The sequence below is a fragment of the Coregonus lavaretus genome (assembly GCF_964263955.1).
Source record: "Coregonus lavaretus genome assembly, chromosome: 36".
Lineage (NCBI taxonomy): Eukaryota > Metazoa > Chordata > Actinopteri > Salmoniformes > Salmonidae > Coregonus > Coregonus lavaretus.
In genome coordinates this window covers 14120388-14264566 of record NC_140023.1, presented here as the reverse complement: position 1 = coordinate 14264566, position 144179 = coordinate 14120388, and the positions used below count along the sequence as shown (strand labels likewise).

The window sequence follows — 144179 nt, the reverse complement described above, 5'->3', positions numbered from 1 at the left end:
TCAGTTGATGGAGCATGGCTCTTACAACGCCAGGATAGTGGGTTCGATTACCGGGACCACCCAGACGTAAAAAATTTATACACGCGACTGTAAGTCGCTTTGGATAGAACCGTCTGCTAAATGGCATATATATTTAAAGCTGGGGTGGCCAACCCCCCTCCTGGGGAGCTACTGGGGTTGCAGGCTTTCGTTGTGTGTGTGCTTCCTAAACAACAGGTGTAGACTAACAGTGATATGCTTACTTATGGGCCCTTCCCAACAATGCAGAGAGAAGTGGAAAAAGAATATACTGAACAAAAATATAAACGCAACATGTGAAGTGTTGGTCCCATGTTTCATGAGCTGAAATAAAATATCCCAGAAATGTTTCATACCACAAAAAGCTTATTTCTCTCCAATTTTGTGCACAAATTTGTTTACGTCCCTGTTAGTGAGCATTTCTCCTTTGCCAAGGTAATCCATCCACCTGACAGGTGTGGCATATCAAGAAGCTGATTAAACAGCATGATCATTACGCAGGTGAACCTAGTGCTGGGGACAATAAAAGGCCACTCTAAAATGTGCAGTTTTGTCACACAACACAATGCCACAGATGTCTCAAGTTGAGGGAGTGTGCAATTGGCATGCTGACTACAGGAAAGTCCACCACAGCTGTTGCCAGAGAATGTCATGTTCATTTCTCTAACATAAGTCGGCTCCAACGTCGTTTTAGAAAATGTTGCAGTACGTCCAACCGGCCTCACAACCGCAGACCACGTGTAACCACGCCAGCCCAGGACCTCCATATCCGGCTTCTTCACCTGCAGGATCGTCTGAGACCAGCCACCTGGACAGCTGATGAAACAGGAGTATTTCTGTCTGTAATAAGCCCTTTTGTGGAGAAAAACTCATTCTGATTGGCTGGGCCTGGCTACCCAGTGGCTGGGCCTGGCTACCCAGTGGCTGGGCCTGGCTCCACAGTGGGTGGGCCTATGCCCTCCCAGGCCCACCCATGGCTGCGCCCTTGCCCAGTCATGTGAAATCCATAGATTAGGGCCTAATGAATTTATTTCAATTGACTGATTTCCTTATATGAACTGTAACTCAGTAAAATCAATGAAATTGTTGCATGTTGCGTTTTATATTTTTGTTCAGTATAGAAAGATTATAACACAAGGAATAAATAGACAATGAGTACATGGCTTACCAGTACCATGTCGATGTGCAGGGGTACATGCGGCCAATGTCTATATGGAGATTGCATGGCTGTGTGCTCGATTTTATACACCTGTCAGCAACCGGTGTGACTGAAATAGCCGAATCCACTAATTTGAAGGGGTGTCCACATACTTTTGGCCATGTACTGAATGTAGGTGTGTGTTGCCACAGGTGTTGTCCGTATCCTAGTGGCCACTGACCTGGCCTCCCGAGGGCTGGACGTCACAGACATTACACACGTATTCAACTTTGACTTCCCAATGAACATTGAAGAGTATGTGCATCGCGTGGGCCGCACGGGCCGAGCAGGGTGAGTGTGTGTCCTTTCTCTAACTGAGCTGTTTCAAGAGATATCATCATGTTTCAGCAATATTTTTTCTGATGTGTTATTGTTGACAGTTTTAACGTTTTTTTCCTCTCCTCTTTATAATTGCTAGACGCTCTGGGGCCTCTATCACCTTGGTAACGAGAGGAGACTGGAGGAAGGCTGCTGACCTGATCCACATCCTGGAGAGGGCTGGACAGGTACTCGTCTCGCTCTCTCACACACACATACACAGACAGTCATTCACATTGTCTAACAAATGAGACATATTTGGATTGAGCCTGAACCCCTGTGTAGGAGGTACCTGATGAGCTGGTGCTCATGGCAGAGCGATACGAGAAGCACAAGCGAGAGAAGGAGATGTGCGGCCCTGGAGGAGGAGGAGGGGGAAGAGGGGGAGGAGGCGGTGGGGGAAGAGGAATAAGAGACAGAGGAGAGTCTAACTGGAGGTTCTAACCCATTACAGTTACACAGATTAAGCGTTTAAACATTTATGTGTGAAGAGAAGTGCTGTGGTGTCAACAATATCACATTTTATTGGTCACATACACATGTTTAGCAGTCCTTTGGGTTCACAGATGAGGCATCTTTGCTATTATGTATTCCCTTCTATTGAAAAGTAGGATATTTGGCACATACACAATGCAATTTATTGATATTCAGCTGAAAACGCCACTGCCCTCAGGCCTTAAATTCCAATGCATGGCTATTAACAAAGAAACCACTTTTTGTGCTAAAAGCTGAACAGAAATACAAATATTGTGTAAAACAGAGAACACTCAGTGTGTTCACATCACACACACATTTTCTCTGTTAGACAGTTGGAGTCCGAGAATATGAACGTGTGGTCACACCAATTATAGCTGGGGGTTCCTAGCATGCACCTGGACCAACTGTCAGTCATTTTCTATTTCTTTGGTTTGGCCAAGATGCTCACAAAGGTTGGTAAATACTCTGCAAGGAATAGATGGTGTTGACATACTTAGTAGGAAGATTTCTTGAATGTTATTATTTTTAAAGGGTTAAAAATCTTCACTGACAGCTCATGTTTGCCCCAAAAGTCTAATCTCCCTTTGCCAATTGTCGAATCTGTATTTCTTCATTTTTCAGAAGAGGAAGAAGCAACTTCAGTTCTGGAACCTCCAGCGTTGAGCCTTTTTTGTGTGTTACACATTTTTGTTTTTGTATTGAATAATTCATAGTGTTGTACAGACTTTGTTTAAATTACCTTTTATAATTTGTTGGAGAAGAGCAGTTGGCGCTCACTCAATGTATCATCTCTGAGAAGACTCAAAACTGTTCAAGTAAGATCTGAATTAAATCTCAACTTCTGACCCCTATCTCCTCTGCTCTTCAATTCCTCCTGCCTATGCCATTGCTTTTAGAATAGACAACATTATGGGATCACAGCTGTACTCCACTTATGTCTATTGGGGCTCTGGATGAGTCACTAAGGGGGCCGTGATTGAGGTAGTCCCGACTCACTAGTGGAAGATGGGGAAACCATTGTTGCGCTCCTCCTCAATGTGCCGGGCCAGGAGCTGACAGCTCTTGCGGTTGTGGCCGGAGCCCAGCAGGTTGTGTGTGGGGATGAAGAAGTTGGGGAGCATGCCTTCTTTCAGGTGGCCCTCAAAGTCCTCCAGCAGCTGCTGGAAGCAGGGTCCCAGCCGGGTCGCCTCCCAGTAACTGTCCTTGGTCCTGGAGCAGCAGGCGTGCAGCAGGGTGGTCTTTGCGTGGTAGGAACAGAACTTGGACAGACTAGGAATCTTTGCCTTCAGCAGGCCCAATAGGTGCTTCAGAAGCTTTAGACAGTCCTTCCTGAAGGAAGAAAATGGGCAAGCCTCAGGCGCACATGATCATACACAATTTATCAATGTAAATGGGTTTGGTTAATAATGATTCAAGAAATGTACAATTTAAAGGTCTACTTCATGGAAAGTACACTTTTCTCGTTAATTATTCCCTGTACTGTAGCTGACAATATTTGTCAAGGTTTTGGCAGGGCATTATGACTACAGTATACATTCTACAGTAGGCTTACCTGCAGCAGCGAGTCCCACTGGTCTCGCAGCAGGTCTTCAGGGAGCCATGATTAGTTAGGATATTCTTCTCCACATGCGAGAATGAGATGCGCCATGAGTCTGTGCATAACAGGACAATAAAAAACAGTTAGGATACTTGGCAAAAGGCCATACATGCATCTTCCCCTTTCTACCGAACTCTCGTTCATGAACAAATCACAAATGAAAGTGATAGCATGTTTCTTAACAAATGAAAGTGAGGGCATGTTTTACGCGCAATGTGTAAATCTTGTTGACCTAATGGTTACCTCTAGCGCAGACCCCATCCCGTTCCAACGTGCCCTTTCCCTCATACTTCGGAACGAGGTAGTATTGCTTAAACTTTTGTTCTTTCTTCACTTTGGTCCCAAGCCAGTTGTCTATTTTGAAGCCTTCCTGTGTGAAAGTGGGCCATCTCGACCTGACTTCTAGCCCCAGAACAATGTCCAGTGAGATAGGGACAGCTCCCTCCCGGTTTATCTGGAAGGTCACTGCCGGGCAACCCTTCTGCTTCTTGTCCAACAACACGTCTTGACAGAAGTTGTCTATTGAAAGATGTGAAATGCAATTAAGAAATGTTTTACCATACATACACAATTTCTCTACTTATACAACCTACAAAGCAATCAGTCGTTTATGCATTTGGGAAGCGCGCGCTGCAGTCGTACCCACCTTTGTGTTCCTTCAAACACTTTATAACCTCGTTTCTGAAGTCTTTAAGCATTCCACTCGCAGATAGCGTGTTGTCCTCATGTAGAAAGCGATCCAGCGAGTGTTTTCCCCGTTTAAATCCCACGCTATAAAAAGCGCCATCATCCCCAAATGGTCGAATATTCACCCGCCGGACCGGCAAAGTCAACATCACATCAAATTCGTTGGGATTAGAAATCTATATTGATCAAAACATAAGAAGAAATCCATAAGGCATGAAAGCGTATTGGGTCACATTGGTGGTGCACGATTGAATTTATTACCCACCTTTAGATTCTCGTAGTAACTTCCAGTGCGCATAGCATTTACATCTTTGAAGCATTCCGTACACTTTTTCATGTGGTCCATTATACACTTGACCAAGTCATTAACAATTTTTGCTGATTCCGATTTCTCTGTCATCTTAATCTTTAATTGATCAAGGGTTGTAAACAGGATCTTATCCGGATTTGAGTCAACATAACCGTTTCTGACCATCCTTGAACTGGTCTTTCCTTTTAAGCACTTGTCCAGTGGGACAGTTGGCTTTCCCTCAGTGGTGCACTTAGGCTGCTTATGCTCCTTGGTTATCTTGTGTTTCTTTTCCTCAGGGATCTGTTGCGTTTCCTTAGTGTCCATCACTGGTTCCTTTGGAGGTTCTGGACTCTTTGCGCGGGCCCCTTTTGGACTCTTTGCGCGGGCCCCTTTTGGACTCTTTGCGCGGGCCCCTTTTGGACTCTTTGCGCGGGCCCCTTTTGGACTCTTTGCGCGGGCCCCTTCTGGACTCTTTGCGCGGGCCCCTTCTGGACTCTTTGCGCGGGCCCCTTCTGGACTCTTTGCGCGGGCCCCTTCTGAACTCTTTGCGCGGGCCCCTTCTGAACTCTTTGCGCGGGCCCCTTTTGGACTCTTTGCGCGGGCCCCTTCTGGACTCTTTGCGCGGGCCCCTTTTGGACTCTTTGCGCGGGCCGCTTTTGGTCTTCTTGGCTTCCCTCTCCCGCTCATTGTAGTATGTATGATCGTGATGCGACACCCACAAGTGTCTTCTATGCCAGATAAATGGTTGTATTCACTTTCAGTTTGTTGAAATGTGATTGAACACTCCCCTTTCTATATACAGTATCAGCTCATCGCCCTCTTGTGTCGCAAGCTAGTGAGCCAGAGTAAAGAAAAGCACATTTACTCCCACCCCACGCTTGTCACATAATGACAGATTCTACCTACCGCCAGGAATGGGCACAAATTACAAAATACCATCAAAGATCAATGTATCAAAATAAACTACAAAATATTAGTATTTTGAAATGTATTTAATTAAAATGCATATTTGTATTTGAAAATACATTTGCAAGTAGCTGAACCAAACAGCAACAAAATTCTCAATTGTTACAGAAACTATTTACTTGCTATGACTGTGATATGTTGTTTATCTACCTTAGTTGAATGCACTGACTAGAAGTCACTCTGGATAAGAGGGTGTGCTAAATGACAAATGTACAGTGGGGGAAAAAAGTATTTAGTCAGCCACCAATTGTGCAAGTTCTCCCACTTAAAGATGAGAGAGGCCTGTAATTTTCATCATAGGTACACGTCAACTCTGACAGACAAAATGAGGAAAGAAAATCCAGAAAATCACATTGTAGGATTTTTAATGAATTTATTTGCAAATTATGGTGGAAAATAAGTATTTGGTCAATAACAAAAGTTTCTCAATACTTTGTTATATACCCTTTGTTGGCAATGACACAGGTCAAACGTTTTCTGTAAGTCTTCACAAGGTTTTCACACACTGTTGCTGGTATTTTGGCCCATTCCTCCATGCAGATCTCCTCTAGAGCAGTGATGTTTTGGGGCTGTCGCTGGGCAACACAGACTTTCAACTCCCTCCAAAGATTTTCTATGGGGTTGAGATCTGGAGACTGGCTAGGCCACTCCAGGACCTTGAAATGCTTCTTACGAAGCCACTCCTTCATTGCCCGGGCGGTGTGTTTGGGATCATTGTCATGCTGAAAGACTCAGCCACGTTTCATCTTGCCCTTGCTGATGGACGGAGGTTTTCACTCAAAATCTCACGATACATGGCCCCATTCATTCTTTCCTTTACACGGATCAGTCGTCCTGGTCCCTTTGCAGAAAAACAGCCCCAAAGCATGATGTTTCCACCCCCATGCTTCACAGTAGGTATGGTGCTCTTTGGATGCAACTCAGCATTATTTGTCCTCCAATCACGACGAGTTGAGTTTTTACCAAAAAGTTCTATTTTGGTTTCATCTGACCATATGACATTCTCCCAATCCTCTTCTGGATCATCCAAATGCACTCTAGCACACTTCAGACGGGCCTGGACATGTACTGGCTTAAGCAGGGGGACACGTCTGGCACTGCAGGATTTGAGTCCCTGGCGGCGTAGTGTGTTACTGATGGTAGGCTTTGTTACTTTGGTCCCAGCTCTCTGCAGGTCATTCACTAGGTCCTCCCGTGTGGTTCTGGGATTTTTGCTCACCGTTCTTGTGATCATTTTGACCCCACGGGGTGAGATCTTGCATGGAGCCCCAGATCGAGGGAGATTATCAGTGGTCTTGTATGTCTTCCATTTCCTAATAATTGCTCCCACAGTTGATTTCTTCAAACCAAGCTGCTTACCTATTGCAGATTCAGTCTTCCCAGCCTGGTGCAGGTCTACAATTTTGTTTCTGGTGTCCTTTGACAGCTCTTTGGTCTTGGCCATAGTGGAGTTTGGAGTGTGACTGTTTGAGGTTGTGGACAGGTGTCTTTTATACTGATAACAAGTTCAAACAGGTGCCATTAATACAGGTAACGAGTGGAGGACAGAGGAGCCTCTTAAATAAGAAGTTACAGGTCTGTGAGAGCCAGAAATCTTGCTTGTTTGTAGGTGACCAAATACTTATTTTCCACCATAATTTGCAAATAAATTCATAAAAAATCCTACAACTTGATTTTCTGGATTTTTTTTCTCAATTTGTCTGTCATAGTTGACGTGTACCTATGATGAAAATTACAGGCCTCTCTCATCTTTTTAAGTGGGAGAACTTGCACAATTGGTGGCTGACTAAATACTTTTTTCCCCCACTGTATATGTGAAAATGAACATACCAAAATTAACTGCAAAGCACACTGGGTATTATTGTTGGCCTTGTTTTGGGGTGGAGCTCATTAGAATAATACTCAGCATGCTTTGCAATTGTTCATTTTTACATATACATTTAGTTCATATACTTGAAAGGGAGCCACAATGGTGAAGCGCTATAAAAAAATTGAATAGAAAATAAAAACTACACCTCTCGAAAGTATCTTGTTAGAAAATACATTGGTGTAGTTCAGCCCAGTGTAATATAAAATACATATTTCAAATACATGTAACAGAAATACTGCCCATCTGCCTATTGTCAGGTAAATCACGTGATAAATGTACGACACTAAATCCCCATCTTCCATCAAGGACTTGCATTTCAATATGATGGATACAACGATAGATACTGTATGTAACTTGTACTTTTCTTGACCCTCATGAATTAACTAGTTTACTACACCATGGCAAAAGACATAAGTATAAGATGTCTCCTCAGATATCCATGAACCCCGGAGGGGATTCATGAGACAGGACGCACAGCTTAGAGCATTTTAATGATTCACTTCAATCATACTCATCATTCAATCGAAAAAGGGTAGAGACATTCTGGTTGGTTAAATTATCTTTAATGTCATGACAAGGCTTGTGCCATTTTGGACAGCGTAAGGTGCAACAGCTTCTGCCAATTTAAACGTTTTCCAGTGCAAAGATAGCAAAACGCCAATTAAAAGTGCTGGGAGAGTCAACAATTGGTCTACTCAGTGTGCCTAGAGTGAGACATTTAAAACGTGTATATGTTTTTTCCTTTAAAGCTATAACACAACATACACTTTAGAGAAATTTGTTTCTACTTGTAAGAGTTTTAAGTTATTACCGAAGGCTGCTATAAAGCACCAGGTAGTTTACAAACGAACACTAAAAGCAAGACAACAGACCACGTGAAGAGTGACTTCTAACTGCAGTCCAGAGAGGAAGGGGGTGGCAGTTACCACGGCCCTCTATGGTTACAATATCTCACACATGGGGAACATGGTCATTCACATATTTAACAGTACACGTTTAAAACTAGCAATGTGCTATTACAACGTAAATAAATACATATGAATCTAACCACTTTGAAATGAGAGAAAGAACAAACGCTGTCTTAAGGACTAGGCTTAATATTTGTTTCTTTCCTTCTGATACTTTTGCGATGCATTGTGATTATTAACCAGTGTTTGACTATGGAGTTGAAGCAGCCAATAAGGGGGTGGGGTTGGGTGACTACTGTCCTGCCATGGGTGACTCTGGAGTCGGCAGCGCAGCACAACATTCATTTGGTCTTCTGCGCCTTCTGGGCAGACTTGGTGACCTTGCCAGTGGAGGGGGCTTTCTTCTCAACGCCCTTGATCACCCCGACTGCCACAGTCTGGCGCATGTCACGCACTGCAAAACGACCTGCAGAGAGAGGATGTCAGATCAATCCTAACTTCAAGGGAGAGTGGAATCATTTTCAAAGAATTCCAACCAGGCCCAAGAGTTATACTACCCAACAGTACTCACCCAGTGGAGGGTACTCTGAGAAGCTCTCCACACACATGGGTTTCCCCGGAACCATGTCCACGATGGCGGCGTCCCCAGACTTCAGAGCCTTGGGGTTGTCCTCTAGCTTCTTGCCTGAGCGACGGTCAATCTTCTCCTTGAGCTCAGCAAACTTGCAGGCGATGTGGGCAGTGTGGCAGTCCAGCACTGGGGCATAGCCAGCACTGATCTGACCTGGGTGGTTCAGGATGATCACCTAGAGGAGGAGGAGATATCAGACAGTCAACATAGTTGTTCTGTCAGCACCTGTATCAGCAATGATATTAGATGTTGGCCTCTTTGCTGCCAAAAATAGCTCCCCACAGCTCACCACACTGTGCCACAAATTGATATTTGTGAGAGAAAAGCAGTATGAAAGAGGAAAGGAATAGATGGGATATTAATAGTAACCGCCAATCTATATCATCACCACCAATACTTGTATCCATGTGATCACTACCGTGTATCATAGTTAAACAATTTTTAGTTGTATGACTTTTGGTTCTATGGTCTCTACACCTCTACAGTAGCTGTGAGTGTGTGTCTGGCCCTGCCCACCTGAGCAGTGAAGACTGCTGCCTCCATTGGGGGGTCGTTCTTGCTGTCTCCGGCCACGTTGCCACGGCGAATGTCCTTGACGGACACATTCTTGACGTTGAAGCCCACATTGTCTCCGGGCATTGCTTCGGTCAGGGCCTCGTGGTGCATCTCCACAGACTTCACCTCAGTGGTCACGTTAACAGGTGCAAAGGTCACCACCATGCCTGGCTTGATCATGCCCGTCTCCACACGCCCCACGGGCACTGTGCCAATACCTGAGGGAGAGTAGATAAGAAAGTGAAGGTGGAGGGAGTATGAGGAAGGGATGTATTAGGGATGTGCATCTTTCCCTTTCAAGACGATTCGATACGTATCTAGATACATGGGCTCCGATACGATACAGGAACGATTCATTTTAGTTTGAAATGATTCGGTTTGATTAGAGAACGAATCGATTCGGTTCGATGCTCGAACATTTGTTGCATAAACACTTGATTTTCCATTCTAAATTAAAATCTGCTGCTGATGGAGCTCATGAGCTGAGCCTCTCTGAGCTGGTCTGTCTGAGCTGACGTGTGTAAATGATGTATGTCTATGGTGTATGTACTATGTAGGCACCTGAGCTGAGCCATAAGGGAGACTAAGCATCTACCACCCCACTGGGGGCAGCAGCAATGTAGCCTGTTTTTTGTCCCCCCACTTTGATTCTGAAATCACCATCACCCACTAATTAACTTGTCATTTTTGCAGATTAAGTGTTTGAGCTAGTAATGTATCAACATTAATCGTTTACAAATTGGCTATGACAAAACCAATGACTCTCTCTCTCTCTCTCTCTCTATATATATATATATATATATATACACATACACATACACATACACATACACATACACATACATACACACACACACACACACACACACACACACACACACACACAGACCCAGTTGAAGTCGGAAGTTTACATACAGTGGGGAGAACAAGTATTTGATACACTGCCGATTTTGCAGGTTTTCCTACTTACAAAGCATGTAGAGGTCTGTCATTTTTATCATAGGTACACTTCAACTGTGAGAGACGGAATCTAAAACAAAAATCCAGAAAATCACATTATGATTTTTAAATAATTAATTTGCATTTTATTGCATGACATAAGTATTTGATACATTAGAAAAGCAGAACTTAATATTTGGTACAGAAACCTTTGTTTGCAATTACAGAGATCATACGTTTCCTGTAGGTCTTGACCAGGTTTGCACACACTGCAGCAGGGATTTTGGCCCACTCCTCCATACAGACCTTCTCCAGATCCTTCAGGTTTCGGGGCTGTCGCTGGGCAATACGGACTTTCAGCTCCCTCCAAAGATTTCTATTGGGTTCAGGTCTGGAGACTGGCTAGGCCACTCCAGGACCTTGAGATGCTTCTTATGGAGCCACTCCTTAGTTGCCCTGGCTGTGTGTTTCGGGTCGTTGTCATGCTGGAAGACCCAGCCATGACCCATCTTCAATGCTCTTACTGAGGGAAGGAGGTTGTTGGACAAGATCTCGCGATACATGGCCCCATCCATCCTCCCCTCAATACGGTGCAGTCGTCCTGTCCCCTTTGCAGAAAAGCATCCCCAAAGAATGATGTTTCTACCTCCAATGCTTCACAGTTTGGATGTTGTTCTTGGGGTTGTACTCATCCTTCTTCTTCCTCCAAACACGGCGAGTGGAGTTTAGACCAAAAAGCTCAATTTTTGTTTCATCAGACCACATGACCTTCTCCCATTCCTCCTCTGGATCATCCAGATGGTCGTTGGCAAACTTCAGAAGGGCCTGGACATGCGCTGGCTTGAGCAGGGGGACCTTGCTTGCGCTGCAGGATTTTAATCCATGACGGCGTAGTGTTACACTAATGGTTGTCTTTGAGACTGTGGTCCCAGCTCTCTTCAGGTCATTGACCAGGTCCTGCCGTGTAGTTCTGGGCTGATCCCTCACCTTCCTCATGATCATTGATGCCCCACGAGGTGAGATCTTGCATGGAGCCCCAGACCGAGGGTGATTGACCATCATCTTGAACTTCTTCCATTTTCTAATAATTGCGCCAACAGTTGTTGCCTTCTCACCAAGCTGCTTGCCTATTGTCCTGTAGCCCATCCCAGCCTTGTGCAGGTCTACAATTTTATCCCTGATGTCCTTACACAGCTCTCTGGTCTTGGCCATTGTGGAGAGGTTGGAGTCTGTTTGAGTGTGTGGACAGGTGTCTTTTATACAGGTAACGAGTTCAAACAGTTGCAGTTAATACAGGTAATGAGTGGAGAACAGAAGGGCATCTTAAAGAAAAACTAACAGGTCTGTGAGAGCCGGAATTCTTACTGGTTGGTAGGTGATCAAATACTTATGTCATGCAATAAAATGCAAATTAATTACTTAAAAATCATACAATGTGATTTTTTTGGATTTTTGTTTTAGATTCCGTCTCTCACAGTTGAAGTGTACCTATGATAAAAATTACAGACCTCTACATGCTTTGTAAGTAGGAAAACCTGCAAAATCGGCAGTGTATCAAATACTTGTTTTCCCCAATGTACATACACCTTAGCCAAACACAATTAAACTCAGTTTTTCACAATTCCTGACATTTAATCCAAGTAAAAATTCCCTGTTTTATGTCAGTTATGATCACCACTTTATTTTAAGAATGTGACATGTCAAAATAATAGTAGAGATTTATTTCAGCTTTTATTTCTTTCATCACATTCCCAGTGGGTCAGAAGTTTACATACACTCAATTAGTATTTGGTAGCATTGCCTTTAAATTGTTTAACTTGGGTCAAACATTTCGGGTAGCCTTCCACAAGCTTCCCACAATAAGTTGGGTGAATTTTGGACAATTCCTCCTGACAGAGCTGTTGTAACGGAGTCAGGTTTGTAGGCCTCCTTGCTCGCACACGCTTTTTCAGTTCTGCCCACACATTTTCTATAGGATTGAGGTCAGGGCTTTGTAATGGCCACTCCAATACCTTGACTTTGTTGTCCTTAAGCCATTTTGCCACAACTTTGGAAGTATGCTTGGGGTCATTATCCATTTGGAAGACCCATTTGCGACCAAGCTTTAACTTCCTGACTGTCTTGATGTTGCTTCAATATATTCACATAATTTTCCTTCCTCATGATGCCATCTTTTTTGTAAAGTGCACCAGTCCCTCCTGTAGCAAAGCACCCCCACAGCATGATGCTGCCACCCCCGTGCTTCACAGTTGGGATGGTGTTATTCGGCTTGCAAGCCTTCCCCTTTATCCTCCAAACATAACAATGGTCATTATGGCCAAACAGTTCTATTTTTGTTTCATCAGACCAGAGGACATTTCCAAAAAGTAAGATCTTAGTCCCCATGTGCAGTTGCAAACCGTAGTCTGGCTTTTTTTATGGCGGTTTTGGAGCAGTGGCTTCTTCCTTGCTGAGCGGCCTTTCAGGTTATGTCGATATAGGACTCGTTTTACTCTGGATATAGATACTTTTGTACCTGTTTCCTCCAGCATCTTCATAAGGTCCTTTGCTGCTGTTCTGGGATTGATTTCCACTTTTCGCACCAAAGTATGTTTATCTCTAGGAGACAGAATGAGTCTCCTTCCTGAGCGGTATGACGGCTGCGTGGTCCCATGGTGTTAATACTTGCGTACTATTGTTTGTACAGTCATGGTCAAAGGTTTTGAGTGACACAAATACTCATTTTCACAAAGTCTGCTGCCTCAGTTTTGATGATGGCAATTTGCATATACTCAAGAATGTCATGAGTGATCAGATGAATTGCAATTAATTGCAAAGTCCCTCTTTGCCATGAAAATGAACTTAATCCCAAAAAAACATTTCCACTGCATTTCAGCCCTGCCACAAAATGACCAGCTGCCATCATGTCAGTGATTCTCTCATTAACACAGGTGAGAGTGTTGAGGAGGACAAGGCTGGAGATCACTCTGTCATGCTGATTGAGTTAGAATAACAGACTGGAAGCTTTAAAAGGAGGGTGGTGCTTGAAATCATTGTTCTTCCTCTGTTAACCATGGTTACCTGCAAGGAAACACGTGCCGTCATCATTGCTTTGCACAAAAAAGGCTTCACAGACAAAGATATTGCTGCTAGTAAGATTGCACCTAAATCAACCATTTATCAGATCATCAAGAACTTCAAGGAGAGAGATTCAATTGTTGTGAAGAAGGCGTCAGGGCGCCCAAGAATGTCCAGCAAGCGCCAGGACCGTCTCCTAAAGTTGATTCAGCTGCGGGATCGGGGCACCACCAGTGCAGAGCTTGCTCAGGAATGGCAGCAGGCAGGTGTGAGTGCATCTGCACGCACAGTGAGGCGAAGACTTTTGGAAGATGGCCTGGTGACAAATGGTTGATCAAGGAGGGCAGCAAAGAAGCCACTTCTCTACAGGAAAAACATCAGGGACAGACTGATATTCTGCAAAAGGTACAGGGATTGGACTGCTGAGGACTGGGGTAAAGTCATTTTCTCTGAATCCCCTTTCCGATTGTTTGGGGCGTCCGGAAAACACCTTGTCTGGAGAAGACAAGGTGAGCGCTACCATCAGTCCTGTGTCATGCCAACAGGCCGAGGGAGATTGACAGTTATTTTGTGTTTTCTTCTATTTGCGAATAATCGCACCAACTGTTGTCAACTTCTCACTAAGCTGCTTGGCGATGGTCTTGTAGCCCATTCCAGCCTTGTGTAGGACTACAATCTTGTCCCTGACATCCTTGGAGAGCTCTTTGGTCTTGGCCATGGTGGAGAGTTTGGAATCTGATTGATTGATTGCTTCTGTGGACAGGTGTCTTTTATACAGGTAACAAACTGAGATTAGGAGCACTCCCTTTAAGAGTGTGCTCCTAATCTCAGCTCGTTACCTGTATAAAAGACACCTGGGAGCCAGAAATCTTTCTGATTGAGAGGGGGTCAAATACTTATTTCCCTTATTAAAATGCAAATCAATTTATAACATTTTTGACATGCGTTTTTCTGGATTTTTTTGTTGTTATTCTGTCTCTCACTGTTCAAATAAACCTACCATTAAAATTATAGACTGATCATTTCTTTGTCAGTGGGCAAACGTACAAAATCAGCAGGGGATCAAATACTTTTTTCCCTCACTGTACCATAGTAACATCTGACAAAAATATCTCATAACACTGAAGCAGCGAACTTTGTGAAGACCAATACTTGTGTCATTCTCAAAACTTTTGACCACGACTGTACAGATGAACGTGGTACCTTCAGGCATTTGGAAATTGCTCCCAAGGATGAACCAGACTTGTGGAGGTCTACAATTTTATTTCTGAGGTCTTGGCTGATTTCTTTTGATTTTCCCATGATGTCAAGCAAAGAGGCAATGAGTTTGAAGGTAGGCCTTGAAATACATCCACAGGTACACCTCCAATTGACTCAAATGATGTCAATTAGCCTATCAGAAGCTTCTAAAGCCATGACATCATTTTCTGGAATTTTCCAAGCTGTTTAAAGGCACAGTCAACTTAGTGTATGTAAACTTCTGACCCACTGGAATGGTGATACAGAGAATTATAAGTGAAATAATCTGTCTGTAAATAATTGTTGGAAAAATTACTTGTCATGCACAAAGTAGATGTCCTAACCGACTTGCCAAAACTATAGTTTGTAAACAAGAAATTTGTGGAGTGGTTGAAAAATGAGTTTTAATGACTCCAACCAAAGTGAATGTAAACTTCCGACTTCAACTGTGTGTGTATATATGTTAATTATACACACACACAACCGTTCAAAAGTTTGGGGTCACTTAGAAATGTCCTTGTTTTCCATGAAAACATGCATGAAATGAGTTTGAATAGGAAATATAGCAGAATGTATAGGAAATGTAGTCATTGACAAGGTTAGAAATAATGATTCTTAATAGAAATAATAATTGTGTCCTTCAAACTTTGCTTTTGACAAAGAATCCTCCATTTGCAGCAATTACAGCCTTGCAGACCTTTGGCATTCTAGTTGTCAATTTGTTGAGGTAATCTGAAGAGATTTCACCCCATGCTTCCTGAAGCACCTCCCATAAATTGGATTGGCTTGATGGGCACTTCTTACGTACCATACAGTCAAGCTGCTCCCACAACAGCTCAATAGGGTTGAGATCCGGTGACTGTGCTAGCCACTCCATTATAGACAGAATACCTGCTGACTGCTTCTTCCCTAAATAGTTCTTGCAGAGTTTGGAGCTGTGCTTTGGGTCGTCGTCCTGTTGTAGGAGGAAATTGGCTCCAATCAAGCGCCGTCCACAGGGTATGGCATGGCGTTGCAAAATGGCGTGATAGCCTTCCTTCTTCAAGATCCCTTTTACCCTGTACAAATCTCCCACTTTACCACCAATAAAGCACCCCCAGACGATCACATTGCCTCCACCATGCTTGACAGATGGCATCAAGCACTCCTCCAGCATCTTTTTATTTGGTCTGCACGATATATTGTTTCAGCATCGACATTGCGATGTATGCGTCCGCAATAGTCACATTGCAGAACGTGCGATTTAGTAAGGTAAACATATATCAGTCTACAATATATATTTTTTAAATGTTAAACTAGCATTATATCTGTCTGATATAATGTAATTTACTCCGATTTATGGGTTATTGGATACACAGTTTATTATTATTATTTTAAACACTGAGTTCGTTGCTGCACTAGGTTGCCATGCAGGCTCTGCTTGCGCGTGATGAAATGATGAGCGAGGAACAGGCAAAAAAGACCGAAATTGAGAATTTGGTTGCAAAAAGAAATGTGTAGTATCTGAGGAATTATGACTTTGCTAAGGTTTTCAAATGGAACCTGAGAGGAGGTTTATTCAGCTTAGAGGGAGCATCTGGGGAGCAGTTTTAGAGGGGCACCCTAAAGCAGAGGAAGTCTGTTAGGTGTCCTCCTGGGATTGGTCTGTAGGGGAACACCCATATCAGATTACATAGAATATATACCACAGTTGGGACAAAGGACGACAGAATAATCAGATTAGAGATGGGCCGATTATTCTCCGGGTATCTGCAGGTATCTGTAAATCGACGCTGTAACCCTTTGTTATGAATAAACCTTTATGATGAAAATACAGCGTCAGCGGTTCTCCTTGGTCACACAGCATAATTAGCAACGTTTACTCGACACAACAAATGCATTGTCAATTATATGGAAATATTTCAGCTACAGACAGGATGATGTTGACCAAAAACAGGTACTTTGTCGAGAGTGCCTTGCAATTGTTGCCACAACACGAGGCAACACGACCAATTTGTTCGATCATTTAAGGCGGCACCACACATTTTCGTATGACGAGTGCAAAGCATCTCAATGCCCTCCAAAGCAAAAATCTATTTCAGATGCCTTTGCCAGTATTACACCATACGAGAAAGGTTCCAAACGGCAGAGAGAAATCACAGATTCAATAACATTTCACGTCGCTAAAGACATGGTACCAATTAACACGGTTACCAAAGAGGGTTTTAAAAACATGATCCGGTCGCTTGACAAGCGGTATGTAATGCCATCACGCAACTATTTTTCTCAAGTTGCCATCCCAGAGTTGCACGAGAAATGCAAGGCACAAGTTGAAACAGAGCTGTAACAAGTGGAATATTATACAGCAACAACGGACTTGTGGTCCAGCCGGACAACGGAGCCCTACATAAGTCTGACCGTACACTTTATTAATGAGGACTTCCACCTGAAAAGTCGCTGTTTGCAAACTGCATTTTCCCCAGAGGATCATGCATACATCCTGTATTTTTTCATATCGCAATATATAATCGCAGAAAAACAAAATATCGCAATGTCAGCTATTTCCAATATCGTGCAACCCTAGTCTGCGTCTCACAGATGTTCTTTGTGATCCGAACACCTCAATCTTCGATTCGTCTGTCCATAACACTTTTTTCCAATATTCGTCTTTTGTTTTAATTGGCCAGTCTGAGATATGGCTTTTTCTTTGCAACTCTGCCTAGAAGGTCAGCATCCCGGAGTCGCCTCTTCACTGTTGACGTTGAGACTGGTGTTTTGCGGGTACTATTTAACGAAGCTGCCATTTGAGGACCTGTGAAGCGTCTGCTTCTCAAAGTAGACACTAATGTATTTGTCCTCTTTCTCAGTTGTGCACCGGGGCCTCCCACTCCTCTTTCTATTCTGATTATTGTGTGTGTGTGTGTATGTATGTATGTATGTATGTATGTATGTATGTGTGTGTATATATTGCAGGTTTTCCTACTTACAAAGCATGTAGAGGTCTGTCATTTTTATCATAGGTACAGTTCAACGGTGAGAGACGGAATCTAAAACAAAAATCCAGAAAATCACATTGTATGATTTTTAAGTAATTAATTTGCATTTTATTGCATGTCATAGGTATTTGATACATCAGAAAAGCAGAACTTAATATTTGGTACAGAAACCTTTGTTTGCAATTACAGAGATCATACGTTTCCTGTAGGTCTTGACCAGGTTTGCACACACTGCAGCAGGGATTTTGGCCCACTCCTCCATACAGACCTTCTCCAGATCCTTCAGGTTTCGGGGCTGTCGCTGGACAATACGGACTTTCAGCTCCCTCCAAAGATGTTCTATTGGGTTCAGGTCTGGAGACTGGCTAGGCCACTCCAGGACCTTGAGATGCTTCTTACTCCTTAGTTGCCCTGGCTGTGTGTTTCGGGTCGTTGTCATGCTGGAAGACCCAGCCATGACCCATCTTCAATGCTCTTACTGAGGGAAGGAGGTTGTTGGCCAAGATCTCGCGATACATGGCTCCATCCATCCTCCCCTCAATACGGTGCAGTCGTCCTGTCCCCTTTTACAGAAAAGCATCCCCAAATAATGATGTTTCCACCTCCATGCTTCACGGTTGGAATGTTGTTCTTGGGGTTGTACTCATCCTTCTTCTTCCTCCAAACACGGCGAGTGGAGTTTAGACCAAAAAGCTATATTTTTGTCTCATCAGACCACATGACCTTCTCCCATTCCTCCTCTGGATCATCCAGATGGTCATTGGCAAACTTCAGACGGACCTGGACATGCGCTGGCTTGAGCAGGGAGACCTTGCGTGCGCTGCAGGATTTTAATCCATGACGGCGTAGTGTGTTACTAATGGTTTTCTTTGAGACTGTGGTCCCAGCTCTCTTCAGGTCATTGACCAGGTCCTGCCGTGTAGTTCTGGGCTGATCCCTCACCTTCTTCATGATCATTGATGCCCCACGAGGTGAGATCTTGCATGGAGCCCCAGACCGAGGGTGATTGACCGTCATCTTGAACTTCTTCCATTTTCTAATAATTGCGCCAACAGTTGTTGCCTTCTCACCAAGCTGCTTGGAGGTCTACAATTTTATCCCTGATGTCCATACACAGCTCTCTGGTCTTGGCCATTGTGGAGAGGTTGGAGTCTGTTTGATTGAGTGTGTTGACAGGTGTCTTTTATACAGGTAACGAGTTCAAACAGGTGCAGTTAATACAGGTAATGAGTGGAGAACAGGAGGGCTTCTTAAAGAAAAACTAACAGGTCTGTGAGAGCCGGAATTCTTACTGGTTGGTAGGTGATCAAATACTTATGTCATGCAATAAAATGCAAATTAATTACTTAAAAATCATACAATGTGATTTTCTGGATTTTTGTTTTAGATTCCGTCTCTCACAGTTGAAGTGTACCTATGATAAAAATTACAGACCTCTACATGCTTTGTAAGTAGCAAAACCTGCAAAATCGGCAGTGTATCAAATACTTGTTCTCCCCACTGTATATATATATGCACAGTTTATATTTTTGTTCTGAGTGTGTATATACACGCGCACACACAGTGCATTCGGAAAGTATTCAGACCCCTTTACTTTTTCCACAATTTGTTACGTTACTGCCTTATTCTAAAATTGATTAAATACAAAATGTTTCTCATCAATCTAGACACAATACCCCATAATGACAAAGCGAAAACAGTTTTTTTTTTTTTTGAAATGATTGCAAAGTTATGTAAATAAGTTATGTTTTTTATTTTTAAGTATTCAGACCCTTTGCAATGAGACTCAAAATTGAGCTCCGTTGCATCCTGTTGCCATTGATGTTTCTACAACTTAATTGGAGTCCACCTGTGGTAAATTCAATTGAATGGACATGATTTGGAAGGGCACACACCTGTCTATATAAGGTCCCACAGTTGACAGTGCATGTCAGAGCAAAAACCAAGCCATGAGGTCAAAGGAATTGTCCGTTGACCTCCGAGACAGGATTGTGTCGAGGCACAGATCTGGGGAAGGGTACCAAAACATTTCTGCAGCATTGAAGGTCCCTAAGAACACAGTGGCTTCCATCATTCTTAAATGGAAGAAGTTTGGAACCAATACTCTTCCTAGAGCTGGCCGCCTGGCCAAACTGAGCAATTGAGGGAGAAGGGCCTTGGTCAGGGAGGTGACCAAGAACCCAATGGTCACTCTGACAGAGCTCCAGAGTTCCTCTGTGGAGATGGGAGAACCTTCCAGAAGGATAACCATCTCTGCAGCACTCCACCAATCAGGCCTTTATGGTAGAGTGGCCAGACAGAAGCCCCTCTTCAGTAAAAGGCACATGACAGCCCGCTTGGAGTTTGCCAAAAGGCACCTAAAGACACTCGGACCATGAGAAACAAGATTCTCTGGTCATGAAACCAAGATTGCACTCTTTGTTCTGAATGTCAACCGTCACGTCTGGAGGAAACCTGGCACCGTCCCTACAGTGAAGCATGGTGGTGGCAGCATCATGCTGTGGGGATGTTTTTCAGCGGCAGGGACTGGGAGATGAAAGATGAATGGAGCACAGAGAGATCTTTGATGAAAACCTGCTCCAGAGCGCTCAGGACTTCAGACTGGGGCGAAGGTTCACCTTCCAACAGGACAATGACCTTAAGCACACAGCAAAGACAACACAGGAGTGGCTTCGGGACAAGTCTCACTGTCCTTGAGTGGCCCAGCCATAGCCCGGACTTGAACCCGGTCAAACATCTCTTGAGAGACCTGAAAATAGCTGTGCAGCGATGCTCCCCATCCAACCTGACAGAGCTTGAGAGGATCTGCAGAGAAGAATGGGAGAAACTCCCCAAATACAGGTGTGCCAAGCACAAGGTATGGAGTAAAGGGTCTGAATACTTATGTAAATGTGATATTTCAGTTGTATTTTTAATACATTTGCAAAAAATTCTAAAAACCTGTTTTTGCTTTGTCATTACTCATCAAACGATGTTGAAAGGGGGCTTATGGTAGAGAAATGAACATTAAATTCTCTGGCAACAGCTGTGGTGGACATTCCTGCAGTCAGCATGCCAATTGCACACTCCCTCAACTTGAGACATCTGTAGCATTGTTGTGTGACACAACTGCAACATCTTTTTGTGGCCTTTTTGTGTACCCAGCACAAGGTGCAGCTATGTGGTGATCATGTTTAATCAGCTTCTTGATATACAAAACCTGTCCGGTGGACGGATTATCTTGGCAAAGGAGAAATGCTCACTAACAGGGATGTAAACAAATTTGTGGACAATAAGCTTTTTGTGCGTTTGGAAAATGTCTGCGATCTTTTATTTCAACTGATGAAACATGGGACCAACACTTTACATGTTGCGTTTATATTTTTGTTCAGAATTTATCACAACTATGGATTTCATCCCCATGCCAAAATCGAATGGTTTTGACCGTTTGGAAGCTTTTACTTATTGAGCTTCTCTTACATTTACATTTGTCATTTATCCAGAGCGACTTACAGGAGCAATTAGGGTTAAGTGCCTTGCTCAAGGGCACATCAACAGATTTTTCACCTAGTCAACTCAGGGATTCAAACCAGTGACCTTTCGATTACTGGCCAACACTTTGGCCATGCAGTGCACCTCACAAAAGTGATTGCTGTTATGAAATTATCAACTTTACCCTGTATATCTAAAAAGGACCATATACACTGATTGTTTAAAGCAAAACTACCAAACCTATTGCTGATGGTGAACCTTGACAATGAAAATAAAATATATTGTAAGCCCCATTCAGCAGGTATAGCCAGATGAAAGTTGTCTCCGGTAGCTTAAAAACAATTTTCAACAGTGCATAGATAACAATAACCTAGCAAATTACATAGGTTGTCACTCAATGAATAAAGCCTAACATCACGCAAGCCATTTTAGCATTTGAATGCTTAAAAACCTCTACAGGATCGGCGTCCCTGCCGGGACGGTTGCTGCTCAATATGCGATATGTGACTAGAATGGCGTTGTGAACAACAGCCAACTTTCCAGGACATAGACATGTCTTATATGGGCAGAAAGCTTAAATTCTTGTTAATCTAACTGCAGTGCCCAATTTACAGTAGCTATTACAGCTAAAAAGATACCATGCTATTGTTTGAGGATCGTGCATAACAACAAAACACTTTTGTCACGGCAACTGGTTTGATACAGTGGGGAAAAAAAGTATTTAGTCAGCCACCAATTGTGCAAGTTCTCCCACTTAAAAAGATGAGAGAGGCCTGTAATTTTCATCATAGGTACACGTCAACTATGACAGACAAATTGAGGAAAAAAAATCCAGAAAATCACATTGTAGGATTTTTAATGAATTTATTTGCAAATTATGGTGGAAAATAAGTATTTGGTCACCTACAAACAAGCAAGATTTCTGGCTCTCACAGACCTGTAACTTCTTCTTTAAGAGGCTCCTCTGTCCTCCACTCGTTACCTGTATTAATAGCACCTGTTTGAACTTGTTATCAGTATAAAAGACACCTGTCCACAACCTCAAACAGTCACACTACAAACTCCACTATGGCCAAGACCAAAGAGCTGTCAAAGGACACCAGAAACAAAATTGTAGACCTGCACCAGGCTGGGAAGACTGAATCTGCAATAGGTAAGCAGCTTGGTTTGAAGAAATCAACTGTGGGAGCAATTATTAGGAAATGGAAGACATACAGTTGGTGTTCAGACCTTGCCTTTGCAGGTGTGGTTCCCTTGCGCGCGCTGAATAAATGTAATTCAATAGGGTTTTCAGTACATTTATCTAAAGCATCACCATTTAAATTAGGTGTACCTTTTTAATTTGAATTTTCAAAAGTTGAGAAAAAAAGAGCAGAAGTAAAATAAAGTGACAGTAGGGAGGCTATATATACAGGGGGGTACCGGTGCAGAGTCAATGTGCGGGGGCACCGGCTAGTTGAGGTAATATGTACATGTGGGTAGAGTTAAAGTGACTATGCATAAATAATTAACAGAGTAGCAGCAGCGTAAAAAGATGGGGTGGGGGTGCAAATAGCAGTACATACAAATGTTTGTGTGAGAGCTGTCTTGTAGCATGTGGAGGGGCGTGGCCACCAAGCGCACAGGTCACCATTGTCTGCTCATTAAGGGACACTCCATGACTAATTGGGGGGAAAGAGTTTATGCTCTAGTCCAGCTCTTTAAAAGTATTCTAGATCATTCTGTATCGTACAGGTTATAGTATCTAAACTGTTATTGTAGTCGTTTACTTTGCTAAGTGTTTCTTGGCTTAGTTTGACAAAGTGCTTTCAATTACAAGTGTTTCCTGTCACCTGGTCTCTGCCAGGTTATAAATGCTCAGGTGTAGAGCTTTATGGAGAGGAAGATGGCCGCCTGTCTCTGCAGGGGTTAGTTAGGGTTGTTCTGAGCCCTAGGGGCCAGTCAGGCTGATCTTCAGTCTTTTTATATTCATTTGACTAGTTTACTAGTTCATCCGTTTATTATTTTATTTGAGCCTGGTCCACCACCTTGTTGGATAATTTTGTGTATTTATAACTGCACCTACTCCAAGAGCCTTAAAATATAAACCATGCACTGGATCTTCTGCTTCCTGCCTCTCCTTGCTCACCAACACCAGCCAGACAGCTTGAACCAACCAGGGCAAAATTAATAATAAAAAAAAAAACAGGTTTGGAGAGACTTTACATACTAAATATATTGGTGAACAGAAAATGGTGGTTTGATTCATCATGAAAGTTGCCATATTCAATTGTTCAATCCATTAAATATTGAAGGTGAGAAAAGTGTACAATAGGGGTTGAACAGTAGTCCTATAAATCTACCCTAATAATCCTCACTAATCATGGAACTGTGATGACAACGGTCCAGTCGTTGTGAACCGTGCTCCAGGTTTAAACTGCTACAAATGGTCTGCGTCCCGTAATGATTCAAATAGGCTACATGTCCCAAATTATTCCACGACTTGTAATATGTTAGCCTAATATGATCCACTATTGCTAGCGATCCTCAGGAACAACCACACGAACCTAGGTAAACTAACGATGTAATGGAATGATGCAAAATGAAAGGAAACTAACACTAAAGTCAGTGACAGTTATAAATGTATGCGGGTATAACTGACGGTGGCAACCGATAGTGGCTAATATTTAACACTATATAAATTGTTACAAAAATTATAAAATTAAACATTCTAGAAATCATAATTCAACTCTAGGTTTGGCGCTCTGCTGTCATTTGCACATGGTTACAGAAGCCTATAGCTTGGGTCTGCAAATTTCATCCCATGTTAAGGCCAGCTTTTCATAAACTGTGGAAAAGGTGATATGCTGGTTTCACATTTGTCTCCAGCGATCATGAGGTAAAATAGGTCTAAAACTATTTATATTTACAATCCTCTAATCCAAATGGCTTACTCATTTACCTAGCTCTTATCAACAGCTTTTATCCATTTGTAAATTACAGTGCATGAAGAATGGTGTTATTTTGGTGGCGGCGGGGGGAATATGTTGTTCCATTTGAAACCGACAGGTTGCGTGACCTTATTCATCGTTTCATCGTGCATAAAGGTGCATGAATTATGTCAAGGTCAGAATACGGTGTATCTGACATCTCGGCCAGCAAACTTTTTTTAAAATCTGCACCCCAAACGAATAGTGGGTTAATAGCATGCTATTCTAATGCTTAAGTTCAAGGTCAGAATACACGTAGAGAGAAGTGCATATAAAGGGAATTACGTTCCATTTACTCGCGCTTCACTCGGGTTGGAATTCCCCCCATAATGATTCATTAGTATTTTGCAGTGTCAGCAAAGTTGCATGCAGTTTGACACTGAAGGAGTGGACTCATCAGTTGTCTCAAAATATGAGGTATTTTCGGATGGAAAAAAAACACACAAAAAGGTGAACCAGCGTTATGTTTTAATCAATTTTCGGACCGATGCGTTCTACATTTGAATCAGTTCGGTGTACGCAGACCGATGCACTAATATCTTAAACATTTGAATCGGGGACCGATGCATATCGGTGAATCGTTACATCCCTAGGATGTATCATTATGGATGGACAGCCTCTAAGGTGGGTGCGATGCTCACCTCCAATCTTGTAGACATCCTGCAGGGGTAGGCGGAGGGGCTTGTCGGTGGGGCGGGATGGGGGCTGGATGGCATCCAGAGCTTCCAGCAGGGTGGTACCGGACGAACTGCCATCCTTCCTGGTGATCTTCCATCCCTTAAACCAGGTCATCTGAGCACGCAGGAGACCGGAGTGAGCAGTAGGTCCAAAGCACAGTTATAAAGTGCGCCGTGCTCCACATTTTTCATTGACTTACTTTCTTCAAATTAAAGTGGAGAGCAGATTATAATAGGGGTGTGCCGAATACTCGGATAAAACAAGTATAACGAATATGGAGAATATTCAGAATATGATTGACACAAGTGATCAGATTTATTACATTTTTTCAGCTGTCAGCACGCATCTCTATTTCACTCAGTGTGAAGCCCTGTGTGCTCCAAACAACTATTGACTAGTTCTGTCTGTAAAGAAACTGGCAGACTATTTGTTGAGCCTGCTGCAATGATTGGATTAGAACAAGCCGCTCTATCTGCTCTACTTTCCCCAGACACGCACGGCTGTTTTCACTCAGTCACTCTTCTCGGGGCACAAGTCTCCCCTTCTCCAAACATCATATATGAATCAGAATCCGTAGCTAGTCATTGTTGTTCAATCTAGTTATTTTCTGTAGACTTTGCTGAGGCCATATGGTTGTTTTTGTCTGTCTACTTGGCGTTGTTTAGTAGGCCTACTTTGTCCGTATAATTATTCCATTGCTGACGATGTCTGTTATGTCGTGATCCAAGCCCATGCTTCTTGCTATTATTATTTATTCTGGCCCAGACATGTTTACCAAGCGACATATCATTAGAAAATAAAATTACAATAATAGTTATTTTAATTGTACAAATGTTGTGGCATAAGTGTCAGGAGATAAGTTTTGCTCCTCTCGAAAGTGAAACAATATATGGGGCAAGCGAATTAGCCTACCTTTCTCTAAATCTGTGTCTGGAATAAATGCATGCAGTAGTAGCCAGCCATGCATTAGGGTATTTATTAGCTTATTTCGTTGATAATTGAATAGGGCTAAGTAAGTAAATGGCCCTAATGTGCATTTCCATCTGTCTGGGTCATTTACCTTTGAACAACGTGTGTGTGAAGGAACATAACAATGCGCAGTAATGTGCACTTGCGGTATAGGCTTTACCAGCATTTAAAGTGCACTTCTGGGTTTTTCTGATTACGAGTATCAAGTGTGATAAAACGGATACGATTACGAGTATCAAGTGTGATAAAACGGATACGATTACGAGTATCAAGTGTGATAAAACGGATACGATTACGAGTATCAAGTGTGATAAAACGGATACGATTACGCGTATGACGTAATCGGCACACCCCTACATTATATTACATATACTCATAGACCGCTCACTGTGGCTGCAATGCTATCCTAGTATAACGATAATAAATAATAAATGCACTTTAGCTTCTTGCTTACGTACATTAGGACTGGCCTCCAGCATGTTGTCTCCGTTCCAGCCAGAGATGGGAACAAAGGCTACCGTATCTGGGTTGTAGCCAATCTTCTTGATGTAGGTGCTGACTTCCTTCACAATCTCCTCATAACGCTTCTGGCTGTAGTTGGGCTCAGTGGAGTCCATCTTGTTGATGCCCACGATCAGCTGCTTGACCCCCAGGGTGTAGGCCAGGAGGGCGTGCTCGCGGGTCTGCCCATTCTTTGAGATGCCAGCCTCGAATTCACCCACGCCGGCTGCCACAATCAGCACGGCACAGTCTGCCTGTAAACACCAGAACACGTGAATAATAAATACAATTGGTTTTCAAAACCCATATGCAACTAAGATGGCACTTTATGAGTCCGCAAATTGCCTGTGGTTATAGTACAGCTATAACCTAGCCTTGAGAACCAAAGTTGCAAGTTTAATAATAGACTTCCAGGAACTTGAGTGGAGACCTGGTAGGTGTCTGTGTGTAAGGAAGGACTGTGTCATTGTGGTTCAGACCTGAGAGGTTCCAGTGATCATGTTCTTGATGAAGTCCCTGTGTCCGGGGGCATCGATAATGGTGACGTAGTACTTGCTGGTCTCAAACTTCCACAGTGAGATGTCGATGGTGATGCCACGCTCCCTCTCTGCCTTCAACTTGTCCAGCACCCAGGCATACTTAAAGGAGCCCTTCCCCATCTGAGAAAACCACACATCACTCGTTATATAACGTTACTGAGGAGAAGTCAATGGTAGTGAAATCTATTGCCAAGATGAAGGATTGTCAAATTTGACACTTATATTGTCATATCTTGTCTATCTTTAAGTAGCCTATACAGATTATTGGTTAATACAATATAACAGCAGTGTAGAGACCCTTTTTATAACACGTCGGCCAACAGAACAGACTATCAATAGATGTTTGCAAACTACAGTACCAACTCTTACTCACCTCAGCAGCCTCCTTCTCAAACTTTTCGATGGTCCTCTTGTCAATGCCACCGCACTTGTAGATCAGGTGGCCAGTGGTGGTGGACTTGCCAGAGTCCACGTGGCCGATCACCACAATGTTGATGTGAAGCTTCTCCTTGCCCATGGCTGACTTGTTAAAGTGACAGTGAGAGTCTGCAGGTGGAAAAGTGCAGCATGGTCTATGGATATGAAAGGATTTCCTGGGCAAAGACTCCGCAAGGGAATACAGTGAATTACAGCACCATGGACAAGGACACTAAAGCTGACTTCCCATTGCGTAACAGCCCCAGCAGCTACTGCCTCAGCATAACTTCTAAGGACAAACACAGTTTACACACAAAAACAATGTCACCACGAGACCAATCAGCAATCATTTAATGTCAGCAAATTGTCAGTGGGCACAGAACTGCGTCAAGCTCAAGACACACTGTTAGTTTCTTTTTCTCCTCACATCCGTCCACACACCTCTCCTCTTCCACTTAGCCAGCCAGCTAGTTATCCCTATTTTCCTCGGTCACCCAAAAATTTTTTTATTGTCAAACACCAGATGGGTTCAGTGAAATGTTGTTTAACAAGGTCAGCCATAGTAGTACCGTGACCCTGGAGCAAATTAGGGTTAAGTGCCTTGCTCAAGGGCACATCAACAGATTTTTCACCTCGGCTCAGGTGTACTCGCCCAACACTATAAGTGCTAGGCTACCTGCCACTGCTCAGCTCAGCAGTGAGACAATGAGACAATCAGCTCTTATGTCACTGAATATCCTCCCTATTCCGTATCAACTTGCTAACGCCTCAGACAGTCCTCCATTTTGTCATGATCCTTGCCATTGAAAGTGCAGCTGCCATTGAAAGTGCAGCAGCCATTTCTGAAGCCAGACTACTGCAGTGGAATGCACAGGTTAAATGCTGGGGAATAACACCATAACACACATGATATTATTTAAATAAATGCCAGCTTTACTAGGGCAGTAGTGTTGAATCCTTTTCATTGACTTACATGACAATGACAGATAAATACAACACAAATTCACTATTTTTCCAATTGCCAAATTGATCAACACCCTAGGTTGTTGATGTTTATGACAGACCAGTTCATTAGGTGAGCAATGTATGGAAATGGTTACAGTAGCCTAGTTCTGCATGCTTATCTAGGTGCACTGGGAGCTGATACCAGATATAACCAGAAATCTATTTCTAATAGAACATTCTGGTAGCTTTGAAATAGTTTATTTTTCTTTGCAATAGTTTTGTTTTTCCAATGTTAATTTGACTTTGCTGTCCATGTAGCCTATTTTAAAAACAGGTCACTGGAAAACGGGGGGTGGGTGCTACAATTAGCAGCGCAACCGGATAATTCTGATCAAGTCAAAGGGGATTTAGCAGGATTTCCAAACCGCCCTCCTGCCTCTGCCGCCATGTTCTCTCATCCCCTCCGTTTACTGGAATGGCCTATCTATGCGCATTAGCGGCCGACCGTCGTCTTCCAAAAACAATGCAATATTCACACTCACACAACCGTTACGCACAACAATATATGGGCGAATTGAAAATATAAACATTCTGTCATTCGCCATTTACAGCATTGGATTTGAAACAATGTATCACATGCGTAGTTAACGGAAACTGTTGCCTACCTGCGCAAACGAGTGAGTCAAGTTCGGTGCTGAATGAGACTGTGACGAGATGCTGATCCGTTTATCGCAGACAGGAGGGGGTTACGCAATTGCGCTCAATGCTCATACCCCTTCGTTCGTAGTATATACCAGTGTCCTAGACGTAGAGCCAGTAGCGGTGCGTGGGTAAAATCACTGGGGAAGCCAAGCCATATTCACAACCTGTGTTGAAATAATTGCGTTGTTTGCTCTATAAATCCTGTTAATTCATATGCCTTGAGACCATGATACAGTATAGGCCTAAAGGCCGAGACAATAAGAAGACAGTGGCAGAATAAATTCCCACCTTTTGTTTTATCACAAAACCGGATATCAACCTCTGTCCATTTAAGTCCACAAAGCATATTGCATGTACAGTTACATGACCTACAGCATGGTCAAGCAAGTTAATGTTTCCGACATTTTCGGACCGCTAAACAACTATTGATTTAGAACCACAGAGTTACCGCAAGTCTAAAAGAAAACAGGAGCTGCCTCCACTATGCCAGCACCATTTCAACTTCAACATTTCAACATCATCAATATGATGTGGCTGGCCATGGTTCTGATTTCTGTGTGTGTGTGCATGCGTGTTCGTGCAAGTAGAAAAACATGTTGACACCCTACTTGTAGGGAAACGCCAATGCCATCCTCCTCTCATGTTGACGAAACGGTCTATCACTCTGTCATACACTACACCTTTTATTTTTTGTTGTCCTAGGCTACCTGACTAAAATGCTTGCTCGCTAGCCTAACTTCCATTCATGGGCAACGTTAGCTAGTTAACATTAGCCTTCATCTAGCTACATATTGAACTTCCATCCTCTCAGGCCAGGGGCACAACAATGTATGAATTAATGGTTGGATCAGAATCGGCATTATAATCATTGGCCAGTAGGGAGAATTAAATAAAACCACAAGTCCAAATCCTTATCTCCATCCATGGCTATTTTAGGAAAGGGCACATTTTAGCTAGCTGCCTAGCTAGCCACTGGAGGACAACAACACATGTTGATGTTTTTAAAATACTTTTTTTGTCAAGGGAGGCCAGATGCTCGCTGGCTTCCCTTGCCTTCAATGCTACGGGCGACAACAATGTCATACTTGTTTGGACCAAACAGAATCAGATAGATGGCCTACATGTAGAGAGACAGAGAGGCACTGTTTCGCTCGCTCGGTTACTTTCTCCTGTGAGATGCATTCAGCCTCTTGTGAATTGAAGGCCAATTATGAAACACACAGACGAAAGATAAATTAATGTATTTATTAAAAAATATATATTGGTCAATTTCTTTGGGAAGCCTGGCTTTCTTTGGCACCCATGAATACACGCCACTGCATAGATCAGGGATGGGCAACTTGCGGCACGCCTGCGCCCCTCTTTTGAAGGCCCTCTGATCAATTTCCCAAAACCACAGAAAAAGTCTGGGTCTCAACTTACTGTTCAGAGAGAGAATAGTAGAATACACAAGGAGCAATTTTGAAATTTGTTTGTGAGTCAACAGTTTTTCTCGTCATTCACTGATAGTCCCTCAATTAGCCCATGTCAGCTAACATTTTTTAGATTGGGAAGTGAGTCTAGTGTCCAGCTATCTAAACTTGTAGTAATCAAGGTTAATCAGTTTCACTCAGATATCATATTAAAAACTGAACATTTCTCTCCACCCTACGGCAAAATGTGTAGAATTGCACGAAATTCATACCCCTGGACTTATTCCACGTTTTGTTGTTATAGCCTGAATTCAAAATGGATTAAACAATTTATTATTCTCACCCCATAATGACAGTGAAAACATGTTTTTAGAAAATTTAGCAAATTTATTGAAAATGAAATACAGATCTCATTTACATAAGTTTTCACACCCCTGAGTCAATACTTTGTAGAAGCACCTTGGGCAACGATCTTTCTGGTTGTCTCTAAAACCATGGTCACATTGGCAGTTTTTCTTTTTTGCATATCCAATTAGAATCTGTTCTTTTTCCTGTAGTCTGAACAGCCAAAAAGCACATAGAATTGGATATTTCAAGCCACATTTCAAACCACCTTCGTAGGTGGTTTGAAGTCCGTTACAAATCTGTTTCCTGGCCAGGTGACTTGTGTCCAAATGGTCAAATCTGATTGATTTGCCCTCAAGTGGTTTTTAGACTGTTATTTGGCATTCTTGTTGCTTGCTAGCTGCTCTGTTGACAGTTTGACAAGAACATGTGGTAGCTAGTTAGCTTGTTAATTGTTTACAAACAAATTAGTGAATGTGCTAGAAAGCTAAACAGCTATCTAGCTAGCTAGTTGACTGCCTTGGCTAGCCAAAAATAAATAGTTTTGAAAGTGGGATCATATTATCCTTTGAGGCTTTAAAAAAGTGTTCTTACACTATGATTTTGAACATTCAAAGCAACTAGGAAACGTCCGTGGCAGACATTGTCACCTTAGCTTGCTATATAACTTCTGAGTGATGGGAAGCACGAGCACCACCACCAATCAGTTTACACCACTGCTCACACACCCGTCGTTACTATGACATAGCCATGTCAGCAAATGCTTGCTTTCTGAACACACACACAACTGATTTGGTCACTTGCAACTTGCTGTCTGGACAGTCAGTATTCCAAAATGGATTTGAAAAACAAAACTGATTTGAGCATTAAGGCCTGCAGTGTGAACAAGGCTTAAGCGCTTTCCACACCTGGATTGTGCAACATTTGCCCATTATTCTTTATAAAATTCTTCAAGCTCTGTCAAATTGGTTGTTGATCATTGCTAGACAACAGACGTAGATTTATCTTGGCCACTCCGGTGTAGATTTGGCCTTGTGTTTTAGGTTATTGTCCTGCTGAAAGGTGAATTAATCTCCCAGTGTCTGGTGGAAAGCAGACTGAACCACGTTTTCTTCTAGGATTTTGCCTGTGCTTAGCTCCATTCTGTTTCTTTTTTTTTTATCCTGAAAAACTCCCTAGTCCTTAACGATTACAAGCACCACTATGCTTGAAAATATGGAGCGTGGTACTCAGTAATGTGTTATATTGGATTTGCCCCAAACATAACACTCTGTATTCAGGACAAAAAGTTAGTTGTGTTGCCACATTTTGATAGTATTACTTTAGTGTCTTGTTGAAAACAGGATGCATGTTTTGGAATATTACAGGCTTCCTCATTTTCACTGTGATTTAGGTTAGTATTGTGGAGTAACTACAATGTTGTTGATCTATCCTCAGTTTTCTCCTATCACAGCCATTAAACTCTAACTGTTTTAAAGTAAACATTGGCCTCATGGTGAAAATCCCTGAGCGGTTTCCTTCCTCTCCGGAAACTGAGTTAGGAAGGACGCCTGTATCTTTGTAGTGACTGGGTGTATTGACACACCATCCAAAGTGTCATTAATAACTTCACCAATGCTCAAAGGGATACTCAATGTCTGCTTAATTTTCTATTGCCCATCTACAAATAGGTGCCCTTTGCGAGGCATTTCGAAAACTCTCTGGTCTTTTTGGTTGAATATAAAGTACCAGTCATTCAATTTTTTTTTTTTTTTTTTTTTACTATTTTCTACATTGTAGAATAATAGTGAAGACATCAAAACTATGAAACAACACATATGGTATCATATAGTAGCCAGAAAAGTGTTAAACAAGTCAAAATATATTGTAGATTCTTCTAAGTAGCCCCCATTTGCCTTGATGATAGCTTTGCACACTCTTGGCATTCTCTCAACCAGCTTCATGAGGAATCTTCCCAACAGTCTTGAAGGAGTTCCCACATATTCTGAGCACTTGTTGGCTGCTTTTCCTTCACTCTGCGGTCCAACTCATCCCAAACCATCTCAATTGGATTGAGGTCGGGTGATTGTGGAGGCCAGGTCATCTGATGCAGCACTCCATCACTCTCCTTGGTCAAATAGCCCTTACACAGCCTGGAGGTGTGTTTTGGGTCATTGTCCTGTTGAAAATCAAATGATAGTCCCACTAAGCGCAAATCAGATGGGATGATGTATTGCTGTGGTATCCATGCTGGTTAAGTGTGCCTTGAATTCAAAATAAATCACTGAGTGTCACCAGCAAAGCACCATCACACCACCTCCATGCTTCACGGTGGGAACCACACATGCGGAGATCATCCGTTCACCTACTCTGCGTCTCACAAAGACACGGCGGTTGGAACCAGAGATCTCAAATTTGGACTCATCAGACCAAAGGACTGATTTCCACTGGTCTAATGTCTATTGCTTGTGTTTCTTGGCCCAAGCAAGTCTCTTCTTCTTATTGGTGTCCTTTAGTAGTGGTTTCTTTGCAGCAATCCGACCATGAAGGCCTGATTCACGCAGTCTCCTCTGAACAGTTGATGTTGAGATGTGTCTGTTACTTAAACTCTGTGAAGCATTTATTTGGGCTGCAATCTGAGGTGCAGTTAACTCTAATTAACTTATCCTCTGCAGCAGAGGTAACTCTGGGTCTTCCTTTCCTGTGGCGGTCCTCATGAGAGCCAGTTTCATCATAGCGCTTGATGGTTTTTGCGACTACACTTAAACTTTTAAAGATGCCAAGAGTGAGCAAAGCTGTCATCAAGGCAAAGGGTGGCTACTTTGAAGAATCTAAAATATGTTTTTTGGTTACTACATGATTCCATGTGTTATTTCATAGTTTTGATGTCTTCACTATTATTCTACAATGTAGAAAATAGTACAAATAAAGAAAAACCTTGGAATGAGGTGTGTCCAAACTTTTGACTGGTACTGTATGTTTGAAATTCACTGCTCGACCTGACAGCTAATTGTATATGTGGGGTACAGAAATTAGGTAGTCATTAAAAAATCATGTTAAACACTAATTGCACACACTGACTGCATGCAAGTTATTATGTGACTTGTTAAGCACATTCTTACTCCTGAACTTATTTAGGCTTGCCATAAAAGGGGTTGAATACTTTTTGACCCAAGACATTTTCAGCATTTATTTTTATAACATTTAAATAAAAAATCCACTTTACATTATGGGGTATTGTGGGTAGGCCAGTGACAAATCTTAATTTAATCAATTTTAAATTCAGGTTGTAACACACTGTGGAGAAAGTCAAGGGGTGTGAAAACTTTCTGAAGGCACTGTATAGGACTATTCTCCATGTTTTGCACAGCAGGCGCATTACATTTACATTTTAGTCATTTAGCAGACGCTCTTATCCAGAGCGACTTACAGTTAGTGAGTACATACATCATTTTTTTTTATACTGGCCCCCCATGGGAATCAAACCCACAACCCTGGCATTGCAAACGCCATGCTCTACCAATTGAGCTACATCCCTGCCGGTCATTCCCTCCCCTACCCTGGACGACGCTGAGCCAATTGTGCGCCGCCCATGAGTCTCCCGGTCGCAGCCAGCTACGACAGAGCCTGGATGATCAAACTTTACAGCCATATCCTGGTTGGCTTTAGAATTACCCCAAATGAAGCTGTTGTCGGTGTAATTACAGCCTAAATTAAGAGCCAAGACACCATGCATATTCAATACGATTTCCTTTAAATGTTTTATTAGATTTTTACATTGGTCATTTACTGAAATATATGCTGTACCTCATTTTACCTTCTCTTAACGATCACGCATCAAATATGCCAATATCAACATTTAAATTAATGTGATTACTTTGGCTGCGTTTAGACAGGCAGAACAATTTATTACCACGGTTTTAGTTTTTGTTGAGAGGGGTTTATAAAACATTTACCCATAGGCTGACTTTTTCTTCAATATTCTGTTCCAGTTAAAGGTTTCTTCAGATTCAATTAGATATGTGGATCATACTTTAAATGGCTAGCTCAGAATGAGCTTTCCAAAAGTTGTTTATATATTATAGAGATCAGTCTTTCAGGAGCCCAGAATGTATAAATCACTGGATGGTTTGGTAGTTGGCTTTCCCAAGGGATGCCATTGGCCAGCATAGCTGACCTAAATATTGGAGTATGGGCATGCCATTTTGATTTCCAGTTACATTGTTAAAATGTTGTGCCAAATAGAAAGTGTGAGCAATAACAGGCAGCCCAATTCTCATCTTTTTCACAGATCAGATGGGAAAAGATCTGATGTGACTGGTCAAAAGACCAATTAGTGGAAAATAGATCAGAACGTCTAAACGCTGCCTTTGAGGTGTACAAAGCTTATACAGATACAGTATGTAGCTAACATAATGAAATGGCAATTTGAGAAACTGACCATTTGAGTTCTCTTAAACATAAGTAGTACAGTTCCTTTAGGTGGGGGAAACAAAGCCTGTGCTATAAATATCGCCCTCACATAAAGCAACCAAACTGGCCATAATGGTAGTATACCACAATTAACATAGTAAGTAGTGTGTAAACCAGCTCTCCATTATTCTCTGGAATGTTGGCGTGCAGAATTTCTGATAAACATTGTCGTTAAAAATAAATCAAGTAGACAAGTCCCTTAAACTCCTTCATTGTAGTTGGACCAGCAAGTAAACAAAAAACACAATTCATCAGTAAAAGAAAGATTTGGACGGTAGACAAATTGACACAGGGAATACTGCTGTTTATCAGTTCGGTCACATGTATTGATTAGATGAAATATACTGGGTTGATGATCATAGTCCTATACTTTAGTCATCACTATAAGGCACAAGCGGAAGGCCAAAAAACTAGTTTCTCACAAGTAGAGAAACCCACATGGATTCTATCCTGGACGACTGCTCTTTCAGTTGGCAATAACTGTGCTACATACAATATCCTTAATTTATATGGCTTTGTTTTTTCTCCTGAGCATCTAACAGAGGAGCAACAAATGACAAAGTGGAAATGCTACTTGTCTGATGCCAGTCAATGTAAGACTTCATCAAATGTAAAGGTTTTTAAAAACAAGCACAAACCCCTACCTGTAAACATAGTAAAACACTAAAAGGGGTTCTATCACAAGGGCCTACACACAGAGTAATATATTAATTGATTTAAAAAATGCACTTATCATACCCATTACCCAAAAATTACAAACAAAATCTTTGAGGTTACTTTAGAAGGCTGTTTTCCCATTAGGGTTGTGTGTAGAGCAGCCTGGTTGAAACTGTCCCATGGCTGTGAGTCCATTTCAGTTGCCATTGGGATTGTGGATGGCCCAGGGTTGCACCACGCCTTGACCAAACACTGTATAGAAAGCTGCTCCAAACAGGTTGATCCCAGCAGAGATGTAGAACACTGTCTGCCACTCTTCTATAGTGTTCTACAATAGGAAGCAGAGGCATCTGTGAGACCAATAAAGTAGGTTGAAATTGCCCCGATCTACACACTGGTTTAAGGTCAGTGGTGTCTTGTTTCTCCCAAATACTAGTTAAGGTTAGGATTTGCTAAGGCTAAGCTGATCCTAGATACAGTGCATTCGGAAAAGTATTCAGACCCCTTGACTTTTTCCACATTTTGTTACGTTACAGCCTTATTCTAAAATGGATTACATTTGGGGGTTTTCCTCATCAATCTACACATAATACTGAATAATGAAAAACAGGTTTAGAAATTTTAGGAAAAAAACCAGAAATATCACATTTACATAAGTATTCAGACCCTTTACTTTAGTACTTTGTTGAAGCACCTTTGGCAGCAATTACAGCCTTCGGTATGACGCTAAAAGCTTGGCACACCTGTATTTGCGGAGTTTCTCCCATTCTTCTCTGCAGATCCTCTCAAGCGCTGTCAGGTTGGATGGGGAGCGTTGCTGTTCGATCAGGTTCAAGTCGGGGCTCTGGCCACTCCACAATAAAGGCCTGATTGGTGGAGTGCTGCAGAGATGGTTGTCTTTCTGGAAGAATCTCCCATCTTCACAGAGGAACTCTGGAGCTCTGTCAGAGTTACCATCGAGTTCTTGGTCACACTCCTGACCAAGGCCCTTCTCCGCTGATTGCTCAGTTTGGCCGGGCGGCCAGCTCTAGGAAGAGTCTTGGTGGTTCCAAACTTCTTCCATTTAAGAATGATGGAGGCCAGTTGGGGACCTTCAATGCTGCAGAAATGTTTTGGTACCCTTCCCCAGATCTGTGCCTCGACACAATCCTGTCACGGAGCTCTACGGACAATTCCTTCGACCTCATGGCTTGGTTTTTGCTCTGACATGCACTGTCAACTGTGGGACCTTATATAGACAAGTGTGTGCCTTTCCAAATCATGTCCAATCAATTTAATTTACCACAGGTGGACTCCAAGTTGTAGAAACATCAAGGATGATCAATGGAAACAGGATGCACCTGAGCTCAATTTCGAGTCTCATAATAAAGGGTCTGAATACTTACGTAAATAAGGTTCTGTTTTTTATTTGTAATACATTTGCACAAATTTCTAAACCTGTTTTTTCGCTTTGTCATTATGGGGTATTGTATGTAGATCAGGATTTTCATTTATTTAATCAATTTTACAATAAGGCTGTAACGTAACAAAATGTGGGAAAAGTCAAGGGGTGTGAATACTTTCCGAATGCACCGTATGTGATACTTGCCAACTTTTACCTGCATCCTAAGCCCAACACACACCTTAGACTTTACTTTGCTACACTTCCGACAATCATGAGTTTTGTGACACTGTACTTTCATTATCTGAAAGATATGTGATGAAACCACATGTGATTCTTACATTTTTGGTCAAGGCTCTTGCTATGACTGGTCCCACCATACCAGGTATCGTGGCAAAGGAGTTGGTGATTCCCAACAAAATCCCAGCATAACTAAAAGGGAAAAGAAGATTTTAGGCAATTATACATCTCACAACAAGACAATGCAATGGTTATTACTGTGCTATTACCATTTTACTATGCCATTTTCAAGTAAATTCCTGGTCATTTCTATCGCTTAAAATTAAGCACTACCATAGTAACAGTATCAATAGTGATGAACAGTCTTACGATGGGGCGATGTCGAGGTGGTTGATGTTAAAGCCGGAGGCAACGATTCCTCCCAGAGAGGAAGAGATAGAGAGGAAGGCTACTGCCAGGATGTAGTTACAGCCTGTATACCCAGCAGCCACGATGAACACTGCCGGCCCAATCATACCTACACACACACCGAATATGGTAAACATGGATAGAAGACATTGACAACAAAAACTAGATTTATCCAAATGTAGAGGTAAAGTGAGATACAGCTAAAAGAGACCATGTGGGTGAATTTGCAGACTGTGAGCAGAGATGTGTCTTGTGTAAGCATGACTGCATGTGAGTGTTACGATGCTGCTCCTCACCTATGAGACTGAAGGCCTTCCTGACGACCACAGTGCGGTAGAAGCAGTTCTCCCTCAGGTAGTCAGCCAGCTGGCCTCCCAGCACGGCCAGCAGCCCACAGCCGATGTAGGGCAGAGCCGACAGGGCACCGTTCTAACAGGGGAAAACACTGGGTTAATAACAGACTGTGGGTGTGTGTGTGAGCAGAACAAGTGTAGAAACTCACCTCTTTGATGCTGAAGCCCAATACATCACTCATGTATGTGGGCAGCAAAGTGAGTAGTGTGTAGAATGTCCAGTTGTAGGAGAAGTGAGCCACTACTATGGCCCACAGTGGCATGGACGTCAAGATGGACCCCCAGGGGATGTGGTCACCCGACAAAGTGAGCTGAACAAGAGAAGGCTATCTTAAAATACCACTTGACTTGCACATGAAATATCATATGTTTTTAGCTAATGTCTGCCAAGTGTTGTATAACTAATTACGTAAAATATAAAAGTTATGTGACTGCAGTAAAAGGGTTGCATATAAAGGTGTTCCTCCTGTTGAGAATGTTGTTGCACCAAATAGTTTGACATTTTACACTGTTACTGTAACAAATTTTTTTTTTTTGGGGGGGGGGCAGATAACTTCACTGCGTATATGACACTGTATTCTACATGTATGAACTAAATGCTCATGAGCCTGACACAACCTGTCTGCCATTTGACCAAGAGATTGGGCCTTAAAGTTCAGACACTACAATTCCCAGCTGCCCTTGCAACGTACCTCCTTATTCAGGGAGGAAGTGATGTATAGTCTCTCCTGTTCTGAGATCCGCGGGTGTGTGTTGGGAGTGTTACTGACAAGGAGCGCCCACAGGATGAACCACACAATTCCCACAATACCTAAACACACACACGGTCAAATAATGCACCAATTAAGTCGCTCTGGATAAGAGCGTCTGCTAAATGACTCAAATGTAAATAAAAACACACAGACATGCGCACAAGCATTGCTTGTCAAAAATAAAAGCAAATGTATTGGTCACATGCAGATGTTATTGCGAGTGCAGCAAAATGCTTGTGCTTCTAGTTCCGACAGTGCAGCAATATCTAGCAAGTAATATCTAACAGTTCCACAACAAAAATCTAATACACACAAATCTAAGTAAACGAATGGAATAAGAATACATAAATATATGGATGAGCAATGTCATTATCAGAGTGGCATAGGCTTAGATGTAATAGATAGTATAGAATACATTATATACATATGAGATGGGTAATGCAAGATACGTAAACATAATTAAAGTGGCATTATTAAAGTTACTAGTGTTCCATTTATTAAAGTGGCCAGTGATTTTCAAGTCTGTATGTAGGCAGCAGCCTCTATGTGCTAGTGATGGCTGTTTAACAGTCTGATGGCCTTGAGATAGAAGCTGTTTTTCAGTCTCTCGGTCCCAGCTTGATGCACCTGTACTGACCTAGCCTTCTGGATGATTGTGGGGTGAACAGGCAGTGGTAGTTGTCCTTGATTATCTTTTTGGCCTTCCTGTGACATCGGGTGCTGTAGGTGTCCTGGAGGGCAGGTAGTTTGCCCCCGGTGATGCGTTGTGCAGACTGCACCACCCTCTGGAGAGCCCTACGGTTGTGGGTGGTGCAGTTTCCGTCCCAGGCGGTGATACAGCCCGACAGGATGCTCTCAATTGTGCATGTGTAAAAGTTTGAGGGTTTTAGGTGACAGGCCAAGATTCTTCAGCCTCCTGAGTTTGAAGAGACGCTGTTGCGCCTTCTTCACCACACTGTCTGTGTGGGTGGACCATTTCAGTTTGTCAGTGATATGTACGCCGAGGAACTTAAAACTTTCCACCTTCTCCACTGCTGTCCCATCGATGTGGAAATGGGGGTATTCCCTCTGCTGTTTCCTGAGGTCCACGATCATCTCCTTGTTTTGTTTTACGTTGAGTGAGAGGTTATTTTCCTGACACCACACTCCGAGAGCCCTCACCTCCTTCCTGTAGGCTGTCTCATCGTTGTTGGTAATCAAGCCTACTACTGTTGTGTCGTCTGCAAACTTGATGATTGAGTTGGAGGCGTGCATGGCTACGCAGTCATGAGTGAATAGGGAGTACAGGAGGGGGCTGAGAACTCCCTTGTGGGGCCCCAGTGTTGAGGATCAGCGAAGTGGAGATGTTGTTTCCTACCTTCACCACCTGGAAGTCCAGGACCCAATTGCACAAGGCGGGGTTGAGACCCAGGGCCTCAAGCTTGATGATGAGCTTGGAGGGTACTATGGTGTTGAATGCTGAGCTATAGTCAATGAACAGCATTCTTACATAGGTATTCCTCTTGTCCAGATGGGATAGGGCAGTGTGATGGCGATTGCATCGTCTGTGGACCTATTGGGGCGGTATGCAAATTGAAGTGGGTCTAGGGTGACAGGTAAGGTAGAGGTGATATGATCCTTGACTAGTCTCTCAAAGCACTTCATGATGACAGAGGTGAGTGCTACGGGCGATAGTCATTTAGTTCAGTTACCTTTGCATTCTTGGGTACAGGAACAATGGTGGCCATCTTGAAGCATGTGGGGACAGCAGACTGGGATAGGGAGAGATTGAATATGTCCGTAAACAAACCAGCCAGCTGGTCTGCGCATGCTCTGAGGACGCGGCTAGGAATGCCGTCTGGGCCGGCAGCCTTGCAAGGGTTAACACGTTTAAATGTCTTACGTTGGCCACGGAGAAGGAGAGCCCACGGTCCTTGGTAGCTGGCCGAGTTGGTGGTACTGTGTTATCCTCAAAGCGGGCAAAGAACTTGTTTAGCTTGTCTGGCAGCAAGATGTCGGTATTCGCAACGTGGCTGGTTTTCCAATTGTAGTCCGTGATTGTCTGTAAACCCTGCCACATACGTCTCGTGTCTGAGCCGCTGAATTGCGACTCCACTTTGTCTCGATATTGACGTTTTGCCTGTTTGATTGACTTGCGGAGGGAACAACCACTCTGTTTGTATTCTGCCATATTCCCCGTCACCTTGCCATGGTTAAATGCGGTGGTTCGTGCTTTCAGTTTTTCGCGAATGCTGCCATCTATCCACGTTTTCTGGTTAGGGTAGGTTTTAATAGTCACAGTGGGTATGACATCTCGTATACACTTCCTTATAAAACCTCTCACCGAATCAGCGTATATGTCTATATTATTCTCAGAGGCTACTCGGAACATATCCCAGTCCACGTGATCAACACAATCTTGAAGCGTGGATTCCGATTGGTCAGACCAGCGTTTAATAGTCCTAAGCACGGGTGCTTCCTGTTTGAGTTTCTGCCTATAGGAAGGGAGGAGCAAAATGGAGTCGTGGTCAGATTTGCCAAAAGGAGGGCGGAGGAGGGCCTTGTATGTATAGTAGAAATGAGTGTAACAATGGTCCAGCATTTTACCAGCGCGAGTGCTACAGTCAATATGCTGATAGAATTTAGGTAGCATTTTCTCAAATTTGCTTTGTTAAAATCCCCAGCTACAATAAATGCAGCCTCAGGATATATGGTTTCCAGTTTGCATAAAGTCCAGTGAAGTTCCTTGAGGGCCGCCGTGGTATCGGCTTGAGGGGGAATATACACAGCTGTAACAATAACCGAAGATAATTATCTTGGGAGATAATACGGTCGGCATTTGATTGTGAGGAATTCTAGGTCAGGTGAACAAAATGACTTGAGTTCCTGTATGTTGTTACAATTACACCATGAGTCGTTAGTCATGAAACATACCCCCCCATCTTTCTTCTTCCCAGAGAGATGTTTATTCCTGTCGGCGCAATGTACTGAGAACCCAGATGGCTGTATGGACGAGGACAGTATATCCCGAGAGAGATATGTTTCCGTGAAACAGAGTATGTTACAATCCCTGATGTCTCTCTGGAAAGCAACCCTTGCCCTGATCTTGTCCACTTTGTTGTCTAGGGACTGGACATAAGCGAGTAATATACTCGGAAGCGATGGGTGGTGTGCGCGCCTCCTAAGTCTGACTAGGAGACCGCTCCGGCTCCCTCTTCTCCGGCGGCGTTGTTTTGGGTCGGCCTCTGGAATCAGTTCAAATGCCCTGGGTGGTGCGAACAAAGGATCCGCTTCGGGAAAGTTGTATTCCTGGTCGTAGTGCTGGTAAGTTGACGCTGCTCTGATATCCAATAGTTCCTCCTGGCTGTATGTAATAACACTTAAGATTTTCTGGGCTAACAATGTAAGAAATAATACATAAAAAAAAAAAACACTGCAAAGTTTCCTAAGGACTAGAAGCCAGGCAGCCCTCTGTCGGCACCATTTTTTTGTGTGACATGCACTTAAATTTACCCCAATCATATTTTCCAATAACTGTTTTTCCCTTCATGTTCCGTAAAAAAGGAATGTATAAACAAGGAAACAGTGTCTGTATTCATTGCATGTGTAAGCATGAAAAAGGACAAAACTGTCTCTCTGGACCAAACTGCACAAAGCTAACACTACGGAAAATCCTCTGCTGGCCTTACCAAAGATATAGAAGACCCAGGTCCAGTCGAGGTAGAAGCAGATCTGAGCAGACAGGGGAAGGGCGACCACTGTACCCAGCTGAGCACCTGGAGAGAGGAGTATTTTATTAAACTGCCTTGTGAAAAAAAATCACCTACATTTAGGAAAAGTATAAGCTACACATGCAAACATGAGTGAGTTCCCAGAGTAAGAAATGGTGTGTGTGTGCAGGGTGGGATAGGAGTGAGCATTACCAGTGTAAGCGATGGTGAGCAATCGGCTCCTCTCCATTGGTGGGGCCCAAAATGCCCACATGGCGTGCATGGCTGGAAACGTCACTCCCTTTTGACAAACACAAAAATATCCCTGGGTTAAGACTGCGCACAGACTCGGTACACACTGAGAAGTAATCAGATTAACATTGTGAGCAAAGGAAACCACATTTTTTAAAATGTGTGATTAGAGGTCATACAGATGCTATAGAGTGAGTTATCATGAGTACTTGACAAAGCTTATAGCGATCTTGCATGTACACACACACTACCTCTCCGATACCCTCCAGCACTCTGACAGCGATAAGGTAGCCTGCGCCCAGGTCGGCAGCCACGGGGGTGAGGAGGGTGAAGACTACAGTTCCCAGGATTCCTAGGCCCAGTAGCCATTTGGCCCCATACTTGCGTGCCAGGTAGCCCCCTGGGATCTGAGTCAGGATGTAGCCGTAGAAGAAGGAGCCCAGGATCCAGCCTTGGGTCTCAGAGTCCCAGTCATACACACTGGCCTGCCAGACACACACAAACACACAGCTAATGCTTACTGTCTGTCTGGCCAGAGCAAACAGGACAGTCAACACAGTTGTGGTTGCTAATCATGTGGTGCCGTGATTAAGTGTTACAGTCAGTCATAGTGTGGTTGTGTAATGTGTGCAGTCATAGTGGTCGTGGTTTTACATTGTTACTGTTAGGTTCTGACAAATACATGGTAAAAATGCACGGACTACTACAGAAAGCTCAAACCAAGTTTATTCGCCCAATGGTTCAGACAGCTGCACAGACAAAAAAACATGTTCCAACCAACACACACATACATATACACTACCGTTCAAACGTTTGGGGTCACTTAGAAATGTCCTTGTTTTCGAAAGAAAAGCAAAAATAAATTCCATTAAAATAACATCAAATTGATCAGAAATACAGTGTAGACATTGTTAATGTTGTAAATGTCTATTGTAGCTGGAAACGGCTGATTTTTTATGGAATATCTACATAGGCGTACAGATGCCCATTATCAGCAACCATCGGTCCTGTGTTCCAATGGCACGTTGTGTTTGCTAATCCAAGTTTATCATTTTAAAAGGCTAATTGATTATTAGAAAACACTTTTGCAATTATGTTAGCACAGCTGAAAACTGTTGTGCTGATTAAAGAAGCAATAAAACTGGCCTTCTTGAGACTAGTTGAGTATCTGGAGCATCAGCAATTGTGGGTTCGATTACAGGACCTTCTAGGCAGAGTTGCAAAGAAAAAGCCATATCTCAGACTGGCCAATTAAAAGAAAAGATTAAGATGGACAGTCTGAGATATGGCCATTTTGAGCCTGTAATCGAACCCACAATTGCTGATGCTCCAGATATTCAACTAGTTTCAAGAAGGCCAGTTTTATTGCTTCTTTAAAATCAGCACAACAGTTTTCAGCTGTGCTAACATAATTGCAAAAGTGTTTTCTAATAATCAATTAGCCTTTTAAAATGATCAACTTGGATTAGCAAACACAACGTGCCATTGGAACACAGGACTGATGATTGCTGATAATGGGCCTCTGTACGCCTATGTAGATATTCCATTAAAAATCAGCCGTTTACAGCTACAATCGCCATTTACAACATTAACAATGTCTACACTGTATTTCTGATGAATTTTTAAATGGACAAAAAAATTGCTTTTCTTTCGAAAAGAAGGAAATGTCTAAGTGACCCCAAACTTTTGAACGGTAGTAATATATATATATATATATATATATATATATATATATATATATATATATATATATATTACTACCGTTCAAAAGTTTGGGGTCACTTAGACATTTCCTTCTTTTGAACGGTAGTAATATATATATATATATATATATATATATATATATATATATATATATATATATATATATTACTACCGTTCAAAAGTTTGGGGTCACTTAGACATTTCCTTCTTTTCGAAAGAAAAGCAATTTTTTTGTCCATTTAAAAATTCATCAGAAATACAGTGTAGACATTGTTAATGTTGTAAATGGCGATTGTAGCTGTAAACGGCTGATAACCGACTTGCCAAAACTATAGTTTGTTAACAAGACATTTGTGGAGTGGTTGAAAAACAAGTTTTAATGACTCCAACCTAAGTGTATGTAAACTTCCGACTTCAACTGTGTGTATATATATATATATATATATATATATATATATATATATATATATATATATATATATATATATATATATATATATATATATATATATATATATATATATATATATATATATATATACACACACACAGTTGAAGTCGGAAGTTTACATACACTTAGGTTGGAGTCATTAAAACTTGTTTTTCAACCACTCCACAAATGTCTTGTTAACAAACTATAGTTTTGGCAAGTCGGTTAGGACATCTTCTTTGTTCATGACACAAGTCATTTTTCCAACAATTGTTTACAGACAGACTATTTCACTGTATCACAATTCCAGTGGGTCAGAAGTTTACATACACTAAGTTGACTGTGCCTTTAAACAGCTTGGAAAATTCCAGAAAATGATGTCATGGCTTTAGAAGCTTCTGATAGGCTAATTGACATCATTTGAGTCAATTGAAGGTGTACCTGTGGATGTATTTCAAGGCCTACCTTCAAACTCAGTGCCTCTTTACTTGACATCATGGGAAAATAAAAATAAAATCAGCCAAGACCTCAGAAAAAACAATTGTAGACCTCCACAAGTCTGGTTCATCCTTGGGAGCAATTTCCAAACGCCTGAAGATACCACGTTCATCTGTACAAACAATATATAAACACCATGGGACCATGCAGCCGCCATACCGCTCAGGAAGGAGACGCGTTCTGTCTCCTAGAGATTAACGTACTTTGGTGCGAAAAGTGAAAATCAATCCCAGAACAACAGCAAAGGACCTTGTGAAGATGCTGGAGGAAACAGGTACAAAACTATCTATATCCACAGTAAAACGAGTCCTATATCGACATAACCTGAAAGGCCGCTCAGCAAGGAAGAAGCCACTGCTCCAAAACCGCCATTAAAAAAACCAGACTACGGTTTGCAACTGCACATGGGGACAAAGATCGTACTTTTTGGAGAAATGTAGTCTGGTCTGATGAAACAAAAATAGAACTGTTTGGCCATAATGACCATCGTTATGTTTGGAGGAAAAAGGGGAATTTACAAGCCGAAGAACACCATGTTGCAGCATCATGCTGTTGGGGTGCTTTGCTGCAGGAGGGACTGGTGCACTTCACAAAATAGATGGCATCATGAGGAAGGAAAATTATGTGGATATATTGAAGCAACATCTCAAGACATCAGTCAGTAAGTTAAAGCTTGGTTGCAAATGGGTCTTCCAAATGGACAATGACCCCAAGCATACTTCCAAAGTTTTGGCAAAATGGCTTAAGTACAACAAAGTCAAGGTATTGGAGTGGCCATCACAAAGCCCTGACCTTAATCCTATAGAAAATGTGTGGGCAGAACTGAAAAAGTGTGTGCGAGCAAGGAGGCCAACAAACCTGACTCAGTTACACCAGCTGTCAGGAGGAATGGGCCAAAATTCACCCAACTTATTGTGGGAAGCTTGTGGAAGGCTACCCGAAACGTTTGACCCAAGTTAAACAATTTAAAGGCAATGCTACCAAATACTAATTTAGTGTATGTAAACTTCTGACCCACTGGGAATTTGATTAAATAAATAAAAGCTGAAATAAATCATTCACTCTACTATTATTCTGACATTTCACATTCTTAAAATAAAGTGGTGATCCTAACTGACCTAAGACAGGGAATTTTTACTAGGATTAAATGTCAGGAATTGTGAAAAACTGAGTTTAAATGTATTTGGCTAAGGTGTATGTAAAGTTCCGACTTCAATTGTGTGTATATATATATACACATACATACTCTGCTCAAAAAAATAAAGGGAACACTAAAATAACACATCCTAGATCTGAATGAATGAAATAATCTTATTAAATACTTTTTTCTTTACATAGTTGAATGTGCTGACAACAAAATCACAAAAATTATCAATGGAAATCAAATGTATCAACCCATGGAGGTCTGGATTTGGAGTCACCCTCAAAATTAAAGTGGAAAACCAAACTACAGGCTGATCCAACTTTGATGTAATGTCCTTAAAACAAGTCAAAATGAGGCTCAGTAGTGTGTGTGGCCTCCACATGCCTGTATGACCTCCCTACAACGCCTGGGCATGCTCCTGATGAGGTGGCGGATGGTCTCCTGAGGGATCTCCTCCCAGACCTGGACTAAAGCATCCGCCAACTCCTGGACAGTCTGTGGTGCAACGTGGCGTTGGTGGATGGAGCGAGACATGATGTCCCAGATGTGCTCAATTGGATTCAGGTCTGGGAAACGGGTGGGCCAGTCCATAGCATCAATACCTTCCTCTTGCAGGAACTGCTGACACACTCCAGCCACATGAGGTCTAGCATTGTCTTGCATTAGGAGGAACCCAAGGCCAACCGCACCAGCATATGGTCTCACAAGGGGTCTGAGGATCTCATCTCGGTACCTAATGGCAGTCAGGCTACCTCTGGCGAGCACATGGGGGGCTGTGCGGCCCCTCAAAGAAATGCCACCCCACACCATGACTGACCCACCGCCAAACCGGTCATGCTGGAGGATGTTGCAGGCAGCAGAACGTTCTCCACTGCGTCTCCAGACTCTGTCACATGTGCTCAGTGTGAACCTGCTTTCATCTGTGAAGAGCACAGGGCATCAGTGGCGAATTTGCCAATCTTGGTGTTCTCTGGCAAATGCCAAAAGTCCTGCACGGTGTTGGGCTCTAAGCACAACCCCCACCTGTGGACGTCGGGCCCTCATACCACCCTCATGGAGTCTGTTTCTGACCGTTTGAGCAGACACATGCACATTTGTGGCCTGCTGGAGGTCATTTTGCAGGGCTCTGGCAGTGCTCCTCCTGCTCCTCCTTGCACAAAGGCGGAGGTAGCGGTCCTGCTGCTGGGTTGTTGCCCTCCTACGGCCTCCTCCACGTCTCCTGATGTACTGGCCTGTCTCCTGGTAGCGCCTCCATGCTCTGGACACTATGCTGACAGACACAGCAAACCTTCTTGCCACAGCTCGCATTGATGTGCCATCCTGGATGAGCTGCACTACCTGAGCCACTTGTGTGGGTTGTAGACTCCGTCTCATGCTACCACTAGAGTGAAAGCACCGCCAGCATTCAAAAGTGACCAAAACATCAGCCAGGAAGCATAGGAACTGAGAAGTGGTCTGTGGTCACCACCTGCAAAACCAGTCCTTTATTGGGGGTGTCTTGCTAATTGCCTATAATTTCCACTTGTTGTCTATTCCATTTGCACAACAGCATGTGAAATGTATTGTCAATCAGTGTTGCTTCCTAAGTGGACAGTTTGATTTCACAGAAGTGTGATTGACTTGGAGTTACATTGTGTTGTTTAAGTGTTCCCTTTATTTTTTTGAGCAGTGTGTATATATATTCCAATTTAGGTGAACTCCTCCTTCCCTCTAAACATTACATCTTTATTGCTAGGCAGAAAGTTAAGTGATGTGGGTAATAAACTGCTCCTTCTCCCTTAATGTGACCCGACCTCAACCCCATTTCTCACTAATCCACAGCTTTCCACCCTTATCAGTGACTGTAATCATGTGATTGCCTCTCCTTTACTCAGTACATTCCAGAGCCCCCTGGCTCCTATCCAACCTTAATTGACCCCACCATATACATTCCTCCTACAGATAACCATTAACTTCTGGTGTATAAACCAGACTATGGCCCCCCTCCTTTCTATAGGATAACTGATGATTAACAATATTTCAAGTTTAGAAGTCAGAACCCATCATTACTCATAGTGTGGTTGTGTTTGGGGCGAGCAGGGCTGGGTTGGTGGTACTCACAGTGTGGTTGTGTTTGGGGCGAGCAGGGCTGGAGTGTGCAGGACACACGGATTTGCTGGTGTTGCCGCTGGCGTCTGTGTTGTTAAGCATATCCACCATGGCAACACTCAGGTTGACCCTAAGGGCATAGGCCACAAAGAAACCATAACAGGAGAGCAGGGACAGACCGTACCTCGAAGAGCAGCAGGCAGGGGCTGAGAGAGGGGAGACCACAGAGAAAGAGAGAGTTGTAGAGAGTGATGCTGTAATCCATTGGATCAGGCACAGTACAATATCACAGGAAATAAATGATGAGAATGTTAGGCTAATGTTGATCATAGAGGAGAGCTACATATTTTTTCCTTCACAATATTCAACAGAAGTGAAAGATATTTCTGCTGAGGCACACTTTAAAGATGCTAGAACAGTCCACATTTACAAACAAAACGAGTAATGAATAGAAAAATCAGACTATGCCATAGTAGAATAGTTTATCTATTTACCTAGTCGGCTTGTTGTTGTGTGTTCTATGCTAGATAAATATTTCCTCTCGAGGCGCATTCAAGTTACAAGTGCCATAGGGAGGGAAACATGCATTCTAACAAGCAGTCAAAGAACAACAATTCTTGCAATCGTGGGGGAAAAAACTGTAGTTTTAATGGCCATTGTTAAAATGAGGGGGATCCCAGCTTTCCATTCCTACTTTATTTATTTCTCAACTATGCACGAATATGCACAAACTACACCATTTTAAACCAATATTTCTTAGTAGTGGCATGGTTAAGCAAGTTAGCTCTCTGCAATTCGCTGTGAGTGCATAGAGGAGAGTGGGGCTAAATGTAACACGGGTCAATTGTAGGGTAACTTGGGGTAAAACGCCACCATACCTCAAAAAACGTATTTTAGAGAGACTTCATTTGTGATGAGACAGATTACATTTTTAGTTGAGCAAGAGTAGTGGCAACCACAGAAAGCCATGCACAGTGCAATATACAAAGAAAAATTACACCGATTTTTACTAGTATGTTATTGGGCTCATTTCTGGAGGTAGAAATTATATTTTAAATAGTGTCAGCGGTATTTTATTTTAATACTTTTTTAGACTAATGTCCTTTAAAAACAAGTCACCAGAACTGAGCTTCTCAGTCCTTCCACATAAAAATGATCCGGGGGGGGCCTTGGCAGGGCTCTAATTTCCCGGCGGTTGTGCCCTTGGGCTGCCGCTCCCATCAATCCTATTAGCCAATCTTCAATCATTTGAGAATAAATTGGATGACTTACGATTACGGTTATCCTACCAACGGGACATTAAAAACTGTAATACGCTGCTACTGTCTGTTTATTATCTATGCATAGTCACTTTAATAACTCTACCTACATGTACATATTACCTCAACTACCTCAACTAGCCGGTGCCCCCGCACATTGACTCTGCACCGATACCCCCCTGTATATATAGCCTCCCTACTGTTATTTAATTTTACTTCTGCTCTTTTTTTCTCAATACTTTATTGCAATAACAATGTTAGAACATTGCTGAGGGGACTCGCTTCCATTCAGCCACAAGAGCATTAGTGAGGTCGGACACTGATGTTGGGCGATTAGGCCTGGCTCGCAGTCGGCGTTCCAATTCATCCCAAAGGTGTTTGATGGGGTTGAGGTCAGGGCTCTGTGCAGGCCAGTCAAGTTCTTCCACACCGATCTCGACAAACCATTTCTGTATGGACCTTGCTTTGTGCACAGGGGCATTGTTATGCTGAAACAGGAAAGGGCATTCCCCAAACTGTTGCCACAAAGTTGGAAGCACAGAATCGTCTAGAATGTAATTGTATGCTGTAGCGTTAAGATTTTCTTTCACTGGAACTAAGGGGCCTAGCCCGAACCATGAAAAACAGCCCCAGACCATTATTCCTCCTCCACCAAACTTTACAGTTGGAACTAAGCGTTCGGGCAGGTAGCGTTCTCCTGGCATCCGGAAAACCCAGATTAGTCCGTCGGACTGCCAGATGGTGAAGCGTGATTTATCACTCCAGAGAACGCGTTTCCACTGCTCCAGAGTCCAATGGCAGCGCTTGGCATTGTGCATGGTGATCGTAGGCATTTGTGCGGCTGCTCGGCCATGGAAACCCATGAAGCTCCTGGTAAACAGTTCTTGTGCTGATGTTGCTTCCAGAAGCAGTTTGGAACTCCTTTGTGAGTGTTGCAACCGAGGACAGACGATTTGTACACGCTACGCGCTTCAGCACTCTGCGGTGCAATTCTGTGAATTTGATGAACTGACTTGTTGAAAAGGTGGCATCCTATGACGGTGCCATGTTGAAAGTCACTGAGCTCTTCAGTAAGGCCATTCTAATGCCAATGTTTGTCTATGGAGATTGCATGGCTATGTGCTCAATGTTATACACCTGTCCGCAGCGGGTGTGGCTGAAATAGCCGAATCCACTAATTCGAAGGGGTGTCCACATACTTTTGTATATATACAGTATCGGTCAAAAGTTTGGACACACCTACTCATTCAAGGGTTTTTCTTTATCTTTACTATTTTCTACATTGTAGAATAATAGTGAAGACATCAAAACTATGAAATAACACATGGAATCATGCAGTAACCAAAAAAGTGTTAAACAAAATCACCCGACCTCAACCCAATTGAGATGGTTTGGGATGAGTTGGACCGCAGAGTGAAGGAAAAGCAGCCAACAAGTGCTCAGCAAATGTGGGAACTCCTTCAAGACTGTTGGAAAAGCATTCCTCATGATTCTGCAAAGCTGTCATCAAGGCAAAGGGTGGCTACGTTGAAGAATCTCAAATATAAAATATATTTTGATTTGTATAACACTTTTTTGGTTACTACATGATTCCATATGTGTCATAACAGTTTTGATGTCTTCACTATTATTCTACAATGTAGAAAATAGTAAAAAATAAAGAAAAACCCTTGAATGAGTAGGTGTGTCCAAACTTTTGAATGGTACTGTGTAATATGTAATTAAGTCTAATTAAAGTTTGGCTACATTTTCAGGCGCCTCCCTCATGTCAGCATAGGTCTGGACATGACAGGATGTAGCCAAAGGCTATCACCTACACTTCAACATGTAGGCTAATTATTTATGGACATTTACATACCACTTATGTTTTTCTTAAGAGAATAGCTACAGTTTTTCGGTTTTCAAATAAATGTAGTAATTGGCTATTTTGGTTAATGGCCTTCGTGCCCTAGCAGATGGCCTTGGTGCCCAGGCAGATTGGGCACCTTTTGTAGGCCAAATGGCCTTGCCCATAAAATCACGAAATTCCAGGCCTGGACCTCGGAGCCCCTTTGTGACCCACGGCTACAAATGTTTTCTGAGGAAACACTGTTCTACAGCATATCTCTGTTTTTAGTACCATTAACTATGGCTGAAGATTGTTATTGTTGAATCATGGCATCCTTTTATTACCCAAAGCATTCCTTCCAGAACACAAGCTTGTTTCATGCAGCCTGACAACTATTCCTCTCATGACCACCATTCAAAATGGATATGGCTGTGGGAATGAAATGGTGTCTCGTGTCTGTCTACTCTTTACCATGGAGGATCTAAACCTGGAACCTGAAGGAACGATAAGACCTGCAGCTCAGAGTGAAGGCTCCCTGTTCATTTAAATGGTTAGGCCTATAGGCTACTTCTGACAGTTGAGGAGCCAACAGGTCTAGAATAAATATTTGACAGCTGAATATGGTAATATTGGTAAATAGTGCATAGGAAACAAATGCTTGGTAAACCAGTTAAAAAAACCTGGTTGTTTTAAAATAAACCTGCAACAGTTGTAAATGATACTTGTTCTACAACCCGTGACACAAACAATAAACTGCTGGCAAGAAGAAAATGCAAAACACAAGACCGTGGAGAAATATTAAAACAGTGGCACTGACTACACAGAGAAGGTAGGGTGGTTGGTTAACTAAAAGGTGAGATTGTGTCCCCCATATTCAACTGCTGTTCACATGGTAGGCTGCTTGTAGGCCCTACTCCTGTTTGGGAAACACTGGATTAGGCCTACTTCTCCCACCACTACCACTCTCCCCACTCCAAATTACAGTGAGCTCCATAATTCACTGGACAGTGACAATGTTTTTATTATTTTGGTTCTGTACTCTAGCACTTTGAGTTTGAAAGGAGACAATGACAATGAGGGTGAAGTGCAGACTGTCAGCTTTAATTTGAGGGTATTTTCATACATATCGGATGAACAGTTTAGGAATTATAGAAGCTTTTGTACATGGTCCCCCCCATTTTCGGGCATTAAAAAACATTGGACGGTTTAACATAATGTAGAATAAAGTAATCATTGTTAATATTTGGTCGCAATGACTGCTTGAAGTCTGCGATGCATCGACATCGCCAGACGCTGGGTATCTTCCCTGGTGATGCTCTGCCAGGCCTGTACTGCAGTCATCTTCAGTTCCTGCTTGTTTCGGGGACTTATTGCCTTCAGGATTTTCCACTTTTTGGCCATCAAAAACCCCTTTGTTGCTCTAGCAGTATGTTTAGGGTCATTGTCTTGTTGCATGATGAAGTGCCGTCCAATGAGTTTGGAGGCATTTGGTTTTATCTGAGCAGATAAAATATTTCTGTAGACTTCAGAATTAATTGTTCTACTTCTGTCTGCAGTCACATCGTCGATGAAGACAAGTGAGCCTGTTCCACCGGCAGCCATACAGGCCCAAGCCATAACACCCCCTCCACCATGTTTCATGGATGAGGTGGTATGCTTTGGATCATGGGTATTTCTTTTTTTTCTCCACACTTTTGTCTTTCCATCACTCTGGTACATGTTAATCTTTGTCTCATCTCTCCACAATACTTTTTTCCAGAACTCTTGGGGCTCTTTTAGGTGCTTTTTAGCAAACTGTAATCTCGCCTTTCTGTTCTTCAGGCTTATCAGTGGTTTGCATCTTGTAGTGTTACCCTCTGTAGTCCTGCTGGTGTAGTCTTCTACGTATGGTAGACTTTGACACATCTACACCTGCATCCAGGAGAGTGTTTTTGATCTGTTGGGCTGTTATCAGGTTTTTTTTCTTCACCATAGAGAGTATTCTCCAGTCATCCACTACAGTGGTCTTCCTCGGTCTACCGGGTCTTTTGACATAATTGAGTTCACCGGTACTTTTTTTCTTGTTATTGATGAACCAAACTGTTGACTAGGGCATGGCCAGGGTTTTTGCAATGTTCCTGAAAGATTGATTTTCATTTCTGAAACTTATGATGGCCAACTTCATTTGCATCGACACTGCTGTCTTCCTCATGTTGTCACACCCCAACAACAACCTCCAAAGGCAATAGCAAAGTCTAGAATCAATACTATTCATCAACAGCTCTCCTGCATTCACTAACGACACAAATGAATACACCTGCCTAACGACACACATCTGTGAAGCCAATTTAACAAATACTTGTTGTACCTTAAAATGGGGGGACCATGTACAAAAGGTGCTGTCATTTCTAAACGGTTCATCCGATATGTATGAAAATACCCTCAAATTAAAGCTGACAGTCTGCACTTCACCCTCATTGTCATTGTATCCTTTCAAACTCAAAGTGCTAGAGTACAGAACCAAAATAACAAAACAATGGTCACTGTCCAATGAATTATGGAGCTCACTGTATATCAAGATGACACAAAAAAAACTATGGGGCAACTTCCAGACAGTTACATAGGCCTAACAGGCTGACTATGCCTAAATTCTTACCTGACAAAAAAGCAGATATCCATTTCCGCAACGCACTTGAGTGTATTTCCATATGCTATTTAGCCTAGTTCTTGAACTCAATATACTTAACCAATATTGAAACGTTTTCTGGATCTGTCACAAAAAAACGTTACGGCCTTTTAACAGATTGACAAATTGGATGTGTGAAGGGTGGTAGATTCCTGCATGCTGGCTTCGCTTTGCTACAGGAGAAGCGCAGCCCCAGTAGGCTAATCGACCTTATTGTGTGCATACTGTAAGTCGATTCCTGGGGCTAAGGAGAGGCAGAGTTAAGGAGGATACGATACGCAAAAATAACATCCCGATATTTAACTGTATTGTCGTCGTCCCCCACCAAGCCTTGCTTTGGTGTTTTAAGTCATGACTCAGTCCTGCTTCAGGTTAATCATGCTTTAAATAAAGTTTAATCATGTGTATATACCTCTCACTTCATGTGTTTGTACTTTTATGAAAGTATCAGGTAAAAACAGGGCTACAAATGAGATCTCTGTGAGAGCCCACTGCTACCGCTCCATGAAGAAACTAAAGCCACCACACCAGCTGAGAGTAGGACTAGATTAAGTGACACGTTCAAAGTTCTGTTGAACTTGTTCAAGGTTCCGTTCAACATGTTTTACTCATTTAATGTTACCACAGCTTTGATTGCCATTGCTAAGAGAACACTTTAGAACTTTAGTGGTTTTCAAGATAGCTGAACAGTGGTAGCCTAATACAGACCAGGGTAGCTGAGTGGGAATTGCCATGCTTTGTTGTTGGGTCTGTTGTAAACAAATGGGAGTTTGGTTTGAAATGTAAACAATAATGAGATTACTACTTTTTCCTGACTTGATGACAGTAACATATTCCACTCAGCTATTCTTCAAACTGCTGATGTTCTACTCAAAACTGTCCTGTCATCTTTACTTCTTTCTTTATAAACATATGGCCCAACTTCCTTGCTTTTGTACTTGATGTTTCTACTTTTCAAGAGGAATTAGGAGCAAAACCTTCACTCTACTGTTGTTATTGGTACTAGGCTACAATGTTGCACCACTCTCCTACTGCTCTGCCAATACTGTTTGAAGGTAGGTAAATGGCACAAGACAATAGGTAAGTGGTGGGAGACAGTATAGCCAAGTGGTGCAAGACAGTAGGAAAGTGATGCAGAAAGCACAAAAGTGACACGAGACAGTAGATAAGTTGCTTACACCAGTAAAAATAACAAGTTTTGCTCCTACTCCTGCTGCTGTAGACCCTCGTCTTTCAAAACCCATGAAATTATGCTTCTGTGTATTTCAGATGACATTGCGTGATTCACAGCCAGTTGTGCTTGTTAAAAGCTACTGTTCCTGTGTGGCTGGGTGTGGGATATGCAATCATTTGGTTGCATTACTATATCAGACTGCCCATTACTCTGAATGTGGCATGTCTGTCGTCCCTCCTGTACTTTCGTGCACTGAAACAGAGCAGAAGTGGCATAAACCACAAACAATGGTTTGTATCATTTCAATACCAGACAGTTGTGTCACATGCATACTATCATCTCTCCTAATACCATCTCATAAATAAATAGGGAGTGAAGCCAGGACCTGTGGATGCCATGGTTGTAGTGAAGCCCAAACCAGATGCTACTCCGGCAAGCGGAATTAGGTATGCAGAGTCCAATTAAATAGGCAGACTACAATGTGTTGCAAAATAAATGTTATTAATCGCTGTTAGATTCTGGTGTATTTCCTAGTAAACCCTTTACTTTTCCTCATATTGTTATTCCAGATCTACACTTTACAAGGGCTACAGCGGTGAGCTACCAGACCCATCAACCCTCAACCCACTACCTGCCTATGCTGACATGGAACCAGACTCTCTTCCCCTTATCTGCAGAATGAACATCACATCTGACAAACCACTCGTGGACTCCATTTTTGGCAAGGTACAAACTGGAAGTATCCTGTCATATCAACACCCACCACCTCCACCTGACAGTGTTGTCATCCATGAGGATGCACCACCGTTCCCAAAAGTGCCACTGGACGGTTACCATTTACAACCAACCGACTGTTCATACGAGATCATGACGGATCAAGAAAAGCTTCACCTCAGTTCTCTGTCTGTGACTTTGTCACAGTCACACCTGATTGAGGAAGCAACCAGATGCCAAAGTGAAACACCCGAGTGTCATTCACTGAGGAAGGAGAGAGTGACTGCTTCACATTTCCGGGAGGTAAGCCATGTTAGATGTACAAGCACAGCAGAAAAACTGGCAGATAGAATTATCAGAGGGACAAGACAAACACCACTAATGAAAAGGGGGCTGGAAATGGAAGCAGGTGCATTGAAGGACTATGCAGTTCAAAAAAATCTGACAACGTGTGGGCTAGTCGTGCATCCGGACGAACCTTGGCTGGGTGCATCGCCTGATGGGCTGGTATATGACCCACTTGAGCGACCATCATTTGGTCTAGTTGAAATGAAATGCCCAAATGTAGCCAGCTACATAGACTGCAAGTTCCTGAGATTTGACCATGGCCTACACAAATTGAAGGAAAGCCATTGTTATTATTGGCAAGTCCATTGAAAGCACTGGAACAGCTCCCTTCTTCAGACGTCTGCGCCCAGCTGGAGTCGGAGGCTCTATCACGTCTTCACTTAGAAAGTGTCGGCTGCAGACTTGTGTGTTTGTTGTAAGAAAGTTGACTCGTCGAATGTTAATCACCCACCGTTTATGTAATTCACTGTCTTTGGGAAAAGTAAAAAAAAACTAACAGAAGAATTGCATCTGACAGACACTGTACATTGCGGCACACAGCAGTGATGGCTGGAAGAGCTGTCATCCCGTTTTTGAAAGGACACTTTCGTACGTTTACACGTCATCGTGTTATAAGTCAAGACGAAGTATTACAAGTAAAAACATTAACATAAACATTAAGATAAACAACAACAACAACGAAAATTAAGCGTTTCGGATGTTTTGGACGACAAGCATACAATGCTAGCATACAATGCTAGCATATACGGTAGCACAGCATTCTACGATAACCGGAAGTTTACATCCATCCTGAGATTTAACCGGAAATACGTCATGCTCGCCTGTGCATATCGCCTATTTGCACATTAACTAAATATTATAAATCAAAAAGGTACGATTTTGAAATCATAGTGCATTTTGGGTAAATTCCCCTGGCAACATTATGAGGTTGCCATGTTACATCTTGGTTACAATTGTTACACACGTTCCCATGCTTGCAGAAAGCAACGCATGTAGTACCAAGTAGGGTCTATCTAGGGCTGGGCGATATGGGCAAAATATCATATCACGCTATGTAAAAATAAAATCGACGGTATGACAGCATTTTATGTTTTTGAATAATAAAAGTTCCGAATTTTCTTTGAGTAGTGCGTGACCCTAGGTTGGCAACATACATTCTAAGTGATTTCAATGGGTCTTTCTCCATTCTGATTGTTTTATACTGTTCAATTCAACATCAACCAAAACAATTGTCAGCATTTATCAATTTCTGCATTTGTTGCACTAATTTCCACACTGCCACGTAGGGCTGCACGATATGGGCAAACAATCTAGGCCTTATTTTTAACCAAATGTTGCAACTGCGATTTGACTTGCGATTTAGAGCGAAACACTTGGATGAACTGGAATCATGGAAATCGAATGATTATTCTAATTATATAGAATATAATAGTGGGCAATTTTAATACAGTGTTGTTTGACATGACAACGAATGAAAATGCCAGGGAGGAATTTATTGTGACAGGGTAGGAACTGTTGACAAGTGTTTCCTACGGTACCCTATAATCTGGCTACATTGGATGTTCTCTCTTAGCTACTTCATGTAGCTAACATTGTTTCGCGTATTCCTCTAATTTAGAAGACACTGTTACACAAACAACATGCTGATTTAGGTCTACACCATCACTGGTATTTACAGGCTGTGTAGCTAATTAAGTTTGCTCTGACTCAGTACATTTATTAGCTAGCTAGCGATTAGCATTAGCGGCTAACAGGATTTTGGCCCAACTTGCTAAGAAAAGACAAAACTAGCTGTTTGCAGATGCAAATACAAACTAATAGTGTAATTATAGAACGCTAGTGGATTTATAGTAAGAAGTAAAGTGAAAACAGCATCGTTGCCATCAACATCGTTGAATGTGCTGCATTGACCATGCAGACTGAACGCAAGCGTCTCCTGCTTGAGGAACAACAAATACTCCCCTTGTCTTGAGTGAAAGGGGCGGGGCTAGGTCTGTCTGGAAAGCGGCATTGAGAGAGAGGATAGAGATGACTCAAGTAGCGAAGTAAACTATTAAAAAAAGGCGTATCACATTTAACAAACCAAACATTCAAATACCATTATAGAAGGTAAAGTAAAAACCCAAACCGGTCAGTGCATCAATACCGGTATATCGTCAAATACGGTATACCGCCCAGCCCCAGATCTATCTGGGGATTGCAGTTACTACATGCAGCGGCCACTATATGGTGCGGCCACTACGTGTCACTACCGCTCCCACTGCCATTGAGGCTCCTAGCTAGCTAGGACCTTGGTGACCACAGTGTCCTTCGCCCCCGCCTGCCGAGCACTGATTTCCCGCAGTTATTTGAACGTTATGGGGAGGGTAGTGCCACGCAAGAGTTGGGTTGGCTACACTAGCTAGCTACTTCCCTCGCCGTAATGTTAACAGAACTGTGGGAAAGCAGTGCTCGGCAGGCGGGGCGAAGGACACTGTGTACCGGTGTCCTAGCTAGCTAGCAGCCTCCTTCTGTGGGGTTTTCGGCGGTTGGCATCCAACTTTATTGGTGCATTACCGCCACCTGGAGTGTGGGCCAGAGATAGAGCTACCAGCCTCAATGACAGTGTGCCCGGCGTGTAGTGACGCGTAGTGGGCATGGCATGTAGTAACCGCAGTCTGCAGATAGATATTTAGGATGTACCGGACGAATCACGTAATCATACGAGATATGATGCTGTTGTACCTGGTGCCGACGAAGATGGCGGCCTCGCGACTAGCTCTTAGGAAACTTTGCAGTATTTTGTTTTTTTATGTATTATTTTTTACATTATTAGCTCAGAAAGTGTTTTGGATCATTACATACAGCCGGGGAAAACTTTGGGATATCAGTGGCGGTAACTCACCAGCATTACGACAAGGAATACGACTTTCCCGAAGCAGATCCTTTGTTTGCTCTCCCCAGGGCAACTGAACTGATCCCAGCGGCTGACACAAAACGTCGCAAACGTTGCAGGCGGAGGAGAGGCAATGATGAGACCGCCTACACACTCTGGGAGTGTGGTGCCAGGAAAATAACCTCTCACTCAACATCAACAAAACAAAGGAGATGATCGTGGACTTCAGGAAACAGCAGAGGGTGCACCCCCCTATCCACATCGACGGGACCACAGTGGAGAAGGTGGAAAGCTTCAAGTTCCTTGGCGTACACATCACAAACTGAAATGGACCATCCACACAGACAGTGTGGTGAAGAAGGCGCAACAGAGCCTCTTCAACCTCAGGAGGCTGAAGAAATGTAGCTTATCACCTAAAACCCTAAATGCACAATTGAGAGCATCCTGTTGGGCTGTATCACCGCCTGATACAGCTACTGCACCGCCCACAACCGCAGGGCTCTCCAGAGGGTGGTGCGGTCTGCCGAACCCATTACCGGGAGCAAACTACCCGCCCTCCAAGACACATACAGCACCCGATGTCACAGGAAGGCCAAAAAGATCATCAAGGCCATCAACCACCCGAGCCACAGCCTGTTCACCCCGCTATCATCCAGAAGGCGAGGTCAGTAAAGGTGCATCAAAGCTGGGACCGAGAGAATGAAAAACAGCTTCTATCTCAAAGCCATTAGACTGTTAAATAGCCATCACTAGCACATTAGAGGCTGCTGCTGCCTATTGAAATCACTGGCCACTTTAAGAAATGGAACACTAGTCACTTTAATAATGTTTACATATCTTGCACTACTCATCTCATATGTATATACTGCATTCTATTCTATAATATACTTCTGTATCTTAGTCCATACCGCTCTGTCATTGCTTGTCCATATATGTATTCTTAAATCCCATTCCTTACTTTTTTTGTGTGTATTGGGGTATATGTTGTGTAATTGTTAGATATTACTGCACTGTCGGAGCTAGAAGCATAAGTATTTCACTACACCCACTATAACATCTGCTAAACACGTGTATGTGACAAATAAAATTTGATTGGCAGATTGGTTGCCACAACACTGTTTTGCATGGCTGCTTCCTTGTAGAATTTCAGCTAAACCTAACCCTTTTCCTAAACTTAAACTCATTCATCCTATAAGGAAGCAGCCAAGCAAAATGGTCTTGAGTGGCAACCAATCTGCCCAATTAGCTGTTAGGTTTCCATCACCCTTACTCAGCTCAACCAACGTTCTTTGGCCGTTTTTCAGCCTTGGGTGAATTTTGACTCGTTCTATTGTCCAGCCTACCCTTAACAGCATTGGCAGAAAGCGGGTGTTGCCAGGTCAGGAATAAAGTATTTTCAATCCACCTCAGGCACCTTTGTAGGTAGTCACTAGTTACCACAGCCACAAAGTCCTAAACCCCGCCTCTTTCCACAATTTATCTTCTTAAAATTTTGATTTTAAACTTAACCTCACTGCTACTATTATGCCTAACCTTGAATTAAGACCAAAAAGCTAATTTTTGTTTCCATTCATTATTGCGATACAGATGACTATGTGGCTGTGGTAGCTAGTGAAAACAGTCTTTATACGCCTGCTACGTTAGATTAGGTTTCCAAACACTAATTTATGTCGATCCACCCACTTATTTTACAACGCCCACTTTCAGACAGACTCCACATATGCAGTTACCAATACTTGGTTTTCTGGGTCACGGAACAACACATTTTTTGTGGGTGGCCCTTGGACTATGGTCCCCACTAGCCATTTCAATAATAAATGTCACTAATAGCAAATGGACATGGGCTTATCAAACAAGTAGCTAAAGGCTATGGTTTACAGTAAATCATACAGTCGAGGCAAAACGGTCTTAATGAACAGCTCTCTAATATTTCCTGTGTAAATACGTTTTTCTTTTTAGTTGAACTGTCCTGGTGTAAGGAATGGTTTTGGGATTTATAAGTCCCTCAGTGGAGCACCTGATTCAATGTTTTGTTCAAGCTGGGCTGAAGCGCGTTTAGGGTACGCTTTCTTTCCATCATCACCTGATTTTCGTCAACAAAGGAAAGGGTGAGGCAGTATGCAAGCAGCAGAGGCATTAGCTAGCTACTGTAGCTAGCTAGTTACGCAGATCATTTAGCCGAATGTTTTGAAATTAGCTGGTAAATTAGTAGGCTATTTTTCTGTAGCCTATGTCAATTTAAGTACTCCGATTGTAAATATTAGTTATCTATCTAACAAGGCAGCTGTTTCAGCTCGCACTCACCTCTTTCGACTTTATCATCTTGTCGACTGAGCAACAACGGTTGTTCTTGGTCATCGATATCCGTGTCCGATGTATATCGGTCCATTGCACATCAGAGTTCAATGTTTGGAGTTGCCATTCCCTGTAGTCAGAATTAAATCCACTGAGGTAGCTAGCTACATGAACGATTGAATCACGAGAACTGTAACCGGAAATTTGGAGAGAAACCGGTGTGAGTTCATTTTCTTCTTCTTTGGTGGGTTTTACGGCGGACTACATCCTCTAATGGCGCATTGTCGCCACCTACTGTATGGGGTGAAACTAAGCCGCTTTACCTCCAAAAAAAGGGGGAAGGTTGAAAAACATACTCATAATAAAACGTAAACAAAACATACACACACATACACACTAGAAAACATTCTCAGTCTTACTCAAATGTCTACTCACATTCCTACACAGGCTCTGGTGCCTGAGAGGGGGGGACATCTTCAGATAGTATTCCCTGCAATGTCTCATCCATGAAGTCCTGCAGATCCAAAAACCCTTTACCCACATTTACAATGATATCCAGTTTCTTTGATTTCTTGTTTGGCCAGTACAATTTAGCACCTGCGCAATAACCGCAACAAAATCCACCATCTTCATGAACATTGTTTCAGGATCCCTCAACTGATGATCGACATTCTCAGCAAGCTGCAGGGCATCCACTGCCATATCTTCCTCATCTCCATATCTTCCTCATCTCCACTTTTTCTAATAATTTGGCCATGTAAACATTTATTTGAATGTGCATTTCACGATCTGACGTGATGGTTGCCTCCTGGGCTTTACATTGGAGTTTAGCATTTTTTAGCTAGTTCGATAAGATGGCGCTGATGGAGAAGGGCGACATCTTATGAGTTCCAACTTAACTTTGCTATTTAGTGACTTTTATCGTTTTTATCTTTACTTTTTTAGTACAAAAAGTTCATACTATTATCACATATGACTGCTAAGCACTTCTGGACATCAGATTGAGAGTACAAAACATTAGGAACACCTGCTCTTTCCATGACAGACTGACCAGGTAAAGCCTATGATCCCTTATCGATGTCACCTGTTAAATCCACTTCAGTCAGTCAAACCACATGATTATATGCATCCATCATGCTGCGTGTCAACATTGTAGGCTGGTGGTGGTATAGTGTGGGATGTGTTTTCATGGCACACATTGGGCCCCTTGATAAAAGTGGAGCAATGTTTGAATGCCACAGGATATCTGGACATCATTGCCAATCAGGTGCAACCCTTCATGGCAGCAGTGTATCAATCTGCAAATTGATTTTTACCAGCAGGATAATGCCCCATGCCACAAGGCTACGATTGTCCAGGAATGGTTCCACAAACATGATAGTGAATCCAGCTTACTGCAGTGGCCTGCCCAGTCACCAGATCTCAATCCAATTGAGCATCTGTGGGATGAGATGGAATGAGATATTCAGAGTAGAGATCCACTACCAGTCAACTTGACACAACTGTGTAATTAAAGAGCAGCAGTAAAATAAAATAACAGTAGGGAGGCTATATACAGGGGATACCGGTACAGAGTCAAAAGGGGTGGGGGGGTGGGGGTGCAACTCAATACTAGGAAGGTGTTCCTAATGTTTTGTACACTCAGTGTATATGTAATGTATACAATAACGATGTGTTCATACTATGACTCTCCCATTCCATGGAATTCCCACCACCCTCATATGACGTCTGCTACAATGTTTTATCCGGTTCTTCAATGATAGATAGAATAGACAAGGTTAACTTTGATTTTATAGAAGTAAAGACCAACAAAATCCAACTTATTACATGGAATGTGCACGGGCTCCATGATGGGAAAATAAGTATATGGTTCTTGAACACTTAAAGAGATGGTCAACAGATGTGGTTTTCCTGCAATAGTTACATAAAAAACATGAAAATGAAATATTTAAAGAAGAGCTGGGTTGGAGAAGCCTATGCTGCCACCTACAAAATACTACTACTTTTTTTCTCAAAGTAAGAAAAGCTATTCAAGAATTGACTACATTTTTATTTCCAAAAATGTTCTCAAAAATGTACTGGGTTCAAAAATCCATGACATATGATTTTGGATCATTCTCCGTTATCATGCTTAATTACGCCTTACATAAAATACACTTAGCGACAGAATATGGAGAATGAACAGAGCGCATCTTCAAGACCCAAAATGTAATAAATATGTAAATGAAAAAACAAAAACCTTTACCATTACAAATGTAGGCATAAAGGACAGAGAAAAGCCGATCCCAGATATAATTTGGGATGCTTTTAAGGCGTACATTAGGGGAATGATAATCTCATACTCTGCAAAAGTTCAAATCAAATCAAATTGTATTTGTCACATACAGGTGTTTAGCAGATAGCAGTTATAGCGGGTGTAGCGAAATGCTTGTGGTTCTAGCTCCGACAGTGCAGTAATATCTAACAAGTAATATCTAACAATTTCACAACATATACCCAATACACACAAAACTAGTAAGCAATGGAATTTAAGAATATATACATACAGTGGGGAGAACAAGTATTTGATACACTGCCGATTTTGCAGGTTTTCCTACTTACAAAGCATGTAGAGGTCTGTAATTTGTATCATAGGTACACTTAAACTGTGAGAGACGGAATCTAAAACAAAAATCCAGAAAATCACATTGTATGATTTTTAAGTAATTAATTTGCATTTTATTGCATGACATAAGTATTTGATCACCTACCAATCAGTAAGAATTCCGGCTCTCACAGACCTGTTAGTTTTTCTTTTTTTAAGAAGCCCTCCTGTTCTCCACTCATTACCTGTATTAACTGCACCTGTTTGAACTCGTTACCTGTATAAAAGACACCTGTCCACACACTCAATCAAACAGACTCCAACCTCTCCACAATGGCCAAGACCAGAGAGCTGTGTAAGGACATCAGGGATAAAATTGTAGACCTGCACAAGGCTGGGACGGGCTACAGGACAATGGGGAAGCAGCTTGGTGAGAAGGCAACAACTGTTGGCGCAATTATTAGAAAATGGAAGAAGTTCAAGATGACGGTCAATCACCCTTGGTCTGGGGCTCCATGCAAGATCTCACCTCGTGGGGCATCAATGATCATGAGGAAGGTGAGGGATCAGCCCAGAACTACACGGCAGGACCTGGTCAATGACCTGAAGAGAGCTAGGACCACAGTCTCAAAGAAAACCATTAGTAACACACTAAGCCGTCATGGATTAAAATCCTGCAGCGCACGCAAGGTCCCCCTGCTCAAGCCAGCGCATTGCAGGCCCGTCTGAAGTTTGCCAATGACCATCTGGATGATCCAGAGGAGGAATGGGAGAAGGTCATGTGGTCTGTTGAGACAAAAATATAGCTTTTTGGTCTAAACTCCACTCGCCGTGTTTGGAGGAAGAAGAAGGATGAGTACAACCCCAAGAACACCATCCCAACCGTGAAGCATGGAGGTGGAAACATCATTCTTTGGGGATGCTTTTCTGCAAAGGGGACAGGACGACTGCACCGTATTGAGGGGAGGATGGATGGGGCCATGTATCGCGAGATCTTGGCCAACAACCTCCTTCCCTCAGTAAGAGCATTGAAGATGAGTCGTGGCTGGGTCTTCCAGCATGACAACGACCCGAAACACACAGCCAGCGCAACTAAGGAGTGGGGCGGCACGTAGCTTAGTGGTTAAGAGCGTTGTGCCAGTAACCGAAAGGTCGCTGGTTCTAATCCCTGAGCCGACTAGGTGAAAAAATCTGTCGATGTGCCCTTGAGCAAGGCACTTAACCCTAATTGCTCCTGTAAGTCGCTCTGGATAAGAGCGTCTGCTAAATAAAAAAAATAAAAATAAAAATAAGGAGTGGCTCCGTAAGAAGCTTCTCAAGGTCCTGGAGTGGCCTAGCCAGTCTCCAGACCTGAACCCAATTGAAAATCTTTGGAGGGAGCTGAAAGTCCGTATTGCCCAGCGACAGCCCCGAAACCTGAAGGATCTGGAGAAGGTCTGTATGGAGGAGTGGGCCAAAATCCCTGCTGCAGTGTGTGCAAACCTGGTCAAGACCTACAGGAAATGTATGATCTCTGTACCAAATATTAACTTCTGCTTTTCTGATGTATCAAATACTTATGTCATGCAATAAAATGCAAATTAATAACTTAAAAATCATACAATGTGATTTTCTGGATTTTTGTTTTAGATTCCGTCTCTCACAGTTGAAGTGTACCTATGATAAAAATTACAGACCTCTACATGCTTTGTAAGTAGGAAAACCTGCAAAATCGGCAGTGTATCAAATACTTGTTCTCCCCACTGTATATGGACAAGCAATGACAGAGCGGCATGGACTAAGATACAGTAGAATATTATAGAATAGAATACATATGAGATGAGTAGTGCAAGATATGGAAACATTATTAAAGTGACTAGTGTTCCATTTCTTAAAGTGGCCAGTGATTTCAATAGGCAGCAACAGCCTCTAATGTGCTAGTGATGGCTATTTAACAGTCTGATGGCCTTGAGATAGAAGCTGTTGTCACGCCCTGGCTCTGGGGACTCTTAAATGTTGAGCCAGGGTGTGTAGTGTCTATGTTTTGTTTTCTATGTGTTTCTTTCTAGTTCGTTTATTTCTATGTTGGCCAGGGTGGTTCCAAATTAGAGACAGCTGTGGCTCGTTGTCTCTGATTGGGAACCATACTTAGGCAGCCTGTTTTGCACTTGTTATTTGTGGGATCTTGTTCCGGAGAGGTTTGTGTTTTGTTAACCTTAGGACTCCACGTATCGTTTTGTTATTGTTAATAGTACTCAATAAAAGATGTACGCATATCACGCTGCGCCTTGGTCCGTCTCTTACGACGATCGTGACAGAAGATCCCACCAAATAAGGACCAAGCAGCGTGTCCAGGAGCAAACGCCGGAGGTAACACTAGTGGATGTCTTCCTCGGTTGGGGGAAGATCACCGAGGAGGAGGCCGTCCGTTACCGGAGGGCGATGAATGGGGAGACCCAGGCAGGAGAGGAGAAGCGGCGCCAACCGGGCCGTCGTCGGACAGGCGAGAGGCAACCCCAATAAAAAAATTTGGGGGGCACACGCCATGGACGACGGGGCTGCTGGAGGCAGCTACAGGGCGAGTTTGTGGACTAGGAGAGGAGGCCACCAGGTTACGGGGGCCATTGGTCATGAGGGGGAAGGAGAGTGTAGAGGCACGGCGAGAGGAACTGAGTAGGCAGCAGAGGGAGCGGAGGTTTATGAGGAAACCCAGTCCCGCTCCTCGCACCAAGCAAGTGGTGTGTGTCACCAGTCCGGTCCGGCCCGTTCCTGATTCCCGCACAAGGCCAGTGATGTGTGTTCCCAGTACGGTCAGGCCCGTTCCTGCTCCCCGCACTAAGTTAGTGGTGCGTGTTCCCAGTACGGCCCAACCCGTCCCTGCTCCCCGCACTAAGTTAGTGGTGCGTGTTCCCAGTCCGGCCCGACCCATTCCTGCTCCCCGCACTAAGTTAGTGGTGCGTGTTCCCAGTACGGCCCAACCCGTTCCTGCTCCCCGCACTAAGTTAGTGGTGCGTGTTCCCAGTCCGGCCCTGCCTGTTCCTGCTCCTCGCACCAAGCCTGTGGTGCGCGTCGCCAGCCCGGCCCGGCCTGTTCCTGCTTCCCGCACCAAGCCTGTGGTGCGCGTCGCCAGCCCGGTCCGCCCTGTTCCTGCTCCCCGCACCAAGCCTGTGGTGCGCGTCGTGAGCCCGGTCCGGCCTGTTCCTGCTCATCGCACCAAGCCAGTGGTGCGCGTCGTCAGCCCGGTCCGGCCCGTTCCTGCTCCCCGCACCAAGCCAGTGGTGCGCGTCGTCAGCCCGGTCCGGCCCGTCCCTGCTCCCCGCACCAAGCCAGTGGTGCGCGTCGCCAGCCCGGTCCGGCCGGTTCCTGCTCCCCGCACCAAGCCTGTGGTGCGCGTCGCCAGCCCGGTCCGGCCGGTTCCTGCTCCCCGCACCAAGCCTGTGGTGCGCGTCGCCAGCCCGGCCCGGCCTGTTCCTGCTCCCCGCACCAAGCCAGTGGTGCGCGTCGTCAGTCCGGCACAGCCCGTGCCTGTTCCACCGGTGCCTGGTCAGGTACCGGTCAGCTGCTCCACACCGGAGCCTAAGCAATCCGCTCCACCGATGTCCAGTCCAGCTCCAGCCAGCGGGACCAGACCAGGGGCGCTACGAGGGGGTAGCTAGAGAGTGGTGGTCACGCCCGGAGCCGGATCCGCCTCTGAGGCGGAATGCCTACCCAGCCCCTAACCTCTTGAGTTTGTGTAGTGCGGTTGCAGTCCGCGCCTTTGGGGGGGGGGGGGGGGGGTACTGTCACGCCCTGGCTCTGGGGACTCTTAAATGTTGAGCCAGGGTGTGTAGTGTCTATGTTTTGTTTCTATGTGTTTCTTTCTAGTTCGTTTATTTCTATGTTGGCCAGGGTGGTTCCCAATTAGAGACAGCTGTGGCTCATTGTCTCTGATTGGGAACCATACTTAGGCAGCTTGTTTTGCACTTGTTATTTGTGGGATCTTGTTCCGGAGAGGTTTGTGTTTTGTTAACCTTAGGACTTCACGTATCATTTTGTTGTTTTGTTATTGTTAATAGTACTCAATAAAATATGTATGCATATCACGCTGCGCCTTGGTCCGTCTCTTACGACGATCGTGACAGCTGTTTTTCATTCTCTCGGTCCCAGCTTTGATGCACCTGTACTGACCTCGCCTTCTGGATGATAGCAGGGTGAACAAGCAGTGGCTCGGGTGGTTGATGTCCTTGATGATCTTTTTGGCCTTCCTGTGACATCGGGTGCTGTATGTGTCTTGGAGGGCGGGTAGTTTGTCCCCGGGAATGCTTTTGGCAGACCGCACCACCCTCTGGAGAGCCCTGCGGTTGCGGCCGGTGCAGTTGCCGTACCAGGCGGTGATACAGCCCGACAGGATGCTCTCAATTGTGCATCTGTAAAGGTTTGTGAGGGTTTTAGGTGCCAAGCCGAATTTCTTCAGCCTCCTGAGGTTGAAGAGGCTCTGTTGCACCTTCTTCACCATAGTGTGCGTGGGTGGACCATTTCAGTTTGTCGGGATGTGTACGCCAAGGAACTTGAAGCTTTCCATCTTCTCCACTGCGGTCCCGTCGATGTGGATAGGGGGGTGCACCCTCTGCTGTTTCCTGAAGTCCACGATCATCTCCTTTGTTTTGTTGACGTTTAGTGAGAGGTTATATTCCTGGCACCACACTCCCAGAGCCCTCACCTCCTCCCTGTAGGTGGTCTCGTCATTGTTGGTAATTAAGCCTACTACTGTTGTGTCGTCTGCAAACTTGATGATTGAGTTGGAGGCGTGCTTGGCCACGCAGTCATGGGTGAACAGGGAGTACAGGAGGGGGCTGAGCACGCACCCTTGTGGGGCCCCAGTGTTGAGGATCAGCGAAGTGGAGATGTTGTTTCCTACCTTCACCACCTGGGGGCGGCCCGTCAGGAAGTCCAGGACCCAGTTGCACAGGGCGTGGTTCAGACCCAGGGCCTTGAGCTTAATGATGAGCTTGGAGGGTACTATGGTGTTGAATGCTGAGCTATAGTCAATGAACAGCATTCTTACATAGGTATTCCTCTTGTCCAGATGGGATAGGGCAATGTGCAGTGTGATGGCGATTGCATTGTCTGTGGATCTATTGGGGCGGTAAGCAAATTGAAGTGGGTCTAGGGTGACAGGTAAGGTAGAGGTGATATGATCCTTGACTAGTCTCTTAAAGCACTTAATGATGACAGAGGTGAGTGCTACGGGGCGATAGTCATTTAGTTCAGTTACCTTTGCTTTCTTGGGTACAGGAACAATGGTGGCCATCTTGAAGCATGTGGGAACAGCAGACTGGGAAAGGGAGAGATTGAATATGTCCATAAACACACCAGCCAGCTGGTCTGTGCATGCTCTGAGGATGCGGCTAGGGATGCCGTCTGGGCCGGCAGCTTTGCGGGGGTTAACATGCTTAAATGTCTTAATCACGTCGGCCACAGAGAAGTAGAGGCCACAGTCCTTGGTAGTGGGCCTCGTCAGTGGCACTGTGTTATCCTCAAAGCGGATGAAGAAGGTGTTTAGCTTGTCTGGAAGCGAATCGGCTTCTAGAATCGGCTTCTTATTTCGCAAAAAAACATCCTTCACTCATGCTTCCAAACATGCCCTCGTAAAACGGACTATCCTACCGATCCTTGACTTTGGCGATGTCATTTACAAAATAGCCTCCAACACTCTATTCAACAAATTGAATGTAGTCTATCACAGTGCCATCCATTTAGTCACCAAAGCCCCATATACTACCCACCATTGTGACCTGTACGCTCTCGTTGGCTGGACCTCACTACATATTCGTCACCAAACCCACTGGCTCCAGGTCATCTATAAATCACTGCTAGGCAAATCCCCGCCTTATCTTAGCTTATTGGTCACCATAGCAACACCCACCCGTAGTATGCGCTCCAGCAGGTATATCTCACTGGTCATCCCCAAAGCCAACATCTCCTTTGGCCGCCATTCCTTCCAGTTCTCTGCTGCCAATGACTGGAACGAACTGCAAAAATCTCTGAAGCTGGAGACTCTTATCTCCCTCACTAACTTTAAGCATCAGTTGTCAGAGCAGTTTACCGATCACTGCACCTGTACACAGCCCATCTGTAATTAGCCCACCCAACTACCTCATCCCCATATTGTTATTTATTTTGCTCATTTGCACCCCATTATCTCTATTTGCACATCATCTTCTGCACATCTATCACTCCAGTGTTAATACTAAATTGTAATTATTTTGCACTATGGCCTATTTATTGCCTTACCTCAATAGCTTACTACATTTGCACACACTGTATATAGATTTTCTGTTTTTCTATTGTGTTATTGACTGTACGTTTTTGTTTATCCCATATGTAACTCTGTGTTGTTGTTGTTTTTATCGCACTGCTTTGCTTTATCTTGGCCAGGTCGCAGTTGTAAATGAGAACTTGTTCTCAACTGGCTTACCTGGTTAAATAAAGGTGAAATAAATAAATAAAATAAAATAATAATAATCCTTGAAGGAGCTGGAGCAGTTTTGCCTTGAAGAATGGGCAAAAATCCCAGTGGCTAGATGTGCCAAGTTTATAGAGACATACCCCAAGAGACTTGCAGCAGTAATTGCTGCAAAAGGTGGCTCTACAAAGTATTGACTTTGGGGGGGGATAGGTATGCACGCTCAAGTTCTCTGTTTTTTTTGTCTTATATTTAGTTTGTTTCACAGTAAAAAATATTTTGTATCTTCAAATTGGTAGGCATGTTGTGTAAATCAAATGATACAACCCCCCCCCCCAAAATCAATTTTAATTCCAGGTTGTAAGGCAACAAAATAGGAAAAATACCAAGGGGTTGAATACTTTCGCAAGCCACTGTATATATAGTGTATGTGAGAATGCTGTTCATAGACTATAGCTCAGCGTTCAACACCATAGTCCCCTTCAAGCTCATCACCAAGCTAGGGACCTGGGACTAAACCCCTCCCTCTGCAACTGGCTCCTGAACTTCCTGACGGGGAGGACTCAGGTGGTGAGGGTAGGTAACAACACCTCTGCCACGCTGACCCTCAACACGGGGGCCCCTCAGGGGTGTGTGCTTAGTTCCCTCCTGTACTTCCTGTTCACCCACGACTGCATGGCCACACAATACTCCAACACCATCATCAAGTTTGGTGACGACACGACGGTGGTAGGCCTGATCACCGACGGCGATGAGTAAGCCTACAGGAAGGCGGTCAGAGACTTAGCAGTGTGGTGCCAGGAAAACAACCTCTCCCTCAACATCAGTAAGACCAAGGAGCTGATCGTGGACTATAGGAGAAAGAGGGGAGAGCATGCCTCCATCCACATCGACAGGTCTTTTGTGGAGCGGGTCAAGAGCTTCAAGTTCCTTGGCGTTCACATCACTAAAGACTTAACATGGTCCACACACACCCTCACAGTCGTGAAGAGGGCACGACAGCGCCTCTTCCCCCACAGGAGTTTGAAAAGATTTTGCATGGGCCCTCAGATTCTCGAAAGGTTCTACAGCTGCACCATCGAGAGCATCTTGACTGGCTGCATCATCGCTTGGCCGCCCGACCAAACTGAGCTACCGGGGGAGAAAGGCCTCGGTCAGGAAGGTGACCAAGAACCCAAAGGTCACTCTGACAGAGCTCCAGAGTTCCTCTGTGGACGGAGCCAAAAGAGCTGGCTAACCAAAAAGACTCGGAATGCCCATCATTACCATGTATCCTCAGACTCTTCAACAATGTACTCATTCCATCTCCAAGCACTTGACACATGGCCAAACTTTTTAAACTCGTCAAGCAGACCACCATAGTCCCTGTGCCCAAGGACACTAAGATGACCTGCCTAAATGACTACCGACCCATAGCAATCACGTCTGTAGCCATGAAGTGCTCTGAAAGGCTGGTCATGGCTCACATTAACACCATTATCCCAGAAACCCTAGACCCACTCCAATTTGCAATCTCTATTGCACTCCACACTGCCCTTTCCCACCTGGACAAGAGGAACACCTACGTGAGAATGCTATTCATTGACTACAGCTCAGCGTTCAACACCATAGTGCCCTCAAAGCTTATCACTAAGCTAAGGATCCTGGGACTAAACACCTCCCTCTGCAACTGGATCCTGGACTTCCTGACGGGCTGACCCCAGGTGGTAAGGGTAGGTAGGTCCTCTGTAGCTCCGCTGGTAGAGCACAACGCTTGTAACGCCAAAGTAGTGGGTTCGATCCCCGGGACCACCCATACACAAAAAAAATGTATGCACGCATGACTGTAAGTCGCTTTGGATAAAAGCGTCTGCTAAATGGCATATTATTATTACTTTTAACAACACATCTGCCACGCTGATCCTCAACACGGGGGCCCCTCAGGGGTGCGTGCTCAGTTCCCTCCTGTACTCCATGTTCACCCATGACTGCATGGCCAGGCACGACTGGCTATGTGGTCCTCTGTAGCTCAGCTGGTAGAGCATGGCGCTTGTAACGCCAAGGTAGTGGGTTCGATCCCCGGGACCACCCATACACAAAAAAATGTATGCACGCATGACTGTAAGTCGCTTTGGATAAAAGCGTCTGCTAAATGGCATATTATTATTATAATTTACCTTTATTAAGTTTGCCGACGACACAACAGTGGTAGGCCTGATCACCGACAACGATGAGACAGCCTATAGGGAGGAGGTCAGAGCCGTGTGGTGCCAGGATAACAACCTCTCCCTCAACGTGATCAAGACAAAGGAGATGAGTGTGGACTATAGGAAAAAAAAGAGGACTGAGCACGCCCCCATTCTCATCGACGGGGCTGTAGTGGAACAGGTTGAGAGCTTCAAGTTCCTTGGTGTCCACATCACCAATGAACAATCATGGCCCAAACACACCAAGACAGTTGTGAAGAGGGCACGACAAAGCCTATTCCCCCTCAGGAGACTGAAAACATTTGGCATGGGTCCTCAGATCCTCAAAAAGTTATACAGCTGCACCATCGAGAGCATCCTGACTGGTTGCATCACCACCTGGTATGGCAAATGCTCGGCCTCCGACCGCAAGGCACTACAGAGGGTAGTGCGTACGGCCCAGTACATCATTGGGGCTAAGCTTCCTGCCATCCAGGACCTCTATATCAGGCGGTGTCAGAGGAAGGCCCTCAAAATTGTCAAAGACTCCAGTCACCCTAGTCATAGACTGTTCTCTCTGCTACCGCACGGCAAGCGGTACCGGAGCGCCAAGTCTAGGTCCAAAAGGCTTCTCAACAGCTTCTACCCCCCAAGCCATAAGACTCCTGAACAGCTAATCATGGCTACCCGGACAATTTGCACTGCCCCCCCACCCCCACCCCGTCCCCCTTTTTTACTCTGCTGCTACTCTGTTTATTATTTATGCATAGTCACTTTAACTCTACCCACATGTACATATTACCTCAATTACCTCGACTAGCCGGTGCCCCTGCACATTGACTCTGCACCGGTACCCCCCTGTATATAGCCTCCCTACTGTTATTTTATTTTACTGCTGCTCTTTAGGTATTTGCTTACATTTTTTTTGCTTAACACTTTTTTTTATTTGTTTTACTTTGCATTGTTGGTTAAGGGCTTGTAAGTAAGCATTTCACTGTAATGTCTACACCTGTTGTATTTGGCGCATGTGGCAAATATAATTTGATTTGATTTGAACACATGTGTGTAATCGGAAGACAGACGCTACAAACGTGTTAAAACAGTGTACAGTAAGTGTGTATTTTGCATTTGTGAAATTATTTTGATGTGATATGAAAGTAGAGGGATTCTAGAACTGTACCGCAATTGAGTATCGATTCATATTTAGATGGAGTATTTGGCTGTTTTGGCTTCTAGAGCCAATACGCCCTTTAAACAGAACATGTAAGGTCCTTGGACTAGGGAGTAACGTTAGGCTCCTTTATTCCAATATTGGGCTAGGCCACCACGAGCCACCAGAACAGCTATAAGGCACCTTGGCATAGATTCTACAAGTGTCTGTAATTCTATTGGAGGGATGCGACACCATTCTTCCACGTAAAATTCCTGTCTTTTGGTGTTTTGTTGATGGTGGTGGAAAATGCTGTCTCAGGCGCCGCTCGATAGCCTCCTTTTGATAAGGAAGCACAAGTGTATCCTACCGTGGAAGAGCTTTGATATCTGCCAGGCACACATTTAAAAACAATATGCAACTTAGCGTTTTATCTATAAAATGTCTTGCACAACTGACTTCATTTGGTTGTATAACTTTACACATTTATTTTGGGATCCACCCCTGTAAACGTTTTGCCTGATGAAGCATGAGTGGAGTAGGGTCTCATTTCATACAATTGCATTTCTCTCCAAGCCGCCTCTCCTCGATTACCTTTGACCTTTTTCAAAAGTAGGCGAGAGAGGACGGAGGAGAGAGGACGCAGGAGGAGAGCAAATCTAATTGAGAAAAGGCCATTATCCTTTTAAGACCCTGTTGCCCCTTTAAGAGCTTTCTTGCACCGTTATGCCTAAAAAGTACAACTCTGATTGCAATTTAATTTAACAAAACGGTGCCATGTACGCAATTTTAGACTTGTTAGAATTATAACTTAATTGTTTCATATTACATTGTAAAGCAAACAGATGAAAGAAAGAATCTAAAAATAATTATAATCTTTGTAAGTAAGAATCTTCAGTGGGCTTATAGTAAAATAACACTAAAATAAAATAACACTGCACTCATGACAAGTTGGAAACTCGGAACCTCTGAGTTAAAATTAACATTATTTATTTGCATAGAGCTTCCTATTGGTTGATTTAGATACTTTCCAAGAGGGGAACACGGGTATCGTCTTTCTACAATGAGTTTCCAAGTCGGAAATTGTTGAGTTTCCTATTTCCGACATATCATGAATGCTACATTAAATCCACTCTCCTAGGCCTATTCTTCAGCAGCTTTATATCAACCTCATTCTCTCAACTTTAAATGGATAATTCACCCAAATTACAAAATAACATATTGGTTTCCTTACCCTGTAAGCAGTCTAAGTATGACAGGAATCCATGCTTTGGTTTAGTTTCACTGGCACTGTTTCCAAATGCCAATGTATCAGCATTTGTGGCACAAATCCCATGCAAGTCATGGTACCTATTTTAGCCTTTTTTGTGCATCATATCCAAATCCTCCTAAAGTATCTTAAATTGATGATGGAGCTCAGAAATGTCACTTAGATGATTTGGACAGGATGAGCGAAAAATGCTAATATAGGTATCATGAATGCTGAAAATGTTAGCATTTGGAAACAGTGCCAGGGAAACTAAACCAAATAATGGATTACTGTCATACCTTGTATGCTTACAGGGTACATTGACTGCTTACAGGGTAAGGAAACCAGTATGTCATTTTGTGTAAGTTGGGTGAACTATCCCTTTAAGGTAAGATTTATTTTTATCTCAAAAGTAGCCTACTTACTGGTTATTGTTATTCGTTATTCACTGTGTATTTATTCCTCAGGTTACTATTTACATTTTTGTTTTGTCTTTTTTTAACTTAAACTCTGAAAAGGACTGGTAAATAAGCATTTCACTGTTAGTCTACACATGTTGTTTACAAGGCATGTGACAAATAACATTTTATTTTATTTATAGTAACCTGATTCATAGGCTCTGAGAAGCTTTATACATATGGCCCCTGTTCTACTATACGTTTTTATTTGGACATTTTGTAACGTTGTAGCCTCCTGAACAAGCCCTATGTATGTGCCGCATGTGCACCAACTGCCCCTGGTGGCCAAAGCTCCAGTCGAAGGGATGACAAACCAGAGTGGGAGGAAATGGCGACTGTGCTTGAATCTAAAAGTGTGGCAAGTGAAGTGTGTGATAATGAATGGAAAATAGTGAAATCAATGAATGGAACAAAATTAGCAAAAGTTGTAGTAGAAGACAAGGACCGGTCCAATAACGCATTTCTTATTGGACTGCGTTTTTTGGACAAGGAGATTCATTTAGGAAATGTAATATTGAGGACTGTGAAGAAAGCAGTGGGAAAGGTGGATCCAATCAAGGTGACTAGAAGCGGCCTTGTTTTGGTTAATTGTGTTGATGAAGAACAGAAGAAGCGTGCACTGGATCTGGCAAAATTATCCACGTCAGAAGTAACATCTATTGATCTTCAGAGCAGGGCGCCTGCCAAAGGCGTTATAGCTGGAGTCTCGTTGGATATACAGTACCAGTCACCCCTAGTTTGGACACACCTATTCATTCCAGGGTTTTTCTTTATTTGTAATATTTTCTACATTGTAGAATAATAGTGAAGACATCAAAATAATGAAATAACACATATGAAATCATGTAGTAACCAAAAAAGTGTTCAACAAATCTAAATATAGTTTATATTTGAGATTCTTCAAATAGCCACCCTTTGCCTTGATGACAGCTTTGCACACTCTTGGCATTCTCTCAACCAGCTTCACCTGGAATGTTTTTCCAACAGTCTTGAAGGAGTTCCCACATATTCTGAGCACTTGTTGGCTGCTTTTCCTTCACTCTGCGGTCCAACTCATCCCAAACCATCTCAATTGGGTTGAGGTCGGGGGATTGTGTAGACCAGGTCATCTGATGCAGCACTCCATCACTCTCCTTCTTGGTAAAATAGCCCTTACACAGCCTGGGGGTGTGTTGGGTCATTGTCCTGTTGAAAAAGAAATGATAGTCCTACTAAGCCCAAACCAGATGGGATGGCGTATCGCTACCGAATGCTGTGGGAGCCATGCTGGTTAAGTGTGCCTTGAATTCTAAATAAATCACAGACAGTGTCACCAGCAAAGCACCCCCACACCATAACACCTCCTCCTCCATGCTTTACGGTGGAAACTACACATGCGGAGATCATCCGTTCACCCACACTGTGTCTCACAAAGACACGCCGGTTGGAACCAAAAATCTCCAATTTGGACTCCAGACTAAAGGACACATTTCCACTGGTCTAATGTCCATTGCTCGTGTTTCTTGGCCCAGGCAAGTCTCTTCTTATTGGTGTCCTTTAGTAATGGTTTGTTTGCAGCAATTCGACCATGAAGGCCTGATTCACACAGTCTCCTTCGAACAGTTGATGTTGAGATGTGTCTGTTACTTGAACTCTGTGAAACATTTATTTGGGCTGCAATTTCTGAGGCTAGTAACTCTAATGAACTTATCCTCTGCAGCAGAGGTAACTCTGGGTCTTCCATTCCAGTGGCGGTCCTCATGAGAGCCAGTTTCATCATAGCGCTTGATGGTTTTTGCGACTGCACTTGAAGAAACTTTCAAAGTTCTTGAAATGTTCCGGATTGACTGACCTTCATGTCCTAAAGTAATATTGGACTGTCGTTTCTCTTTGCTTATTTGAGCTGTTCTTGCCATAATATGGACTTGGTCTTTTACCAAATAGGGCTATCTTCTGTATACCCCCCCTACCTTGTCACAACACAACTGATTGACTCAAACGCATTAAGAAGGAAAGAAATTCCACAAATTAACTTCTAAGAAGGCACACCTGTTAATTGAAATGCATTTCAGGTGACTACCTCATGAATCTGGTTGAGAGAATGCCAAGAGTGTGCAAAGCTGTCATCAAGGCAAAGGGTGGCTATTTGAAGAATTTCAACTATAAAATATATTTTGATTTGTTTAACACTTTTTTGGTTATTACATTATTCCATATGTGTTATTTCATAGTTTTGATGTCTTCACTATTATTCTACAATATACAAAATAAAAACCTTGAATGAGTAGGTGTGTCCAATCTTTTGACTGGTACTGTAGATGATGAGTACCTTAGTCAGAAAATCCCAGGAGTGGTCAGTGCACGTCGCCTGACCCGTATGGTAAATGAAAGGAAGGAGAAAAGCCTGTCGATATTATTGTTGTTTGAGGAGACTTTACCCGAATATGTGAAGCTTGGATATGTGAGGTATGCGGTGAGAGCAATTGTGTCCAAACCATTACAGTGTGGAAATTGTAAAGGATATGGTCACGTGTCAAATGTTTGCAGACGGGAGAAGTATGATATTGAAGAATCTGTGAATGGAAAATGTTGCAACTGTGGTGGGGATCATACTCCGGACTTCCTTGAGTGCCCTGTTAGGGTGAAGGAGGTTGAGGTGTCAAGGATCAGGACTGCGCAGTGGATCTCCTATGTGGAGGCGGTGAAGAGAGTCGAAGGGGCAAGAGGCAACAGTGTTGAAGATATGGCGGTGGATGCATTGCAACCAGTTACTAGTGTTGTAAGTCAATCGGGTGATCTGGATACACTCATTGTGAAGAAGGTGGATTTTGTGGCATTTATAGCCGCAGTGATTAATTGTACAGCACAAGTGTCTAAGAAGTCCAAGAAGCTGGATATCATTATATCTGCAGCCGATAAGTTTTTGGGGCTCCAAGGCTTCACGGCAGAAGCACAACAAGGACTTTTGTCGCTAGGAAATGTCCCGCCCTCACAGGAGGCTTCTGAGCCTGTGTTGGAACCTGATTAGAATGAGGTTTTTACAGAAAAGCAGGTTGATATTTTATTTATTTTTACCCAAATGTTTTCCTTTTTTGGGATCCTTATTATCCACCCGCACAGTAGGTGGTGTAATGCACATTTAATTGTTGCGAACACCATTATACCATAGAAGAAGAAGCTCCAGTCGGAAGTGGGAAACTTCCCCAAAAAGGAGGTTATAAGTCTAATATGATTGTGTTCAAGTGCTTTTGAAGTCAGAACAATTCTTCAACCAATAAGAGTTTAGCTATCTAGATAAGCTAGCTAATGTTGCTAATAATACAATTAGCTAGCTGACTTAGCATTGACAATATGGTCAACCACCTACCGGCTTTGCTTTTTCCATTTATGTTTTGAGGTTGGACTTTAGCACATATAGCTCGTTAGCACATAGGGTGCGCTGATTGGTGTCACCTCGTTAGTCAGAATGTGTTACACCTGTGCTGGTTGCCGTCTCGTTCGTGGGAAGGTGTTTCACCTGTGCTGGCCCAGGTGCTATTTAAGGGTGGCTGGCCCAGTGCTCCTTTGGTTTTGAGGGAAGTGGTGCGTCAACAACTTTAGTTGGTTTCTAGGAAAACATTCCTTTGTCTGATTTTGTTTTTCTCCATCTTTTTGGTTTGCTTCCTGTCTTTAAGTTTGGTGTTTGTTTTATTTTTGCTTGCCTGTTGTTGGGCAAATTTAGTGGGCACTCATGGTGGGTGTCTTTTAGGTTCCAATTGTTTCAGTGGACACCCCCATGAGTGTCTTTCAGAACCCCTCCTAAAACCCCACCTGATTTGTGTTGGTTGTTGTCAGTGACTCTTTGTTAGTTCCCCCTTCTGTTTGAGTGACTATTTGGTGTTCTTGCTGGGAAATGTAACAATCCACAATAAGTTTGTAATTGTCAAACTGATTTGTTGTCATTGTTTTGGTTGAAAAGGTGAAAGGTCAGTGGTGAAATGTCGCAACTCAGGTAACACAATTTTCTCAGTTTCCCACTTGTAATTACTACTTGGAGGGTCGTTCAAGTGAAATTTCCCATTTGGAACTCTGAACTTCTGATAACACTTGGACGCCCCATAAATCCCATACCAGAAAGTTTGTAGTAATAACAGTGACAACGCGAGAGTCCTGTCAATCAACAACAATTCAGCTTTATTTAACATAGATTAATCTCTCTATGTAAACAACTTGTACCGTCGAATCTGTCGAAGGAATGGGATGCGTGGGATAACGAGCAGCAGTAGTTTGGGTTTTTCATCACTGATTATTTGGACAAATCATGATTTCGCAGGTGTTAGCATCTTTAGAATTTTGGAAGCGGAGGGGGCATTTGGCCCGTAACTTGCAAAAAGAGAGGGTGTAGCTCTCTTAATCCCTTCTCTTAACACGTATGGACCCAGATCTTAATCGAGCAGCTGACCAATTACGTGAGACTTTAGTTCTGGGTTAACCAAGATTAAACATATGTACATCATTGTTATCATTGTCTTTTGGGACACACAGTTTGATAGCAGGACACAATGCATATACATAAAGTGGAGGACAACAGAGAGTAAAATGTCATGTGTCGCTAGCTACTAGACAACACCATTACGTTGTAGCTAGCTAGTCCATAAGCAGGACTGTAGTTTTTCTATCTGAAAACCTGTAATTCTACTAGTAATCCTATCTAATTTGTTAGCTATAGTTTTCTCTGTTTACATATAGCATGGTGTTTAGCTTGCTATCTGTGAGTCAATCGCAGCTGGCTGTATTTCTGCAAAGTCCTGCGACGCCGACGTTAGCTAGCTGGCTGCTTTACTGCTTGGATGCGGCATGGAGACTGCTTCTCCTCAGACAGGGTGGTGAAAGCTTTGCTGAGAACCCATTGGCTATCGAACGGACATTGGGGTGAGGCATGGGTCTTGATGACCTGGGAGGTTCTCTGAAATAATAGTTTGGTTAGCTGCTACCAACTACTCCTCCTTGCTCTTTGTACCGCTTCTGTTATCATGCCCATTCGTGTGCCCATTGGCATTAGCCCCATTAGAGCTAATCTTCCCCTCGGCTGTCAGTCTACGAATGCAGTCGAGGGGGCCCTTCCCTTCGAGAACCGAGGGGTTGCGGTAAGACCCACCAATGTGGTCCCACAAGGTGAAGTACTGGCCGTAGTTGACGTTGAAGAAGAGGTGGTGGTCCGTGTGGTGGGCCGCCCCGTTGAGCACCTCCTGCAGTGGGCCGGGCATGCGGTAGTTGCCGTCGTGGATGGACACGGTCCAGATGTTGACGAAGATGTAGAGGGCCAGGTAGAGCACCTTGTGCAGGGGGAAGAGGAAGGGGTAGACGTGGTAGGGCAGGCTCGACAGGAAGCCATCCAGTGGGTGGAAGGCGTGGCTGGCGAACGGCGTGGGGATCTTCAGCACATGATGCTTCTTGTGGAAGTACTGAGGGGAGGGAACATGTCAAAGAGATGGTCCGTTCAAGTGAAGGGATTCAAAAAAGGAACTGTATTTAACAAATATTTGCTGAGGAATAGATAACATACAAAACATAAAACCTGTATATGGATCTGTTTGATCACATTCAAGTGTGCCCGCCATTGAGGATAGTACCAGCAGACGATAACACACACTGTACTGAAGATATAGCACTGGCTTTGTTCTACCTCTGTACATTACATACACAATAACTTAGTAACAACATGTATGCCAAGAAGTGGAGGGGAAAATTGTTAAATTGTTAATCAGCTTTAAGACAATGTCAACTGCCTTAATCTCAGTAAGATAATTAGTTGACTTAATATACAGTATTTGTCTGTCATTGTGGACTGATTTGTAATACTGTGCATCTCCAACATCCTATCTACAGCAACAATCCATGACCAATTGACAGTGAAAGGACCTACCCAGTACCACACTTTCCCATTGGTAACAAGACTTTGTAATGCCCACCTTGTAAATACACCTGTGGTGAAGAAACCGATGAATCCAATAGATGCACCCGTCCGTGAATAACACAAAGGAAATCATGCTGAAAAGCACAAAGGGCCATCCTGACAAAACAAACCACCATTAGTATCAAAATGACAATACCGTTTGACAAACATTACAGAGCGTATGAGCATCAGTGAACGCAGCATTGTCTTACCCATGGGAGATTCTTCAACATTGTCATAGAGCTTGCTGTATCCTTTGACCTCAAGGAAAAATATTGCCACAGTGGGGATACTGATTATGGGTAGCGAGGTCATGGCGTGTTTGATCTCCCGCCACACTTGGTTCTGAGGACCAACAATGATCTAAGATCAATTTTCATCAAGAAAACAGTTGGGAAGAAAGAATAGTAAACAAAAAGCAAATGCCAACTCTCAAGTAGTAACCTTACAGTATGGCAATAAACCTTCCTTGGCGCTCTTCATAAATTGTCGCAGGCCAACTTCATACAACTATTGTAGCCTGGTCTCAGATCAGTTTTTGCTCTCTTGCAAAGTCCTACAGGTATTGCGACATTAAACAAGATCTGGGACCAGGCTACAAGTATTAATAAAGAAGGACATACCTTTAGAAACTGTGGATGTTTCATGAGGTTGTGGTCAAAGATGAATTGGTAGCTCAGCCAGCCAAGGCCCAGGTAGAGGACCGCGATCCCCAGGTTGGTGACTACCAACAGGCTAATGATCTGGCGCAATGCTGTGTCCTCGGGCCATGACGACGGGAACACGTAGGGGGTGAGGACATAGTGGTCGGCAACGTTCAGCACGAGATCCATGTCTGAATCTGTCAAGTTGATAAGCAATGGCTTTCAGCAGAACCTTCTAGACTCCGGTTAGAAGACTCCTCCTAGACTCCTCCTCTCAAGGAGTTCATCCAACCCACACATCATAAGTGACAAACAATTCTACTACATCTGCAAATTCCTCACTTATCAAAGCCAGAGACAAGGCTTATTCAGAGGGAATGCTCTGGTTTTGAGAAGTTAAGGAATTTGCATGTAGCAGACAAAAATGTCACAAATGATTTGTGGGTAGAATAGACTCCTTGAGAGTGACATGTAAATTGGATATGGCTTATGAATAGGGTGGGTAGTTCTATAGACTATATCAATTATAGTTTTATCATATAGATACAGTTGCGTGTTGTAGTAGAACTAACGTAAATAACAGTATGATAAATGGTAGTTTTTTTTTTTAAGCAGTGAGATTTGGGAATGCTACTGCTAGTGCTTTTTAAAGCAGTGACATCTGATCATGTCTTGAGGTAAACTGGTAGGTAGTCTTTTACTAGGCAATCTTTTAAGTATGCTGGCACCACCAAAGGTTTTCCAGGAATGGGAATGCTTATCTGGGTACAAGCCTAGTCGTTGTAGATTCTTGGTATTCCAGAAAGAGGATAGCATGCATCTGTCTCCCATATGCACGGTCATTTAGGAAGATGCATGCTATCACTTTTCATTTAATGGAACACCAAGGCTCTAATTTGGTCGTCTATTCCAGACATTTCCAGAAGGTTAGATAAACAGTACAACATATAGAGATGTGTAGGATCTAGCAAACCTACACATTACAACTAATATATTTCAAAGTAGTCTCAGTCCAATAGAATGCATTAGTGTTAATTAATGAATCTACATCAGGGATGGACAACTGGCGGCGGCCCACCTTTTGTAGGCCCACGGCCAATAATAATAATAATAACAAATTAGGTGCTAAGTCGGGGTCTCAACTTACTGTTGAGAGGTAGAATACACAAGGTGCAATTTCAAAAAATTGGTTGTGCATCAGCAGTTTTTCCCTGATGTCAGTCACTGACAGTCACTCAATTAGCCAATGTCAGCAACAAAAAAATGGATTGGTAAATTAGTCTAGTAGCAAGCTATATTTACGTGTAGTAATCATGGTCGAATTACCAACTGGGGAGCCCCCATTGATCATCAGATATCATATTAAAAAACATTTGTCCACCCTACGGCAAAATGTGTAGAATTGCAGGAAATTAGCTGTGAAACGGCAACATTTTCTCTACACCCCATGGCAAAATGTGTAGAATTGACACATTTTGATGTGAAGAGAGAGGCGCAGAGAGGGCACATTCGCTATATAACGCAACATATATTGTGACAAAACCATCAGTAGAGTTGAAAATGCGATGGAAAGCCATTTAACTTGAATGTTTTATTTGGTACATGTGAATTTAATGGCAAAAGGTATTTTTATGTGCACTACGTTATCATGCACAGCCTTTAATCCTCAATAAATCAATTAGATGGAAACACATCTCTGGTGGGAAAATGTGCATATTGTTTTTATGCAGATTTGAGAATATTCACATGAAACCTAGCTAGTGTGTGGAAATATCCTTTAAAAAACAGGAAAATCCAATTTTTGACTGTGTTGCCCCATAAACAGTGAATAGCTAACTAGAGCAATCTACAAGCAAAGTATTTATAAATACGAGAATGCTCCTGAGCATGTTTACAACAAAGCCAGTTAAAATAGTTACACTTACTTCTGTCCATGCACTCCCTCAAACATGTCCACTTGGAGAGAGACTGAGGAGGCTCTGACCTGAGCAGGCAGAGGGGATGGCAAGTGTCTGGCCCCCTAGCAACCTGAGCCTAGCAACCTATCTGTGGCCTAATCACAGAGGTCACTGGGATTTTGAGGGGCAGGTTAATGAACCCCCAGTATCTCTGGCACCATCTGGGGATGGGTGGAGTGAGGTATGAGATGAACAGAAAGACAGTGGGAGTTCTCTACAGCCACCTCTAAATATGTGCAGCATCAGTGATGTAAAGTACTTAAGTAAAAATACTTTGAAGTACTACTTAAGTAGTTTTTTTTGGGTATATGTACTTTACTATTTATATTTTTGACAACTTTAGTTTTACTTCACTAATAATGTACTTTTTACTCCAAACATTTTCCCTGACACCCAAAAGTACTCATTACATTTTGAATGGCTAGCAGGACAGGAAAATGGTCCAATTCACACACTTATCAAGAGAACATCCCATGTCATCCCTGATGTCTCTGATCTGGCAGACTCACTAAACACAAATGCTTTGTTTGTAAATTATGTCTGAGTGTTGGAGTGTGCTCCTGGCTATCCATAAAATAAAATAAAATGGTGTCGTCTGGTTTGCTTAATATAACTAATGTGAAATGATTTATACTTTTACTTTTGATACTGAAGTATATTTGAGCAATTACATTTACTTTTGATACTTAAGTATATTTAAAACCAAATACTTTTACTCAAGTGGTATTTTACTGGGTGACTTTCACTTTTACTTGAGTCATATTCTATTAAGGTATCTTTACTTTTACTCAAGTATGACAATTGGGTACTTTTTCCACCACTGTGCAGCATATTTAACACGAAGAATGAATTCCCCCTGCCAGAATGTCAAAGTCTGCTGGGAGCCAGCTATGTTCCACCACCCTGTCATTTCAAGTCGAATTTTGGCTACCACATAGATAGAGCCTGGAAACACTGTACAACTGAATGGAACTTGCAAAGGAAAGAGACAAATTAATCCACAGGATGGCGCTGTAGGCACATGAGTCTTAATTTCCTGTCAAAAATAACATCAGATCACAACTTTGAGGAAGAGTTTGGTTGTCATTCATTTAAATTAAAAGGTGAATCCCAGTAGGTGAATTTCAAGTTGGCATAGGATGTGGTGAAGGAAGTGGCCCCTTCAGTGGCAAACTGCAAACACACACACCGCACGCATGTACGCACAGTCAAATTCATGACCAAAATTTATTGAGTGCAAAATAATATCATTCAATGATACATACAGACAGTCTTTATCATAGGAACATAAGTAAATGTCTTGTTGATCTTGGAAGACTGCAATATAACAGATATGGAAAAAGCCATCTGTGAAAAATCCCAGCACAGATACATATAAATAAAAGAATGTGTATAATTTAAAATATCTTGTTAGAGTAGCAATTGTATTACAGTACAAGTAAATTAAAAACAGGATAAAACCTCTAAAAGGTCCCCAAAAAGTATAACATATTTCAATATATTTAACTAACCTTATAAGCTACATATTGTTTCTAACAATAATGCTATTACCTACTCACAACCTTTCCTCAATCACATTTCCCATTTAACTTTTCTGTTATCGTTCTACAGCACCAGCAATGCCAAAGTCTACATTTCAAAATGTAAACATTGAAGTACTGATACATTAATATAATACAATTTGTTTTAAAATTATTAGTGTTAAGTTAACGAAACATTAGAGCCTGTATTTTATGAATGATTCAGTTCTACTTCTCTTATCTCATTCCTTTCCCTTCTCTCTCCATCTTTTAAATCGGCGTCCTTCAAAATTCAAATTCTTTGTTGCAGGTGCCATGGTAACAGTTGAATAAGATGAGAAAAAAGAAGAAACCAGCACACTGCTCTTGCTAGTATCACTGCTCTTTACTAAGCTTTACGTATCGGCCTAAAGGTCAGAGCTCTGACGAAGGCCTTGAGGCCGATACGTAAAGCTTAGTAAAGAGCAGTGATACTAGCAAGAGCAGTGTGCAGGTTTCTTCTTTTTTTTTCAAATCTGCGTCCTTGCAAATCTTTCTCATGCCCTCTCATACCCAATGCACAAAATCTTACCAGCCAAGAGCCAAAACACACACAAGTTTGTGCATTTGTGTGTGTGTGTGTGTGTGTGTGTGTGTGCATTATCTCAGACCAGCTTGAGAATCGACACACCAAATTTCATAAGGCAACTTAGGCCTACTTTTAGCATTTGTCAGTAGTACAATATTTCATGACCTTGTCTGAGATTTGACGCTGGTGCTGTAGACCAAGCCAGTCAATCATATATCACACATCAACCATTATGGCAGTGATGACCTCTATTAACTAAGGATTAGCTATGAGGGAAGTACAGTATAATATCTCCTGGATAATCATAATAACATTAAGGACGTTCATTATTTAATCACTGGCAGACATGCCTATTTCTAACATTTTACTTTAACAAAGAAAAGCACATGTAATGATACATTTCAAGTTGGCATAGGATGTGGTGAAGGAAGTGGCCCCTTCAGTGGCAAACTGCAAACACACACACCGCACGCATGTACGCACAGTCAAATTCATGACCAAAATTTATTGAGTGCAAAATAATATCATTCAATGATACATACAGACAGTCTTTAGCATAGGAACATAAGTAAATGTCTTGTTGGTCTTGGAAGACTGCAATATAACAGATATGGAAAAAGCCATCTGTGAAAAATCCCAGCACAGATACATATAAATAAAAGAATGTGTATAATTTAAAATATCTTGTTAGAGTAGCAATTGTATTACAGTACAAGTAAATTAAAAACAGGATAAAACCTCTAAAAAGTCCCCAAAAAGTATAACATATTTCAATATATTTAACTAACCTTATAAGCTACATATTGTTTCTAACAATAATGCTATTACCTACTCACAACCTTTCCTCAATCACATTTCCCATTTAACTTTTCCATTATCGTTCTACAGCACCAGCAATGCCAAAGTCTACATTTCAAAATGTAAACATTGAAGTACTGATACATTAATATAATACAATTTGTTTTAAAATTATTAGTGTTAAGTTAACGAAACATTAGAGCCTGTATTTTATGAATGATTCAGTTCTACTTCTCTTATCTCATTCCTTTCCCTTCTCTCTCCATCTTTTAAATCGGCGTCCTTCAAAATTCAAATTCTTTCTCATGCCCTCTCATACCCAATGCTCAAAATCTTACCAGCCAAGAGCCAAAACACACACAAGTTTGTGCATTTGTGTGTGTGTGTGTGTGTGTGTGTGTGCGTGTGTGCATTATCTCAGACCAGCTTGAGAATCGACACACCAAATTTCATAAGGCAACTTAGGCCTACTTTTAGTATTTGTCAGTAGTACAATATTTCATGACCTTGTCTGAGATTTGACGCTGGTGCTGTAGACCAAGCCAGTCAATCATATATCACACATCAACCATTATGGCAGTGATGACCTCTATTAACTAAGGATTAGCTATGAGGGAAGTACAGTATAATATCTCCTGGATAATCATAATAACATTAAGGACGTTCATTATTTAATCACTGGCAGACATGCCTACTTCTAACATTTTACTTTAACAAAGAAAAGCACATGTAATGATAAAACAATATTACATAAAAACACATCATACAATTTACCAGCAACTGCAACAAGTAGTTCATAATAGAAGTAGGCTATCACCCAGATAAAGTAATTGCTGTATATTTGCTATAAAGGCTCTTTTCTGTCTGAAGATAAACATTTTCGGTCTGAAGAAAAAGTGAATGGCCAGAACGAGTACATCACTAGATGGAACCATTCCAGACAAAAGTTACCCCTATCCACAGATCTGAGATCAGCTTTCGTTCAACTTATCATTCAGCTTTCCTTCAACTTATCATTTGCTTCACCACTAGGAGTTACAAACCAAAAACTGACCCTGAATCTGCACTTTCAGACACTTTCGGAGTATGACCGTATAGGTCTGTCTGTGTCTGTAACAAGACTATTTCAAAGCCTTTATCCATCCTTTCTGTGAGTGGTGTTTGCCCTCACGTGTGCTCCTTGCGTGCCATGTCCCAAATGTTCACATATAGAGCTGCAAAATAAACCCATCTGTCACATTTCCTTCCCTCTTCCTCGCCTTTCCTCCTGTATTTAGACAAAGCTTTCCACTTTGAGGATGCCCTGCTAGACAGAATATTCACCAAAAGGGGAAGTTTGTTTTGGCTAAGCTTAGCATGGCGCAGCTTAACCCCGTTAGGCCCAGTTCAGCCTAGTTAAATCCATTTAAACACAGCTCAGATCAGTTTTGTTGGGTTACAGAAAGAATGTCCAGATGGGTGTTTCAACCCCCCCAGCCCTGCAGTCTCAGATAGATATGGAGTTGCCATTGTGCTGGTTGGGGGGTAGACTGAGGCTGAGACTGGGACTGAGACCCAGGTTGAAGTTGGGCTGGGGGTCCGAAGGGGTTAAGGCTAAATCATTAAGATTGGGCTCAGAGTCCGTGGTAAGGGTGACGTCATTGAGGTTGGACTGGGGGTCAAGAGAGGTCACGGTCAGGTCATTGAGGTTAGCCATGCGACGGAAGACGAAGTGAAAAGGTGCGGCCTGGGGTCGACTGTGGAGCTCAGCTTTGATCTTCTGGGGGTGTGTGTCAGGGGCTAGCTGCTGGCTCGAGCCCTCAGTGAGCAGGAACAGAGCGTAATTCTCAGGGTCGAGAACTTTGAATTTGTAGGCGCAGATCTGGCAGACTTCCTCGGTGGTGGCGTAGGGCTGCACCTGCAGGGTTTTGGCCGTGCAGCCGCTGTCCAGCTCTTGGAGCGCCACTCGCAGGTAGTTCTGAGGAAAATGAAAAAGATAAGGTTGTTTAGATGTATTTAGTCAAAGGGACTAAGAGTTAAGAATTCAGTGTGAGTGTGTGTTACCTGGAAGTCATCTACGGAGGGAGCAGTGCGTTGGGTGGTGCGGCGACAGTGCCACTGGTGGAGTGTGTTGCGTGTTTCAGAACTGAGTACACGAGCTGCTTGCTCCTCTTGGAAGTTCCTGATGAGGGACATGGCTCCGTATGCACTGGTCAGGTAGTACCCACCTGGAACAAGACAGGAGAGAGGAGGGTCAAACATCTCTGCAGCCTGACACTGCTACAACAGCAGTCAAGGATTGACACTCAACATTTAGTTGAGTTTATTTGAACATTACGATCTACAATAAAATGGAAGAAGAAAGGAAAGATTAGGAAGGACAATACACGTAAAGCAGATAGATGTGTGCTGTACCTTCTCCATGGAGCAGAGAGGGGTCCAGCAGCTCCATCATGTAGAGGATCTCGTTGTCTAGTTGAGGCATGTCACACTGGGCCAACACATAGGTAAGCATGGGCAGGAAGTCATCTGCCCCGTACAGACGTCCTGAGACACATACCGCATTAAAATTAGAGCGAGAGAGAGTCGATGTGTTTGTGTGTGTGCACGTGCACGTGCACGTGCGTGTGCATGTATGTGTGTCTATACATATGTAATTGGTTGTTTATGCATGTGTGTGTACACTATGTACCTGAGTTGTCCTCCATGATGGTATAGATGAGTTTACACACGTGCAGCAGCATGGTCACCTTCTTCTCAGGGGAGTAGAGTTTACACATGGTGTAAAACTTGTGCCGGATCTTCTCTATGGCAACTGGATCCGGAGGGAGTGCGTCGGTCACGCCCATTTCCTGTGGCTGCCGGACCTTGGCCAATGAGAGGTTCTCCTTAAGCTCCTGCCACGCCCCGCTGCGGACCTGGAACTCCTGGAGGGCCACCCCCACCACACCTTTCAGGGGCTTCAGGACAATCTTATGCATGGCCTTCTCTAGGACATAGTCTGTATGGGGGAGAGAGAGAGAGATACCATTATTTTGACAGCAATTACTGATAGGCACCATCCACTCTGTATAATGAATGATTTGCAGGAAGTCTTACTAGATTCCTGGTAGTAGTAGGAGTGGGATTCAATCCATATCATGTTATCAAGAAATAATGCAGACCTCAGGTTTTACAAGCACACTCAAATAGACTGGCTAATAGGAACCATGATATCATAAAACACACAGGATGAATGCAGAGTGGGAGTCAAGAGAGAGGAGAGAGAGAGAGAGAGAGAGAGAGAGAGAGGGAGAGAGAGAGAGATGACTGTGCAGTTGAATGGGGCAAACTCAGCAGAATTATACTGCAGACATCTGCAGACCTAGGCACAGCTTCTTCCAACACTGAATTTTCAACCCGTTCCCACATTGTCTCAACCCACTTTTCATTATTTCCTTTCTCCTGTGTCAGATTAGCTGCTGTCGAGGCTTCTCTTCCTGGGGTCTAAACAGTAAAATACATAATATATACTGAACAAAAATATAAATGCAACATGTAAAGTGTTGGTCCCAGAAATATTCCATATGCACAAAAAGCTTATTTCTCTCAAATTTCGTGCACACATTTGTTTAGATCCCTGTTCGTGAGCATGTCTCCTTTGCCAAGATAATCCATCCACCTGACAGGTGTGGCATATCAAGAAGCTGATTAAACATCATGATCATTATACAGGTGCACCTTGTGTACCTTTTTTTCACACAACACAATGCCACAGAGGTCTCAAATTTTGAGGGACCGTGCAATTAGCATGCTGACTGAAGGAATGTCCACCAAAGCTGTTACCAGAGAATTGAATGTTCATTTCTCTACCAACGTCATTTTAGAGAATTACGTCCAACCGGCTTCACAACCGCAGACCATGTGTAACCACGCCAGCCCAGGACCTCCATATCCAGATTTTTCACCTGCGGGATCGTCTGAGACAGGCCACCCGGACAGCTGATGAAACTGAGGAGTAGTTATGTCTGTAATAAAGCCCTTTGTGGGGAAAAACGTATTCTGATTGGCTGGGCCTGGCTCCCCAGTGGGTGGGCCTATGCCCTCCCAGGCCCACCCATGGCTGCGCCCCTGCCCAGTCATGTGAAAGCCATAGAAATGTATTTATTTCAACTGACTGATTTCCTTATATGAACTGTAACTCAGTAAAATCTTTGAAATTGTTGCATGTTACGTTTATATTTTTGTTCAGTATACATAAATATACATACATAGCACTACATTTACATTACAATTTAGCCATTCAGCTGACGCTCCCATCCAGAGTGACACACAGCTAGTGCATTCATCTTAAGATAGCCAGGCGAGACAACCACATATCACAGTCGCATCCCAACCACGTGTCACATACATAATACAATGTATTTATCTGGTTTTTTAAATCTGGTTTTATGGCAGAGTTCCATTTAGTCATGGTTCCATTTAGACTCTATTTAATAATGTGTGTTTCCCAGCCTCTGTTCTGGACTTGGGGGATTGTGAAGAGACCTCTGGTTACATGTCTTGTGTGATACCGAAGAGCGTCCGAACTGTGTGCCAACTGTTTTAACAGACAGTTTGGTACCTTCAACACATCAACACCTCGCACAAAGACCAATAGTGATGCAGTCAATCTCTCCTCAACTTTGAGCCAGGAGAGACTGACATGCATGTCATTCGCCTTCCGTGTACATGTAAGTGCAATACGTGCTGCTCTGTTTTGGACCAACTGCAATGTGCCTATGTCCTTCTTTGCCGCACCTGACCACACAACCGGACAGTAGTTCAGGGACAACAAAACTGGACAGTAGTTCAGGGACAACACAACTGGACAGTAGTTCAGGGACAACACAACTGGACAGTAGTTCAGGGACAACACAACTGGACAGTAGTTCAGGGACAACACAACTGGACAGTAGTTCAGGGACAACACAACTGGACAGTAGTTCAGGGACAACACAACTGGACAGTAGTTCAGGGACAACAAAACTGGACATTAGTTCAGGTGTGACAAAACTAGGTCCTTCTCAAAGTAGCCTAACCACTCCGTCTGAGAATGTGTGTCGTGTATAAATGTCTTTCTTCCTCGTTCTGTAAGTCAAGATCAGCAACACATTTCCTTCCTTGTAGGTGTTAGATCACTGTATCATTATCAAAAGTATGGTTTAAAAATATTACAAAATATAATTGTTCCAGTAAGCAGTATAACCAACAGGTTAAACCAGACTTGTGACATTTCACTGACAATTAGTCAGATTTTATCAAAGCACTCATGTCAACTTGGACATCACCCTGTCATCTTGAGTTCTATTGGATAGGCAACTGTCCATCCATGATAAGGCAGAGGATGTTAATCCATAACACCTACATTTTTCAGCGATATGTTATGATCAATGATATCAAAGGCTGTACTTAAGTCTAACAAAACAGCTCCCACAAGCTTCTTATTATCAATTTCTTCTTTCAGCCAATCATCAGTCATTTGTGTCAGTGCCGAGCATGTTGAGTACAATTCTCTATTAAGCTCTGTTGTTAATTTGTTGAACACATTGTATTTGGTCGAACATGATGTTTTCCAAAAGTTTGCTAAGAACCAGTAACAGGCTGATTGGTCTGCTGTTTGAACCATTAAAGGGTGCTTTGCTATTTTTAGTCAGCGGAATGACCTTGGCCTCCCTTCAGCGTGCCACTCCATGTTCTAGGCTTAGATTGAAGATGTTGCAAATAGGAGTCGCAATGTATTCCGCTACCAACCTCAGTAATTTACCATCCAAGTTGTCGGTTCCAGGTGGTTTGTCCTTATTTATAGATAACAATACTTTTTTCACCTCTTCCACACTAACTTTGCGGAATTCAAAGCTACAGTGCTTGTCTTTCATTATTTGGTCCGTTATACATGATTATGAAGGCTCAGCATTTGTTGATTGCATGTCATGCCCAAGTCTGCTAAAAAGGTTTTTAAAGTTGTTGGCAATTTAAAAGGGTTTTGTTATGAATGAGCCATCAGCCTCAATGAAGGATGAGTTAGCTTTTCTGCCTAGAATTTCAATTAAGGTACTACAAAGCTTTTTACTATCATTCATCTTTGTCCATAGTATAGTTTCTTCTTCTTTTTGTTTAGTTACGTGATTTCTCAATTTACTCTATGTTTGCCAATCTGCTGTGTTGCCAGACTTATTTGCCATTCCCTTAGCCTCATCCCTCACAGCCATACTGTTTTTAAATTCATCATCTATCAGTTTCTAACAGTCAGTTTCTTTATGAGCGCATGCCTGTCAGTAACTGGAAGAAGCAATTTCATAAATGCTTCAAGTGCAGCGTCAGGATGTTCCTCATTACACACATCAGACCAACAAATATTTTTCACATCTTCAACATAGGAATCATTGCAAAACCTCTTGTATGATTGCTTATACACTATTTTAGGTCCAGTCTTTAGAACTTTGGTTTCCTAGATACAGTGGGGGAAAAAAGTATTTAGTCAGCCACCAATTGTGCAAGTTCTCCCACTTAAAAAGATGAGAGAGGCCTGTAATTTTCATCATAGGTACACGTCAACTATGACAGACAAATTTAGATTTTTTTTCTCCAGAAAATCACATTGTAGGATTTTTAATGAATTTATTTGCAAATTATGGTGGAAAATAAGTATTTGGTCACCTACAAACAAGCAAGATTTCTGGCTCTCACAGACCTGTAACTTCTTCTTTAAGAGGCTCCTCTGTCCTCCACTCGTTACCTGTATTAATGGCACCTGTTTGAACTTGTTATCAGTATAAAAGACACCTGTCCACAACCTCAAACAGTCACACTCCAAACTCCACTATGGCCAAGACCAAAGAGCTGTCAAAGGACACCAGAAACAAAATTGTAGACCTGCACCAGGCTGGGAAGACTGAATCTGCAATAGGTAAGCAGCTTGGTTTGAAGAAATCAACTGTGGGAGCAATTATTAGGAAATGGAAGACATACAAGACATGATAATCTCCCTCGATCTGGGGCTCCACGCAAGATCTCACCCCGTGGGGTCAAAATGATCACAAGAACGGTGAGCCACAGAACCACATGGGGGGACCTAGTGAATGACCTGCAGAGAGCTGGGACCAAAGTAACAAAGCCTACCATCAGTAACACACTACGCCGCCAGGGACTCAAATCCTGCAGTGCCAGACGTGTCCCCCTGCTTAAGCCAGTACATGTCCAGGCCCGTCTGAAGTTTGCTACAGTGCATTTGGATGATCCAGAAGAGGATTGGGAGAATGTCATATGGTCAGATGAAACCAAAATAGAACTTTTTGGTAAAAACTCAACTCGTCGTGTTTGGAGGACAAAGAATGCTGAGTTGCATCCAAAGAACACCATACCTACTGTGAAGCATGGGGGTGGAAACATCATGCTTTGGGGCTGTTTTTTTGCAAAGGGACCAGGACGACTGATCCGTGTAAAGGAAAGAATGAATGGGGCCATGTATCGTGAGATTTTGAGTGAAAACCTCCTTCCATCAGCAAGGGCATTGAAGATGAAACGTAGCTGGGTCTTTCAGCATGACAATGATCCCAAACACACCGCCCAGGCAACGAAGGAGTGGCTTCGTAAGAAGCATTTCAAGGTCCTGGAGTGGCCTAGCCAGTCTCCAGATCTCAACCCCATAGAAAATCTTTGGAGGGAGTTGAAAGTCTGTGTTGCCCAGCGACAGTCCCAAAACATCACTGCTCTAGAGGAGATCTGCATGGAGGAATGGGCCAAAATACCAGCAACAGTGTGTGAAAACCTTGTGAAGACTTACAGAAAACGTTTGACCTGTGTCATTGCCAACAAAGGGTATATAACAAAGTATTGAGAAACTTTTGTTATTGACCAAATACTTATTTTCCACCATAATTTGCAAATAAATTCATTAAAAATCCTACAATGTGATTTTCTGGATTTTTCTTTCTCATTTTGTCTGTCATAGTTGACGTGTACCTATGATGAAAATTACAGGCCTCTCTCATCTTTTTAAGTGGGAGAACTTGCACAATTGGTGGCTAAATACTTTTTCCCCCACTGTATATGGTATGTTATGAAGACACTCACTCAACACCTAAGATGTTAACTGTAGAAAATCCATTGAGAAATCTTCTGAGTGACGTAGTATGAAATATAATGTATACTCTATGAGTTACCAGTTTAGTATGTTTATGTAGTCAACTGTATCAAAGCACAAGATGAATTCCAGAGAATGTTTTGGCTGCAGGCATCACTGCTTAACAATTTCAGTTGTCTGATGTTGATTGGTACTAAAATTGGGTTCTATGTTATTTAATTGTCTTCCTTTTAAAAAGAAGACAGTCATCATGCCAACCACATTTCAAACAGTTTCAACCACCAACCAACCACCACTAAAAAAAATAATGTTTGATGTTTGCGTTTACTAAGAAGACACAGATATAGGAAGCAAACCAACGCAGATATTCAATTTTGTGTAGATGAGGGATATACATTTTTAAATATAGTATACATCTAATCAAATTTGTTATTGTCCTATCATGATGGAAATATCCCTAACCCTATATCCTGGACACCCACCTGAGCGACCCATACACCAAAGAGAAGTTCCCATCTCTTTTATTGTCCTGCTGTGAGTATGCAGCCTAAACAGATAAATGGGATGGACCACGGGAATTATTTGCTAGGATAATAATTGCTTGTCAATAAATTAAATGTAATACAATGGCAATCCGGGTTATATGTTAAAATCCTACGCATGAACTGCCAACATTATTACGCATATTAATTGATAATGATGGAAAATAGGATATGCATAATTTTTTTTAAATAGTTATATATATATATATATAGAGAGAGAGAGGTGAGAACATTGGAAATGCTTTTGGCGGTTAATCTGCTTCTGTTTTGTGGGTGGCACTGTGTGCTGTTTTCGATGGATGGGTCCTGGCCTCTCGGGGCCTTAGGGATCCGGAGGGACGTGGGTGGGATGCCGATCACTGGGATGACGGCTCAACTTGGGATGGGGAGGGGCTTTAGCAGGGGAATTAGTGGAGAACAATTGAAGGGTTACTCAGTAGCAATACAAATATCACGGTACAGCTATATGGACACTCAATCATTACGGTATTTTTTATTGGTCAATTTACAAACATATATAATGATAAATATACTTGAAACTTGTATCTCATTATGGTATATGGTGAAATAAGTATAGCCAGTTATAATTGTAATGGCTTAGCTGATAATAACAAAAGAAGAACAATATTTACATGGCTCAAAGAGAAGGAATATAATATCTATGGTATACAGGAAACTCATTCAACAATTCGAGATGAAGTTGCGTGGAAAAAGGAATGGGGGGGAAATATACTTCTCCCATGGGCAAAGAAATTCAAAAGGGGTGATGATATTAATTAATAGTAATTTCGATCTGAATGTGCAAATTGTCCAAATAGATACACAAGGTAGATGGATTATTTTAAATATGTTATTGGAACATAAACAGATATGGCTCATTAACCTTTACGGACCAAATAATGATGATCCACACTTCTTTGACAATATATATAATAAATTATCAACCCTGCAAGCAATTCAAGACAATATTATTATGGTGGGGGATTATAATACTGTTTTAAATAGCTCAATGGACCGTAAAGGAAATCACACCACAAACAATCACCCACATGCTCTTAAGGAAATTGTGGATGTCATGGATACATTAGAACTAGTAGATATATGGAGGCTTAAATATACTGATCTAGTGAGATATACATGGCGGAGACTCAATCAAGCTAGTCGTCTTGACTTCTTTCTTATCTCATTCTCGTTGGCACCAAAATATAAAAAAGTGTTGATAGGGGACAGAATGCGGTCGGACCATCATATAATTGGCATATACATTACTCTTACTGAATTTCCACGTGGGCGAGGATATTGGAAATGTAATCAAAGCCTATTGGATGATAATTTATTTATAATTAGAACAAAGGAATTTATAACTGACTTTTTCCGACATAACATAGGTACAGCAAATCCCCTTATTGTATGGGACACCTTTAAATGTGCCTTTAGAGGCCATGCAATTCAGTACCCATCTCGAAATCAAAAGCCATTTAGGTAAAAAGAGTTAATACTAACAAAGGAAATAGAAAGTCTAACAGACGAGATAGATGGCAATAAAAACTGTAACATAGAGGCTCAGAATAAAATTAGAGGAAAAACAAAAAGAAATGGAGAAACTTATTCAAGAAAGATCAAGTGTAATATATTATTAAAATAAAGCAAACTGGATGGAATATGGGGAAAAATGCACAAAATTATTTTTTAATCTTCAACATAGGAATGCTACCAAAAAAGAACTTAATGAAACTGGTTACAATTGACGGAGTCACCCATGATTCACCAAATTATATTTTGAAGGAGGAAACAAAGTACTTCAAGCATATGTTTTCTTTTCAGTCGCCTCCATCTCCTCTAACTGAAGCTAATTGTAGAGCTTTTTTTTCTATTGATAATGTCAAATTAACAGCCATACAGAAAGACTCATGTGAAAGTGAAATTACAGAGGAGGAACTTCTGGATGCAATTAAATAATAATAATAATAATAATAATAATAATAATAATAATAATAATAATAATAATAATAATAATAATAATAATAATAATATGCCATTTAGCAGTCCGGGAAAACTCCAGGGTTGGATGGCATACCAGTCGAGGTATACCAAACCTTTTTTGATATACTAAGAGGACCATTATTAGCATGTTTTAACCACTCCTATGTAAATGGTAGATTATCTGACACTCAAGAAGGTCTGATCTCATTATTACTGAAACTAAAATATAAAGATCCAGTCCATTTAAAAAATTGGAGGCCCCTTACACTTCAGTGTTGTGATTCAAATATTCTAGCAAAATGTATAGCGCATAGAATTAAAAAGGTATTGTCGGATATTATTTATTCTAATCAGACAGGTTTTTTACATGAAAGATACATTGGAGATAATATAAGGCAAGTATTGGAAACAATAGAACACTATGGAAAATATGGGAAACCAGGCCTGCTATTCATAGCAGACTTCGAAAAGGCATTTGATAAAGTACGACTGGGGTTTATATATAAATGCCTGGAGCATTTCAATTTTGGAGAATCTCTTATAAAATGGGTCAAAATCATGTATAGTAACCCTAGGTGTAAAATAGTAAATAATGGCTATTTCTCAGAAAGTTTTAAACTGTCAAGAGGAATGAAACAAGGTTATCCACTATCGGCATATCTATTTATTGTGGCCATTGAGATGTTAGCTATTAAAATCAGATCCAATAATAATATCAGAGGATTAGAAATCCAGGGCTTAAAAACAAAGGTGTCATTGTACGCTGATGATTCATGTTTTCTTTTAAATCCACAACTAGAATCCCTCCACAGCCTCATAGAGGATCTAGATACATTTTCTAACCTCTCTGGATTACAACCAAATTATGACAAATGTACTATATTACGTATTGGATCACTAAAAAATAAAAATTTTACATTACCATGTAGTTTACCAATAAAATGGTCTGATGGTGATGTGGATATACTCGGAATACATATCCCAAAGGAAATAAATGATCTCACTTCAATACATTTTTATAGAAAGTTAGCAAAAATAGATAAGATTTTGCTACCATGGAAAGGTAAATACCTGTCAATTTGTGGAAAAATCACCCTGATTAACTCTTTAGTATTATCCCAGTTTACCTATTTGCTTATGGTCTTGCCTACGCCTAGCAAACAGTTTTTTTAATTATACGAGAAATAAATATTCAATTTTATTTGGAACGGCAAGCCAGACAAAATTAAAACGGGCCTATTTATATATTGAATATGAATTCGGAGGACAGAAATTATTAAATATTAAAGCATTAGACCTATCACTAAAAGCTTCAGTCATACAAAAGTTATACTTAAATCCGAACTGGTTCTCAAGCAAATTAGTAAGATTGTCTCACCCAATGTTCAAGAATGGCCTTTTTCCCTTTATTCAGATTACAACCACTCATTTTCAGTTATTTGAAAAGGAAATCATTTCCCAAATATCACTATTTCTAAAACAAGCCATAGAAAGTTGGTTGCAAATTCAATTTAATCCTCCAGAAACGACAGAACAAATAATGCAACAAATATTGTGGTTAAATTCAAATATACTAATTGACAAAAAACCTTTATTTTTTGACAGAATGTTTAAAAAAGGTATAATCTTCGTAAATGATATCATCGGTAGGACTGGTGGAGTTATGTCGCACATGCAGCTAACAAAAACATATGGAAATGTCTGCTCTACCCAAAATTACAACCAAATAATTGCAGCCTTACCGCAAAAGTGGAAGAGGAAAGTGGAAGGGGGAGAAAGTAAGGAACTTGTCTGTCGGCCTTGCATTAAAGAACATAATTGGTTAAGGAAAACTGTGATAAATAAAAAAGTATACCAGTTTCACTTAAGGACCAAAGGATTGACAGCCGTCCCATATAGATTGCAAAATAGTTGGGAAGAGATTTTTGACGTACCGATATGAACTGACATGCAAAACGACACCGGATTCAAAAATTAGAATCTTTCAATTTAAATTATTATATAAAATTCTTGCAACCAATAGAATGTTATTTATATGGGGGATACAATCTTCACAGCTCTGCAGATTTTGCTGTGAAGAGACAGAATCATTAGATCATTTGTTTTGGTTCTGTCCATTTGTAGCTTGTTTTTGGACACAGGTCCAGGAATGGCTAAAGTATTGCAATATTTACCTGGAGCTAACCTTGCAGATAGCATTACTGGATGATCTGAAAAGTCATAGTCAATCAATCAATAATATAATAATACTTTTAGCAAAAATGTTTATTTTTAATTCACAATCTGTAGAAGCAATGAGAATAGAAAGGTTCAGAACTTTTGTAAAACATCACAGTACGGTTGAAATATATATGGCAAATAGAAATCCTATATGGATGGTGTTAAGAGATAGATGGGAGGTATTGAATGGAGTTGAAGGATGGGACTAATAACAAATAACAACAAATAATATCAAGATAACTAATAATGTAAGCGTACTGTGTCCATAATAAGTATATAGGTTGTATGTTGGGAGCTTTTGGGAAAGAGCACAGTTAGAAAGATATGGCATATACAGTGGGGAAAAAGTATTTAGTCAGCCACCAATTGTGCAAGTTCTCCCACTTAAAAAGATGAGAGAGGCCTGTAATTTTCATCATAGCTACACGTCAACTATGACAGACAAATTGAGGAAAAAAAATCCAGAAAATCACATTGTAGGATTTTTAATGAATTTATTTGCAAATTATGGTGGAAAATAAGTATTTGGTCACCTACAAACAAGCAATATTTCTGGCTCTCACAGACCTGTAACTTCTTCTTTAAGAGGCTCCTCTGTCCTCCACTCGTTACCTGTATTAATGGCACCTGTTTGAACTTGTTATCAGTATAAAAGACACCTGTCCACAACCTCAAACAGTCACACTCCAAACTCCACTATGGCCAAGACCAAAGAGCTGTCAAAGGACACCAGAAACAAAATGGTAGACCTGCACCAGGCTGGGAAGACTGAATCTGCAATAGGTAAGCAGCTTGGTTTGAAGAAATCAACTGTGGGAGCAATTATTAGGAAATGTAAGACATACAAGACCACTGATAATCTCCCTCGATCTGGGGCTCCACGCAAGATCTCACCCCGTGGGGTCAAAATGATCACAAGAACGGTGAGCAAAAATCCCAGAACCACACGGGGGGACCTAGTGAATGACCTGCAGAGAGCTGGGACCAAAGTAACAAAGCCTACCATCAGTAACACACTACGCCACCAGGGACTAAAATCCTGCAGTGCTAGACGTGTCCCCCTGCTTAAGCCAGTACATGTCCAGGCCCGTCTGAAGTTTGCTAGAGTGCATTTGGATGATCCAGAAGAGGATTGGGAGAATGTCATATGGTCAGATGAAACCAAAATATAACTTTTTGGTAAAAACTCAACTCGTTGTGTTTGGAGGACAAAGAATGCTGAGTTGCATCCAAATAACACCATACCTACTGTGAAGCATGGGGGTGGAAACATCATGCTTTGGGGCTGTTTTTTTGCAAAGGGACCAGGACGACTGATCCGTGTAAAGGAAAGAATGAATGGGGCCATGTATCGTGAGATTTTGAGTGAAAACCTCCTTCCATCAGCAAGGGCATTGAAGATGAAACGTGGCTGGGTCTTTCAGCATGACAATGATCCCAAACACACCGCCCGGGCAACGAAGGAGTGGCTTCGTAAGAAGCATTTCAAGGTCCTGGAGTGGCCTAGCCAGTCTCCAGATCTCAACCCCATAGAAAATCTTTGGAGGGAGTTGAAAGTCCGTGTTGCCCAGCGACAGCCCCAAAACATCACTGCTCTAGAGGAGATCTGCATGGAGGAATGGGCCAAAATACCAGCAACAGTGTGTGAAAACATTGTGAAGACTACAGAAAACGTTTGACCTGTGTCATTGCCAACAAAGGGTATATAACAAAGTATTGAGAAACTTTTGTTATTGACCAAATACTTATTTTCCACCATAATTTGCAAATAAATTCATTAAAAATCCTACAATGTGATTTTCTGGATTTTTTTTTGTCATTTTGTCTGTCATAGTTGACGTGTACCTATGATGAAAATTACAGGCCTCTCTCATCTTTTTAAGTGGGAGAACTTGCACAATTGGTGGCTGACTAAATACTTTTTTTCCCCACTGTAGAAGCAAACCGGATGGACATCATGAGAATGATCGGAGAGGTTGAGAGTAGAAGAGGTTCAGGAGCAAAAACAAATAAAATATAATTATTGTAAAATTGACTGTGTCCATAAGGTGTAGATAGTAAGTATAGGCTGGAAGTAGAGGCCTGGGCATTGTTGTTCACTAATTTACCCCAAGTAGCGAAAGGATGGCAGGGTTGAAAAGTAATAAAGGGGAGTATATATATATATATAAAATGGGGGATTGGAAGTGATGCAGACAATTACATTGATGGAAGTTACAATCTATCTGCAATATTAAGCTTATCTACCCCCCCCCCCCAAAAAAAGTTAGTGATTTCATTAACCTTGTTTCTTAGGACAGGGTTTCCCAAACTCGTGTGTAGTGCTAGGGCACGTTTGGTTTTTGCCCTAGCACTACACAGCTGATTCAAATAACCAACTCATCATCAAGCTTTGATTATTTGAATCAGCTGTGTAGTGCTAGGGCAAAAACCAAACGCGCACTCAGGAGAGGCCCCAGGACCAAGTTTGGGAAACCCCGTCTTAAGCTACATATGTTAATGTGGGCTATTTTTAGCGCTTTACTGGGTTTCTTGATCATTTTTATTGCTTTACTGGGAGGCTTAGAAGTAGACATGACAGCGATATTTATATTTGAGCTGATAGTGCAGTGTGAACTGCTCACAGTGGGCTTCCTACTAAGGCAAAATGTCTCAGTGCTAACAGTATAACTCAGGTTCATAGGCACATGATTACTGCTGACAATAGCTGTCGGATTGACAGAGCGTTTAGAAGAGCATAAATTAGGTTGACATCCGGTGACTGAGACACACCCTTTAAACCCCTTATTCTCCTTTGAGACCCCTCTTTCAAAGTCACTTCTACTCATGTTATCCAAAATAATAGCAACTGGGCATTTTTATACATGACCCTAAGCATGATGGGATGTTAATTGTAACCAATCAAAAGTGTTAAACAAATCAAAATATATTTTATATTTGAGATTCTTCAAATAGCCAACCTTTGCCTTGATGACAGCTTTGCACACTCGTGGCATTCTCTCAACCAGCTTCACCTGGAATGCTTTTCCAACAGTCTTGAAGGAGTTCCCATATATTCTGAGCAATTGTTGGCTGCTTTTCCTTCACTGTGCGGTCCGACTCATCCCAAACCATCTCAATTGGGTTGAGTTCGGGGGATTGTGGCGACCAGGTCATCTGATGCAGCACTCCATCACTCTCCTTCTTGGTAAAATAGCCCTTACACAGCCTGGAGGTGTGTTGGGTCATTGTCCTGTTGAAAAACAAATGATAGTCCCACTAAGCCCAAACCAGATGGGATGGTGTATCGCTGCAGAATGCTGTGGTAGCCATGCTGGTTAAGTGTGCCTTGAATTCTAAATAAATCACAGACAGTGTCACCAGCAAAGCACCCCCACACCATAACACCTCCTCCTCCATGCTTTTCGGTGGAAACTACACATACAGAGATCATCCGTTCACCTACACCGCGTCTCACAAAGACATGGCGGTTGGAACCAAAAATCTCAAATTTGGACTCCAGACGGTCTAATGTCCATTGCTCATGTTTCTTGGCCCAAGCAGGTCTCTTCTTATTATTGGTGTCCTTTAGTAGTGGTTTCTTTGCAGCAATTCGACCATGAAGGCCTGATTCACACAGTTGATGTTGAGATGTGTCTGTTACTTGAACTCTGTGAAGCATTTATTTGGGCTGCAATTTCTGAGGCTGGTAACTCTAATGAACTTATCCTCTGCAGCAGAGGTAACTCTGGGTCTTCCATTCCTGTGGCGGTCCTCATGAGAGCCAGTTTCATCATTGTGCTTGATGGTTTTCGCAACTGCACTTGAAGAAACGTTCAAAATTCTTGATATTTTCCGTATTGACTGACCTTCATGTCTTAAAGTAATGATGGACTGTCGTTTCTCTTTGCTTATTTGAGCTGTTCTTGCCATAATATGGACTTGTATTTTACCAAATAGGGCTATCTTCTGTATACCCCCCCTACCTTGTCACAACACAACTGTTTGGCTCAAACGCATTAAGAAGGAAAGAAATTCCACAAATTAACTTTTAAGAAGGCACACCTGTTAATTGAAATGCATTCCAGGTGACTACCTCATGTGTTATTTCATAGTTTTGATGTCTTCACTATTATTCTACAATGTAAAAAATAGTAAAAATAAAGAAAAACCCTTGAATGAGTAGGTGTTGTCAAACCTTTGACTGGTAGTGTAGGTCTAATACATAGTACATTGCAAATTACAGTTCAAGATTTATAAAATGTCTGTGTCTCTTCACAGTCCTCTTTGTGCAGTAAGGTGTTATTTTATCGTTTTTTTTTTTTAAACTGTTTTTATTGCTAGCTTGAGTTACCTGGTGTGGCAGAGAGTTCCATGTAGTCATGGCTCTATTTAATACTGTGCGTTTACCAGCCTCTGTTCTGGACATGGGGACTGTGGTAGAGCAAGCCTGGTACCTTGTAGTTCTGTTAAAGTGGTTAAAAGCCCTGGAATGCAGTGCCAGCATTCCAAGACCTCAGGCCTGTGGTTGGGCTTAACACGTTTCCCAGTGGGAGCACACATGTAAACACACACTCCCGCATACAAAATCCCCTGTGGCCTTTGTTTTTGCATGCAAGTGCTTTTCAAGTTTCGCTGGACTGGTCTTTAAACAATGTGCCTCCCGCTACTGTACTTCCTTACATACTGGTACTGCTCATAACTCTGGTCATTAGCACTGTGGAATGTAATAACATGTAACTGTGGAGGGTTAGCATGCAATTCTGTAGTGTACTAATGCAGTTGTTAAACTCACTGTATGGCTTACAGCACATGCTAGATGAGTAAATGCTGGATGAGTAGGTAGTCTTTAGAGAAGTTGGAGTTCAATCTGTGTTGAGTGGTGTGGTATGGTGTGACAGAGGGGACAGATAGAGAGAGAGACACAGTGGAGCCATCCCCCCTTAGGAGGGACTTTTCATCAGCCAAGGTCACACACTTATTTACCATTAGGCCACTTAACAGACACAAACTCACACAAATGTACAGTAGGTACTGAGTGCCCCTTCTGCTTCAAATACACATCTCCCCACCAAAACAACGTCCCTTGCCCGCAATCTCACTCAAAACATCCTCCCTGCAGAGCTTGCACGTGAACCTGAGTTATGTTCTGTTATGTACAGACAGACAGACAGACAGACAGACAGACAGACAGACAGACAGACAGACAGACAGGCAGGGAGACAGGCAGACAGGCAGACAGACAGGCAGGTTAGTTCACGTTAGCTAGTTCACAGAAGCATCCTCTCTGGCTGAAACATGCATTGTTTTCACTGTTTACATTTGGGCCAGTTTCTAATCCAATAATTCCCAGACATGAATACCTTGGCCTTTTTCTAAGCCCCTCCCCTGGGCAGGTGTTTGACATGCCAGTGCGTCATAAAGGCCAAGAATAACACTGTATCTAAATGCTAGCACTGTTGTCTCACTAGCAATAAAGTATCCCAATCTCTTATATCCCATTGGTTAACTGTCTGTAACTCAACTCCTGCTGCTTCACCCACCACTTCCCCTTTTCTGAGATACATTCCAAAGAACTGTAATCATCCTGACCAAAACAGCCAGCTCACACACAGACTGGCATACTGAGCTGCTCTCGCCCTGGCTATAGGCATACACAGTGTTGTCCAGTTGGTATATTTTCAGATATGACGGTTTATTATGATTTTCTTTAGCTGTTTGGTTGTCTCAATGTCAAATAATTAACATTTTAGAGATGGCGATGGAACAACTTCGAAACAAGTTCAATGTACATTTTTACTGTGACATCTAGCAAACTATCAACTTTCATGCAACGGTTAAGCAACATTGACTGGTGTGATATACAACATTTGTGCAACTATTGGACAACAGTAAAAACCCACACACCCCTTGCTACTTACCGATCTGGTCCTCTGGGATGAGTGACTCGATGGGGGGCTCTAGCTCAGAGCTCTGCCGCAGGTAGCTCTTCATCTGGGTGATGAACTGGCGTAGCGTCTGCAGCAACTCCAGTCCTGACGCGTGGCACTGCCAGGCATGGCTGCCCCCTCCCTCCTGCAGGAAGCTCAGGTAGTCCTGCACCAGGCAGCCGAAGTACGAGCCCTTATCCCTGGACAGCTCCAGGACTCTCCGTATGGCCCGTTTCTCTGGGGTCATCAGAGAGTTGAACACCCCACTCATCTTACGGAGGTGGCCCCTGAGGGCCCGCTGGATGACCATGGCCCCGGCGCTGGCTCGCCGTTTGGTGCGCAGCCCGGGAGGGGTGATGGTCAGGTCCTGGTCTTGGTCATGGTCGCTCTCCAGGCTCCCGCCGAAGTCTGCTTCGTCTTCATCATCGTCATCGTTGTCTTCCTCCATGCTGCTGTAGGGGTGGGTGAGGGGGGGCAGGACCAGGTTGTTGGTGGTGGGGGGGCTGGGTTCAGGGAGAGGGGGGAAGAAGCCCTGGGAAAAGTCTAGTGAGTCGGCAGAGGATTCGGTGGAAAGGCTCATGTCGCTCAGACGCTGCACACTGTCCCCTCTTCCTCCTCCTTCTCTTCCTCCTCCTTCTCTTCCTCCTCTTCCTCCTCCTTCTCTTCCTCCTCCTTCTCTTCCTCCTCCTTCTCTTCCTCCTTCTTCCTCTCGACAGGAGGGGGCTGGGTCTTGAGTGGACGGACTGTTTCCCTCTGTGTTGTCATCAGGGGTGGTGGTGGTGTTTCTCAGTGACAGCTTAGCCAGACTGAGAGAAATGGCGTTCTCAATAGTCTGGTCATCGAGAGCAAGATGGCAGTCAACGTCGCTTGGCGGCGTGGGTTTTGGCCTACTTGGGGAGGAGGAGAGGGGGAGGGGGATAGAGATGGGGGCACTGATGCTGAGCTTCTTAGGAGGGGAGGATAAGAGCAAAGGAGAGGAAGGGCTGATGCTGAGAGAGGAGCCCAGGCGGGAGAGAAGGCTACTGCCCTTCTCCCTCTCTCCTCCTTTCTCCCTCTCTCCCACCCTCTCCTTCTCTTTCAGGGGGTTGATCCAGGATATCTTCTCAGGCATGCTGCGCTGGCGTTGAGGGGGGGCAGGGCGACGGGGAGCACAGTGGGGAGGTGGGGGGCGAGGAGGTGGGGGGCGGGACATGCTCTTAGCCTGGCTCACACTGTTGTTATGATGCTGGGGGCTGTTGTCAGGGCTAAGATTCTGAGGGCTCTCGCTAAGGGGTTGAGGGCTGTTTGTGCAGTCGTTAAGTTGCTCTGGGTTGCTGGTACAGTGCTGTTGTACTTGTACCGTTGTTGCTGTAGTTGTTGTAGTACTATTGTTGTTTAGGTGGTGGGGGTTGTTGTAGTGGCTGGTGGAGGACGGAGGAGTGTGGTTTCCCCCCTCTGGGTCGTGAACCTTCAGGAAGAGGGGGTTGATGAAGCAGAGAGCCCCATTGGACTGGGAACACTCAAGCTGGGATGGGGTGCGGGTGACCAGGGGGCTGGGTGATTGGTCCTGGGTGGTTGTTCCGGACAACCGGGAGACAGAACTCTTCCTCCTGCAGCAACGCCCAGAGTCCCAGAAGCCTGCAGGGCAGAGACAGGAGAGAGAGAGGATCAGAACAGTCAGACACTACAACAGCAACATTACTGTAAAATATAGTGCTGAGCGATTAGTGCTTTTTGAGGTCAGTTCGGCTTCGGTTCGATTATTTATTTATTCGTTTTTTAAACATTAACTGCACTATGCATTAGTGTTGCACAGTATACCTGTACCACGGTAATATAACGGTACCAAAACGTCATGATAACAACATTTTAGAATACCGTAGTACCGTTTCATATGATACTACCAACTTTTTCAATCCTACCAATCTAAAGAACCCGTTGGCGCCTGTTATAAAATGTTTATAAAGTCAGTTCTGTTTATAAATGGAGTTAAATTTAAGCTACAGCCATTAGTCTCTAATATGCACATGTCCAATAATATCCACTTCACTTTCATGCGCACGTGTGGCAGATGTAATCAACGCGCCGCATCCCCTAACAGCCCTCACCTGCTTCTCTCTGTCCGCCCTTCATGTGTGTCTATACCTCCGTCAGTTTTAAAAATATGTAATTTAGTACTGATGGCAAGCGGGGATGCAGACCCAGACCCTGATTAGTCTTCTGTTGTTAGATTTGTACATTTGCTACATTGGAGCAGCGCAAAGCAAGCAATGTTGATACATTGTGTAATTTAAAAGTTGGAAGCAGTGTGTATGCGTGTTTGTGGGAGAGAGAAAGTGGTGTGTGTGTGTGTGTATGAGAGTGAGGGAGACCGAGAGAGTGTGTGAGGAAGGGAGAGTGTGTTTGTGTCTGTGTTAACTGAAGAGTAAAGAAGGTTTTATGCAGTGTTTTTTCCTTATACATGCATAATAACATGCAGATCATAATGTATGTATATTCCTTCTTCCCATTTCTCCAGCCAAATCACAGTTAGGCCTTTTTAAATAAGAGCAAATCAGCCATTCTATGCAGTATTCTATTATACACTGAACAGTGTGAAGTTAAATTCAAAGTGATATTACTCGGTATCGTGATACTTGGCCTAGTATCGTGTCGTTTGTAATATGTTGGTATCCTGACAAGCCTACTATACATTATGTGGGTTGAATGCTGTAACAACACAGAATAAAACAATTAATAAAAGTCACATGATGGTAGTGACTGCCCATTACTGCTTATCACTTATTAACCATCATTTATTCACATTACTTTAATTACTAAAATATTTCAGTTGTTTGTGTATATTACATTTGTTTTATTTGATGACTTTATTATTTCATTCCAAGTCATCATCTCATCTCTATAGAGCTGCTGCCTATGCTGTCTAACAAAATCACTATTTTGTAGTTCTTCAAAGTAAATAAGGCATATTTTTATACCAAATAGCAATCACTTAGATCATGTATTTTCAGGTAGAGATACCTCATGAAGCAACTGCTCTCTATCCCCCTAAATCGCGCATTCTTCTCTCTCTTCCCTCCCTCTCCGTGTCTGCCCCACACACTTACCTAACGTAGCAGGCGTAAAAGAAACACAGACAAGTAGGCGCACAATAGATTACGGTCATTGTAATTAATTACCACGTTTTATGCGCTAAACTGTGTAGAATATTTGCCTGTTGGAAACTACAACTCCCTACTATATTGCACAGTTCGGGCTGGATATAATTGATCTCTAGAGAAACTGTGCAATGTGGGCATTGAGCTCACTGAAAAAAACTGAATGAAATGCTCAATTAGTTGTTTCAAAACATAATCACTCAGCACTAGTAAGATAACACTAACATTACATTAACATCATGCAAATATTACGCCAACATTATTTCAATGTTGCCCTAACTCACAATAACATTACTGGTCAAACGCTGCAGGAGTCAGTCAGTCTGATATTACACTCCTTTGCAACATAAGGATAGCATGATACTGTAATATAATATCAACGTAGTGATGTTCTACATTAAAACAGAGGCTACAATAACCTGATAATAACACCAATGTAGTAACTGAGAAAAACTATGCCAATACACATCAACATTATACCATCGAGTCAATTAAGCTACTGTCATCATACCAATTTGCCAATGCCTACATTACATAGTATTAATACAAAAGCATATTAGCACATTGTTGCAATTAAGTACAACCATACCAGTCTACATAACAGCAACACAATAACATTCCAATCAGTATGATATAACCATAGAACACTTACAAAGAACAGCGCTGGTCACTACTGTTTGTACACAGCCAACAACTTAGCAACCAAAGCCATTACCAAATAATGACACTATTGGGCATTTCCATACAGGATTTACCCCAGTGTTTTACCCAAAAGGCTCAGACTTTTCTGTTCCATCTATGCGGGCCAGCACCCGAGTCTCACTGGACATTGGCTCCGGCGGACCTTCTCTTACTTGGGGCCAAAGCCAGGCCACTGGTACTTTTCAACTTTCATTTACATAACAGAGGCTAACTGTGAACTTTAACACCTTCTTACAAAGCAACTGTTTTGATTATGCAGAGGTTGTTGATTCGGCTCTTCACAAGTTCTCACTGTCAGCCATAGCTACAGAAACACAAATTTCCCTAGTATAACATAAGGGTGTATACACTAGTGTAACACTGGTGTTCCAGTCGAAAAGCAGCATATGACAGAGCTAACCTATTGCTAGAAGAGACACGTCCAACTGAAGAGCTTATACAACAGAGCTGTACTAGACAGTGCAAACTCAGAGAGACTCTAGAACAATAAAAGACACAAAGCCGTACCAGACTCAGCCAAAGTCACATCACAATGTAAGACCAGAGAAACATTGACTTACTGTTCTCACATCGACTTACAGCAGACAAAGACCAGCTCTGATTTGAGTTGACTAGTGTGAGAGAGCTCTAGAGCACACTGCCATCCAGTCTGAAGCCTCGCTGTCATGTCTCACACACACGGACTGTGTTATGACTCACACATGCTAATGAGTGCGTGATGGCGGACTGTCAACACAGCATTCTCTCCTCCCCCTGTTTCTCTCCCACTCCCTCGCTCGCCAGCTCTCCGTCAAAGTTTTTCCTACTCCACTCCTTCAATAATTATTTTTCTCTGCTGTTTTTGTTATTCTTCCATTTTGGCAGCTCTTGCCCTTTTCACAGTTACTTTCTGGGGCGAAACTTTGGTTTTATAGGTGGGGGGAGAGCAAACCTGTTAGGGGGTACTCCCCCAGAATTTATTTTCTCCACCTAACGCTAATTTACTGCATTTCTACACAATTTAACTAGACCCTCGGCCCTTCTAACTAGTTATTTTTAGAACATGTTTAAGTGATTCATAAAAGACCGAACTAGAGCAACAGTAATTCAATAATCAATATTGTGTTGCACCTTGAACCAAATTAACAACTCTTAAAAAAAGCAAACGTTAAGTACAAAGACTTAACTTTTGATGGTCATCATGAAGACTTCCTCTATATCAAACGTCTTCAAACTTAATTAGTCAGACAATATTTAACGTTTCTATGACTCTAGGATATCTTCACTTTTTTCACATGGTTCAGATTTGTTTCAAAAGCCACTGGCATGTTGAGCTAACTTTACGCAACAATAACCAAAACCCCCCAAAACAATGGGAGTGAAAGGGGCAAGCTCACCATGTTCAAATGGTGTGGCCAATTCACCTCTAATTAACTTCAAACTAAGTATTTGAGTTGATTTGGTCATGCAATTTTGAACAAGGTGAGCTTGCCCCTTTCCTTATGTTTTGAAACAAACCAAAACAGTGGATGACAGCCTCTCCTGGCCCCATAGACTTCTTTCAGGGCAAATGGAAAAATGGTCTAAAAAGGGACGCTATCCTTTAACATTTTATTTGGTCCCCTCAAAACACCAATTATAGAGACCTTAGACCTGAAACATTTAGTTTCATACCCTCGGCATATGATCAAATGATGTGCTCAAAACAGGAGCTACACAGGAAAATCACGTTTTTGACTGCACTGGGCCTTTAAGATAGTGATAACATGGACCATCACACTATTTTAGGACACTTGGAGGTATCCGAAACAAATGTAATTATTTGATTACACTTTTGAATCTGGCCTTATAAATAACACAAAGATGTTTCAGTCTGAATGAAGTATGCTTAGAAGTTGGAAAGTTCAGGAGAGCAGAAGAAAGATCATCAGGCAATCATTCTGTATTTCATCTTTCTTAGAACAGAATATCAATTCATTTTCCCCAGCCATTCTGTGTTCCTGAGAGTCATAGCTTTCAGGCATGGGGTCATAATTGCCAATAGCCCAAACAGTTCAACTGCTAGAGCCAAATTCATAGGAAGATCACAATTACATTAAATTCATTTCCCCCAGTCATTCTGTGCGGTTTTGTCACAGTCCCTTCTAACGAGTCCTGTGCGACACTTGAGCTTTGTAAGCAACTTTTTATTCAGAGGGGGGTTACAAGTTTAAAAACAATCAAAGAAATGCATACAAAGATAACCCCAACCCATTTGCTTGATGGTTTGTACTGAACGACATGTTTCCCCAAAACATTCTTCAATGTTCTTGAAAAGACTGAGGTACGTTTGCTCCGTTTGATGGGGTGTGGCTTGAAGCAATGAGTGAGGTATTTAAAGGGCAGCGGAGTGTTTCCCAACCCAACCGCTCCCTGTTTTTCACTTAGTCGTTCAGAACAGCACCGTTTCCATTTAATTGAACGTTGCAGTACGTTTTTTCGTACTGAACACTGCCCTGAGACACTGGGAGGGTGTGGCCTAATGAGGGAAATGTCCTTGTCTAAAACTGGCAGCTGTAAAAATCTAGGGTGAGCTTAGGACAATGAGGGGAGGAAACCTGAAATTCAGGCAGATGATGACAGATAAAGTGAATTCATTCTTGGCCAAAGTTCAGCCTCTTGGTAAAGAAAGACAGCAATGTCTGCTAATGGTTCGCTGCTTGAAAAAGCTTCTTTATCAAGCATCTGCTAGTATGTCCAGCTACTGTGTACTTCTTTTTCAATCAAGCTCATCTTCTGACAAAGGGTTGAATAGACACAGACAGAATGAAATAAAGAGTCGACTTTCTCTGAAGCATAGATGGACACAGACCCATTGTATTGAATCAGACCCACACACAGGTGCACAGTCACAGGTACGGTTACCGATCCAGACGTCAGAACTCAGCACTGGTGTCTTTTGTTCTGTCCAAAGCCACATTTCAGTGACGCGACATAGCCTATCTACCTACACAGCTCATCTCCAGCATGGTCACCTATATGAATGTCATTAAAATCTATTTGAAACTTCACTGACGCGCATCTACGTCCACACACACACAAACTCAAGCATTGTTTAAGTCTCAATGCAGTCTGCTCACGTTCCTCAGAGGGAAAAGCTACACAGTGGGCCTGTTGTGTGTGAAGATCACTCGAAACCACACCAAAGGAAGTATGTTATCAAATCAGTGTGTCACCGAGGCTAGTATATGCCTACACTGTATATCAACTCTTTCAGAGGCAGCCAGGCAGAGTGACATTACGTCTTTGGCACAGAGAGCACATTGCACAGAGAGTGGTTCATGACTGAGGTTTAAGACCCCAGTGAGGCCTACTAAGGGGCTCCAGAGCCCCAGTGCTCTCCTGATCATGTGCCCAGCTGAGCAGCACTGATTTGGGGCTCAGAGAGGCATTGTTCCTATGGGTGACTCATGGAGCCATGTCATTTTGGGCTTTTACTAGTTTAACTTGGAGAATGTGGTTAAATGTGATTTACGAGAACAGCCGGAGGAAGACAATTTGCTTGGTTTTAAACATAACAGATGTACCTTAGACCTAAGGTCCTAACAATACTTTTCTAAAGCCACCACAGTCAACTAGCAGGCAGTCAATGACCATCCAGCTACAAAGTGAGGCTACACTTTTAATCTTCATGCTTCAGACATGCATTATCAGTACAAACATACAGTATCAGTCTAGTGGACACTCACCTGCTCCTAGCTTGGCCACCTCCTCCAAGTCTGTTAGTGTCTTGGCTGCAGAGATGGCTTCAGGAAGCTTTAGAGTGAATGGCAAGACATCCCTAAGAGAGAGGCAGACAGAGACAATATGTGAGATGAAAATGAGTGAGAGTGAGTGAGAAAGAAAGACCATAAGAAAATGGAGCGAGAGAAAGAGTAAGAAACAGGGAATTAATCCCTGTCCCTGCAGTGAGTCATTTCATTGGGGTGACCAAACAGCCCTTCCCTAACTAGTGTTTGTCCCATGTGTGGTTCCTTGGGCTAGAGAGAGAGAGAGTGGACACACACACACACATACACAAAACACACACACGCGCACACACAGACGCACACAGAGAGACAGACAGACAGAAAGAGAGCGAGACAGGCCAAGAGGCTCAGCACCCCACCCTGTTTCTTCCTGTGTCTCAGAGAACTGAGACGCAGGAAGTGCACATTTACTAAGCTCTAATTGAATAATTGACATTATTGACATTATCATGGCAAATAATTTAACCAACATCATTCATTCCGAGAGCAGAATAAGGCTGCTATTCAAAACAGAATTGAGAACTTTGAGCCATGCACACAGTTGGCTTGAAGTCATACTGTACACTCAAAGTTCATGATCATCTTTGATCCCTTATGGTTTGTTTGCAGTTTTGTTCCTGTCTCAATACTTAAACACAAGCTACAGACAGTTCAAGGCCTGTTTTCTTCCTCATAGACACTTCCTGCTTGCCCCCCACTCCATGTTGATTTGTGGCCTTGACATTCACCACACCAGAAAATAATGTGTTTTCAATCAAGCACAACCTTCAAGTTTTATCCAAGCTTTAATATCATTGTTTGAATAGCCTTGAGCTTGTTTAACTAACCAAGACAATATGTAATTAGAATTGTTATAGTGCAGACTAGACTTGACATTGATAGCTTTCGAAGAAAACAGTGCAATAGTCTCAGTGCAATAACATGAAGTGATGAGGTGGCCAGTAAATTCCATTCTCTGTACTTCAACTGACTCATGGTTCTTTCAGGAACCTCTGGGCTCCATGTGTTCCTCTTCAAAGGAATAGGTGATTTATAACTAGGATGAGAAATGTAGTATTTCTTGAGGTAGTGTGTGTGTGTTACCTGCTGATGCAGCAGAAGGCCACAAGACGGAACAGGTCTGCGAAGCTGAGGCCCGATCCCTCCAAGGAGAATGCTGTGAAGGGATAGATTTATATTTAGGGAACTAAGAGATATTTTCATACTTCAATCAGGAGCAAAGCTGTATTCGCATAATCAGAACAAAAGCATGGCCACATTCCTAGATGGGAGAAGGGAGTTGGAGTGATGTTTTCACTTTGGAACTTCAAAAGACATACTATATACACACCAGTAGCATTATCATCGCGAGTAGCTAACTGTTGCTCACATATTTGGGTCACTCTACTAAGAAAGAAAACTGAGTACACATCTGGAGGCTTGCTATTTTATTTGCCAAGGCACAAAGCGCCAGACACCCAAAGGTAACTGTATACAATCAGTCCACAGCACTGCTCCACCCTCTCCTGGTCTCCCTTCCCCTCCCCTCTGTGGGCTAAACGTGACCCAAAGAGAAATGGACAGAAAGAGGGAGAAAGAGAGAGAATTTACATTTGAATTAAGATGGGGGGGTATGGAGGATGTGAGACAGAGATGGACAGAGAGAAAGAGAGGCAGAGATGGAGCGAGGGAGGGGGAGAGAGAAATTGTGTTTACATTTAACGGGTCATTGGGGAAGTGGGTTAAATCCAGACATATACTGTATGCCATCTGGCAGCAGGCCAGCGAGCACAGAGCAGTCCCCATCTGTACACTCTCTGAGCTCCATTACATATGGTCAACTTGGACGATCTCTGAGCTTGAGAAGAGCAACAGGATGTCAAACTCTGCTGTGCACTGTGAAAACGTGTCCAAATTGAATATGCTTTACATTTGCACATTCTAGCATGGACACTTGACTTTTGCTGCATTAAACAGTACTCTATGTAGGAGTTAGGCGGGAAAAACAAAACTGACCCAAGAGTAGCGTCTAAGTATAGACAATTTTACTCCTCTCCAACAACATGATTGTTGCATGGCCCCAAAAAAATCACAAGTTAATTGCATAGCTCATTGGGTTTTTGCAGGAGAAGGGTACATCTGTTTTCTTGGCAGGCTGGCATGGCTGAGTGGGTGTGTCTACGCCTAGTAGGCATTTGGTACACATACAAGCAGTTACAAGCTGCAACAGGCCATCACACTTACCAGGCTACATCGCATTAGGAAAGAAAGGGAAAAATACCTGGTCAGCCATTTTCTGGGCCAGCACACCCAACAAATAGCCTAATAAGATTTTCCTATTCACTTCAAGAACATCAACAAGATGTGGCTATATTAAGCCTTGTTTAAGGTTAGCTTTTGTGTGACTCTTAACTGCATAACACATAACTACTTTCACTAGGTAAGTATTGGGAAATAGGTTTTTGGGAAACTCCAAATGCTCTCGGCATTGACCTCAGAGTAGGGAAAGGTAAGTGAAAGGGTGATACCTAGTCAGTTGAATGCGTTCAACTGAAATATGTCTTCCGCATTTAAGTAGAGAATGTTGAGGCCCAGGTAGAGAGATGTCACATATTGTACTAGACAGCGGTAAACTGTGACAGTAGCACATCAGCACGTGTTGATTTAGGAGGGGGAAAAACCGAAAGGGAAATGCACAGAGAGCAAAATGAATACAATAGAAAATAATATTCAAATGATCAGAGGAAAATTGTTCTTTTTTGTGTTGAGAATAAGTTTATAATAACACAGGTATATGCGGGATACATTTGGATGATAAAGATCCATAATCGATGGGAATGAACAGGCCAGGTGCTTACTGTATTGACTCTCCTTCACAGGGAAGTCTTTGACGGGTGTCTCAGAATCCTGATGCATACGCAGAGAGATCACCTTCCTCTGCAGGGTAGTCGACTTCCTCACCAGAAACGTCTGCAGCCAGGGTAAAAAAGCACATTGAGAAACACAGACAACAACAATAAAAACATTGAAATGGAGAATATCAGACACTTCGGAAGTATACGTCTCAATTAGTCCTCCATTGTGTGAGATTGTAAGGGTGTCTTTGAGTATTGTGAGGTTGTTGTTGCATGAATAGGAGTGTAATGGTAGGGTCAAGTAACTGATGCACCTAAAACTATTTTCTTTATTCCTCCTATTACCTACACGGAAATGGCTGTCAAATAAATGTCTCTGCTCTTTAAATGGAATGAAACAGCTGTGTGAGATGTTTTATCTTGTGTTGACTATGTCTGCTGTTTTAAAAGAGATGTAAATCTCAATGTGACCTCTCTGGTTAAATAAAGGATAACCATTTTTTAAAATAAGTGATCAGAATGTGATGGTTGAGTGGTGAGATACAATTCTAAACTACTGTGTACTGAGATGAGATGTATCATTGATTATCTTGTAAGACAGTGTAAGCTTTATGCATGGAAACGCAATGTAAAACTTGAGCAACTCCTGTTTCACAATCAGTTCTTCTGAGAATAAAAAAAATAATGACTGAGTGTATCTCATCTCACCCCGGTGGGCTGCGGTTCCAGCATGCTTGTGGAGTCTGCATGGCTAAGTCCCAGCTGCAGCCACACAACGTGCGTCTGCACCAGCCTGTCCAGCACACTCATCCTTCTACACAAAGAGTCGTAGCCTGAATCCCTAGCTCCAGCCAGCCGAGCCCCCACACCAACACAGGGACGAGCCTGTAGGAACAGACCTCCCACCTCCCCATCCAGCCTGAGAGAGAGGGAGAGAGAGGGGGAGAGAGAGGGGGAGAGAGAGGGGGAGAGAGAGAGGGAGAGAGAGAGGGAGAGAGAGAGGGAGAGAGAGGGGGAGAGAGAGGGGGAGAGAGAGAGGGAGAGAGAGAGGGAGAGAGAGAGGGAGAGAGAGAGAGAGGGAGAGACCTTATTAGAAATATACCTTTCAAATCCCCTATATGTATAATGGCCCAGGAGGAACAGTACTTCAGTGTAGAAGGACCAATGTACCCAACAACATCTAACAATGAAATGACGCAAAGCAAGCACACCTACTGAGGCCCGTATCCCTCACCACTCATACATCTTCAGAAATGGGTGCTGGGTACGCAGACCCACGAGCCACTGCGGCCCCTCATGATGAGTTCAGTTTTTTTGGGGCCCACACCCCCATCAGAGTTGCCCATCCCTGATCTAAGTGATTGATAGTTGTATTCAGCAGTCATAAAAATATGCCTTATTTACTTTGAAGAACTACAAAATAGTGATTTTGTCAGACCACATAGGCAGCAGCTCTATAGAGATGAGATGATGACTTGGAATGAAATAATAAAGTCATCAAATAGAACAAATGTAATATACACAACAACTGAAATACTTTATTCAAGTAAAGTAATATGAATAAATGATGGTTAATAAGTGATAAGCAGTAATGGGCAGTCACTACCATCATGGGACTTTTATTAATTGTTGTATTCGGTGTTGTTACAGCATTCAACCCACATAATAAGTTGGTAGAGCATGGCGCTTGCAACGCCAGGGTTGTGGGTTCGATTCCCACGGGGGACCAGTATGAAAATGTATACACTCGCGACTGTAAGTCGCTCTGGATAAGAGCGTCTGCTAAATGACTAAGATGTAAATAATGCACAATGCATTTAATGTAAAAAAATAAAATAAATTGAAACCGAAAACCGTGATTATCTTTTTTAATCGAACCGAAACTACCTCAAAAAACACTAATCGCTCAGCACTAATATTTAACAATCTTCAAAATGAAGCTGATACTGGGTATAATTTTATTATAATCTACATGTCATTATTATGTACCTAATGTCAGGTAACTTGTAACCCATTATCTAATTTACACTAATATGCTTGGTGTTCACTTTGAAAATCCCTGATACTCTTTCCACTGTCAGTCCTAACATAGATCCCTCTGACATCCCGTCAACACAATGACATGATGAAACTCAGCTACGTGAATGACCAGGGCACACTATCCACACCTGCTGGTGGACACAGGAAATTACAGTGGAACTTAAATCAATGTTACTCAAACCACCACTCATTTTACATTTTAGTCATTTAGCAGACGCTCTTATCCAGAGCGACTTACAGTTAGTGAGTGCATACATTTTCATACTTTTTTCATACTCATCATTATCATCATCATCCTCATCAATCATTCTTATCAAACATCCAGTAACAATGAATTCAATAACTGTTGTTACTACATTTGAACAAACAACAGAGGTCTGAAAGGGAATTCTACTCCTTCCTTAAGGAGACAATCACTGTTTGAATGTCTTCCACCGTTTCCTCTCCCTCTAACATGCACAGCTAAAGTTAGTTTTACATCAGCCCATGAAGAGGCTGAAGCAAGTCTTCTCATCATACTACTACTAGAGTAAACGGATGTACAGAAAGAACAATTTTGTTAGTCAGTTTGTCTGTCAGTTTTAACACACACTTACCCCTGTAGTATGACAGGCTCTGGGTCTCTCTCTGCTGGCTCAGCCTTCTGCACCATCTCCCTCTTCAGAGTCCCGATCTCCCAGGCAAACGAGTCGATCAGCTACAGCACAGCAAGACGGGAGAATGATCAGTGATGAGGGATAGAGGGATAGAGTGATAGAAGCAACCAAATTGAGAAAAAAATGAAACAGAGTGAGAGTGTGTGTACATTTCTTGTATTTGCGTGAGACTACTTTTCACTCATTCCTGCAGACTCAGGAGCTGGGAAAATGTTAGTCACCTCCCAGTGTGTGTGTGTGTGTGTGTGTGTGTGTGTGTGTGTGTGTGTGTGTGTGTGTGTGTGTGTGTGTGTGTGTGCATGTGTCCACCCTCTCCTCAGAAGAGCCACTTCCCCTTTAATGACTGGCCAAGACTACAAGGAAAGAGAAAAGAAAAGCAACACAGAAATACCCATTCAGACAAAACAAACCAGAAGAGACGCCAAACTCACATAACATCCTCTAGCCTAAAACATCTCACGCTGATACTGAAGAAGATAAATAAATCCAGCCATGCTAAAAAACAAATAATCCAATACTTCATGCATTTTTCCACAAACCAGTCATATCCAGTATAGGTCACTGTTTCAAACACATGAACAATGAACAATGAACTGAGGGGATCTCACACACCACTGTGAAATCTGACTGGACTCATACACGCACCCCAGACCCCATCCTCAGAGTCTGTGCATCTACGGCCATTCCTTGCTCCTACAGTGGCTTGATAAATCTGAGCCAGCATTTTTATTTCCACAACTACTGACAGGGTTGTTAGTCTAACCATAACTAAACCCCAGTCAGCAAACCATACACACGCACGCACACACACACTGCCTGCCACTCTCCCACTACAGCTCACTGCCAAGACACACAGCCGGAGAAGAGCAAATGGAAGCTTTAACCCATGCTTAATCCTAGAATCGAAAAGATTTAGACAATACAACCTTCCCTGAATAACCACATTCACCATGCTTAAACTACATCAGCTACTATACTGAATTACTTACATTAGCAATAGTTCACAATATCTAGTATAAATCTCTGCTTACCTTGAAAGTGTGTTAGGTAAAATAAGCAACAGTCTAGCATCATTAGCACTGAACAAAGACCCCAGTTTGACAACCGTCACCTCTGGGTGTTTTCATTTCATATATGAGGCGACAAATGTCTTCCTGAAAATCAAAGTGATGTAATTGCTCAATTACGTATATGGTTGATTCTGGTGTAAATTGTAGTCCCACCCCCAAAAAACTATTAAAAAAACTCAGGGCATTTATTTACATGCTGATATGTTCTAATTCAATCCAAGGCAATAGCAAACGTATTGTTCAATCAATATAGTACAAAGTCCTTGTTTATACACCTATTTCTATTGAGAGGTGGCTGTCCCACACTCTGACTCCTAAACTTCATGTTTGAAAATAAAGCAATGAATGCATTTTTTTTTTAAACACTATTATTTCAATAGAACATCTTGAGTTGTTTTATTATTATATTGAAAGATACTGATGTAATTAGTAGTTTTGTTAATTTTTAAACATCTTTCTCTAAAAAATGCTGTCCCACCTTCTGATGTCACTAATGAAACACACACATTAAAAGACTGTAGAATGAATGTGTCTTAAACCACACCCCTACAAATATCACCAGGTGATGGGTTTGCACCCATCTCGACTATGGCCACATGGTGAGTAGTCTGTCTGCAAACATTTTTGAGAAAATTAGTGAGCAAGTTGGCAAATCTTCATGCATTTTTAAGAAGTGTAACTACCGGACATCTAATATATCAATAAATATGTAAAGTATGGTTTTGGGACTAAAATAGGCTATATGTTTGCTGGGATGTACATCTGTCCAAATGAAAGATAGCCAGCCATATGTTAGCTATGGGGATTCTTTAAAGTCCCAAATAAGTAAAAATTGTCTAAACTGAAATGGTCACAACCAAAACAATTGACACCATAGAGATATATAGAGGTCTCATCTTTGTATCTGTGCCATTATGGAGCCTGTGACGGCACGGGCAGCGCCATTGAGGCTATCTCCATTTTAAAGTTGCAAGTGCCATGCTCTACCAACTGAGGACCACCATCTGGGTAGTGGACAAGTGCACACATCAGGAAAAAGTGTAGAGTATTGAGATACATAGGCAGCAGGGGGGCTCCAACCTTCCAAGAGCCCAAACATTTACATCTATTTGGCCAAAACGCAGACGTCTATAATGTGCTATACTGTATTGTCACCTACTCTACTATACAATGCTCTACTGTACCCTACTGAACTGTGCTCTACTGTACTGTACTCTACTGTGCTCTACTATACTGTACCCTACTCTACTGTACTCTTCTCTAATATACTGTACTGTATAATAATATAATATATAATATGCCATTTAGCAGACGCTTTTATCCAAAGCGACTTACAGTCATGTGTGCATATATTTTTACGTATGGGTGGTCCTGGGGATCGAACCCACTACCCTGGCGTTACAAGCGCCATGCTCTACCAATTGAGCTACAGAGGACTCGAGTTTACTCTACTTGAGTTTCTTACAATGGACTCTTGATCTAGTGGTCTTAAGATTCGGTCTTTAAGTTGTCATGGTCTCAACTCACTGGGACTGGGTCTTTCTTGGGACCAATGTCCTGGTATAAATCTTGGTCTTGGCTCCTGGAAACCCAATTTGAAGAAGGAAATGCTCTCTGATCATTGGCTAAACACTCCCAACCCACAGGAATCCCCACCCAGTTGACTACATTTAAATGAAGCCCTCAATGGCAATGTAAATACTAAATGAAGTAATATCCTCCATTTAACTCTAAGATTGACACTCGACACAGAAACACCTGTTATTTTGCCAAAATAAAGACAGGTAGAGTGATAATTCATTAGATGCATAAGTAATTCAATCAATCAACACGTTTCAGATTCATACAATCAAAATTTAACATTTTACAGAGAACAATAGAGATAATATTCCACTAAATTAAATTGAAAGGTTTTAAAAGTCTGGTTGAAAGTCATGTTTTTACTATTTTGTTAATTTGGTATACAAATAATTGCAACTTTTCCCACTATGTTTCTGCAGTGACAAATTTAGTGGGGTGGAAAGGAATTCAGGTAAATGTTTCAAATATGCAATACCAACTAAGTGTGTGAGTAGTATATAAAGTGTCTACCTGACATAAACTATGTATACAAAAGTATGTGGACACCCCTTCAAGTTAGTGGATTCGGCTATTTCAGCCACACCCGTTGCTGACAGGTGTATAAAATCGAGCACACCAGCATGCAATCTCCATTGACAAACATTGGCAGTAGAATGGCCTTACTGAAGAGCTCAGAGACTTTCAAAGTGGCACCGGCATAGGATGCCACCTTTCGAACAAGTCAGTTGGTGAAATTTCTGCCCTGCTAGAGCTGCCCCAGTCAACTGTAAGTGCTGTTATTGTGAAATGGAAATGTCTAGGAGCAACAAGTGGTAGGCCACACAAGCTCACAGAAAGGGACCGCTGAGTGCTGAAGCGCGTAGCGCTTAAAAATCATCTGTCCTCATTTGCAACACTCACTACCGAGTTCCAAACTGCCCCTGGAAGCAACGTCAGCACAATAACTGTTTGCCGGGAGCTTCATGAAATTGATTTCCATGGCCGAGCAGCTGCACACAAGCCTAAGATCATCACGCGCAATGCTAAGCGTCGGCTGGAGTGGTGTAAAGCTCACCACCATTGGACTCTGGAGCAGTGGAAACGCGTTCTCGGGAGGGATGAATCACGCTTCACTATCTGGCAGTCTGATGGACAAAGCTGGGTTTGGCGGATGCCAGGAGAACGCTACTTGCCCCAATGCAGTGCCAACTGTAAAGTTTGGTGGAGGAGGAATAATGTTTGGGGATTTTGTATTTATTTTTTAACACCCAATTTGCAACACTTCTATAGAATGACCCATATACAGTACACAGATGCGCGCACGCACAAACTCACAAGCAGTATAAATTGAACCATTTCCCAATACTGTGACTAAAAAAGGCCAGTTTTGTAATATATAATAGATGTTGTGTAAGTTGGTTAAGCAGCTATAGAGCAGGGTAGAGGGAGTCAAACTCCCTCTACCCTGGAAACAGAGTTTCCAAGAGCAAAGCAAATTCCTCTTGCACTAGGCAGCAGCTATACAGGAAGACAGTCAGTATGACACATTTACCAGAAGTTCTGCAATTAGCCTCCATGTTGGTAACAAACGGCTATGCAAATGCATTCTATAATGCATTTGCGTAGCATACAGTTGAGCATCCGCATTTTGGGGGATTTCCACATATCATTATCATTATTGTATATCATTGTTGTTATTCTAGGCCTTTTTATTAATCTAAACCGGTTCTTTAAATAGCCTATGCAAAACATGTTTTGTTTAATTCTGTTGAGACATTTTCATTGGCTAAATTAAGTTTGATCTGTCTTTTGAATTGTGTGTTCCGTATTTAGTTTAAGGTAAAATCATTATCATTAGCCTATTGCTGTCATTTATTGGGTACGGTAGGCACTAGCCTTTCTTGGTAACTACTGCAATAAACCAGTTCGCATGTCACGACTTCCTCCGAAGCTGCCTCCTCTCGAGCACTTGCTCGAGGGGGCGAAACACCCTTTCCTTGTCTGGACTGACCACCGTAACCTGGAGTATATCCGGGCAGCGAGGAGGCTGAACCCTCGCCAGGACAGGTGGGCCTTGTTTTTCACCCAGTTTGATTTCACGCTGTCCTATATACAAGGCACAAAGAACGTGAAGGCAGACGCACTGTCACGGCTGTATGACACAGAGGAGAGGCCCATAGACAACACCCCATACTCCAGGCCTCCTGCATTGTGGCGCCGGTAGTGTGGGCGGTGGACGTGGACATAGAGCAGGCGTTACGCACAGAGCCATCTCCACCTCAGTGCCCAGCTGGGCTGCGGTACGTGCCGTCTAGTCCGTGATCGTCTTATCTATTGGGCACACACGTCCCCCTCCTCTGGTCACCAAGGCATCGGCCGTACAGTGCGCTGCCTGACCGGGAGAGGGCGTTCCTTACTGCATGCTTAATGAAGTGCTGAAACCACTTCCTGAACAGGTCCCCATCAATGTAGCCACTGTTTGACCGTCTATACAAGGCTTGGGGAGGGGGGCCTCCCAGTGTGTAGTGGCCACCGGGGAAACACTTGGGGTAGATGATAAACGGGGGGACGTCCTCCCCAGCTGCGTTGAAGCAGGCCAGCACTGCGATGTGCTCCTTGGTCCTCGGAGCCTGCTGGTACACTGTGCCTGCTCTGGTCGCTACGAAACCCAGACTCATCGCAGTTATAGATTTGTCTGGGTTTCTCCCTCACCCCACTCTCCTTCAAGTGCTTCTCATAAGAAGTAAAAGCGTCCATCGTCGGACGTGTGGCACACTCAGCTCTCCCCCTGTCCAGGGTGTCCGGCCTCCTCATGCTCAGGTTCTTGTGCCTCCTCCTGAACATTTCCCACCACCTCTTCCCCAGTGGTGGGATTGTTTCCCCTGGGTGCCGAAACCTACAATAGAATAGAATATATAATTGTCCATCCAGGATGAACATTTTTGTTTTGGCATCACCATACACATCCACATTTACATCACACACATTGAGAACAGTCAGTCCAGCATTCTACATACATAAACACATAGAACACCAAATACCTGCGTATTTTGTAGGCGTATTTCATCAGCCTCTGTCTGGTGAAGGGGAACCCATGGCTGGCGCAGTAGATACAGTACTGCACCAGAGAATTTTCATCCTCTGTGGAAGCAATGTGGGTGGTACACTGCGACAACCATGGGTCACCCGGCCGCTCAGCCTGTCCACCATCCCTGCCCCGCAGTCCTCCATGGCATGGAACATGTCCACCTCACTCCACTGCTTCCTCTTGACTTTCTCCATGCTGTGGTGGTAAATACATGTAGCTAAATAACTTGGCATACTCTACACATTTTAGAAAGATAACTCAATCTGAATATGTATAAACATGTACATTTCAAAGCTAAGGCATTGAAAGGTGATGAAAGTATTCACAATAACTGAAAGTGTACCCACGTTTTTTGTTTGATGTTATCTGTAATGAAAATTAGTGTCCCAATTAGTTTAATATTGATGCATACATTGTAACATTTGACTAAACACTGCCTCTATGTAGCTGTTGTAAGATGAAACAGTGATGGGTGTCAAAAAGTTAATGGTTCAAAGTTCAAAATTACTTTTTGCAAAACGCCCCCGTCAGAGGACTCCAATTTTGATACGGTAAAGCTTGACAACATTCAGCTGTTTTCGTGATATGTATTATCTAACGCTTACAACTTTTTTGAAAACTCTCAAAACCTAACTTAACTTACATAAATTGCACTGAAAATCGGTGGTCAGCTAGCTAGAAGGGTGTCTTTAGTCGCAAAACTTACCGTTATTTTCCAGTCCATTTAAAATGTTGAGCTCGAGGTGATTTAGTCCTCCAACCGCTACAGAGTGTCCGAAGTTAGGGGGTGTCCAATGTTGGGGAAAAATTAGCTAGCAAGAACATCAACAATGAAATGCGGTGGAATTGAAGCTTTCTTTAACAAAAAAATAAATAAATTATGAAAATGATCATCCACAACCAAAAGATGATGATGAGGACACTGTCAGAGATGCTGCTACCGATCCTCCACCTCAGAAAAATATCAACATGTTTCGAGAGGGGTCGCTTCGCGAATTCAAGTGGCAAAACTAGCAGCACAATGTTCTGTGAGTACTGTTGAAAGTGTGGAGTAATAGCAGTAAGGAAGACTTATTTTGCCACTGTTTTTTGCCACAATGTTCTGTGAGTACTGTTGAAAGTGTGGAGTAATAGCAGTAAGGAAGACTTATTTTGCCACTAGGTTCAGCAACCTAAAACACGAGTTGTTGCTAAAACATAACTTAAGCCACAAGCACATCAAGTGACAGGACAAGTGCATCGAGGGCTACTAGCTACCAGACGTATTTGACAGTCAACAGGTGACAGCCCAAGCCAATGAACAGGCAAAACTAGAGATGAAATGTAACACTGCTTACTGCATTGCCAAAGAGGAGATAGCTTTCAACACGACATATGGAAGCGTGGTGTCCTGCGCAAATGTTATTGGCACCATCGTGGACACTATCCGGGAAGAGGGTTAGTGCTATCCGGGATCCTTGACGTCCCTACCCTAAACCCTAACAGCAAATGTTTTATCAGCTAGATTCTAGATCAAAGAAATTGATTAGTTTAGAAAGAAACAGGTACTCCTATATGCTTAATTTAGAGTTATTTATGTAACTTTAGTTGTGATACAAATGTTGGGCTATATGTTTTGATTTTTAATACATTCTAAGGCTGCATGATGCAACTCTAATGATGATTTGAAAAAAGTTGCATGAAAGAAATGAGCTCTGCTTAGTTTTTTGCACAGGCTGTACACACTTCATCAGTCTCTAATTCACAATTTGACAAGCACTTGATAATGCCTCAAATTTCCCAGCTGCATCCCCTATGTGTGGCCGTAATGTCCCCTAAAGAAATCCATGCCTTTTGCGGCCAGTGGCCGCTGTGCCCTTGGGCTGAATATAATCATTATAATTCCCTTCTCCCGGCTGCGTGCCGAAGCACCTCTCATTCACATGGCTCTCCGTCACGTGATAGGGTCTTTCTCACAGGCTACAAGTGAAGACCGACACATCGGGGAAGCAACTGCGCATCAGGGGGCCCAGTATGAAAATGTACGCACTCACTAACTGTAAATCGCTCTGGATAAGAGCGTCTGCTAAATGACTAAAATGTAAATGTAAATGTCCTTATCCAATTCCGAGGCACATATTGAAGATATTGGAAGAACTGTCCACATTTACTTTTCGTCAGCCAACAAGATGTGTAGGCTTAACGAACAGCAAAGGCACTAGCCTATGTCAATCTACTATCCCCATAGTACAAAAGTTGACCTATTCTGTGCGAGAAGTAAATATTCCAAACATAGTCTGGGACAGTTGTGGGATGCGATAGATCCCAAATTAATACAACCACTAGCATCAAAAAACCTGTTTTAAGCAATGAGCCTGATGCAACGTTTAGCTTAAAATGTTGATAAACTATTAGGCTATTTCTTCACATTATAAGTGCAGCAATGCGCACACGGCAGTAGGCTATAAGCACGAATGTTCCATCATTCTCATGAGGTGTGCTACATGAGGTGTGCGACCTTTGATTTGAAAAAGTAGACCAAAAAAAAGCATGCACTGTTTCTTGCCTTAAGCTGGGCATCATTCACAAGTGATAATATATAATTCACAAGTGACAGGCTAATATTGTCACTGATCACACTATTCTTGATTTAATCTTGTCTTTACATATACTAAATAATATGTGTGAAATTTGTTTTGATTTAGAATGGACCATTATCATGCACCTGTCTGGAAACAGGGGCAGCGTAGGAAAATACATGTCATCTATGCACTTAAATAGCGAATGGAGGACGCTTTTCCAGTGGTTAATTTTCATGTCCGCCAGGTTGGCTATACTCCTGTTGTAAAGAGAAGCAATTTGCTTAATATTAGGAAAGTTGAGAAATAAATATAGTAGGCCTAGGCTATAGAAAGCTGATGGGATCCTCCTCTTTTTAAGAGGCCATCACTCTGTTTTCTCACACAATTGCATAGCCTATAGAAATGTTGCGCAACATGAGCTCATGGGCTCTCATGAAGTGTTTGATTAGATTTTCGATCACATTTGCATTGATATCAGAGTGATTAGAGGGACAATAGAGTGCTGAGTACCAACCAGGCAGTTCGCAAGTTTCATAGGCTACTAATGACCATCAGCAGCATCAGAGCTTGGACAAGCCTAATTACCGTGACTAAACGGTCATGTGGAATTTGACTGCAGTCATGACTCGTGACCGCCGGTGTGGCAGTAATACGGTCACCGTAACAGCCCTATCCCTACCATTTAGACATAAAAACACTTCATGTATCTAGTTCCCCCATTTGAAGAAATAAGTATTTGGACAAAATTCACTTTTAGTGCATTAAAATCTTAAAGTCTAAAGCCGGTTGCGTCAAACTGTATGGTTCCTGCAGAAGTCCATTCATTTAATTGGGAGGCAATCCGCACCACTGCAACTCATCTGCCAGACTAGGTTGCGGTGCGTGGCACTGCGTGCAGTGTGTCGCATGCGTTGTATTTTTTAAACTTGTGCATTGATTTGCTGTGCGGTACCAGTAGTAAACCACTGAAGAAGTTGTTAATGTGTAGCATGATTCTTTTTGTTGTGATGCGGCGCATGGGTTGTGAGGAATACGTCAAATGTAACATACAGCAATAACTTGTGTGCACGCAGCGTAAGGTTAGTATTTGGTCCCATATTGCTTGTACCCAATGACAACATCAAACTTGTGGCTCATTGGGTGCATTTGCTGTTTGTTTTGGATACTATGGGACATGTCTTGTGAATGGTGAATGGTGTCTGGAGTAATTTTCTTTCTAATTGAGCAGAGACGATGTTTCTGAACACTTCTAATTTCATTCTGATGCTGCAATGATTAAGACAATTCATAAATGGATCATGAATAATGATTAGTATTAAAGTTACATAGGCTACAACAACAGATGCTAACCTCTAACCATTACCAATAACAGAGAAGGTTAGCATTTTGGGCGGGGTATCACCTTTGTGACTATGTAACTTTCTCACTTGTCATTATTCATGATTTATTCATGATTTTTCATAATCATGGCAGCATCCAAGTGAATGTTTCAAACTAGAGATGTGTTCAAACTAGAGCTGTCAAAGTTAACACGCAAAAAATGTGTTGTGTTACATTTTTAATGCTGTAAATGTTTTTGACACTGTTAATCGCATCTCTATTTCTTCACCGCATGGACCCTTTTTAAGCCCATGTTTCTGCACGGACCCTATTCCACATGGACACTGCCCTCGGTGGCAGCTGCTGTTATGTAGCGCTGTCCATCTCAAAAATCCACTATGTGCACTGCTTTGAGCAAAAATTTTTAAGGAAATCTTAGAGTTCAACCATAAACACATTCCCAGGCGTTTCTTTAGAGAACAGCAAAAACATAATTCGTTTAAATAGCTGGCTAGACTAACTAGACTAAAAATGTTTAACTGACATGGGCTAATTGAGTGACTGTCAGTGAGTGACATCACAAGAGGTAAACTGCTGATGCACAACCAAGTTTCGAAATTGCACCTTGTGTATTCTACAATCCTAATGATCAACAGTAAATTGAGACACCAACCGAGTTCCTAAATAACAAAATAATAATCATGTGTTTCATTACCGGTCCAGACCTCGGGGTCCTCATATGTACAGTGGGGAAAAAAAGTATTTAGTCAGCCACCAATTGTGCAAGTTCTCCCACTTAAAAAGATGAGAGAGGCCTGTAATTTTCACCATAGGTACACGTCAACTATGACAGACAAAATGAGAAAAAACAATCCAGAAAATCACATTGTAGGATTTTTAATGAATTTATTTGCAAATTATGGTGGAAAATAAGTATTTGTTCAATAACAAAAGTTTCTCAATACTTTGTTATATACCCTTTGTTGGCAATGACACAGGTCAAACATTTTCTGTAAGTCTTCACAAGGTTTTCACACACTGTTGCTGGTATTTTGGCCCATTCCTCCATGCAGATCTCCTCTAGAGCAGTGATGTATTGGGGCTGTCGCTGGGCAACACGGATTTTCAACTCCCTCCAAACATTTTCTATGGGGTTGAGATCTGGAGACTGGCTAGGCCACTCCAGGACCTTGAAATGCTTCTTACGAAGCCACTCCTTCTTTGCCCGGGCGGTGTGTTTGGGATCATTGTCATGCTGAAAGACCCAGCCACGTTTCATCTTCAATGCCCTTGCTGATGGAAGGAGGTTTTCACTCAAAATCTCACGATACATGGCCCCATTCATTCTTTCCTTTACACGGATCAGTCGTCCTGGTCCCTTTGCAGAAAAACAGCCCCAAAGCATGATGTTTCCACCCCCATGCTTCACAGTAGGTATGGTGTTATTTGGATGCAACTCAGCATTCTTTGTCCTCCAAACACGACGAGTTGAGTTTTTACCAAAAAGTTATATTTTGGTTTCATCTGACCATATGACATTCTCCCAATCCTCTTCTGGATCATCCAAATGCACTCTCGCAAACTTCAGACGGGCCTGGACATGTACTGGCTTAAGCAGGGGGACACGTTAGTCACTGCAGGATTTGAGTCCCTGGCGGCATAGTGTGTTACTGATGGTAGGCTTTGTTACTTTGGTCCCAGCTCTCTGCAGGTCATTCACTAGGTCCCCCGTGTGGTTCTGGGATTTTTGCTCACTGTTCTTGTGATCATTTTGACCCCACGGGGTGAGATCTTGCGTGGAGCCCCAGATCGAGGGAGATTATCAGTGGTCTTGTATGTCTTCCATTTCCTAATAATTGCTCCCACAGTTGATTTCTTCAAACCAAGCTGCTTACCTATTGCAGATTCAGTCTTCCCAGCCTGGTGCAGGTCTACAATTTTGTTTCTGGTGTCTTTTGACAGCTCTTTGGTCTTGGCCATTGTGGAGTTTGGAGTGTGACTGTTTGAAGTTGTGGACAGGTGTCTTTTATACTGATAACAAGTTCAAACAGGTGCCATTTAATACAGGTAACGAGTGGAGGACAGAGGAGCCTCTTAAAGAAGAAGTTACAGGTCTGTGAGAGCCAGAAATCTTGCTTGTTTGTAGGTGACCAAATACTTATTTTCCACCATAATTTGCAAATAAATTCATAACAAATCCTACAATGTGATTTTCTGGAATTTTTTTTCTCAATTTGTCTGTCATAGTTGACGTGTACCTATGATGAAAATTACAGGCCTCTCTCATCTTTTTAAGTGGGAGAACTTGCACAATTGGTGGCTGACTAAATACTTTTTTCCCCCACTGTAGCTACGGCCGTGTGTGTGTGTGTGTGTATGTGTCTGTGCGCGTGCAAGTGTTAACCTTCAAGTACATTGATAACAGGGAGTAGGCCACAGGTGGCTGCTGAGGGGACAAGTGCTCATAATAATGGCCGGAACGGAGCAAATGGAATGGCATCAAACACATGGAAACCATGTGTTTTATGTATTTGATACCATTCCAGCCATTACCACGAGCCCGTTCTCCCCAATTAAGGTGCCACCAACCTCCTGTGGAGTAGTCCTACTTAAACATTGGGAGCATTTTGTTTCTGATACAGATTATGTTTGTGTTTCCGTCCCTGCAATGCACTGCTTTTTAAATGGACAAATCTTTCTTTAGGACCAAATTTGAGCAAATTCAAAAATGTTGATTAATCGTGATAAACTACAGAAAATCATTTGATTAATCGCGAGGAATTATTTTAATTGTTTGACAGTACTAGTTAAAATATCTTCTATTCTCACTTACAAAAAAAGTTTATACAAAATTACACCCGGGCAAGACATGTCCCAAAACAAACTGAAAATGCACCCAATCACAAGCTTGATGCAGTCATTACGTGCAAGGGACATGAAACAAAATACTGAACTTTAGACTAATTTAAAACACTTTAAGTAAATGTGTCCAAACACTTATGATTTCTTCAAATGGGGGGACTAGATACATAAAGATTTTTTTCTTTTCTGAATGGTAAAACAGATCTGTATGAAAATACCCTCAAATAAAAAGTGACATTCTGTCCTGTCACCTTATAGTAATAATTTGATCTTATAACCAATATGCTGGAGTACAGAGCCAAAATTAAGATTTTAGGTTCACTGTCCAAAATATACAGTATATAGCCTTTTATCTTTCTGTTGGTCTGGTAATCCACATGAACTGATTTATGACTGGACTGATAACACTCCTGGAATCTCAGTCTGGAGTGGCCCTAGTGACACTATTCCAGTCTGGAGTGGCCCTAGTGACACTATTCCAATCTGGAGTGGACCTAGTGACATTATTTCAGTCTGGAGTGGCCCTAGTGACACTATTCCAGTCTGGAGTGGACCTAGTGACATTATTCCAGTCTGGAGTGGACCTAGTGACATTATTCCAGTCTGGAGTGGCCCTAGTGACACTATTCCAGTCTGGAGTGGCCCTAGTGACACTATTCCAGTCTGGAGTGGACCTAGTGACATTATTCCAGTCTGGAGTGGACCTAGTGACACTATTCCAGTCTGAAGTGGACCTAGTGACACTATTCCAGTCTGGAGTGGACCTAGTGACACTATTCCAGTCTGGAGTGGACCTAGTGACATTATTCCAGTCTGGAGTGGACCTAGTGACACTATTCCAGTCTGGAGTGGACCTAGTGACACTATTCCAGTCTGGAGTGGACCTAGTGACACTATTCCCTTTTTTCCACTTTCCTTTTCATCCTCCTCTCTATTAAATTTTAGTCATTTAGCAGGACGCTGTTATCCAGAGCGATTTACAGTTAGTGCATTCATCTTAAGATAGCTAGGTGAAACAACCACATATCACTGTCATAGTAGGTACAGCAAAGTCAGTGACAGGGGTGGAATGAAACATATGTCTTATTTAAAATACTCTTTGAAGAGGTAGGTTTTCAGATGTTTTCGGAAGATGGGCAGGGACTCTTCTATCGTAGCATCAAGGGGAAGCTGGTTCCACCACTTAGGTGCCTGGACAGAGAAGCGCTTTGACTGGGCTGAGCGGGAGCTGACCTCCCGTAGGGGTGGGATGGCCAAGAGTTCCAGAGGTGGCACAATGGAGTGCACAGGTTGGGATGTAGGGTTTGAGCATAGCCTGAATGTAGGGAGGGGCAGTTTACGTTGCTGCTCCGTAGGTAAGCACCATGATCTTGTAGTGGGTTTCAACTGGAAGCCAGTGGAGTGTATAGAGTACTGGGTTGACATGGGAGAACCTGGGAAGGTTGAACACTAGACGGGCTGCGGCGTTCATTGCACGGTTTCGATGGCACAAGTGGGGACCCCAGCCAACAGAGAGTTGCAGTAGTCCAGACAGGATATGACGAGTGCCTGGATTAGGACCTGCACCACTTGCGAGGAAAGGTCGTACTCTAATTATGTTGTAGAGCATGAACCTGCAGGAGCAAGTCACTGCTTTAATGTTTTCAGGGAATGACAGGGTGTTGTCTAGGGTCACACCAAGGTTCCAAATGTTCTTTGCTCTCTGGGAGGGGGACACCGTGGAGTTGTCGACTGTGATGGAGAGGTCTTGGAGCAGGCAGAACTTCCCCGGGAGGAAGAGCATCTCCGACTTGTCGAGGTTGAGCTTGAGGTGGTGGGCCGACATCCAAGCTGAGATGCGTGTCGCCCCCTGGGTGTCAGAAGGGGGGGAAGGAGAAAAGTAGTTGAATGACATCCGCATAGCAATGATAGGAGAGACCATGAGAGTGACTTGGTGTATAGAGAAAAGAGGAGAGGGATAGATCTAGGAAGATGAGAACAGAGGAGAGAGAGTCAGCTTTGGCAGGGCGGAGAGCCTCCATGACACAGAGGAGAGCAGTCGCAGTTGAGTGACCCGTCTTGAAGCCCGTTTTAGGGTCAAGAAGATCGTTCTGAGAGCGATAACTAGATAGTTGGTCAGAGACGGCACGCTCAAGTGTTTTGGAAAGAAAAGAAAGAAGGGATTCCGGTCTTTGGTTTTTGACATCAGAGGGATCGAGTGCTGGTTTCTCGAGGAAGGGAAATGACTCTGGCCATCATGAAGTCAGAGGGGACACAGTCAGTGGTCAGGGATGAAGAATGGGAGAAGGTCTCCAGAGAAGGGGCAAGGGGATGGGGTTGAGTGGCAGCTGGACATCACTAGTCGCAGGATTTTATCTGGAGAGAGGGGAGAAAAAGGTAAAGGGTAGTTCTGTGTGAGTGAGACCAATGGACTCAGTAGGCTGAGTGAACGAGGAGCCGATGTCAAAGTGGTTGACAAAGTCGTCTGCAGAGAGGGAGGAAGGAAGGGGAAGAGTTGGAGGATTACGGAGGGAGGAGAAGGTGGAACAGAGTTGTAGGCAGAGGCTTGTAATTTAAAGTGATGGAAAGCGGCTTTAGCAGCAGATACAGAAGAAGAGAAGGTAGAGAGGAGGGAGTGGAAGGATGATCGGTCCTCCAGAAGTTGAGGTTTCCTCCATTTTCACTCAATCATGGAGGAGGTGGGGAGGGTTGAGCCGGCCGGGAGGAAAGGGGACAGTGGGAGTCAAAGGAGGCGGAAAGGGAGGAGAGTAATGTCAAAGAGGCAGAGTCAGGAGACAGTATGGAGAAGGATTTAGGGGAAGGAAGAGATGGATAGAAGAGGAGAGAGTTGTGGGAGAGAGACCGAAGATTGCGACGGTACTTTACCATTTGGGTAGGGGCTGAGTGGGTAGGGTTGGAGGAGCGAGGGAGAGTAAAATAAACAAATGAATGATCAGAGACCTGGAGGGGGGTTGCAGTGAGATTAGCAGGCGAACAGCCTCTGGTAAAGACTAGGTCAAGTTCCAACACTTCATAGTGTTATTATATTGGGGCAAGGTTAGTGTTAGGACATAGACAAACACACTATCCAGGATACACTTCCACACTCCATTCCTTTAGAGGCAGCAGCAACCTTGTCCAAGTGCTGAGCCTGGTTGATAAGCACATCAGGTGCTGCCAATTAAGGTGATTGTCAGTCAGTGTCAGCTTGGAGAGCCTTCTGGTTTTGTTTGGTGGCCATGAAGCCTTTTGTTTGTTTTGAGTCTTTAGTTTGGGCATGCCTTTTGTAGTTATGTTTCGTCACCATCTGAACCAACAATAATCCGCTTGGACTGGCCGACCAAGAGGTCAAGAGAGACATACACTACATGACCAAAAAGGATGTGGACACCTGCTTGTCGAAGATCTCATTCCAAAATAATGGGCATTAATACGGAGTTGGTCTCCCCTTTGCTGCTATAAACAGCCTCCACTCTTTTGGGAAGGCTTTCCACTATATGTTGGAACATTGCTGCGAGGACTTGCTTCCATTCAGCCACAAGATCATTAGTGAGGTTGGGCACTAATGTTGGGCGATTAGGCCTGGCTCGCAGTCTGCGTTTCAATTAATCCCAAAGGTGTTCCATGGGGTTGAGGTCAGGGCTCTGTGCAGGCCAGTCAAGTTCCTCCACACCGATCTCGAGAACCCATTTCTGTATGGACCTCACTTTGTGCATGGGGGCATTGTCATGCTGAAACAGTAAAGGGCCTTCCCCAAACTGTTGCCACAAAGTTGGAAGCACAGAATCGTCTAGAATGTCATTGTATGCTGTAGGATTAAGATTTCCGTTCACTGGAACTAAGGAGCCTGAACCATGAAAAACAACCCCAGACCATTATTCTTCCTCCACCAACCTTTACAGTTGGCACTATGCATTCGGGCAGGTAGCGTTCTCCTGGCATCCGCCAAACCCAGATTCGTCCGTCGGACTGCCAGATGGTGAAGCGTGACTCATCACTCCAGAGAACGTGTTTCCACTGCTCCAGAGTCCAATGGTGGCGAGCTTTACACCACTCCAGCCGACTCTTGGCATTGCGCATGGTAATCTTAGGCTTCTGCTCGGCCACGGAAACCCATTTCATGAAGCTCCCGACAAATAGTCCTTGTCCTGACGTTGCTCCCAGAGGCAGTTTGGAACTCAATAGTGAGTGTTCGATCCGAGGACATGCAATTTTTATGCGCTACGTGCTTCAGCACTCGGCGGTCCCGTTCTGTGAGCTTGTGTGGCCTACCACTTTGCAGCTGAGCCATTGTTGCTTCTAGACGTTTCCACTTCACAATAACAGCACTTACAGTTGACCGGGGCCTCTCTAGCAGGGCAGAAATTTGATGAACTGACTTGTTAGAAAGGTGGCATCCTATGACGGTGCCACGTTGAAAGTCACTGAGCTCTTCAGTAAGGCCATTCTACTGCCAATGTTTGTCTATGGAGATTGCATGGCTGTGTGCTCAATTTTATACACCTGTCAGCAACGGGTGTGGCTGAAATAGCCGAATCCACTAATTTGAAGGGGTGTCTACATACTTTTGTATATATAGTGTAGCTGGCACTGGACCAAGGTAAGGTTGCTCTCTCCCTGGGCACATGTACATTCAACACCTAGGCGTATTCTGCTGATTTCTCACATAGATGCCCATCTTACATCAGGTTACAGACCAGTTAACTAGGTCTAAGGCCCCTAGACTTAGTGAGTGCAACAAGTTTAGCAGGCTAGTTATTGGTTTCGTAACAACAGCCACTAGTACTGAGCATTCAGCAGTTCAAAGCAATGATTAAAAGCGTCCACATGCTTCCCGTCCGAAACAGTTCTTGCATATATTATGACGACATTTTAGTTTTGTTCTTCAGCATGGGGGTTTTCCGGCTATTCGTGCACACAGCATTTTTTCCTGAGGCTAGCCGAAGTTCGGTAGCCGAAGTCTACGCTCCTTCGTCTGTGATTTGTCAACAGTAGGGCTTCTTCAATTAAGTGTTTGTCATTCAACAAGAGACAACTGGTTTTCATGCAATTTTTTTCACTTGATAAATACTGCACCAAACACTAAGACCTCCTTGGCAAAAACGGCAAAATTAATTACAGATTTCTTTAGCTATTTTAGATGAATTCAGACTATTTTGAGGAAATGTATACTTGCTACGGCGTCTCTAGGGACAAGAAGTACTATTGCCGCTTTTTTCTCGTTATTCAAGCGAAGGTCTTTTAAGGGAGTATTCGAGGCACAGACGTTCACTTGGCCTAGCAGAGTTCTGCTAGGATCAAACCAAACCTAGTATGCAGATGCCTTAAGTAGGCTAATAGGTGGAAGGGCAGCACTTAGTATAGTCTGGCTAGGGCAATTCTAGTTATCTCCCCTCTTTTTTTCTCGTTGACCTATCATCTACCCTTCCCTTCTTCCCTCCCTCCCTGCTAAAGCATCATTCGTATGATAGGCTGTTTCAAGTCAGCAGCCTTACTGTATCTCCTATTGAACGCCACAACCCCATTGAAAGCCTTTGATTTAGTATATGAAATGAATGGCTTCAAAGTGTAAGAAATGAACTGGTCTAAAAATAGAGTGGGTGTGTTCTTTGAAAAGACAGTTCATTGGAGAGTAACCTATTACTCTCACATTCAGAGTGAAGATCTATAAAGTCTTTATTGGAATCAGTAGATCTTCTACCCCTCTTCACAGCACTAAGGGGTGTGGTGTGATGGTGCTGTGTGGTGTGTGCAGGTCTATAATTACTCTTTCTCCCCCCAGTGAGATAGCAGGGTTTACACAGTTAACTCAGCCATAATATATGCCTGGCTGGGGATATGGGTCCCTGAGTAGGCCTTTGACCTCCTGAAGCATTTGTAGGCTAAAGAGACTCACTAGCTAAAGTCCCAGCAGGTTCCCAACACATAACCACCAGATGTATTGAAAGAGGAGCTTCTCACTGAGTTCACAGCTTAAATGTGGTAGTCGTCATTACTACAGAGAGATAGAGGCACGAACCCACAGCTCAGAGACTTTGGTAAGCAATGCTAAGCTAAAACTAAATCACTTCAGTCTATGACATCACATTTCATATGGAGTGTATTTATCATACATCTGATGCATGGACATTGAGGAGAAAAAGAAAGAACATGGGGACTGTTTAATGTTAATAACATAACTAACCCAAACTTCCTCTCAAATAAGTATCAATAGAGTAACTTAACAGACAAAATACAACTAGAACAGGCCGTTACGGACACAGATGGACAGAACAAAAACAAACCACAAGGACAGTTTCAGGAAGGCTCCTTCTATCTACCTCTCCCCCCTCCTAATCTTCTATTTGTTTATCTTCTCTCCCCCCTCTCCCTCCGTACCTTGAAGAAGCTCCCTTTCTTCTCCCTCAGGCTGGGTTGGATGAGTGCGCTTGTTGACATGCTATCCTCCTATCCTTCGTCGTGCCTGTGTTTCTCTCTGTGGGGGAGAAAAATAATGTCATTAGCTAGGTTTCCATCGAATTGACGACAGATTTTCATGCAAATATTTTCAAATCCGCATAATAACAATATGCACATTTTCCCACCAGAGATGTGTTTCCATCAAACTGACTTGTTGCGGATAAAAGGCTGCGCGTGATGACATAATAAACATAAAGATAACTTTTGCGGTTAAATTTCCATGTACCGAATTTAAAAAAAAACAAGTAAAAAAATAGGTAGTGGGAGCAACACACAACATTTCATATGATGGTTATTAAATCAATATTTGCGCAAAAAAAGTGTTTCCATTGCGAATTTCTCACATAATTCATTTTAACGACACAAAAAGATCCCACTTTGTCTAGCGTATTTTGTTTTGTCGACATTTGCTGTTTCCATCAGGCCTGTCGTGACATTTTTTATCCGGCATGTACTTTATTCTGCATGCTCTTCAATCGAACACTGCTTGCACCCGCCCGCCCGACTAGAATCACTACTCTCGGCGGGTCTAACTTAGAATATGTGGACAACTACAAATACCTAGGTGTCTGGTTAGACCTTAAACTCTCCTTCCAGACTCACATTAAGCATTACACAATCAGTTAGGAAAGCAAAGGCTAGCTTTTCAAACAGAAATGTGCATCCTGTAGCACTAACTCCAAAAAGTTTTGGGACACTGTAAAGTCCATGGAGAATAAGAGCACCTCCTCCCAACTGCCCACTGCACTGAGGCTAGGAAACACTTTCACCACCGATAAATCTACAATAATCGAGAATTTCAACAAGCATTTTGCTACGGCTGGCAATGCTTTCCACCTGGCTACCACTACCCCGGCCACCAGCTCTGCACCCTCCGCTGCAACTAGCCCATGCCCCCCCCCCGCTTCTCCTTCACACAAATTCAGACAGCTGATGTTCTGAAAGAGCTGAAAAATCTGGACCCCTACAAATCAGCTGGGCTAGACAATCTGGACCCTTTCTAAAATGAGTCGCCGAAATTGTCGCAACCCCTATTACTAGCCTGTTCAACCTCTCTTTCGTAACGTCTGAGATCCCCAGAGATTGGAAAGCTGCCGCGGTCATCTCCCTCTTCAAAGGGGGTGACACTCTAGATCCAAACTGTTACAGACCTATATCCATCCTGCCCTGCCTTTCGCAAGTATTTGAAAGCCAAGTAAACAAACAGATCACCGACCATCTCGAATTCCACCGTACCTTCTCCGCTATGCAATCTGGTTTCCGAGCTGGTCATGGGTGTACCTCAGCCACGCTCAAGGTCCTAAACGATATTATAACCGCGATCGATAAAAGACAGTACTGCGCAGCCATCTTCTTCGACCTGGCCAAGGCTTTCGACTCTGTCAACCACCGCATTCTTGTTGGCAGACTAAATAGCCTTGGTTTCTCAAATGACTGCCTCGCCTGGTTCACCAACTACTTCTCAGATAGAGTTCAATGTGTCAAATCGGAGGGCCTGTTGTCTGGACCTCTGGCAGTCTATGGGGGTGACACAGAGTTTAATTCTCGGGCAGACTCTATTCTCCGGGTATATCAATGATGTCGCTCTTGCTGCTGGTGACGCTCGGATCCACCTCTATGCGGACGACACCATTTTGTATACATCTGGCCCTTCATTGGACACTGTGTTAACAAACCTCCAAACGAGCTTCTACACCATACAACACTCCTTCCGTAGCCTCCAACTGCTCTTAAACACTAGTAAAACTAAATGCATGCTCTTCAACCGAATGCTGCTTGCACCCGCCCACCCGACTAGAATCACTACTCTCGACGGGTCTGACCTAGAGTATGTGGACAACTACAAATACCTAGGTGTCTGGTTAGACTGTAAACTCTCCTTCCAGACTCACATTAAGCATCTCCAATCTAAAGTTAGATCTAGAATCGGCTTCCTATTTCGCAACAAAGCCTCCTTCACTCATGCTGCCAAACATGCCCTCATAAAACTGACTATCCTACCGATCCTTGACTTCGGCGATGTCATTTACAAAATAGCCTCCAACACTCTACTCAGCAAATTGGATGTAGTCTATCACAGTGCCATCCGTCACCAAAGCCCCATATACTACCCACCATTGTGACCTGTACGCTCGTTGGCTGGCCCTCACTACATATTCGTCGCCAAACCCACTGGCTCCAGGTCATCTATAAATCACTGTTAGGCAAATCCCAGTCTTATCTTAGCTCACTGGTCACCATTGCAACACCCACCCGTAGTCTGCGCTCCAGCAGGTATATCTCACTGGTCATCCCCAAAGCCAACACCTCCTTTGGCCACCATTCCTTCCAGTTCTCTGCTGCCAATGACTGGAACGAACTGCAAAAATCTCTGAAGCTGGAGACTCTTATCTCCCTCACTAACTTTAAGCATCAGTTGTCAGAGCAGCTTACCGATCACTGCACCTGTACACAGCCATTCTGAAATTAGCCCACCCAACTACCTCATCCCCATATTGTTATTTATTTTGCTAATTTGCACCCCAGTATCTCTATTTGCACATCATCTTTTGCACATCTATCATTACAGTGTTAATACGAAATTGTAACTATTTTGCACTATGGCCTATTTATTGCCTTACCTCCATAACTTACTACATTTGCACACACTGTATATAGATTTTCTATTGTGTTTTTCTATTGTGTTTTTGACTGTATGTTTTGTTTACCCCATATGTAACTCTGTGTTGTTGTTTTTATCACACTGCTTTGCTTTATCTTGGCCAGGTCGCAGTTGTAAATGAGAACTTGTTCTCAACTGGCTTACCTGGTTAAATAAAGGTGAAATAAAAATTAAACTTGCATAAAAATGTTGGATGGAAACCTGGTTAGGCTAGTGTCAGCCCTGTAGGCTACAATCCAGTACAGCCCAGTACTGTCTAGTTCATACATTCAGCGGTGAGCCTTTTTTTCTTGAGCGGATGGTCGGGGGGCCGGAACATGGTTATAAATAATTTGTACAATGCCAAACAGATACAGTATTTGACAAAAACATAATTATTTCAAACCTTGATTAGATTGGGATGCGATCACATACAGTACCTTCAGAAAGTATTCACACCCCTAGACTTTCTCCACATTTTGATGTGTTACAGCCTGAATTTAAAATTGATTAAATTGAGGATTATTTTTTCTTCATTGGCCTACACACCATATCCCATAATGGCAATGTGGAATTATGTTTTTCAGTTGTTTTTTTAAATACAAATTAATTACAAATTAAGAGGTGAAATGTCTTCAGTCAATAAGTATTCAACCCCTTTGTTATGGCAAGCCTAAATAAGTTCAGGAGCAAAAATGTGCTTAACACGTCACATAATAAGTTGCATGGACTCACTCTGCGTGCATTAATAGTGTTTAACATGATTTTTTTAATGATTACCTAATCTTTGTACCCCACACATACAATTATCTGTAAGGTCCCTCAGTCGAGCAGTGAACTTCAAACACAGATTCAATCACAAAGACCAGGGAGGTTTTCCAATGCCTCGCAAAGGACACCTATTGCTAGATGAAAAAAGAAAGAAAGAAAAAAAGCAGACATTGAATATCCCTTTGAGCATGTTGAAGTTATTAATGACACTTTGGGTGGTGTATCAATACACCCATTCACTACAAAGATACAGGCGTCCTTCTAACTCAGTTGCCGGAGAGGATGTGATTCTTTAACCTTTTTTTTGTTTTTTTGTTTTACTTGTCCCGGGCAAGCGGACATGCGTTAATATCGAGCCCTGTGTCTGTTATTATTGCAGAAGAAAATAATTACATGAGCGCCAGTACCATCATGTTCGTGCCTACTGATTGGTTGCCTTGGTTAGGAGTAAGAACCAGAAGGTTACACTTGCATCTATATTATTGTTTTTGCATCTCAGCCTTCTTGTTTTTTCCTTTTTATGGTTTGAGTGCAAGTACTGAGCTCTATATCCATCAAAACAACTCCTTGCTTGAAGGCAATAAATTGCTGGGTCGTTCCCCCAATTAGGTGCCTTTCACCCTTGGCAGAAAGCGGATGTTTCTGGTTTTCAGGGATACAGTATTTTTGATGTTTCTGGTTGTCAGGGATACAGTATTTTCAACCAAACTTACGTTAAACTCTGCTCAGGCATCTTTCTACGCCTGCTACATTAGGTTTGAGTTGTGTAACTTTTTACATTCTGTCATAAAGTGCCATAAATCAGCCATAAATCCCCTTGTGACAGGGGGAATGTAAGCATGTTGTGTGCAACAGGGAGGGGCAATTGAATGCAAGCTTCACATTTATTTATTTCTAGCCTGTCTATCTATGGGTAACAGGGTTGACTTGTTATGCTAGACCCGCTCAGTTTTCCACCACAAAAACACCAGAAAATGGCCAAAGAGTAAGAGTAGAACCATCTCTTTTATTAGATGTTCAATGTTTATTTGGTTCACGTAACAGGGATGACCTTAAAATGAGGGACAGGTTGTATTTTTTTTTTTACCTTAAAAGAACCACATTATGATTTATTTAATCTTCAGGAATTACTTTTTCATAGCAACAAAATAACTAGGGCTTTACAATGAATGTGAAAACTTTGAGAAATATTAGGATTAAGTGGGTTACAATCTTCCTAGAAGTCACAGAGGATGCTGAATTTAGGCACTTTAGCAAGTCTATATTCATATAAAGAATTTGATTTATTGAATTGTAAATGTGGCCTTTATTAAAGGGCACTTCATTTAATATAACAGGTTTTTAAAATTCAATATTTGTGCACAATTTCTACTTAAAATATCAAAGGCACTGATTTCGTGGAACTACCCAAGTAGTATAGGCAAATGGGTGGAATATGCCATTTGAAAAGATAACCTTAAAACAAGCCATTAATATGCTAATGTTAAGGTAGGGCTGGAAAATTAAAGTATCTTTATGTCCATTCTCTATGTGAGAGGGCAGCCTTGTCATAAACCTGCATTTCCTCTGAGCGGACAAGCTTTGATAAGTATTGTGGTTAACTAATCGTAGACGAGTAACCTCCCACCTCTGGGCTGCACCCATCGAGTATAAGACATGACACATCTGAGTCTGTGGACTGTAGTTAGAGGAGCAGACACTCTGAGCTATCCCTCTAAGATTCAAAGACTACTTCTACTTGTATATAATATGCAGGAAGATATGAACACAGGGAACCTGCTAGTCTCTATAGGAGAGGGGAAAACCAACTATTAGCTAAGTAATGAACTGCCATTCTTAGCACACTTCTTAAATTCCTAACCTGTGACTCAAGTTCTACTATGACTTCAACAAAGCTCAACAGTAGTATCGTGTGCTCTCTCAACATGACAACTCTTCAAGATAAGCTTGACCTGTCCGCCTGTGTTTTCTGGAACATCGCTTCAGGGAAAACGTTGTACTTTCTGATTCTTTACATCATTTTTCTCCTCTCTCTGGCGGTTACCAGCTATGTACTCATTCGATTGGTGAGACTTAAAGGATGGCAGCGGTCCTGCACATTGTTTAAGAATGTATTGATCTGTGGTCTTTTGCAAAACTTTGTTATAGCATTCCCTGTGATGTACTCTCTTCTGCTCAGACGTACTGTGATTTTAGGGGGATGGTGCAAGGCACATTCTTTTGTTATGGTTACTATGTTTTTTAGCTGATGACCAAGGACTTCATGGCAATAGAAAGATGTGTTTATTTGCCACATAATCCACTACCTGAGCATAATGACTCCCAGGCATGTGTGGCTTGCCTTGGGGCTAATCTGGGTGCTGAGTGTCTGCGTTGGCAGTAATCACCTTGTCCTGCTCAACCCACAGGAAGCATTTAACAGAGCCACTGCAGGGCTGCTCTGTGAGCCTAGAATTGTCAGAGCATCTATGAGCTTCAGTGCTGTGGAAATGGTACTGCTCTATGGCCCTCCCACTATAATCATGACTCTTTCAATAACAATCTGCTTCTGTTATGGATGCATGTACATGAAGGCACACAGGGCTGATGTGGCTCTTCAAATCTTGTTTAAAACTGCTTGTACTACTGTAGCCTTCTATTTCTTCATGTTTTCACTGCAGCTGATGCCAATAATCTACAGAG

General features: G+C 42.7%; 6 protein-coding genes across 8 annotated transcripts in view; 1 reads left to right on the top strand and 5 right to left on the bottom strand.

The window, feature by feature from the left end:
- Window positions 1-1978, top strand: part of ddx43 (DEAD (Asp-Glu-Ala-Asp) box polypeptide 43) — a gene marked incomplete at both ends in the record, with an annotated part of 27354 nt that extends 25376 nt beyond the window's left edge. Inside the window, 3 exons of the mRNA XM_084153046.1 lie at window positions 1369-1507; window positions 1635-1722; window positions 1820-1978. Coding sequence (XP_084009172.1) covers window positions 1369-1507; window positions 1635-1722; window positions 1820-1978 — 386 coding nt within the window. The remainder of the gene's footprint in view (window positions 1-1368; window positions 1508-1634; window positions 1723-1819) is intronic.
- The window catches only part of slc17a5 (solute carrier family 17 member 5), a 583343-nt gene extending 521240 nt beyond the window's left edge, over window positions 1-62103 (bottom strand). The window contains exons 1-11 of one of the 3 annotated variants that reach the window (XR_014610727.1): window positions 61891-62079; window positions 48736-48929; window positions 43111-43344; window positions 42821-42908; window positions 42587-42673; window positions 38859-38977; window positions 38316-38477; window positions 38110-38242; window positions 37775-37922; window positions 37507-37597; window positions 35550-36134 (exon numbers count right to left, since the gene is read on the bottom strand). Coding sequence is in view for 2 of the 3 variants with exons in the window: in XM_084153397.1 (XP_084009523.1) it covers window positions 35925-36134; window positions 37507-37597; window positions 37775-37922; window positions 38110-38242; window positions 38316-38477; window positions 38859-38977; window positions 42587-42673; window positions 42821-42908; window positions 43111-43344; window positions 48736-48929; window positions 61891-61975 (1551 nt within the window). In the remaining variant the exon portion in view is untranslated. Of the gene's footprint in view, window positions 1-34387; window positions 36135-37506; window positions 37598-37774; window positions 37923-38109; window positions 38243-38315; window positions 38478-38858; window positions 38978-42586; window positions 42674-42820; window positions 42909-43110; window positions 43345-48735; window positions 48930-61890 lie in introns of those variants that run through there. The other 2 variants (XM_084153398.1, XM_084153397.1) reach the window with 2 other exon arrangements.
- LOC311110861 (cyclic GMP-AMP synthase-like) lies at window positions 2001-5313 on the bottom strand. Its single transcript, XM_084153456.1, has 5 exons — window positions 4561-5313; window positions 4255-4471; window positions 3852-4127; window positions 3564-3663; window positions 2001-3340 (listed from the first exon to the last, which is right to left on the bottom strand). Exons 1-5 carry the CDS (start codon window positions 5272-5274, stop codon window positions 3007-3009), a joined length of 1641 nt encoding a protein of 546 aa, XP_084009582.1. The 5' UTR covers window positions 5275-5313; the 3' UTR covers window positions 2001-3006.
- On the bottom strand, window positions 7969-28921 carry eef1a1a (eukaryotic translation elongation factor 1 alpha 1a). Its single transcript, XM_084153431.1, has 8 exons — window positions 28882-28921; window positions 27228-27400; window positions 26795-26974; window positions 26273-26569; window positions 24809-24959; window positions 9479-9735; window positions 8903-9137; window positions 7969-8797 (listed from the first exon to the last, which is right to left on the bottom strand). The coding sequence occupies exons 2-8, from the start codon at window positions 27369-27371 to the stop codon at window positions 8673-8675; spliced, it is 1389 nt and encodes a 462-aa protein (XP_084009557.1). The 5' UTR covers window positions 27372-27400; window positions 28882-28921; the 3' UTR covers window positions 7969-8672.
- An 18763-nt stretch (window positions 62104-80866) lies between the features above and the next one.
- Window positions 80867-82658, bottom strand: LOC311110841 (lathosterol oxidase-like; the record flags this gene model as incomplete). Its single annotated transcript, XM_084153430.1, has 4 exons — window positions 80867-81334; window positions 81842-81942; window positions 82038-82170; window positions 82449-82658. The coding sequence occupies 4 exons, from the start codon at window positions 82656-82658 to the stop codon at window positions 80867-80869; spliced, it is 912 nt and encodes a 303-aa protein (XP_084009556.1).
- Window positions 82659-86991: 4333 nt separating this feature from the next.
- On the bottom strand, window positions 86992-138091 carry rin2a (Ras and Rab interactor 2a). Its single transcript, XM_084153701.1, has 11 exons — window positions 138005-138091; window positions 119127-119227; window positions 117199-117409; window positions 116494-116605; window positions 114740-114812; window positions 113597-113688; window positions 106042-107667; window positions 89985-90293; window positions 89708-89839; window positions 89357-89520; window positions 86992-89270 (listed from the first exon to the last, which is right to left on the bottom strand). Exons 1-11 carry the CDS (start codon window positions 138062-138064, stop codon window positions 88800-88802), a joined length of 3351 nt encoding a protein of 1116 aa, XP_084009827.1. The 5' UTR covers window positions 138065-138091; the 3' UTR covers window positions 86992-88799.
- Window positions 138092-144179: the final 6088 nt, after the last annotated feature.

Excerpts from the sequence above, each read along its gene's own strand:
- LOC311110861 (XM_084153456.1), bottom strand. The coding sequence starts at position 5,274 with ATGAGCGGGAGAGGGAAGCCAAGAAGACCAAAAGCGGCCCGCGCAAAG. Across the intron at positions 4,472-4,560 it reads GTTACTACGAGAATCTAAAG|ATTTCTAATCCCAACGAATT; the intron begins GTGGGTAATAAA and ends TGATCAATATAG. Across the intron at positions 3,341-3,563 it reads AGTGGGACTCGCTGCTGCAG|GAAGGACTGTCTAAAGCTTC; the intron begins GTAAGCCTACTG and ends TTCTTCCTTCAG.
- eef1a1a (XM_084153431.1), bottom strand. The coding sequence starts at position 27,371 with ATGGGCAAGGAGAAGCTTCACATCAACATTGTGGTGATCGGCCACGTG. Across the intron at positions 26,570-26,794 it reads TGATCACTGGAACCTCTCAG|GCAGACTGTGCCGTGCTGAT; the intron begins GTCTGAACCACA and ends TGGTGTTTACAG. Across the intron at positions 9,138-9,478 it reads CAGCAGTCTTCACTGCTCAG|GTGATCATCCTGAACCACCC; the intron begins GTGGGCAGGGCC and ends CTCCTCCTCTAG.
- rin2a (XM_084153701.1), bottom strand. The coding sequence starts at position 138,064 with ATGTCAACAAGCGCACTCATCCAACCCAGCCTGAGGGAGAAGAAAGGG. Across the intron at positions 116,606-117,198 it reads TGGAACCGCAGCCCACCGGG|ACGTTTCTGGTGAGGAAGTC; the intron begins GTGAGATGAGAT and ends CCCTGGCTGCAG. Across the intron at positions 89,840-89,984 it reads CATCATGGAGGACAACTCAG|GACGTCTGTACGGGGCAGAT; the intron begins GTACATAGTGTA and ends TATGTGTCTCAG.